Source organism: Pelmatolapia mariae, linkage group LG5 (genome assembly GCF_036321145.2).
Source record: "Pelmatolapia mariae isolate MD_Pm_ZW linkage group LG5, Pm_UMD_F_2, whole genome shotgun sequence".
In the NCBI taxonomy this organism is placed as follows: domain Eukaryota; kingdom Metazoa; phylum Chordata; class Actinopteri; order Cichliformes; family Cichlidae; genus Pelmatolapia; species Pelmatolapia mariae.
In genome coordinates, this window is record NC_086231.1 from 15,701,878 (window position 1) to 15,812,874 (window position 110,997).

The following is a 110,997-nucleotide window of genomic DNA, read 5'->3' on the forward strand; positions in this document are numbered from 1 at the left end:
AGAATATAGGTTACTAAACCTGTTTATATGAATAGTGCTGATCAATGCACAACTGTAGCTTTCTCAAACAGCTTAGTATAATTTTCGATATGTCAGAAAATAACATTAGTTGAACTATTTACATGCTGGAAACAGTAAAATCAAAGCCAACAATTCTTAATCAAAATGTAAAGTGATCTGATTTATTTCATTTTTGATTCATTTAAGGGAAACGTTGCTTTTTATTAAGAAATAAAAATATCTTGGGACATTGAGACACTTTCTTTTAACATGAAAAGTACTGGCTCTGTGTGAATCACAACCAGTTACAACGCCAAAGTTACAACATGCACTGAACAATAGAACATTTATACAGAAACAACAGCATAGAAAGTCAACAGGTAAAAATGTTTTTCTCTTTTTGTTTTTGTTTTACAAAACAGACAGCCTCGGGACCTACAAACAACATTGTATAAGAGCTGGCTAAGGTCATTCAAATATCTTTTTTCAATTCCCTGGAAACAGTGTACTTTACAAAGACTGATGGCTTAGGCAAGGTTGGGGTCAATTCCACTGAGAGCTTAAATTATAGGGAAAAAATAGTTTGTTTGAATTTGTCCGTTTCTCATGCTTTAATACTGCTTTTTATTATAGTGCCACGTGTGATGTGTCTTGTGCACCACCTTGAATCGACCCCAACCCTGTAATACAGTGTTAGATTCAGAGAATGTGGAATTGGACTACTTGCTAAAGCAGTAGTTCTCACCAGGTTTTGGAAACTATCACGTCCTTGAAAAAGTCCTGTGGGGATTGAAGAATAAATTAAAGAAATAAGAAAATAAAAGAACGGAAACTCCTTTAACCTCTTTTTTAAATTTAGCAGCTAGCTCAACAATCAAATTCTCTTTTAGATTTTAACTAAATGCTTAATACTGTACAGCTGGGAGTCATATGGGATGATTAGGAATTGTACTTATAAAAATCTTAGAGAACTTGTGCTCTTAATTTTAATTGGTATCAATAAAGAAGAGGTAAAAGAAGTCACTAGATTGTGTTGTCTTGATAAAGAGTCATGGTTTAGTCCTTTGATTCACATCGGATTGCTCCACAGGGAACCGCAGTGAAATTAAAAGGTCTGCTATACTATTAGAATCAATTAATTTGAATGGCTCCCTTGAAAATGGAGTGGATTTAAGTGTCCAAATAAAATGAAATGAAGCTAAATGTAGAAATGAATGACACTTTTTTTTAATATTATTATTATGGTGGTATTGTGTCACAGTATCACAGTCTAAATATGAAATCAAACATCATACTTGATGTTTCTTTGCTCTCTCCTTTCTAAAAGCTTAACTATAATAATGCTAGTGTCAGGATTTCAGTACTTGTCAGTGTGTGTGCGCACATGGTTGTGCATTTGCGAAATATTTTTCCACAATAAATCTCAGGTCTCTACTCTAGTGCTTGCTGCCTATTCGTGATATATTGATTGTCATCATTGTTGAGAGATATTTCAGTGAAAAATGGTCCCTGACTACAATAATATAGAAAACCTAAATGATAGGACAGAAGCTCACGTGGTGCTTAAGGAGGGGTTGCGTGAGCTCAATGCCCTTCATATTTCATATTTATCTCTTAATTCACCCTAAAATATTTGTCTGGCTGCTTTTTGTTTTTTCTTGACTCAAGTAACAAAATCAAAATGGACAGTAAGGTATAATCAGGTGAAATAAGTTGAACTGTATTTTTTCTTAAAATAAAATCTGTTTGACTAAATGTGTCATGAATTCCTTTGGGAATTTAACCTGTGACTTCAACCTCAGGAAAATGTGAAGAATTACACACATTTAATGGACAGTATACATGTAGGAACGTAACCAAAGGAACAATACCAGAGACCATCTGGATCATTTTCAATACCCACAGTCAACTGCAACAGGATATTTTCTTATAACAAAAATCTATTTAACAGCTGTTTGTGGGTAATTATTGTAATTTTTTAGCATTGTGGGGGATTTTTTTGTTTTTGTTTTTTTGGTACTTCAAATAAAGAAAGACATTAAATTAAAAAAAATATATCTACACGCACAGGAAAAATGTAAAGGTGTAATACAACGTGAGTCAATGAGATGAAGCTATGCTCAGTACAATTATCTTCTTAATTATACTAAACGCGATTCATAAAATGCTCCTCCCGTATCTCTTTTCCCAGCTGTAAATAAAGCTGCACTTCAAAAACATCGACTAAAAATAATCCTATTTTCTCACACAACTCTAATATTTTCTTTGTATTGCAATCTGCATTACTGCTGCATGTTACAGTCAGGACTGTAGATGGAATAGAGAGAAAACAAAAGGCAGGATTCCCCCAGCCCGCACATTCATATTGGAAACAGTTCATTCTTTTCCATTAAGCAGCAACCACACTGCTATAATGCCCCAGCTTTACAGCAGTCTCCCTCTCTCTCTCTCTCACACACACACACAGTTCCCTCTGCTTCTCGCAGTCGTTGGTATTCCTTTCACACCTCAGCTCCTCTCACTATGGGAGAGCAATATGAAATGGTCCAACTCTGTGATTAAAACAGGAAGTGAAATCAGGATTTGTGATTAGACTCTAAACTACAACACTAAAACGATATGTGTCAATCAACTTAGGTTGGATAAATTCTGAAAAAATAGATTTATAATAGTGCAATGCTCTTATTTGCGTGCATCATTTGCCAGTATATTTGTGTCAGGAAAAGACTGAGAAAGATTTCAAAGTTATTCTTTTTTTCTTTTGACAGTATATTTTGTTGGCACTGAGGTTCTTTGCTCATCTTGTTAACATTTGTGAAAGATGTGATGACAGAAGGCGTACTGTACCTATTCAAAAGATTTTTAAAGACGTTACAAAAACTTTGTACTTTTGCACTAGAAATTAGATTTCAAGAGATTGTGGAAGGACTCTTGATACTGTAACTCAGCTTATGTTAATGGGTGGAAATCTTGTATATAAAAGATGGACTTAGCTTTAAAGTAAATCCCTTACATAAGTGCTGAAACATTTAATATTTCTAATGTCCATTGGTTGAAAAAAAAAAAAGTCTTTCAGAAAGTTACTCCGTTGCTCTCTTAGTTTAGGACCATGGTAAATACTTTTCTGGTGAGTTCATATTTGCAATCTTGTCTTCTAAGTCTTATTAATCATGGTGTTTGTTTTATAGGGAGCAGGTGAAAGAGAGCCTGGAGAGGTGGAGGTATGTGCTGGAGAGAAGAGGAATGAAAATCAGTAGAAGCAAGACAAAATACATGTGTGTGAATGCGATGGAGACAGGCGTAACAGTGAAGGTGCAATGAGCAGAAGCAGTGAAGGTGGATGAGTTCAAATACCTGGCGTCAACCATCCACAGCAATGGATGGTGAAGAAGAGAGTGCAGGCAGGGTGGAGGTGAGTAACATGGGTGATTTGTGACAGCAAAATGTGAAAGGGAAGTGTGGAAGCATTGGGAGTGACCAGGATGGACAGGTCAGGCAGGAGGAAAAAGAAGAAGACCACAGAGAAGATTCATAGATGTGGTAAAGAAGGACATGAGAAGAGTTGGCATGGCAGAAAAGCATGCTAGGGACAGGGTGATAATCCTCTGTGGTGGACTCTTGGTTGATTCTCGGGAAGGAGTCGCTCTCATGACTCATCCAGTGACATAACTACCTGGTTAATCAGTGGCATGCAGTCTGTTGACGTCACATTTTCAGCTCAACTCAGCTCACTTGGGAATGTACTAAAAATACTGGTGGACATCCCTCAGCCTCCCAGTAGATCCAGATATGGTATAAACTGGAATATCCTAGGTGGGGTCTGTCTGGAGTTATCACATTCATAAGATTTTCAGAAAACTTCATCTCTAAACTTGACCTTGACATCAAGGTCATGACATTCCAACTCGTCTGAGATTTTTGCTAGGTGCACCTACGGTATGAATGTCAACATCACCTCGTTTTGAGTGGTCGCATTCACAACTTGGGTGACCACACTGCTCGCCCGCCAGTGATGACAATACCATATCAGCCTTTTACGGTTGAGGGGTAAAAGGTACCTGATAACAGGAACCACTGAGTCGAGTCAAACCCAACTAGGTACTAGTGGAAAAGAGGATAAAATGCTCCAGGCACCAGTGGCTGATTTCACATTGGCTAAGTCCATGTTTCATATACAATCTGACGTGTAAAGTAGCTCTTAATATATTTTTAAGATCACGAGGACCACTTCTGTTTTGCCTCTCTCACCATCTACAATCTGTATGAAGAGTGCAGCAATTCTTGTTAAGCGACTGGTCCTCACTATACTATGTAGCAGTGTAATCACACAGGTGTACGGAGAATTGTGTCTGCCAATCCAGGGGATAACAGAACATATATTAAAACTGAATTCATGAACATAAAAAATAAAGTACAAAGTCCTTATATTATAATGTTAGATTTACACAGTACTCATGAATATGCACAGTGAGGAGTGGCTCAGCTAACATGCAACTACTGTCGCTTTATGGGTTCACGTGTCTCCATGTGTGATTCGTAAACGTGTGTGAGCATATGTTACATGTAAGTCGACCTTCGCCACTCCAATTAACAAATCACTGCTTAGCTGTTGCCAACATTTGAGGGCAACAGCTATCACCATGGAAACTAAACGTATCTATGGTATCCTGAAAATTGTCTTCAGTACCTGGATGTATAGTTTGCCGGTGTGTTTGTGTATGCACTCATGCATGAGTTTTATCAGTTCTGGCATTCGCACCCGATTAATGGTAAACTGGATCTGGTTGCGGATGGTGCTGTTATATATATTTTTTTATCATTTAAGACACAAAATAGGGGTTGGATAACTCCCCTGCTTTTGCTGTTTTATACACATATCGTTCATGCATTTGTGAACAATTTGGCTGCTTTTATGTTGGTCAAACGAAGGTTGATGCATGCTGAACAACTGCTCTAAACATCATGTCAGTAGGCTAGGAGGATTTCCTTATATATGTTTTTTTTATTTAGAGATGATGGACAAGCAAATCATCATGTTATTTTATGTTATGAGACTGGGTACACGCATGCTTTCATAATGTGCATTTTATGCAGCAATCAGCATAATTCTTTCTTTTGTTAGCCCATGTCAAAAAGAAACCTCTTGGTCCAAAAAAAAGATTCTGATGTGCTAGGAAATCTATCCGTCATTCGATCATTCACTCTCACCAAGACATGTTAACATGAGTTAGCAAAACACTGTTAACAAAAAAAGTGGTCATTATAATGGATGATGAGCTGGAGCAGTGTCTGTGCCAAAACACTGAACCTCATACGAGATAACTCTTCACATGTGATTATGACACAGCAGACCAGAAATGTACTTATTTCTAATAGGAACTTTCTCTTATCTATAGAAAAATAAATCAGGCTTGACAGTCTCAAGAGTGTGTGTACATGAATTATCATTTGGCCATTCATTACTGTTCACTCTCTCTTGCTCTGTCTCTTATAGACACAGGCACACATATAAGCAGACATGCACACCCCTACGAATGTAAATGACTAAGGCCAGGTTTGGGAATGGAGGGCACAAGTAAGTAGCTTATAGGCTTCTAGGTCCTCTCCTGTATCTTCAAGACTACAAAATCAACCGGGACTTAGTTCTGGAAAGTGGCTGCGGGGATTTTTTAGAGATAACCCCCTGCAACTAAAACCATCATTTAGCTGGGTTTCGCACTTATAACTACAGCTTTATTTCTCTGATGACTCTACATCTCTGAACAGACCCATTGGCTACTTGGGAGTGGTCTTTTGTTGTGTGTGTGGAATATCTCCTTATAGGAATGAGCTGAAGGAGGGGCAGTGACATTCTCCAATTAAGAAATGTTTTTCTCCCAGAGTATTCACTACACATGTTCACCCAAGGCTTATTGCCCAGTGGCATGCTCAGGTAATTTGTGAAATGTTTTAGTGAGACCAGTTGTCTCTCCTTCCTTTGTCTCTGGCTTGGAGTGTTTTAGCCTTTAAGGTGTCTCTACCAAAAACACTCTGTCCCAAACTTGCTGTTAGTTTTTGCTTCACTTGCACCTCAGAGGCCTTTATCCAAAGTATTTTGACGTCCCCTCTCAGCCTTCGGTCTACGTGCCATCTCTGGTCCTATGTGATTTTCATGAGCTAGCCCACGAATCCCTTCTAGGGGGAACAGACAATTCTGACCCAGCATTTTCTGGGCTGCTTCTAAATGGTTAGTACCCCTCTGGTAATTTATATTAATGCTGCGTTTCGGGCTTGCATCAGCCAGGAGACGCTCAGAGGGACTGGTGTCAGACATGTCACGGAGGTGCTCATCATCGTCTGTATCGGCATCAATGTATTTGCTGATGGAGGAGTCATGGAAGGTGAAGACAGTTGGGGCCAGGGGAGTGCCTTCTGGAGACTTTGGTGGGGTCCTGCTGCTGGCAGTAGTGTACGCAGAGGTTTCAGGGCTTAATAGAGAGTGGTCTGACACAACCGAGCTGTCTGAAAGTGGGGAAAGTCCTGATTCCCCGTCGCTGCGGCAGCCTCCTTTGGGAATAAGGCTTTTTGAGGAGTTTCCAGAAAAGAAAAATTTCCTTGTGCTGTCCGTCTTTGTGACAGACACAGGGGTCAGCATGGGCTCACGGTCCCCTGTTGTTTGCTGGCCAGTTTTTGTATTGGTGTGCTGGGACAATGCTGTCGCTGGACTGTATGAGAAGCGGTTGCTTTCCTGAAGACCAAGATCTATTGCAGGACTGTGGGAGAAGCGTGGATTCTCCTGGAAGTCTGTTGCACAACTAATGTAGCTGTCAATGCTGGATAAGCTTTTCATGTCTCCAACTCCATCCCTGGTTCCTAGGGCTTGTTGACCATGGTCATGTATAGCCCCCAGCTCTATCTCATCCCTCTGTTTACCAACTCTGGAGGCCCTTTCTTTAGCATTGAGGTTGGGTTGTGACTGTGTCTTTGCCATCTGGTTGTACATCTCTTCTAGTTCCTGAACATTTAACCTCTGGGGACTGGTGGCTCGGGCCTTGCTGGGAGAGCCTAACTCCTGGGCATTGAAAGAACGGTTTGAGCTCGTCTCTGATGCAGCCCTCTTGGGAGTCCATTTCCAGCGGCTGGGTGAGAGGTGGTTGTCATGAGGCCTCTCGCTCTTCTCCACCACCACATCCATCAGCTCTGCACTACGTGCAAATGCTTCTTTCAAGTTCATTGAGACAATGCTGCCATTTCTCTTTGCCCTTTCTAAGGCTTCTCTTCTTTTAAGGGCCTTTTCTTGCCTCTTCTGTTCCTTATAGAATTCAGAAAAGTTATTTACAATAATAGGAATAGGTAGAGCGATCACAAGTACTCCAGCTATGCAGCATAACCCCCCCACAATCTTTCCCAAGAGAGTTTTGGGGTAGATGTCACCATAGCCCACTGTGGTCATAGTAATTGTAGCCCACCAGAAAGAAGCTGGAATGCTTTTAAACTTTGTATCCTCTTCATCCTTCTCAGCAAAAAATACCAGACTGGAGAAAATCATGATACCCATGGCAAGGAAAAGAATAAGTAGGCCCAACTCATTGTAACTCCTCCTAAGGGTGAAACCCAGAGACTGAAGACCTGTAGAGTGACGAGCCAGTTTCAAGATACGTAGAATACGCATGATCCTAAAAATCTGAACCACACGCCGAACATTTTGAAACTGTAATACACTCTTGTTGGATTCTGTCAGGAAAATGGTGACGTAGTAGGGCAGGATGGCCAACAAGTCAATAACATTTAGAGGACCCTTAAAGAACTTCCATTTATTCGGGGAGGAGAGGAAGCGGAGCAAGTATTCCATGGTAAACCAGGCAATGCAGACAGCCTCCACGTGGGCAAGTTGAGGGTTGTCTGTGGATTGGCCAAACTCATCTGTATCCTGTAGCTCTGGTAGGGTGTTCAGAGACAGGGCAATGGTGGAAAGCACGATGAAAAGGATGGAGATGATGGCGAGTATCTGAAAGACAAAATTAGTCAATATGAGATTTTATGCATCAGAGAATGGCTTACAGTAATTAAAACTTTGGTCACTTGAGAGGTTTTGTTGCAGACATTGAAGACACTCAGCGAGCTCAAGATGTTGGGAACAGCAAACCTGCTAAAAACCTTGAAAACTGCACTCAGGTGTATTTAGAAGAAGTGGTACTATTTTAAAGACAAAACAAATTTGGTATGATTTACCTTTTTCTATTTACAGCTTTGTGTACGATGTTGCATGAGTCATAAAACTGGAATTATTTTTAAAAACCTTCTTTCGCTTTAATGACTTAAACTTGAAGTTGAAAGCTGTGTTAAGTGGAAACTATGAAATTGAAATCATCATCAAGTGTGCACTTTAGCATACTTTTATTACCTGATCACACAATTAAGCTATATGCAAGTGAATATTAAACTATAACAGTTTAAATAAACCTTCTATAAATGCCTGACTGACAGTGTGACTGCCTGAGAGCTAATGGATTAGACAAACTTGGACCACTTATTTATTCATAACTCACTTATCAGGCTGATCCACATGAGTGAGTGTGCTTGAGTGGACAATTATGTTTAGCACCAATCAACAAAAACAAAAGTATCACAGCAACACATATCAGACTCACTGAATAATTTTCTAAAACATAAAACTGGGAACTGGCTAAAACAGTAAATGCTTATTTTTGGTGTAGAAAGTTTTTTTTAAATGATATTTTATGACATTTTCCAAACTGGAGGTTGGACAGAGCCCTCGAGAGCTCAAATAGGCTCTTGAGCACTTACTCCTGCGCTGAAATTGTCATGTTAAGATAATTAAGATGAGCCTACCATTATCACAGAGTGCTGAACCTACTTGCTAGCCACGAAATCAGTGACTAATTGAAAGGCTTCGGTGCTCTCTATTTAAGAGTAGGATAAGGGTAAAACATAATCTGCATGTAGTTTTACACTGTTTTCTCCCATTATGGTCTCTCTAGAATTACTGAGGAGAGACCTCTCACTCGCCGTCACTTGACACCATCATGTAATGAAAATGAACCTGCAATAACCACATAGGAGCAGAATGTCCCCAGAATCTACTGCACTTGATGATGCTGATGATTCACTTTACGCAGTACACAGAACTGGGAAGTCTGTCAAAAAACAGCACCCTGACACACACACACACACACACGCTACCCCACCCACTCTCCACCAATCATGCTAACAAGCACGTACGTGGTGGCAGACTACACCTCTCTGAGCACTGACAGCACCCCCATCAACCAGTATTCATTGTGTAAACAAAAAAAATGGTTGCGTTTGCTTTGAAGTATGTTATTCTTGAGTTTGTTTGATCTGAGTAAATGACTGCGCAATACTGTATGAGAAATACTTGAGAAAATGTTGCAGTGCCATCCAGCTTGCGATATACCATCAAGCCCAGCTCACAAAAAAAAAATAGTCAGAATGATTTTACATCTAACTTTGTAGAAGACAAAAAAACTTAGTGATGTCATACCACATATTAAAGGTTAGTTCACAAAAATCACTTGAATGAAATCTTGAGGTTTGGTTTGATTTAGTATGACACTTTAAAATTTTAGTCCTCAAGCTGTCATGTGGAACAGTAGCTCCCGAAACGGTCTACTAAGGAACACTGTGCCGAAAAATAGTATCAGGGGTTAGATAAACAAAGACAGATGGCCTATGATGTAAGTAAAGCAAAGAGTTTTTCTCTTATTTACCTCATTTCCTACTAAGTTAGACAGATATCTAAATTTATCTGTTGCACAAAGAACTTTAGTTGCAAACTATTCTAAAAAGAAAAACTGTTATTAATAATAATAATAATAATAATAATAATAATACATTTTATTTAAAAGCGCCTTTCAAAACACCCAAGGACACTGTACAGAGCAAAAAAGACAAGCATAAAAACAGGAAATAAACACAATAATAAAAGAAGGTTTGATCATATGAGTTTAGTGAGTTCTGGGCAAATTATACTTTTTAAAGAAGAAAAATGAACAGCTAAGTTCACTATTTGTCGTTCTTTTCTCTGGCTGAAAAATACTTGTCCTCAACACCTGACCATTACAAGGATGTTTTAACTGGAAAATTTAGCAGCACAGAATTTCAATAAATTTTTTAAATGTTAGGAAAAAAATGATAGTAACAGTAGATAGTGTAAATAGCATTGGAAACTTCCTGTTGCCTTAAATCTCCTTTAATGCAGTCAAACAAAAATGGCCGACCACATATTGACCATTGATTTAACAGTGTTTAGTCTGATTAGGGTTGTCACCAGAACTGATACTTATAGTACCATTTGATACACACAGTGGCTAAAAGATTTGTCAAAAAGGATAATCTACTACCAACTGATTCTAAAAATTACTATCAGATAAGAAACTCTTTTGCAACAGTGTCATCTTCACTTCCTTCAGCTCACACACATTTACACACAGACAGGCAGACACACCGCCCCTCCCCTCACTAGCAGCTGAACACATGAAGAGCAGCAGAACAAACTTGATGAACACGGACACATTAGCCTGTATGGAACATTTTGTGAGGTCAGTAAAACTCCTGTTTCAACAAAATTTAAGTATTAATTACCATAAGCATTAACCTGGCCAGTGCACACATCGACATTAGCCATTTAGCTATAATCAGTTATCTACATTAGCTGTTTGTTTAGGTATTGTCACAAGATAGTGGCTAACAGCTATGGCTAATTATAAAATGATAACATTAATATAAGAGATGAGCAGAAAACATTATTAGTCCTGCCCATTTGTGCGATGATAACATGATTATTTGTGTCTGACATTTTTCTCTTAAGGGCAAACAGTGAAGCTGAGGAAACTATACCAAAACGGTAGCAGCATACCTTAGCAACTGATCTGTAACAAAGCTATGGTGCTAAGTGAGAGGCACAGGAAATAAAACAGGACTGTAGATGAATATATTTGCATATATTCCTTTTATTTTTGTCCTTCTCCTCCCTAGTGATCTTGAAAATGTTATTGAATATTGCATATTTTCCTGATATCGAGTTTGTGGCTTTCTGTTCTGACTGGTCTAGGCTCTTCTCCGCTTTTTTCATTCTTTGAAAAACTTTTGTTAAGGGAACTCTAGTCAGTTGGATGGCTATGATTACAAGACTAGGAAACATTTACAGCCAGAAGATTAATACTCGCTTACTCACTTTCTTTTGTGAACCAGACCTCAACTAACTACAGTACAGACAAACAAACACCTAAAGAAAAACCATGAAAAAAGCAACTTGTCTTTTGGCTTTAGTATGCACCGGGGATGTCAACAGCCTTCAGCCTGAGTTAGTAAGGTTTAGAAGAAGGTGGCTAATGCTTTAGTTTTTAATGCAACAAGCTAAATGGGTGCATGTAAACGTTTGTAAAAGAAACTTGGCCTTCCGCAGAAGATAACCTATTCCTGCAGAAGCAGAAAGACCTGGATTATGTGAAAGTGTCTAACAAGGTATTTGCAACTCAGTACATATATAATTGCTGGTGGTAAGCTAGTTTAAGAAGCTGCAAATAGACTGTCCAAAATAAAATTCAAACGAAGATCTAATTACAGAGGCTATTTTTTACAGATATAAATAAATATGCTTTGAAATTTTGGCTCACACGTTGGTTGCCTAAGGCAAAACACTTTGAAAACCACTGACTTAGAATATGTGTAAAATATACTAATTCTTTTTTTATGGTTCTATTTCATACCTGTTATAAAAAAAAATATCCAAGTCAGACACTGACTATCCCTGTGTGCATTTCAGTGATAACAGCTTAAAAAAGTCTCCAGCTTTCCTTTATAATTGGGAATAAAGTAAACAAATCCACCAGGTCTCTCTTGATCTTAATGCTGAGGTAAAAGAAAGGGGCTCCTGTCCCTGTCTGACTTGAGTGATGATGAATCACAGAGTCAACATAATCCAGTGGTGTATATTTTGTGTATTTATCATAAACTAATATACTGTATGCTGCATTTTTTTAGTTTACAGTGACTGATACAAAATTTCACATACTATATACAGTACTGTGCAGAGGTCTTCAGCCAACCCTCATTTCTTTATATTTTGCTTCCAAGGAGCCAGACCATCCATCCATGGTGTGAAGCCTATCCCAGCTGCCACAGGGCAAGAGGTGGGGTAACTCAGACAGACATCCTTTTGCACCTATGGACAGTTTAGAATCACCAAGTAACCCGACCCCACTAACTGGGTGTTTTTGGAATGTGGGTGGAAGCTGGAGTGCCCTGTGAGAACACAAACAATTACCCACACAAACATGGGGAGACCATGAAAACTCCAGTTCCTTTACCCTGGTAACCTGCAAGCTAGTTTGCAGCTGACGCACTTCCTCCAAAATATTACCAGGCCCGATAACTTAAACCAAGCAATTGGTAATAAATAATCTGCTGGCTATAATCATAAATCAAAGACTCGGCAAACAGAAAATATGCAAAAAATGGTTCCAAAACACACTGCCATAAACATTTCAATAAATTGCTAAACCAATTTCCTACTTTCCTGGCAAAATATAAAAAAATAAGGTGTGGCTCAGGACTTTTGCACAGTACCGTATCACATACTGTTTACTCATGACTTACATCTTTCTCTATTACTATAATAAATGATTTGAGCCTTCAAGATGAATGTAATGTTACATCTGATTCCTTTAGTTCCTTACTTCATGAACTTCAGTCCGCATTTGTTATATTAACCCTAAATGACTCCAGCTCCAAACAGCACAACTTGGAGGATGAGTAGGAGGCTGCAGCTAGAACACTGAGCCTGTTTTGGCAATAGCCCACACAAAAGAGGTTAGGATGTTATATGATGAAATCAATCATAGGATAGTTAAAATACTCCAAAAATGAGTGCAGTGTTGGACCAAAATGCCGCATAGGGGGTGAGATATACTATTCAGTCCAGCAGTTTAACATAGCTAACAGTACAAAGTGAAATATTTCACTGTGACTTCCTTCCTTGATCAAAACCTCAGTGATAAACTGAATCTGCGGGTAATACATACATCAACAAATGAACCAAAGCCTCACATGGAGCACTTGATATATTGTTTTTTGTATAAATCATCTAGAAGAAATCACAACTTACAGGCAAAAAAAGGAAGGGTTTTAACAAAGGTTGTTAGAAGGCGACTGACAGCAATGATTGACAGCGAGGACCTTGACATGGTCTAACAATTCGGACTCCCAAGAGTAAAAGTGATGGCTCAAAAGACAACCTTATCTACGACCAATCAGAGCAGGAGGACACTGTTGCCATAGCATCGTGGCAGACATGAATAATGACCCTATCTGTTTATTTTCTTCCCTCTGTGCTCCTCTCCCTCCTGCCCTGGAGGAAATCTGTTTGAATCAAACACTTGAAGAGAAGAGAGGTGCTGGGACTGGAGAGTGAGGGTGGAGCTGACAAAGCCAGCACGAAAGTAAAGGGGTGGAGATGATGCAGTGAAAAAACACGATGCCGTTAAAGAGAAAACTTCGACATGTTATACTTGTAACAGGGTGTGTTACAAGTATAACACAACATATTAAAGTTCGCCCACTGATTACTCGATACAGTAGAATCGTAACGAGTCAGGAAAGATACAGAAACAGGAGGACAAAAAAGGGCAGAAGGTAATAGATTGAGAAGCTATAAAAAGGTCGTTAATGAAGGCACACTGGTGCTGCTGTGTCTTATGGTTATGAGGTTAAGTTCCACTAGGAAACCCTGCACATTTCCCAGTAGCCTCTGTCCCTGATGGCCTTGCCTCTACAAACTGTGCTCGCTCTCTATCCCTGCCTGGCTTGTCTTTATCTCTTACTTCCTTAAATTGTTCAGTGTCATGGGGTGCTAATTTCATAAGATTACTGAACCCCAAATCTGTGATAAAACCTTTCAGTTTACTAGAAAAAAGAGACCGCGAGCATGTGCATGTTAGGAAAATGTTAAATGGAGCTCTAGATGTGATTCTAATGACATCGACAACATAACCAACTATTTTTAGACTCTCAATTGTCCACATGACAAAACGGATGTTAATAGCAGCCACACCCGAGATCCTACCCTGCAATTTTTCTGTGGTGGATACTGTATAATTGATTTCATTATATTAACCCCCATAAAATGACAGCAACTACTGATGAATGCGCCATGGTCTAATAAAGGGGATAAAGGACAAAGGGAGGGAGATATTAATATCTAGAGGAGAGGAGAAGACAACATGTGAGCAAGAGCAGAGTGACAGGAAATCCCACCGTGACACTAAACAAAGCCAGATCACACTGGTCCCTCATGGCACACTTGTGCAGACACAATAGTCTGCATAGAGCAACACCATCTTTTTGGACAAGGTGACACCAGCCCTCATTAGTGTGCTTGAAAAACAAGTCCTGGACATAACTGGTATGAAGGATGCCCTCAAAAGTCATCCAAAAGAGTAAGTTTTTATAAATGGAATTCTCTGCAGAGGGAATACTGTCTCATACACTATCCTTAGCACTTGGGACTCGAAACAGGGCAAACTCCTTGTCAAATTATTTTTGCCCATCTTCTTGTGCTTGTACCTGGGTGTGCTTCACTACCCACTCTCTTTCAGATACAACAGCCTGCTTTTATGCTGGCTGTGTCGCAGCAGCTGTGATTCATTTCTTTGCGCTGCATTGGCTTTACCAGGGTCAGGCTCATTCATCTATCAACCCAGTTCTCATACAGCAAGGAGAGAACCTTGAACTTTACACCATATATATGTATATATATACATATATATGTGTAAAGCTCTGGAAACAAACCATGGCAACATTGAAATTACAGTTATAGTAATTCTCTAAAACTGTAGTTTTATTTCATACCTCTTTTTTTCCTTAGAGAATATGAACAGCTACAAAAAACAGGTTGTTATTCATGATTTTAAATTACTGTATTTCCAATTCACTCATTGCCTGAAACTAAAGTATCAAGAGGTTTCAAACAGGTGGAGTATAGCTTTTTATAGAGCAATTGGAAATGAAACCTACCCAAACCCAACAAGTCTGTTTACAGGATATATAAAAAGGTTAAACTGTGTTCTTTAACTCTTTTTCCCTTGGACACCAAATAGGAGGAACTGTTCTTTGTCTTTTCTGAACTGAGCAGTTCAGGTCTGCTTCCAGAAACAAATTTATTGGGTGTGCGTCAGAAATTAGTGAGGTTTCAAAACTTTCCATCAAAGGCACATGAGAGGTCATTAAATTTCATCTTTATGGGGGAAAAAGTTAAGAATACTTTCCAGCTGTGTTCTTACTACAAAGGTGCTCCTCCTATGCATTTATGCAGAGGAAATGTATTACTGTATTAATAGTATTACTGTTAAACGCAACTGAATTCAGGTTAGTATTCTCACTCTGCACTAAGTCTGGTGGCATCCCAAGTGACAGTTAAGGAACTCCCTGACTCCCAGTGCTCTGGCTGGCACCTTGTCTCATTAGCAGCAACAGGAGCAACAGACTCTTCTGCTTTAACAGTGTGCCTGTGAGTCCCAGCATCCCTGTCTGTTAACTTTGCCAGCACTCACCCAGGGAAATACGTTAGACCTACATTATAATGACAGGCTCTCCTTAAACTTAAACACCTGAACAAGCATGGTCTGAAGCGTAAAGGTGAGCGGGCTCTATTTTTGGCTGAGTAAATTCAGGTCTTGCTTGCTCACTAAGATCCACTCACAGCTGACTTGCTTTCCCATCATCCCATGAGCCACATTGGAGGCCACTGGGAAACCATGCAACACTCTCCCAGCCTCGACTGCCAGCCACTGTCACCATGACAACCCCCTTGAAGCTCGACAGGAGGTGGCTACGTGGACCTGCTTGTGAAAAGCAAGTCTGACAGAGTCTCCTTCTCTGTCTCTCCCTCTCTCTTTCCCTCTGTCCCTGATTTGTACCTTTCTGAGAGCTCACCAAGCTTTAAACCATCTGCTTCTGTCTCTATTCTGTGTCCAGGTTTCTCTGGTATTTGTGTCACATCGCTTTTTGCATTTTAGCAGAGCTTCAGCTGCAGTAGCATAGGCATCAGTTCAGCTGGTTAATATTTTTCTATGGCACCGTGGCTCAATATTTAAACAAAAACTAAAAGCCCCCATCATTATTTAAAAAGGGAACAGACATGAGTGTGCCAGACACCACCTTTACTTGCAGATGTTTGCACCACGTGCCACATGCTAGGTCTTCTACCATTTGACTGGATGAACAGTAATAAAAAACCACGCCATCCTTCTTCGTTTTCTTCAGGATGTTATTATCAGTGGTCAGTAGTATGTGAGTAATAATGTGAGTGCTAAATAATGTGGAATAATTCACACTCCTGTTTCGAATAGAATGGCTCTGCCTCCTCGCTGCCTGTGAAAGAGATGGGGTTTCCATGGAGACGGGAGGAGACTGTGTCTTCCACATTTTCCCCCAGCATGATAGCTTGAAATACGCACACACAATTTGCAGTGGCTCAGCTGTAGTCTCCCCAGCAGACATCACTTCTTAACTTTGAACAGCATAGCCTCATTTATCTTAACCTCCCACATCTTGCCAAAATGAATAACTTATATCTCATGGCCCTTCGTGGGAGATCCTGCCAGTATCGTGACCTTGCTTCCGTGACATTCATTCTACTGTACTCTTAGCCTTCGTGTATGTGGCTTAGTGAGGCAAAGGTGAATAACACATTATTAAATGTTTGGATATCACATGCATGTGATTTGTTTTTCCTTCAGACCACTTAATTTTAAAAAATGTAGTGAAATCACATCTCATGCTCAAACTGTAACCTTTTTGAACTGATTCGAGATTAGATGTAGGAATGTAATTATGTGATTCTCTATATTTAATAGCAGTTGTGCGCCTTTATACTATACCGCTCAAAAAAACCTTTTGTTTTTGAAAGAAAAGCACAGTTGTTTTTATTAGATAAGTTAAGAAATGCTATAAATGAAAATTCATAATTTTCATTCATCATTTATGGTTTTTAATAAAATATTTACATAAGCAACCATAAAAGCAGCCATTTGTCCAGTGGCGCATCTTGTTACCTAATGTTGATACATGATAACATGTTAGCACAGCTAAAAACTGTGCTGTTGATTAAGACACATACATTTGGCTGTTAATGGGTCTGCAGCTTGCCAATGTTTGATTACAATGTCTTAATCCTCTTCAAATAAAGCACTTTCTTCAGAAATTCATCAGCATATTCTCAGACTAAGAAAGGCTCATTTGCAGTACACGAAGGCTTATCAAAGTGGGAAATACCCCCAAAAGCCATACAACAGTATGCATATAAATTATAGATGGAGAAAGATTTCACCAATCCTCATCATTGTTGAGCAACCCCAAACTTTTGAGTGGTTGTATATGATGAGCTTGTATTTATTTCTCCATTTTATAATTTGGCCTTTTAAAAATATGTGCTTTGAGGGAATAGAAAAGTCTAAAACAGGCCATTTTTGGGATCTTCAGCAAACTTTTCCCCAACTCATGCAGTGCTTGCATGCACAAAGTGCACCAGAACCCAATTCAGTAAACCACTAAAGTAGGTAGGAAATCTATGCTTGCCCCATCCATCTCCTGAATGAATCCCACCTCATCGCCTCTCCCTCTCAATTATTCATGCATTTCAGATGAAGAAGAGAATCCAGACTCAGCATCTATATTTAAACTCTGACTGGTCCATGGTGGTTATATAAATAGAAACAGTATACAGTCTGGTTTGATACACCAAAGAAAGCTGTTCTCATCAGAAATAACAGTGTAACGTGAACTACAAAGCATTTAAAACATTCACAAGGAATTAAAAGATTAATCAGTGGGTATCAGTGTAGACTGATGATTTTACAGGACAGTTAAGGGTAGTTAATGCAATGTGTGGTGAAGCTTCACCTGTTCTTTCTGTCTATGAAATGCATAAAAATAACACCTTAAGAACTTCTCTCATCAAAAACAAAAAAACAAAGAGGCAAGGTTATTACATCGTTCAGAGATATTTCGCTGCTATATTGTCTAATAGAATGCAGTTCACACTGTGTGCCATTCTACAATGATTTATTTATTACGAAATCAGAGAACATCATGAAGTACTCCGCACACATCAGCACAGAAGGAAAAGTTAAAAGCGAGTGAAACACTGATTTGAAACGCAAAGATAGATGTAGGCAGCAAAAGACCCACACATAACTCGTTTACAGAAATGCACACACACACACACACACACACACACACACACACACACACACACACACACACACACACACACACACACACACACACACACACACACGTACACACATCGTCAATCAACAATGATGCTTGAATAGAAGGCAGCTGCATGTTTCACAGAAATGACAGTTACCATGGTGATAGTGACAGTGAACTCTTAAACATTTCAGCGCTGGTAGTGAAAGAGTGAAATAAAGAAGCTCAAAAACACAGACACAAAGGCAAGTTATGCATGACCTAGCCTGCAAGATGTGAATGTCATGTAATCTATTCGCAGAGTGAGAGCAATATAAAGCAAGATTGCTCTTAATCCTACACTCAAACACGCTTACTGCAGATATTCAACTTGCTAACAGCATAACGGTCCTTATTTCACAGTTTGAGAGCACCAAAATCAGCGGCCATTCAGTCTGAGTGCTGTTAATCCCATTGAGTGTTACACTCAAATTAACATGCAAATCCTTAAAGTTTCTGGTAATTGGACAGCTATGAGCACTTGATTTTGCTCTTAAAAAAAATCTCTTTTGATTTGCTCCCAACAACTCAGTGTCAGACCGTGACGAAACCACGTGTCATGTCCAGTAAAATAATGTATCATTCCACCAGGATGAGCATAATATCAAATGTTTTGGTTTAGTGACAAAAAAGTACTGGCAGAGCACAAAACTCTAATTTAACACTGCATGGGCTATAATCTACAACAATAGCTTTTTTTTCCTTTTTTTTTGCTGTACACAGTACAAGCTTTACAGGACACTACTGTTAGCTGTTGTCTAAAATGCTTTTATTTTAGTGTTCCTACTGTAAAATTTGCACGCCCTCACCCATTTATCTGGCTTTCAGTTAGCTCAGTGGAGTTGAGGACAGCGTCAGACAGACTAATCTAATTTAACAGTAGCAGTAAAACAATACAGTAATGGTAAAAAATGAAATAAATAGCCTACTGTTTTGTTTTTTTAACCTAATAAAACAGAAGTCAGCTCCATTCATTAACCTCCACACAAGACACTTTGCAATATGCAAATCTTTACAGTATACATACAAACTGTACCCAACCTAGGGTTTCTATTAGCATAATTCAGCTGACAATTATTATATTGTTATTGCATTAAAAAATATGTTTATAAAAGGGACAGCAATAATAACATCTTCCATAATTTCATATTAAATTTTAATAGTTTAATAGCTTTTATGCATCCTTTTACAGTAGATCTATGATAGAACATTTAGAATATGTCTGTGAAGGTTCTCAGTCATCCAGGTCATCGTAGTCAAAGGAGTTAGCAAAGAAAAGCGTCTGGACTTCTTAAAGTTGCTTGAAGACGTTTCACCTCTCATCCGAGAAGCTTCTTCAGTTCTAAGGTCAAATGGCCGAGAGTCCCACCCGCTTTCACACCTTGGCTCATGTGATTAGAGGATCACCAGGGGGTCCTTTGTCCCTCTTTGGGGGGATACTCCCACTGGGTTTAAATCTGGGACTCTCGGCCATTTGACCTTAGAACTGAAGAAGCTTCTCGGATGAGAGGTGAAACGTCTTCAAGCAACTTTAAGAAGTCCAGACGCTTTTCTTTGCTAACTCCTTTGACAACATTTAGAATAGTTTAGATTATATTAAACCAAATTTCCTCAGCAAATCTTAATCAAACTACTTTATTGGAACAGAGAATAAACATTAGTCTGTGGAATCAGTCAACAGGGCAAAATAGTAAACAAAAATAATCCTAAAATATTTTGTAGCCATATCTAATCATTTATTCACATGTGTAACTGGTTACCTGCTAAATTAAAATCAAACCACTCACCCTGTTCTAACAAACTAGCTCAGGTGAAAAAAAATCACACTCTTTAGTACATATTAGGATATAATAAGAAATAATAATCTAGTCCTTAGCCAGACTTGAAATTAGGTAAATACACTTCTCAGATGAAGAAGAACATGACACATTAGACTGTGCCCTTATTTACGTAATAAAAACGAATTAAGCCAAAATGCAGAAGCAGTGTGTTAAAAACTAAGTGTACCCCATCAGCAGCTTGCAGATACACCTTCAGCAGAAGTAACTTGAAGTAATCATTCTGTATGACTTTATCAGTCTCAAAGTTTTGGAGGAATTTTGGCCCACTCTTCTTTACAAGGTTGCTTCAGTTCATTAGGCATTGCAGAGATTCATTTATCCACAGCTCTTTTAAGGTCCCACCACAGCATTTCAATTTAGTTGAGACCTGGACTTTGACTGGACCACTACAACATGACTAATTCTTTTTTTATTTAGCCATTCTATTGTAGATCTACTGCTTGGGATCATCGTCCTGTTGCATGACCCAGTGTCAGAAAACCTTTAGCAGTTGGACAGATAGTCTCACATTTGCATTTAAAATACTTTGGTACACAGAAAACTCTGTGGTTGACTCAATGGTAGAAACGTGACAGGTCCTGTGGCTACAAAACAATCCCAAAGGGTGGCTGTAATTATCTAGTGGCTATAGCTCAAGAGGCAGAGCAGGTTATCTACTAGTCATTTAGTTTTATGGCTCAATCCCTGGGTACTCCAGTCTGCATGCCAAGTATCCTAAGTTGCTCTCCAATGCATACTTTGGATTATGAATGTGTGTGAATATTAGGTAGAAAGCACTTCAGCTTCGAATGTGTGAATCAGGCAAGCTGTATAAAGAGTGGTAAGAGTAGAAAAGCGCTATATAAGAAGCCACAGCTGTTCTTGATCATTGGTATGAGGTGTTTCTGTTGATATTTCTTCGTGATCCACCAAATATGTTGCTGTGCAGCATGGCTAAACATCTCTAAACTATTTTCCTAAGCTGTGCTGCCATATTTTGCTCAGAGAGAGGAGACTTTCTTCCAACAAGCCTTTCAAATAAGCCATACTTGTCCAGTCTTGTACTTTCAGTCGTTTCCTGTGTCTCGTTCTCCCCAGCTGTGTTCACTTCCCCAACTGTCCTTCTGGATGTCCTCCCACTAGTTCTTTGAGTGTCTCTTCCTCTTGCTTTAGTGTTTTTATTTTTTTAGCTCACACTGTATTTTCTGGTAGTTTATAGTTTTCAGTTTTCCCTTTTTTTAACTTTATGTTTTGTCTTTTTTGGATTACCTGCCATCAGCCTAAAGAAACAGCGCGATATTCGCTGAACTCTGCTTGCCTTCGCGCTGGCATTTTGGGTTCTCACTTCTTACGCTCCTCCACACGAGGAGTCTGCTTCTCGTTAGCCGAACTAGCCCAGCCTGTTGGGAGTCCAGCTGCCCAGCACCCGGGTGCTTCTTTGTTGGTGGAACAGTGGTCTGAGGATGAGAGGCCTGCCAGCGGTGCACTCCCTGCTCCTTCCTCCAGGAGGAAGCAGGCATTCCTCGCCACAGTCCACAATGGCCCTCAGCCTGAGCCTGCATCCCTGGCCGCATCAGCTTCACTGCTGGCTTCAGCCCCTATATCTAGCTCTGTGGCTTGGCCTGCCCCCAAAACTGCTACATCTCCTCTGTTTAGCCTCATGGCCAGCCAATTCCCAGAACTGCTTTTTTTGGACTCTCCTTCTCCCTGTTGCTATTTCTTTTGCCCCAATCAAAATTTCATGGAGCCTTGCCTGCCTTTTGTGCCCTGCATTTTGGGTCCTCACTTGTCACATTTCTCCACATGACACTGAATGCTTCAGACCTGAAAATTGCCAAAATGTCTGTTTTTATAGATGTGCTGTTTTTATAGATGTGCTCACACTTGTGGATGAACAATTAAGGACTAACATATACTCTCTTAATTTAAAAGTGTGCAGGGCTTCTGTATTTTGATTTAAGTCTTTGTTAGATAATTAATGACACAGTATAATGTCATGTTTTGTACTTTTACTGAAGTTTTATTTACCATATTTTAAGATGTGCTAAGTACCATATCCTGATATGTTAAACCTTAGCATTGGAAGTGAGTATGCTTTCATTTCAAAACGTGATAAGTTTTTTTGGACACACTAACATTTACATTTTAGGCATTTTCATAGCACTTTTTAAAATTGTACTTTTGAACAAAGGCAACAGCTCTGCCTGTTTACATTCACTGTGACTGGTTAATCCCTGTTTGGGGTAAGCAAACAGTCTAAAAGACATAGCCTGAGAAGTCAAAAAAAGCAGTACTGAAAACTGACTACTTGTGTGTTTTCTGCACAAAACTGTGTGTCTCTTCATTTGGGTTTACATGTTGTAACCTGGAACCAGAACAAAGTTTAAGTGAAAGTGTTATTTTCGGTGAAAAGCCTCTTACACTAGTAGTCAAGTCTCCTCTCCATATTCCCTTGATAAATATGTCTCCTTTACCTCAGTAGAGTGGCCTTCACTCTTTCTTTAAATGTATTCAGTTGCCTTTCAAAATAACCTGCACAGTGAAATGAAATCCACCAATGAAGAAAGCAGCAAAAGCCACCAGAATCGGATCAGCTTGTTCCTGTGAAACCTTTATAGAGATTCTGTTGATCTGAGCACATATATGTTATGTTGAGAATTGGATATGAAGTGCAGGGAGGTTGCATTCAAAGGTAACAGAGAAATAGCCTCACTGAAGGACCGTGAGCAGAATATAACGCCATGCTACTTTGTTCTGTATTGTGTGTAAGAAATGAAGAAGACAGGAAATGAACAAACAGTTCTATATTATCTGTAATAATAAATGTTTGTATAAATTACTGAATGCCATCATACAATGATATGCCGATATGCTGTATACATCAGCTTTTAAGCAAACACATAATACTGTTTACTGCATATTTTATTTAATGGATCAAAGCCTGTGAGTTAGTTCAGGAAAAACATGCCGAGTTGTTCTGATGCATAAGGCACATGACAAACTGTACCTGATGCAAGATGCTGTATATCTAATGCCCCCTTGCAATAACTAAATCTCACTGCCAATGCCCCACAACATCCACTTTGCTGCTCTGCTGTGCTCCTGTAACAGTGATGCAAACACTTGCTACTCTTGCTGCTGCCCAATCTGTCTCCATCTGTAGGGTAAATCTAAATGACTCTAGAGAAGTTTATTACTGACACCTCTTAACCATCCCAACCCGTTTTGTAGGCTTTTTGTAGGCTTGTGAGGACTGCTTAGGGTACATATTATCTGTATTAATGTGAAATAAATCTAATCCATTAGGGCTAGCTGACCAATTAATTAGCTCCTCATTCACTGGACAGTGAGCAGTGTAGAAAGATGACACTGACAGTTTCCACATTAAATACGTACGAGCATATGATATGCAAGTATGAATTTATTATTCACCGGTGATTCTCTTAGGATTTATTTCAGACTCTCAGACATTGCTCAGAGATTAGTAAATGGTAAGAGTAAAAGCAACTAAATGTATTTTATTTGAAGTTCAGGCATAAATCTCAGTGATGGCCTGCCTACGACCCCATGTTGGATGGTAAAAAAATGTACAGATGAATGGCTGGTATGTTCAGGATTTGTTAAGCTCAATTTTTTTTAGTCCTTCAGCTTCGTTTTGACGCTTTTTATTCTTCAAACCTCTAGGAAAAAGAGCCCTAGCAAAAAGATAGGATTTCCCAGCACAACTTCAAATATAACCTGGAAGTTACACACACAATAACTTACACAACAGAGAAAACTATTACTGCCACACTAACTCTCCAGAGTTGCAAAATCTTTTCATCTTGCATATTCTTCTTAAATTTCTCACTGCTTTTCCGAAAAGGGAACATTGTTGCTCAGAGGCTTCAAATTTTCAGTGTTGCTTAAGCAGCATCACGGTACAGCGTGTCGTACACACTAATATCATGATTCAGCAGTTGTGCCAGTCCTTGATGGGCTCGCTCCTTCAGGGCTAGTACTGACTCGGAATAACTTACACAGGAGTTTCAATATTAATCACTACACATACTGTTACATCTACATGTGAGACAAAACTTCAATGCACAGTACACTCTCTTTTTGACACCAACTGCAATAATGAAAGTACCGAATGAAAAATGTCTTTAAATTTACCATAAACTACACTGTTTTTTTTTGTTGTTGTTTTATAGATTAAAGAGTAGGGAACACATATTATAGTGTATATGTCTTCATGTTAAAGAGTGAAGCCAATCGTTGATGCTTTTCCTTCCTAGCTGTGCTAAATATTTTATGATTAATGCAACCATACACGTGTTTTCCCCAGAGCTGCTGTGTCCCAGAATGACTTTTTCTGGAAACTACATCTACAGAGGAACTGTTAGACAAGAGTTAATTGTTGAGTGATTTTCCTCTGATTTTTGACTTTGTTTTAAAGGATAAGCCCCATCCTTTAGAAACTAATCTAATGTAAAGGAAAAATAATAATAATAATAAAATAAAATACTCTCCATTAAAGTGATTATCAGAAGCTTTTCAAGTAATGTTATCCAGGTTTACCTTAATAGTTAAAGAATTGAGTCTCTACTGTCTATGTAAATACATATGTCTTTGTAGACATACCCCATTTTCAAACAGGACAAATGAATAGTACGATCCACGCCAATATTATGCAGAATAATTTAAAAAGGCAAGGTTAAACCACCACATAATGCAGCCATCACTCACTTAAAAGTACATCATATTTACAGTTTAACATGAAAATTGCCAGAAATTATGCACTACTTAAAATTACTTGGAGTATATCCCTGAAGGTTCCTACTCCAGATAAAAGATCAACTTTCTGAGATCTCCTTACCTTGATGTTTGAGCATGAGCATTGTAGCTGAAATTTTTGTATTCAAACTTGCCACTGTTTTTTTCTTCCCACTGTTGCCAAAGTGCTTGCTCAAGTGGGGTTATACAATTGTTGGGGCTCTGTCTTCTTTGTATTATTGTAGGGTCTTTACCTTACAATATAAAGCATCACTGTAAGAGGCAACTGTCGTTGTGAACTGGAGTTATATAAATAAAATAAAATTGACCTGAATAGAAAAAAGGGAGACACAGAGCACAGACATATACAGGTGGGCTAAAGAATAAACTAGAGATAATTCTGAGTTTCACACAGCATTTCAGCATTTAATAGGTGAAAGTTGTTTGCTTAACCCACTGAACACCAGCCACATCAGGAGAGACAGGTGGTGTCTTTTCATAAATAGAGCAATTTTCATCTGTGGTGGGAAGGTTGTGAAGGTCTAACCCTAATTAGACGTATTCAGTTAAGAGAAGTTTTGTTTATATTGTGAAGTGAAAGATTGCTGTCATCTGAGGCCCTACAGACACAATGCTATGACGCACATGGTTCCCATATCTGTAAGAGGCAGATATTAAACGAATACATCGCCATATAGAGACAACCCAGAATTTGAAATGTTCTTTCCCCAGGCTAAGAGAAACACTTGATTTCTTTTTACCGTAAGTGAGAAATCTGCTTCTTTACTATTCTGTTTTCCTGACTCGATTTCTACATGCCACACAAATAATTTTCATAGTTTCAGTCTTCAGTTTTCCAGATCTCCTGATCTCTAATTTTTTCCCCCTTACAGCCATTGCCCCTGAGGCTTCATTCCTCTTTGGAAATGTGATGTCTTAATGTCTTTCCCTAGCTCATGTAACAGCTTAACTCCAAATTGAATGAAAGGCGCTTGCAGCTCTGTAGGATTTCTGACCACCTCCTCACACTCTACTATTCTATGAAAGTCATGATTTTTCTTCACCAGTAAAAATACACTTCTGACAAAACAAAACAAAAATCGACTTTTTCTAAGCATATCCTTGCACAACAACTAAAAATTTAGAATAAGGTCCACAACTGTTACTCTGATGACCATAGTTACATAATTTATATCACAGAAACAGACAGAACATGTCCACTGAAATTAGTAAACTGAGCAAACCAACAAACCACCTTCACTAAAACTTGTTATGCCCCGGTGTAAACCTGAGGAGCTGAAATGACACAACCAGTTCAGATCTATCCACTACAAAATGCATGACATGACTTATAAAATACTCACAAACACAACTCTGCCAGACCCTCTGCACATTAACAGTGAATGAACATGAAATATGCAGCACATTGTTGAAACAGCTACTGCATAAGGCCAAACTCTTTCCAAAACCGCTCTTCATTGTTAACTAATAATACTGATCAATATAGTACAATTTCAAAAATCTTTAGCATGGCTTTATCTTTCTTTTGTTTGTTGTGTGGTCAGCAATTAGATAACCTAATGTATCCGTAACGCACAAAATTAAAACAACCAATGCCATGATAATTATATAATGATTTCTACTGCACTTACCACTGACTATGTAAGGAAATTTGCAAAGAACATTCAGTCTCCAAATAGGACTGACCTTTCCTTCTATTCTTTTCATCAGCCCAAATAAGATGCAAAAAGATAGAATCCCATCATTTATATATATATATATATATATATATATATATATATATATATATATACGCCCACAGGACACTTCTACATGTAGCTAGTTCAGAGCTGGAACTCTTTTTGCCTTCAGAACAGTCTTCATTCTTCATGGCACAGATTCAATGAGATGCTGAAAACATTTCTCAGATATTTCGGACTATATTGACATGATAGCATCGCACAGTTGCTGCAGATCACCTACATCAATGGTGTCAGTTTGCACAATCTCCCACAGGCCCACTACTGGATTGAGATCTGGTGATTGTGGGGGCCATTTGAGAATCATGAACCGACTGCCACATTCACGATCATTAACAATATTCAAGTAGGCTGGGGCATTTAAATAATGCTTAATCGGTACTAAGGTGTGCCAAGAAAACATCCCATACTACATTACACCATCAGCAGCCTGAACCACTGATACATGGCAGCTTTGGTCCCTGCTTTTCTTTGATTTTAACCAAATTCTACCCAGGGGTGTCAAACTCACTTTACATCGCGGGTCGAATACAGCCCCGGACCGGTGAAACCGTCTGTGTAAAGAAGTGACATATTTAACTGTTTTTGTACCTGACAAAGAAAAAGCTGCTGTGACAAAGAAAGAAATGTGGCAACACAACTCTTTGGACGTAAACCAATTAAGTGTAAAATTACAGAAACTGTTCTGGTAGCTCATTGGCCAGGCTGTCCACTTTTTTGTTGTTGTGTGTTGTGTTGTGTTTACATCATTTTGTGGAATCTGTTTACCTGCTCTAGCTGTTTGGTGACTGTTGAAAGGGTTTTGTGAACACTTAGCTGAGATTGTGGCGTGTCTGTGGGTATGATGCACGTCTACATTTAAATAACAGATCTGGGAGTACATCCTGTTAAACCAGATGTTCTCCCTCTCTTGCGTCCGGTACCGTGGGCATTGGGGTTCAAGAGGTTAATTGTTTATTGCTTAATTACTTTGTGTAGTATGAATGGTCATAAGGGAGGTTTTTATGAGTAGGAAAAGCTGTAAAACTTATGAAAATACAGTTAAAAGTCCAAAATGTATGCTTGTGCTTGTTTGTGGTGAGTAGCAGATCAAACAAGTTAAGAATTATAAATGGCTTCAAGCGCACACTTTGGCCTGTGAGACTCATTTAGACACTCAGGCACTGAGCCATGGCTCTGTGGTACATGCAGACATTTCTGCATCTCTACCATTCAAAGACACTTTGCATATAGTTTATTTTACATAATATTCAACACTGAACTGTAAATCTAGCCTTTTTCAATAAAACAGTTTTTATTCAGTGTTTTCATAAAAGCCGTAATTTTATGCATTAGCTACTACTAGGAAGAACACACATGAGGTTTAGGGCCTGAACAAGTTAGAAACCTTTTGTTCTCCATAATGGAAAATGGCTGAAAATATCCAGCTCCTAATTGTATAAATTCTGCATTCAGCTTTTCAGTCTCCAATATCACTGAAGTGCAGCCAGATGCTCCTCGTTTTACGTTTTCGCTAAAGTCCCACCCCTGCCTGCATGGATTCTCAGCAAAAAGGCTGAAGATTGGGCTCCCACATATCGACAGGCCATTATTGATTGACATATGAAATGATCTCGTGGGCCGGATATAATTGTATCGCGGCCGGATGTGGCCTGCAGGCCAAATGTTTGAAACCCCTATTCTAACCCTGCAGCAGACATTGAGGCTTCTCAGACCAGGCAATGTTTTTCCAATCTTGTATTTTGTAACATCAGTGTTCTGTTCTTAGTTTACTTAAGTGGGACCAGGTTTGGTCTTCAGCTGCTGTAACCCATCTACTTCAAGGTTCAACATACTGCACATTCAAAGATGTTCTTCTGCATACTGTGGATCTATAGGTGGGTACTTGAGTTACTGTTGCCTTCCTATCAGTTCAAAACAGCTTTTCCATTGTCCTCTGACACCTGAAATGAACAATCTTCTTCCCCATTCTGATGCTTGGTTTGAATTCAGCATGCTGTCTTCACTATGTTTGCATTAATAAGCAGCTAAACAGGTATAGCTAAAAAAAAAAAAGTAGCCAATGAGTGTAAGTTTCCTTAAAACCAATAAAATTATACCAGGATTCATATAAACTGGTTCATATAATTCATATAATTCATATTCATATAATCTTGTACTGCAGTTTCTTCCACATGGAGCTGTGATTACTTAGTTATGGCATGATGGTCTGTTGACAGCTGTAATCATTAAAGATCATCCATTTACTGGATGAAAAAAAAAAACCCAAAACAAAAACAACGCCAAAAATATGGTTTTGTGAATTTTGTCAAAACAATTCACTTATGATTTAATTGGCCGCTTCAATTCCTGCCCTTCAAGTCTTTCGGTGTACCTTTACATGATCTGTTAGTTATTTTTACTGTCTCTGTTCTTCCATTCTACATATCTGACACATTCAATAATGAAATAGAGCAACACCATTAATTATAATAGTCTAAGGAACATTTTTCTCTAAATGTCAGCATTAACCTCCTGAAGCTTTCTGTCTGTCTCAATATAAATATATATATATGTGTGTGTGACGTGTGTGTAGGTGTAGGTGTGTAAAAATGGGGGAGGGTGGAACTCGAGTAAAAGGAAGTAAAATGTCAGTGAGTTTTTCTTACATTCAAATAAATTTATTCTAAAATTCATAATGAACACTGGAGATACGGTTTTACTGCATTCTAAACAGGAAACCATGCAAATACAGGCATACGTGAGCATGAGTGTGTATTTGCTTGTGTAGGAAATAGTGATGACAAAATCGATGATAGGTGAGTGTGGTTAATCAATTCCTGTAGTTAGTAAGTCCATATTTTAAGCACTGTGGTTGAGGTTTTGAGTTTATTTCAACTTTAACCTTTAGAGCCTGCAGTAGACTTTGAATGGCTGCCTTTGACTTTGACTTGAGGGCAAGTTAGAAGGGACACTCAGAAGATGTTGACGAGGAGACAGTGTGACAGGCAGAGAGCGACTGCCATGAAAGCAATCTCTGGGGCGCTCAAGCTCCTAGCACACATGATCCTGGCCTAAATCTCTGCACCAAACAGACCAAGATAAGATGGACAAATAACCCAAGAAAAGGATGTTACTCCTCAAGTACAGTTAGTAACTTTGGTACTGCATGGTTACTCAACAGCTTTCTGTCAGAGAAGCGTGTGATACTCATTTACGTCTCTCTTTCTACAGCTGCTTCATCAACACATACAGTGCCAATCAAAGGTTTGGAGGTACTCGCCCATTACTTCTCACTAGGACTGTACCACGCGTGCTCTGACGTTAACAGTCCGGTAGCAGCAACTTCAAAGTAGACACCAAAGCACTCTCTCCACAAAGTTGGATAAAAACAAATTTGACAAAGGGCTTTAAAATATTCATCAGTGCCCTGTGCAACTGTTATGAGGCATTTAGAGATTAGGAATATGCCTCACAGTCTGTGTAGGAACGTGTTTTGTTTTTGTTTTTGTCTTTTGCAAAGTAACGACACAGTTTAAAGGATAAACGTATAATTGCTGTTGAGATGGCGATCTTTCTAAGATATTGATGAACATCATAGAAGGAAATATTCACAAAGGTACACCTCCTTTACTCGAGTGCCTTTAATCAAAATGTCCATTTATATGTGTAACATTAACATTGCATTAGCAGTTGATTACATAAATATACTGTGTGAGCAACTACAGTCAAATTTCTACACAAACTCACTGGAGATTAATAAGCAGACTGTCAGGAAACTGAAAAGAAGATCCTGACACTCATACTTATTCAATACATTCTGATTTAAAACTGTCTTTAGTCATTTTAGTTTACCCTTTTTTATATTTCAGCTTTTCTTCTGTTCATTTAATTTTCCTTTTGTTCATTTTGATGCATTATTTTCACAACTTAGGTTGCCTTGTATCAAATGACTTATTTGATACGAGTTATTTATGACATAATTATTACAAATAAACTTGCGTTGCTTCATCTTGCCAAATGTAAAATGAATAGACAGAGAGCCCAGCTTTCAGTTTAAATAATTTAACTTCATCAAGTTTTAAAAGGTTTAGGGATAGACAGAGTTTAATTAGAGGCAAGTAGAATAATTTATATTAGTAGGCATGCTGGAACATATAACCATGAGTCATTTCATTAGCTAGAGGATGAGGATATAGTTGTTATCTAATGAGTAAGGAAAATTATATAAGGAAAATTATCTGCTGACTGGGGAACATTATATAAACTGAAAACAACAGCATACTCACAATGGACATATAGTGGAAACCACAAAAAACACTTCACAGGTTTAAAACATCTACTGTATATTTACGCAAGTTTCTAGATGACATGAGCAGCCACACTGATCAATCCTGTCAAAAGCAGGATTAAATCTTAAAGGTTGATTCAGTCCCAGATGTCAAAAGGACATTGGCAATCTTGGCCTGGACTGTTATAGTCCCATAGGAAGCTCATAAATCTCATCTAATAACTGTTAAAAACTAGAAAGCTACATCTTAAAATGGACAAAAAGGCCAGTCTAAACTTGTTCACCCTCTTTAGATATCCCTGTCTGTCCAGTCGACAGCTAGAAATAGAGAAGGATGGACAATGCTCCAAATTTGTGAGATCTCTACATATGTATACATTCATAGGCAAGTACAGAAATTGTACAGCCTTCGTCGGTCTTCTATGAAATATTTAGTGCAGGCTCTGGATGATCCAGCCCATGATTGATGACAGGAATTCTAGTCTTGTTTTTTTATGGCTTCTTATATATCATCTAACCAGCTGTGACTGTCCAGATGTCAGAAACAGTGACCGATTCTAGTCTGGGTGCTTGTATTGGATTCTGCTGCAGACTGATTTATGAGTAGGAATATCGCCAAGCCACATTTATTTGTCATGTTAACTGTGACATGAGAGTAGCGTAATTGGAATTTGTTGCCTGCCATCTGATGCACAATACCCACTGACGGAGCAGGAACTGGTAATTCCACATTTATTAATGCATGGAGGACAAAGATGACAGCAATACTCACGTTTGGCTTTGGTTTCTTCTGTAAATTGTCTGAAGGCGAGCCCATATTAATAGCAGATTTCAAATAAAAACTTCAAAATAAAATCTATTTAAAATTTTATTATTTAGTAATGGTTTCAGAGGAAGTGGGACACAATTGATGTTTTTTTGGTATTACAAAAAAAAATGCTTACAAATTTTACTCTGAATATAAACTTATATACTATAGGATTCAAACTATAACTTGAAACATTTATATAAGTATTGTAATTTTTAAGCATATTGTCAAAGTCCTAATCTGTAAACAGATATTTGTGATATTATGAATAGCAGAAACCAGCAGGATCTAACATGATGTTACATAAATGCTACTGCAGGTGAAAAAGGCTTTTCTTGGTGTCAATCTGATTGTTAGGCACTGCTTTGCCAGCGGTCAGACACAATCTTATTTTATGGTGACTGGAATCTGATCTGGGATCTGAGTGCGAGACAGACAATGCTGTGGCTTACAAAGAATGTAAACAGAGAGAGGGAAGCTTCAAATTGGGCCTAGAGTCTCCTGGAGAATAATTAATGTGACATTTCCCTGACATTTAGACAGAAGTATATACCAGAGGAGCCTCAAGAAGGAAGGAAGGGAGGAGAGATATGAGCCAATGCAGAGAAAAGAAAGCCAGGAAGGATGGCAGGGCAGAGAAAACACAGGCAGCAACACTGAGATTTTTTTTTAAACATTTATCCCCTGAACATCTAAAAATTGTAGCTGCTTGTTTTGTTTTGTACAAACATTAAAACAGGAACTAAACAGAAGTGCAATTACACTCACACAGAAACACAAATAGGCCTACTCCTGTTCAATACCCACTCCTTCGGTGATGATAAAATCGTACTTTTGTTGCCTGGTAACCATTTGTTTTGTGCTAATCGCTACCATTCACCATCTGTTTATGGGCTGCTGCACATACAGTCCCATTTCTGGTCCAGGATAGGAGAGCACAGCTCAGTCTGTGGTTCAAGTTGGATTGCTCAACAAGCCCACAGTTAAATAAATAAATAAAAGAACTAAGACAATACATGAACCCCTTGAATGGTTTTGGTAGCTTGGTCTGTGGTTTAATGTGGTCCTTTTTTTAACTAATTAGGAATTAATAAACTCTGCTGCTTGCTATGTCAAGTTTGCTCCTTTTTCTGTCTATCCCTATCCTCCACTATCAAGATATAATGTTGCCAAGCCAGGAGGTTATGTGAATTAGCAGCTCAGTTAAATTCCTTTAACATGAATAATAGATATATATAGACATTGAGAGCTAGAGATTCGCTGAAACCACTTTGCATAAGCAATTTTCTGTGTTATTATTCAAAGTGAATCGCTGTACCCATCTTCGTCGAGCACTTCACAACAGTTTGTCGCTGATATTTTGATAAATTGCAGGTATCAGGGCGTGATAACGGAGACAAGAACTTATGGTCGACTCCGAGTGGTCATCTCCTTTTTGTAGGCTACAGCACTTTCTTAGCGCTAACCCAATAAGCATCGATTTTACATCTCTTTGATTCCTGTGAAGAAGACATTTCACTGACAGACTCACAGCACTCATCTCACTCTGTTTGTGGATTAGAGCTGACAGTTCTAACAAATCCTCGCTGCAAAGCATCAGCCGGCACAAATTGCTAATAGTTTCATTTCCATTTCCCATACAATAATAGCTGCAAGACAAACAAGGCACGCTGCTCCCCTTAAAACTGAGATGGGAAGAAACAGCCCCCCTCTTTGATCCTTCCAATCCAACTGAGAAGAGTGTGATCAAAGGTTGCTCATGTTTAACACTGCTGTGGTCTCCCAGGTTGCAGTTGCAGGTGTGGCTCTGTGAAAGGCCTGCTGATGGCATAACATGCATTGACTAACGGTGCGGGTTAGGGTTATGGTTGAAAGAATTCCATGTCATTTCCAGCTTCTTGTTCATGTGCACAGAGCTAAAATTAAATACCTCAAACCTCTAAATCTCAAAATTATTATTTTTTTTTTTTTTTTGGGGGGGGGGGGGGGGGGGATTTCACAAAAAAGCAAGTGCTTTAGTTATTTTAATGTAGTTGCACTTTATATTACAGCTTGGTAACAGTGGGATAATAAGGTGGAAAAAAAATTAAGTAATATTGTGGAAATAACAAGTTATTACCAACTGGTCCATTTGGTCCACTGGTCTGTGTGTTTGAAGGTCTGTTTTTGGTTTTGATGATAATAATGATGGCAGTTATACAGCAATGGTCCTTTGTAACTGCAGCATTACAGGACACAAGGCTAATGAGCTCAATGTCACGTTTTAAAGATGTTTTATAGCAATAAATAAAGGCAGCCATTTATGTTGTTACCAAATTCGTCTTCCTGTTTTGTTCCCAGGTTTCAAATCACAATAACTGCAGACAACAGCACACAAATTGACAGGCTTTTTCTATGATTTCCAGCATTTACTCCATGTTCCAACTTTTGAACAATCAAAATGTAATGACTGATATATTTTGTGTAATCATAAAGTGTAACTGTTTCCTCTCCATGCAATGGCAGTAATCTAAGGTCACCTGGCTGTGCTGATATTTGGTACAGGAGCACTTCCTATTATTTGATTTTTCTTGAATAAACTGAAATTTTAAGCACAACACTGCAGGTATTTCTGTGACGGGGTCAAAGTGAACATAATCATGATCAACTCACACCCAAAATCCCGTGGCATTACCTTTGCTGCAACAGATGAGCTGGGCTTTTCCAGGAGGTCCCAAAGTTTCTTTCTTTTTTCGGCACAGCAGGTGTTGTCAAATTCTTCTCCCTCTCTGTCTTTTAAGTTGTCTGCCTCCCTTTTGAGTTCTTCATTCATTTGCTCCTTTTTCTGGTGATATCTTGCTTGGCAACACGACTCCAGGTAGATCTCATCGATGCCCCAGTAGTCTAGTTCTTGACTAAATGAAAGGGCGCACATTTCCTCCATCATGTGCAGCTTACCCGTGCGGTAAAAGTTCAGAATAGATGTAAACGCCCCTGGATGCCGGTCGAAAAAGTACTCATTCTCCTCAAGATTGTAATCATCGCACACTTCCATCAGTGATTCGTGCGAGTTGCAATCTCTTAACTTTCCCAAACGCGTTCGTGGTAGCCTGTCTAACGTTCGCCACAAGACCTCATGTGGGAGCCCTCCAACGTTTAGCCTGACTCTGCGGAAACATGACTTGCTGCGAATGATGTCCACTGGTTCAGGTGGCAGCGATGATGTTGACCGAGAGCCGGCTTTATTTAACTCGGCCAAGGATTTCTCCATGATAACTTTAGGTAGAGAGAGCATGAGGACCGCCGAGGCTATGGACTACACTTGATTGTCTCTTCATTCATTATCGTATCTAAAGGAATCACAAAACAAAAACAAACCATTAGTGTTACAGAGCTTAATACAAATGTCAGAGGCCCATTGATTTCAGTTGTAACAGTCGTAACACCTTGCTGCTCTGGCAGCAGTTCACAACCTGGGATACATTACCCCAGAAAGGCAAATCTGACTATTGTTAAAATGATGATAAAAGTAAAACAAAATTATTTCACTCACATTAATTCTTCTGTCTTTCTTCTGAAAATGTCATTCAACAATCATAAAATGCTTTCTTAACTGTTCACTGGTTGAACTGCTCATGCAAAAATACTGGAAATCAATAAAATTGAGTTATTTCTAATGATATTTCCCAATCAGTTACTGCTGTTCTTGTTGTCTTCAGCATTATTCTATTTTTTTTTTTATTTCTTCCTAAAACCACAAGAATCTCTTGGTGAACAGATGGGGGTTATTAAGATGACTCATTCACATATAAACAAGGCAAAAAACAGAATCCTAGCTTATTATTGTACTGCAATCATCTAAAACTGATACTGCAAAAAGCCTCAATAAATGTTCCCCCGTCACTTACAAAATACTTTTGACACTTCCAACAACAAGAACAGAAGAAAAACTGCCTCCAGATGCTATAGATCAGATACATTTAGAATAAACAAATGAAATCATCCTAATCTCCCTAATCAGCTGTTGTGACTTAAATGAATAAAACAGTCCAATCTTCTTCTTTTTTTTTAAATGTTTCCTCATCCAATAGTAGAAAAAATGCTCAGAAGGATAAAAGGCTAAAGCCAGCACACACTGTCATGCATTTCTTTTGGGGGGTTAAAAAATATTTTGGGAAACATTACCAAAATGCATCCATGCTGTTCTATCATCAATTAAAGCAAGTGTGGGGGGGAAATGCTGATGATAACAAGTTCCCAAAACTTTACACAACCTATTTGTGCTGACCAATTCTGAAGAGAGCTCTCTTCTGTGGTAACAGATAAAATATTTATCTTTAACTATTTCTGCTGTGATGGCTTAGATGGCTGCACAAGGTGGAAAAAGAGGTCATCGTGCCCATTTTTTCTTACTATTAATATTATTATTATTATTATTATTTTGCCTCCACAGAGGTCGATCTGTGCCCGTATGACGCCCATGCAGTGCTGTGGGTGGGTGAGACGCAGAACACCACACAGTGAATGTTGTACAAAGTGAGCGCTGTCCAGTCCAATGGTGCTGAAACACCAGGAAGCAAATGTTCACTCCCTGAATCACGGCGAGCTCCCTTGGGAGGGCAGGCTATCTGACAAGAAAATATAGCCTACGTTACATCCTCTTGTGACGAAGAGGCCAATATTTTTATGGACCATTTATGACCGTACACGTGGCACAAGCTGCACATTGAAACGTATATATTGAGCTTGTGTGTTGTGTGATGAGGGCACGGAAAAGTCCACAACACATCGGTCCTGCAGATGTGATCACTGTCTCACAAAGTTTGTAATCTTTCACAAGCACAAATAGGCCTGAGGACTAGTTTCTAAATGCGCATGCAAAATTTTTAAAAAAGAAAGGACGAAAAAACTGAACATAAAAGTGTTACTGGACTCAAGATGTAGATATTGTTATATCTGTGTTGTGGATGTTGCTGGAATAAATAAAACAATAATAATAATAATAATAAATATTCATTTGAAGCAGCCTCCACCCTCCTCCTGCTTTATCCAAGTCAAAGCTTCGACAAAACAGATTAAACAAACCACAAAACAAACATCAGCCCCACCTTTGTACACACTGGCAATCTGCGTAGCTAGATTGGGAATGGTACTAGCCATCTAAAAGTGCAATGTAGTGAATGCAAATCTTCCATCTTTTCCCGTGTTTTTCAAAGGCTCCCTGCTCCATAATGGTGCAAGCTTAAACGCACAGTGTTCCCCCCATGCAACTGGAAAGCTATTACAATTGATAGGTTGCACATTACACAAAGTCCAGAAATGGAAAATGAGCTCAAAAATACCTTCGTGAGTTGTCATCCTACACTGAATCAAACCAGCACGTACCGCCTTGTGAACAATCAATCCGCTGCCACAAACAAAAACGAAGCAGTAGCATTAGAAAATAATAAAAAAAATTGAGGCGCCGTTATTGGTTTACTATTGCCAGGGTCTAAACCAATCCATTTCCCCCTCCTCTGCCTCCGACATGGCAGAGATATCTTCAGCACGATCTACTGTCTACCCGCCGGTTTCCTGCTCCGCATCTCGCTTCCCTGATTCACCCTGAAGATCAACAAGTACGCCGACAAGCCCGTTCGGACAGACTACCTGTGTTCCCAGTCAGCTGTGTGAGGAGGCGCCGCATCTCTGTGAAGGTGGATCCATGGCAGCTCGGCGCTCTCTTTCACATCTGTTTAACTCTTTCACCACCGCGTCCTGCAACTCTATCATCAAAAACACACAGCTACTTGTACGTCAGACTATGATGGCTCCAGAAAAAGACGCGTAAATGTGCATGTGCACAAAAGCCTAGCATCCGAAAACACACCCGCAGCTCCCACCTGACTGGAGAGATACACTGTAGCTCTATTTTATTACGTTATTAGGCATTAGTGATGCATCGTTGTATGGTGTGTGACTGATGTGATCACTTCTAGATTGATCAGTGTTTCACTAGTCTGCTTTGCAGTTCACCATAACCTGTGGGGAGCGGGCGGGGGTCAGGCCCCCAATGAAGAGTGTGGTGAAATATTTTATATTACACGGCACTACAGAAATTAAATAATTTCAAAGGTGACATCAATCCTGACCCATTACAAAATCAATATAATCGAGCTGTTGCACTGATCTTTAATGTTGCATCTTCTGTATTTGCATTTCCTTTAGAAAATAACTTCTGAACTCAGATAAGAAATCGGAGTCATTAAAAATGAGACAAAATCAGCTGGTTAGTGTTTCCTTTAGTTTTTTATTAACATACAAAATTACAAAAATGAAAACATTAAATAGGATTTAAGGTGGACTGATCAAATATAAGATAGAATAAATAATATTACAGTATGTCAGTAAGTAGTTTGTACAGTAAGGTGCTATGTTCTCTTCAGTCTGTATCGGACCTGCAGGTCTCCGTCTGGCTGGAGCATCCCAAACCCATAACGACAGGGATTAACGGGGGGCAGTTTAGCCTCAGGGTCACACGGCTCCAGATCAAGATGGGTCAAGGCCAAGAAGACAAATCTAAAGAAAAAAGAGGTAAAAACTGTTTACATCTTTTCAGACATATTAGCACAGCTGAGGCTGTTTTAACATTTGTACAGGACGTCTGACATTGGCTCTTACGAGTGACTTCTCTCTAATATCCTTCACCTCTGTCATACAGGTCAGTACAGAGAATAAGCAATGGCTGTATAACAGCTTCTTACTTTATGATTGAGAACATAAAAGCAGGACTGAAATGATAAAAAGGGGGGATATTATGTGAAGATGGCCAGAACGAGTAATCAGGTTGAAATTGCATGGAACTCTTTGATGATGAAAGTATTATTTATTTTTAAGCTTAAGATAAATGATGGAAATATGTTACAAATGATTTTAACACTCACTGTTTAATAGTTGAAATAGCAAACTCTTTCCCAACGCAGCTGTTTTTCCCTGCACCCCAAGGCATGCTGTGATACTTCAGCTTTTTTCCGTGCTTGTAGAATTCATCCTTCACTGTCATATCATCATTTAGGAAACGGTCGTACTTGAAAGTCTGTCAAGAGCAAAACATGTGGGCTTCGTTAGCTGTGTGTGTTATGATATCATGAAAACAAGCTTGACTTTTTGGCTATAAAATAACATTTCACCTCTAACGAGTTAAGACAAATAATAAGAATGAACATTAATAAATAAACAAGCCCTAGTCCTTGACAAATAATTTGTAGGCATTTACCAGCTTATGCCAGAGGAAGTATTATGCCTGTGTTTTAAATCACAGTGTTTAATCATGCCACCTCGAGGCCAGCTTATTTGCCATAATATAATTAGTATAGAGGAACCCATGTTGGTGCTGTTAATGCATAGATCCTATTCTAGATTAATGCACTTCATATGTACACACTAAATACCTGTGGCTCTTGGTGTATCTGTGGGTCCATTTGAGGGCTGAGGAAAGGGAACAGACACACTCTGTCCCCTCGTCTGAGGTGGTACCTCTTTCCATTGGCCATGTCCAGGATCTTGTCCTGCACCACCTCTCTTCTGATCATTACTGCAGCAGTGAGCCGTAGGGTCTCACTCAAAATGCTATCTGTACAATTGAAAGGACAGCTGAGTGGATGATGTCAGAGGGGTGTCAGTGTGAGTTAAGTCTGCGGTGCCCTCAGGCGTAATTTGGCGACGAACAAACATTGCACAGATACGATTATATGAAAAAGGCAATCAACATTTAATTGGTTCAAAGTTCAAACTGCCATGGCTGCTGTCACTGTTTCAATACACTGCAGTTATTTCTAACAGCTCAAAATGAGCTTTTGTTTCCATCCCACTGGAGCAATTAAACCCCAAGGCAGAAGGGCTCAAGTGAATAACAGAAAAGGCTGCTAGCAGCTGTTACGTACCAAATACAGGTGTGCTGTGTGCTTCCAGTGGGTTGTTCTGGGGCTGCTGAAAGGAAGTATCCCGCCGTGTGGAAAGGCCTCTGATCTCTGACTTAACAGCCTCCATGGCCTCTGGGTGAGTGAGCAGGAAGCCAAGGAGCCAAAAGGCAGCAGGTCCAGCATTACACTGAAACAAACATTGCACGCGCACAAACCTTTACACGAGTTTCAGATGAAAAAAAAACAACAGAATTCATTTTGTATGTATAAAGCTAGTATATACCTAAAATAGAGATACTTTTGATGATGGCTATTATTTGCTTTCCTCTAATTTCTCTGTACTGCTACTGTGTGAATATGACTGATGTGAGGAGAAGCCAATAAGTCACCCCATGCTTTGTAGGCACCTCTGTCAACCACTGTGGGAGACACCTGAGCCTGTCAGACAGTAATTGCTGTGGGTTAGGGGAGCTGTTCTTACTTCTGCTCATCTCAGGTCAACTCTCCATTGACAGGCAGGGCAAATGAGCAAAAGTGACTAGAAGTACATCACAGTGTCTTTCTGCCCTCTTAGATCTTCAGATCGCCTTATATAATGCCTCAGGTTATAATATGAGTCTATCCCAACAGCTGCAGATTCTTAGAGGAAAAATACTTATCATTTTGGGAATTATAATTGATGAGAGAGAAGAAAAAAAACATTTCCATTTGCACACAAAGCAGGTTTTACAGTGCAGTTTTTAAATGGAAATTCGCATTAAAGGTGATAGTAGGTCATTTTTGTTATATAGCTATTCCCATTAATCTATCCATCAATCTTTTAAACCACTTATCCCACTTATAGGGTTGCAAGGGAGTTCAAGTCGACCCCAGCAAACATAGTGGAAAAGGCAGAAAACGAATATACAAAATCAACATGATTTGGACTATAGGAGGAAACTGAAATACAGAGAAAACTCATGCAGACAAACTTCACACAGAAAGGCCCAACCACCCAGGAAATTCCAACTAGGAGCCTTCTAATTGTGAGGTAATAGTGCTCACCAGCATGACCCCCATACCACTCATTTCCCAACTATTCACGGTCCAAAATGCTTTGCTGGCCAGTTATTGGCTTTGACTATATGACTAAATGTGAAAGTGGTGTTGAATATCCTACAGCATTAAAACCACATTTGCTATAATGTTTAGGCCCAACTTGTGCAGCAAAAATAGGTCTGACCCATGCCAGGTTATAAACACCGGACCTTGAGGTGTGTTTTACGGATGTTGGTGGGGAGGTGGGGTCGCCATTAATCAGGTTTGTTTACTGCAGCCCATAAATGCGTGATTACGTTAGGATCTGGCAAATTTCGTTCAGCTTCTTGGGTTCTTTGTCATGTTCCTTGACCTATTCATGCCCAATTTTTCACTACTGGTGCATTCAATGTCCTGGTAGAAGAAGGTATTAGTGACTGGGAGTGTTGATAGGGTGTGCTTGTTCAGCATCAGTGTTTGTTTGCACTGTATGTGGTAAAGACATGATCCAAAGTTTCCCAGCAGAACATTTCGACGTGATGAGAAGCTGGACGTTATTCCCTTCACTTGTCAATGGTCTTAATGTTGCGGCTGATCGGTGTATGTTTCAGTCAATAACATTGATTCCTTGCAAATGGAAAAAGAACGGCAACCTCCAGCTTGTGCAAGACTCATGACGATGTAGGCGACTTCGGTGAAATCCTAGCATTTACAATTTACACTGAAAAAAAAAACATCAATCTGCCTGTAACACATGTATAAGCTTCACTCTGGCACCTCTCGCCAGTCTCACATTTAATCCTTCTATTCTCTGCAGTGGTGCTCCAGTTTCCATTCAAGACAGAGACTGTGTGCTCCAATATCCCAGCAGACATGATAATGCAGAAATATACGTGGGGACTGGCGGGCTTTCCCAAACATGCACAGCAGGTGTGAGAGCCTGCAGTGTGGGGCCGGGATAGGTTCGTCATTGTTAAAATTCCATACATCTGTGTTTAAGGGTGAACAAAGCTTTCTCCAGGGAGAATAACAGGTTAACGATGAGGTAAAACTATTACAGCTAAAATGTAGCATAGAGCAACAGCAGAAACAAAGACCAAATACAGCTCACTATCTCCCCCACCTGGCAGCAGTGAGTAGTGACCTCATTTCTCCACCACTGGGACCTGTCTGAACTAGTGAAAAACCTTAAATCCCACAGTCACACCTGTGTAAATATTGCTAACAATGGAAACATTTTATATTAAAGCCCACTAAAACAAAATTAATAATATTTCAGCAAGGTTTCATGGAAGATACTGGTGTTACTGGATAGTGTAAAAGAGAGTTCTGCACTAGAGGAAGTATCCATGAGAGTATCAATGTGAGTCTTTTTAAAGTGATTTGCATCCAGTTAAACAACATTATCAGACGAATTGGACTCCAGCCAAAAAAAACAGAAAAGAAAAAAGAAACAAAAACAAAAGACTGACAGCACAAATGCCTGGTATGATGCCTGAAACTGTCAGAAAAAGAGGAAGCAACTTCAGCTGACTAACACTGTTCTCATTCTCAGTGTTTGCGCATGTAATTCTTCACATTCAAGGAATACAGAGTGACGTGGAAAACTGATTCAGGGCAACTCCAGTTCAAGTTACATGTTGAAGCAGGTAGCTCTGAGTGACTTGGCCACGGGGAATCTAGCATCTATGATTTCATGTTGGCAAGCTGAACACTGTTGTGTGAAATGGTATTCAAGCAATGGGTGCGGAGGAGTTTTATGCACTGATGCCACTGTAAGGAATTTGTGGATGTTTATGGTTTGTGTGAGAACGGGAAACAATACAGACAATTAAACAGTTCTTACCTGTGTGGTCCACAACTGTAACAGCAGGGCTTTTTTCTGCATATCTGCATCTATCCCCTCCTGTTGTAGGAAGTCACAGTAACTTTGTTGCCAGGTGCTTGACTCTGACCCTCCCCTCAGCCCGTGTGGAGAAAGCAGTTCCCACAGTCGCTCCTGCGAGTGGCTGACTGTTCTGCGTTCTTCTGTAATGAAACCATCAAACACTTGCATTATGGTGCTGCGCAGATGCAAGTTTAGTTTATATGTCCATCGAACATCTGTTTTATTTTTGTTAAGCTGCAGTGCAACTTACCGCGCCTGAGTGAGCCACGAGCCAGTTTGGTGAGAAGATTGTCAAATTTGCGGAACTCTTCGTAAGCAGCAGCCGCATTGTGTGTCCTCTCAAAGAATGTAAGATATCCAGCCCTGATAACAACAACAAGAACGGTAAAAACTCTTTTTGTTTGTCACAGGTAAAAGCATAAGAATACCACCATGTTTATCATGTTCTTTTTTAAAGATTAGATGCAGTATTTTTGCTAGGTTAAAATATTATGCCTTACCTAAAAAGAAGACTATAGCAGAGGTCAAAAAGTCCTTCTTGTTTCCACTCTGAAGGGGCGGACCCATTGTGGCAATGCAGGAGCAGGGTCTGAAGGTGAGTGTTCATGGAGCTGCTGAGCTTGGAAAGGCTGCAACCTCGAAAATGCCTAAAAAATGCAAATTAAAGATAGTATTAAGATTTGCAACACTGATTTCAGTCATATAATTTTGTTACTTATAAAGTCGATAAAGACATATTTATTACTGTTCCATCCATTCCCTCTCCAACGTAGGCTTGATGTTTGTCAGCTGCAGACTGAACACCTTTTGTATGACCTGGCTTCTGATCCGGGTGAAATCAAAGGAATCTCTGTCATTCAGCACACTATCAAATGAGTGTGGGTCCAACAGCACTGTCACACGGAGACCGGCGACACGCACCTGTGAGGACAGATTGTTAATTTGCTCGCCTCACCTATCCCCGAAATGTTCAGTATAATATTTTTTACGATTAAAAAAATAAACTGCATTCAAGCTTCTGGATTCAAAGAGTAAGTATTAAATTAATTAATCAGAACTTACTGTGAATATATCTCCATGTTTTTCTTTCATCCGGGCCAAAAACTTTGCAGCATCTTTCCCAAACTCAATGGCATGTCCCAGCCATGGAATCCAACCTTTGTCCAGAGGAGGCTCATTTCTCCGCCTGTCAGGTACACGGAAATTCATATCGCAAATGCTTTAGCGTTTGCTTCCTTTCACTTTACATGAATCTGACACAACAGGTTTACATTCGCATTAAGCAATGCCAAAAGGAGGATTTCTTTAGTTAAAAAGACAATTGGCAAGTCGTCTTCAGTATAAATCACACTATATTTTGCCGTTAAAAGCAACCCCAAATGCTAAATATTCAATTAGTGATACAGCGTTAAAGTAGTGATCTAATATCAACTACTTTTCGTTCATTTTAATAAATTTTGATTATGATTAAATGCGCCAAACAAAAGAAATAAGTAATCGGTAAAGCTATAACATTTGCAAAATATGCATTTACACAGTAAACAAGCCTTAGTACTAATTTATTATCTGCAAAATCAACATGTTGTAACACTTATCTTACCTTCTGCGAGTGGAGAAACGGAGAACTAGTATTAGCACTCCAGTAATGACTGACAATAGTGTCCACCACATGGTACAGTCTGGCACTCGAGCTGCTCCGTGAACAATGCAGTCCATAGCCCCTGGCGTCTCGCTTATATCTTTAAGCTCGGCTTAACTGTAACTACCACTTTTCAGGAAGGCGTGGAAAAGGTGTGGCCGGTGACAAACAGTTTTGCGCAATGGCCTACCTCACAATAAGCGGTGTCAGACACTGCAAAAACCACGCATCACCGACTTCACACAGACAGAAATGATTTAACCTGACAATTAACCATGTTTACTCTGAGCACCTCGGCTCAAATGTAGTTACACCTTACAGAGACTGCAGCGTGACAGTGTCGCTTTCAAAGAAAAGCAGCTTGTCCGTACATTTCATAGCCGTGACATCACCGAGAAAAAGCAGGTCGTGCTTCCAAAGTGATGAAAGGATGCATACTTTAAAGAGGATGTCATAAAGTTAAGGTCAGCAACGACATAGTTCAGTTTCCCTTTGGTATTGAGAAACGTTTATTTTTAGCGTCCTTTAGATGACTTATGGAGAGTCATAGAAACAAGTGGTTTTTGTTGATGACGTGTTTGTGTACCGAAACTAATTATTGATGACCTGTTTTGGAGTTAGATGGCTCAGGTATGTTTTTTCTTCTTTTTTCTTTTCTCGGTGACATCATGTTATTATCATTTTACTACTTACAAATTAAATAAAATAAAAAAATCAGCAAGAAACGCGTCATTTTTGAACTGATGAACCTAATTAATTATGAAGAAATTATGGCACTGGTAGCTGGTAATTTGTTGCTTGCTTATTAAACTGTATACCAGCAGAGGGTGTCATAGCTTTACCGTTCATCAGTAGCATTGTGCGCGTCCTTCTCATACAGGGGAGGAGAACCAACACAAAGCTTCAGTTCTTGTTGGCAAACATTTAAGTGTAATATCCACGAATGATCACATCTGAATCACAGTGAATGAAGCTATAAAAACAAATATGCATTCGTGTTGCTTGCCTTTCAGACACATGTATGAACTGTATCAAAGAATTGTATGGAGGTTTCCATAATGACCTCAGCAGAATAGCTTATCATACACCAAAATAAAGTTATGTTCAACAAAACGTATTAAGGGGAACAAAACAAAAAAACAAACAAACAAAGAAACAAACAAAATACTCTTGTCCATGTAAAAGGGTTTCAGTCAAGTAAAGGAACTTCTTGTGGAAAATCCTGAAGTGAATCTACAAACCAGGAGTTATTTACAAACAATACCTGTTTGTAAATAACTCTTACAACTTGATTATTTGTTAAACCCACAGTGGGCATGCACTTGCCATTAGAGTCTTAATGCTGTGATGCAATGTAATAACTCAAGTGATAATAAGAAAACACTAATATTTTACAAATCTCTCAAAACCACATTTAAAACAAACAAAATAAAAATAGTGAATTCACTGAACTGAGATCAACTTTTGTTTTTCCCCCAGATTTGAGCAAATCTCGTGTATTGTTCATTCGCTAAAAATATTTTTTCTGTTCAGGAGTGCAGGTAAACAAGTGTAGTTTGACAATCTAATAAAAAAAAAAATAATGTGAAAATTAATTTATAACAACAAACATTATAGCTGAGCGTTAAAATGTCCATTTCAGTTAAAGACCTTGCACATACTGGTGGATTAGCAATTACATAAACATAAAACATGACTTTGGTAATACCAAAGTACCAGAGCTGTAATGACCAATACTATGAACTGTTTTGGGGGGTGATTGGGGAAACTTTAGCCTTAATTAAGCATTAATCATATAATGATTCAAGTAAGGCATCTTTATTAGCTTCCTGAAGGACCCTAATCTTTTCTTGGTGGAGCACTGGATTATTATTTTGCCTATAAAGACCTGGATGTCATTAAAGTTTCCTTAGCAGAGTTACACACAAGTTTTTCACATTATTTTCAAACCCACCCAACTTTTATCAGGTATGCAGTCAGTTGGTGAGTAACATTTCCACTGAAAAAATGAGAAATTGCAATTGTTAAGATTGCATGATAGGGACTGTAGATTTCTCAGGGGCTTTCCACCAAGAGCTCGCTGACAGATTTCCCCCAAAATTTAGTGCAAAGGCAGATGGGGATCTCTTGTCACATACCAAAATGCAATTTTTTCACAGGCTCGATTATCCCTGTCCTACACACCACTTTACATTGCTCTGAGACAAAAACACATTTGGGGAGAATTACAGATCAAAGATGTTGCACACATTTGCTCTTGAGATCATACAGGAAGTCATTTGACAGAAGGTGTCAGCAAACTGTGTGAAATACACTTCTCATAGGGGAAATGCAGAGCAGAGCGACACACTTTCTCTGGGGAAATGTTCTATCAGTGTTAATGCAGCAGTGCACACCATGCTTAGTTAGACTAGAAGGCTTTTCTTATAGCCCAACTTTCCCCAATTACAAACAAAGTATGAATCAGCTTGTTTTGTTGACACTTCAAGACTGCTAATGCAAAACAAAAAGAAAAAAAAAAGCTCAACACATGGAGATTCTGTTTTGATTAAACTCAGATAAATAAAAATTCTGAATCTGATCTGTTCAGATAGAGATGTTGCACTTGAATGTAACCATAAGGAACAATAGGTGTAGAATTTAAGTGGAAAAGACAAGATCTGCTTGGTCTCAGAAACCTCAGTATTATTTCCTTGGGCAACAACAAGTTCTTGTACTGTTCTGCATAATTTCCCAGACTCTGACATCAGTTCTAAAATTTTTGAAAGCTCTTCTATGCTAAATTCTGTCACATGCAAAATGTTTGGGGGTTTACTTGCATTTAAAGCTTATTTCCAATTCCTCCCACAACATCTCAGCTGGAGTCAAATGTGGGCTTTGACTAGGCTACTAGTCTTGCCACATAATCCAGCATTTCTTCTTCTTTTTGAGCGATTCTTTGGTGGATTCACTAGTGTTTCATTGAAGGCTCCACTTCATCTTTTGGACAGATGGCCTCACATTATCTTTAAGCACTCTTTGCTGTGATTCAGACAGACGAATCAAGTGCCGCAACTGCTCAATCTTTGAGGCAGGGGAACAAACCCAGACTGTTACATAGTCACTGCCATGCTTCACAAGTGAACTGAGCTTCTTCTCCTAAAAATCTGCCTTTGGTTGTTGCCCAAACATGTTTGCTGTTACTGTAGCCAAACAACACTATCTTTGATTTGTCTGTCCCGAGCATATTATTCCAACAGACCTGGTCTTTACAGATATGTTTATTGGCAAACTGTAGCTGGTCTCTGATGATATTTTTAGCCAGCAAAGGATTTTTCCAAGCACACCTCCCATGCAGGTCACATTTCTGCAGTCGCTTTCTGATTGTAGCCAAAATCACTTTGACACCAACAATTGCAAGAGTCACCTGCTGATCCTGTGATGAATTTTCTTGTTATTGGAAATTTGTTTCTGCATCAAGCACTCCACTCTTGCGGTTGAATTTGCTGGGGTGGAAACACCACTGTGAACACCACTTGTAGATGTTTTATTTTAATAGTACAGCAAGGTCTATTTAAAATCATTTGGACTTTTTTTTATTACTTTGTCAGAACTATATGTTACCAATTTTTTCTCTGAAGCTCTTTAGATAGTGCCACAGTGATTCTACATACTTCAGTTTCAAAACGAACACCAATCCTTATATGTCAAAGATTTTATGAGACTTGTTTCACCTGTCAATCTTTAAGAAGCCTGTAGTCATTGGCAACAAATGAAGGACCCACGGTTCTAATTCTATGGATTTAAAAGTGTGATAAATACTGAGGTATGAATATACTTTTTCACATGGCAGTCACGTTTTTATTGGCTCAAATGATAGAATTAAATAAAAACGGAAAATCTGTTGACATTTTTTTCATTTTGAGTGACACAGTCTGTAGGCATCGTTTGAAAGAAGATCAAAAATTTGCTCCTCCAAATATTTTATGTCAAAAACACCCACACTTGTACCTACATAACTAGGAAAGGATGTCATGGGTGCACACTAATGACAAAAATATTGCAATGAGCTCACTGTGGCTCCCACAGAACAGAAACCAGTGAGCTGAGTGAACAGTATTCCTAATACTGAGACGTGTCCAAGCAGAAGAATATTGTTGTGTTGCACGAGTAGAAAGTCAGTATTTTGGCAAAATGTTGGAGCTTTTGCAACATTATATTTTTAACTCTGTCATTTCTAAGTTCCCTCAAACTGATGAAATCCTATCAAAGCTGTTTCTATATAGTTTTTCTCATAACAAAGACACACGTTTATTGCAGCTGCTCCAAAATGACGTAGGACTTTGCTTTTCTTTTTTTTCTTTCTTTCTTTTTTATTTTTACTGAGATTCAGAGATTATAGTGCTATGAACCTGGATTTTCTTTTAAAGGCGGTGGTTGCAGGAAGTCAGAATATTTCATAAGAAAATTTTCACACATGTAGCAAACACTGGGTGTGATTTTCAGGCTGCACAACATATTCTATTACATCAGTTATAAAAGTGGTGCACAAGACTAAATATAATTTTGTGTTGGATAATTGTTTTGCAAAGTAGAATAAATACTTTTACTTAAATAAACGAGTAAAATTTATAATTGTACTCGAGCAGCTTAAGCAGTGCACAAGTTGTATAATCATAATACTTCTGAATTGCCAAAAGTAAAGATACCTTATAGAATGCCACCTTTCAGAATCATGTACATTGTATTATATTATATTGTCTTTAGTTTTTTTAGTTGTTGATTATTTTAATTGCTTATATGTAAATGGGTAGCCTAATGTATACTAATTAAATTTTTCACTTCAGTTCAATTTATATTTAAATAGTGTCAATTCACAAGGCATCTTACACTGTAGGGTAAAGACCTTACAATATATGAAAGAAAACTCAAACTATCAGGCAACTCCCTATAAACAAAAAACATGGTGAAAGTGGGAAGGGAAAACTCCTCTTCCACAGGAAGAAACCTCCCAGAGCCCCCATGGCTCTGGGAGCCATCTCCTGTGACTGGTTAGGTGTGAAGGGAAAAAGAAGAGTGCAGAGGAGGACAGGACAAAAGGGACACTATGGAAGAGAAAACAGAGCTTAATAAATACGAAAACTGTTTTAAACATTTGTAATAGTGGTATATAAACATGAGAGTTGGGTAGAGAAGAAATGCACAGTGCATCATGGGAAGCATCCCAGCAGCCTAAGGCTATTGCAGCACAATGAAGGAAGGATTCAGGGTCACCTGATTCCAGCTCTAACCATAAACTTTATCAAAAAGACATGTTTCAGCCTGCAGTCTGTGTGTGAAGTGCAACAATGTCATTAATCTGCTAAATAATAAGAAGCGAAAGGGTTCAAATAGATGCTAATAATAATGCAATAAGTGCATCTAAAATATAGGGAATTACAAGCAGGAAGTAGTATAAGAAATACTTCAATAAAATAAAAGTACTTTAAACCTGTACTTAAGTAAACCAGTCGAGTAAATGTACTCGGTTACAATCCTACTGGTCCTCTGCATACATTGTGTATATAACGTGTATTTTCCTTAATGTTTAGGCTAAGAATATTTGTAATGACAAATCTTTGTGCACCACCGGAGTTATAAGTAAATTGCTTTAAATATAATCACATCTGATTAATCCACACTACTCCCTCTGTTCCTGTGCTCTGCAGTCAGGTTTACGCCGCTGATGTTCTCGAAACAGATCAGCTAAATCCCGATCATCCAAAAACAATATTCCCCTCAGCTCCAGACATCTTCTCTGTTATTGGCAAAGGCTTTTCGGTTCACACACAGGAGGAATCTTAAATCATCCATGAAAAGAAAAGTGGTGAGGGAAGAAGGGAGGGAGCTGGAGGAGGAGGAGCCTCGCGTTGACTTTCACATCCATTCAGCCTTTTTTGCTGCAGCATTGAACTTGCAGAGAGAGCGAGAAGGGGTGAAAAAGGGCAGTCTGGACGTGCAGAAGGCGCTCTGTGCTATTATCACTGGGACTAGTAGGTTTCCTAGCCGAGGCTTTATGAAATGTAAATAAAAAAAGGGGACCGCTTTGCGATTCACTGAGGAGTGTTGCTGAAGAGGAGGGGCTGGGGACCGAGAGAATAATTATGCACTTTTAGATCGACGTCGCCCTGAACGCAGCGCAGCAACATCGCAGAACCTCAAGTGCGTTTAATCTCCGAAGTTGTGTGTGTCAAGCGGGCGATGATTCACGTCTGATTGTTGCTGTACTATATGGAGAGGACTGCACAAGGGCTAACGCTGCATCGTGGCTACTGAGATTCCTGCCTGAGGATTGCACAATCTGTTCTCCCCAAAAATGTCATCTCAGGCGAAAGTCAAGAAGGACAAAGAGATTATTGCCGAATATGAGACCCAAGTGAAAGGTTGGTAACGCGCAGGCCCGAGCGTATTGTTATTGTCTGTGTGAAGACACAATTGCGTAACTTTACCACAAGCTTTATTTGGCTTCAGTATGCAGTCTTGTGGGCTGGAACAGATTTTATAGTTATATGCGAGTCATTTGTTTTCACCAGAAAAAAACGTCTTTTAGTTCATGGCATTCAAGCGTTAACTCCAGTTGTCCATCTGGGGTGAGGTTATTACTTGAAATTACCTTGGGTTAACCGGTATCTGTGTTGCCGGAGATGAGTGTCAGGGTTGTGGCATGCCTAGTCTGTATATATATGTGCCAGCTATTAGACCGTCATAATTTGTTTAAAAGTGAAGCTGTTTTATTTGTTTTGTTTTGTTTTTTTGTTTTAGTTTTTTTTTCTTTTTCTTTTTTTTTATAGTTCTACCAATCAGATAACCTGAGATTTCCCCCCATATGTATTCAGTTAAACATGCAAATATATCTAGTAAAAAGCCAAAATTAAATGATACGGTGTTAGTCTTTAAAAGGAGTATATTTATGAGTGAGTTTTCCCGTCACACTGCAAGGATAAGGAGTGATTGCTCAAGAAGGTCACACAGCCAATAGTTCAGAAAGTCCATAAATAATGTATGCTGTCTGTATGAATTATGAACCATGAAAGGATTTCACTGTCTGCCACTAAATATGTGACTGGCTAAACCACCCAGAGAGAGAAAGAGAGAGAAGAGAGGCAGGAACACTGATGCTGGATTGGAGCAGACAGTGCAGGTTGTAAATGGGTGGGATATCCTCCCAGCCATTTAGAGATAACTTTAGACGGTACTAGGTCTCAACGCTTGGTGCATCAGCTATCAGGGAAGTAGTTTTATGTAAGGCTACCGCAAAGACAGGGCAGCTTCCTTGTACCATAGGTTGATATTTTTCAAACTAGGTAGAACTGGAAAGGTCATTCAACTAGTTCATCAGTCCACTGAGAAAAAAAATAAAAATAAAAAAATGAACTGAGATACTAATGCTTGGCAGATAAATATGTGCAAACCTAGTAAGACATTCCAGTTTGGGTCTGGTTTCATAAATATTAACTATAGGCTATACTTCAGCTAATTAACTTGTCATACTGCATGTACATTGTCCAGTAGCGGGCATTGTTCTGTCACTGCAGCACCAAAATAAGCTTGACTATTTTGGTTATGCGACAAGGCAGTGCGGAGCTAAGCACTTTTGCCTCACAGCAAGAAGGTCCTGGATTTAAATCCAGCGTGGGGCCTTGGCGTGTGGAGTTTCTCCTGTGTCTGTGTGGGTTTTCTCCAGATTCTCTGGCTTCCTCCCACAGTCCAAAGTCAGGCATGCGGTTAGGTTAATTTGTGATACTAAATTGACCATAGGTGTGAATGTGAGCATGAATGGATGTCTGTTTCTCTGTGTTAGCCATGCGACAGATTGACTCTCGACCTGTCCAGCTTGTAGCCTGCCTCTCACCCCATGAAGGTTGGATAGGCCCAACACCCACAACCCAGAATTAGATAAGTTGAAAAAAAATGGTTCAATGGACAGATATTGTAATTATAGGCCTCACTACACTTACTTTGATGAGATTTAGATTAGACAATCAGCACTTCTTTAAAATCTGTACAGTAAGTTAGTGATAGCGGATGGTTTGCTTAAAGGAGCAAATGGCTAAGCTTATACTAGCCCCATTCACCCGGTCACACATATTCACAAAACCACTTTCTTCTATATCTAAACTCCAGTCTCCCTTTTTTGCCAGAATTAAACCTAAACTAAGTTCATCATTTCATCTTTGTTTGAAATGTTAAACTATGATTGTTATAGGCAATTGAATTTTTTATATCTTGATATAAGACTAGTTTGACAGCATTAACTGGTGTTTAACTAAATGAATGTTTTAATTTCACACTGGACCCCAGCAGACATTAAACTCATTAATTTTCATGACATTATCATTATATACTAGGAATATGCTAATATATCAGCTTTATGACATCAGCTGACTTATTGGATGTTTATTAACATTGTGGCTAACAATACTGGCCAATATTATATGTTCAGGCCAGGATTTGTTGTTGTTGTTTATTTTATTTGGTGACAAAATGCTTAAAGACAGTGTGATAAAGACACATTATTTTTCATAATGAATATTTCTTTATGCGTTACAGAAGGGTTTTTGGTTTTTTTTTTAGAAAAAAACGAAAACAAAATGAACAAACACAATCATCCGCACTGGTTATCAGTTAAGAGCTTATCTTAAACGCTGGTATCAGCCCAAAATTTGACCCAGAATGCTTCTTGTTATATACACACATTAGACCTCATTGCTGTTCTACATGGAAATGTCAAGAGCTTATTAGCATGTGTCTGGAATGAAGAGTATGATAAGCATTTTCAGTCAGAGGTGTGGCGGAGTTTCTCCTTGTCACTATCTCTGTTTGTTTGTTTGTCTCCTGCACTCGTATTCACACGCTCTTCCTCCGGTCTACACATCAGCTCTGCAGTTGTTAGAGTGCCATCGTCTCGATTTCAGGAAAAGCTTTTAAGCTGACATCTTAAGCTCATTTGCTAACTGAGCTTGGATCGGTTCGGAGCTGTGGGAGCTTTATTCTGACACTGACACTGGCCTCCAATAATGCTGAATTGCTGATTGCACAGCAGTTCAACACACAAGCCTAATGCACTTTGTGGCATTTTTCAACATGCCACATTTCAGCAGACAGTCAGGTCTCAGTTACAATTTACGTGGGAGTTTATGTTTTCAAATCACATAAAATGTGTTATAAAATTCAAATTATTATTAAATTTTTCTTTATACTGTTTATAGTATTTCCTTATTCAACTGAATATTGTTGTTCTAGAGTGTATAGCTGAGCACCCTGAAGTGTCTCTAGGCTTCTGTCTAATCTGACACTAAAGCACAATTAAATGAGGGGATGCCCCTGTCATGTGTCATTCTGGACTTCTAGTTGTAAAACCCATTATCTTTAATGCAATTGGATCAGTTTGGAGTCGTATGCACTAATCGCTGTAATAGTCTATAACACAAAACCTTTGCAAGATGTGCTGTTGCTATGCTACTACAGAATGAAAAGCAGAGTAGAGTAGTATGAAGTGGAAACGCTTGTGACATTTTTGTTTACTGACAATGCATTTGTAACAACACAGGTGTTAGAATAAGCTCTCTTTCTGACCCCATATTCACTGCAGATATCCATCCAGACATACCCCCTTCTGGGTATTCATCAGCTTGAAAGAATGCACAGAATGATGCTGTCTCAAAATGTCAGCACTGCATCGCGACAGTGAAACGACATCTTTGTTGCCTGTTTGTTGGTATCATGTATTAAATGCTGTGCTGACAGTTGAGTTGTTACCCAGTTTAAAGTGAAAATTGCTTGGAATTCTGATGTTTTTTGGCCTTTGGCTGCACAAACTGTGAGGAGAAGTAATGAAATCTCAAGCAAATAGATTATAGAGTCATGCCATAGCTATTATTACATTAAGAAGACACGTGTCCACAGAACACAACCTTGATTTGTACCAAATTATGTCAACGTGTCACTCTGGGTTAGACTTTGTATGACTAGCCATGCATGGCTAACTAACCCCAGAGATTGCTGCTGGCCATCGCAGTAACTGTACTAAGCTAGCTTGAATGGGATATGAGGGTGCCAGTGACTATGTGATATTTGTTCCTTTATTCTGCAGTGATGCAGGAGCTCAAATAGGGGGAAATTATGGTTCAGCTGTGGTTGTGCATTGGCATCATTTCGTGCCAATGCACAACCACAGCTGCAGAATGTGCACCTACCTGCACAGAGTGTTTGTTGTCAGATGGGGGCAGTGACAAAAAATGTGTTACAACCAGTCTGTGAGCTACTCCTGCACGTGCTGTTGTTGGTCAGCAACAGAGAAGGTCAGAGTTTTAACATACAAAGAGCTGAAGTGAAAACAAGTGTTAAAAACAAAGTGTCCACTGTAGGCACCATCTATAATTTCCATACTATGTTTTTTTCTTTTTTTTTCTCTCTTCATCCATTCATGGTGAATGATGTTGCCCCCAAATGTTGGTCCTTGTTCTGGCCCACATGTTAGCCAAAAAGCATTCTGCTGTACTTATGCTATTACGGTTATGTACATTGTCTCCTACCACACCACACCACAATTGTGCTCCGGTTGCATCAGTTGCGCAAAAAATACAGTATGAAAAATATAGACTGCAGTTGCAGTGGACAGCTTTAATTGTTTGTAACACTCAGTTTCAATTCAGCCCTCAGCAGCCCACAGACTGATTAGGTTACATATTTTTAACACAGCCAGGTAGACAGGGTGTCTGAAGCTGCCACCACCACCACTACCTACCACCACTAACCCATAATTTCTCCATTCAACTGATGCACAGTATCATGCACATTAAGCACTGTGCAGTTGGGATTTGGAGGACCGCTGGGGAGCAAGTCTGCATTGGTTAAAAACCCCATCTCAGAAGGCAAATAAATACACAAATAGACACCATTGCGATACCATAAATTAGAAATAATTTGTAGAGCTACAAAGCAACAAGCAAAGATGCCCCCAAACTCAGGTTGGGTTTGCTGTCTGCGTACTTTGTAATTCCTCTATGATGCAAGCAATTATACAAGTTCTCTTTATTTAATTAAGCTGCAGGGTTACCATCTAAGTCTCTGTAAGCAATTATTTTTTGCTGAAAATGCTTGGTAAAGTTACCACTGCGTCTCTGGATGTTAACCATATGGTTTAGAAGGGAAATAGCTACAAATGTCCTATTAGTGAATTTCCACAAGCCTTTAGGTGTGGAACATTTTATTCACTTTGGCTGCACACTGTTCACATGCAGAGGAAGCATGTCTGGCTCAGTATTTTATGGCTCTTGTGTCACCAGTGAAAAGATAGAAAAGTGTCAGATTTAGAGAGCTTTTGACGCTTTTTTCAATGTATATAATTCACTTGAACTCCTTGCTAGCTCTGTGTAATTATGCATTACACTGCAAAGGCTTGAATGATTCATCGAAAGTACTGCAGTATTGCACAGTCCCTAGTAACAGTTTAAGTTCTAAAAATAACATGCTCACAGGAGAGCAAGTGCAAATATCACAAGTCTGTTTGATGTTTCCTTTAAAAATTTGTGCAGTGAAATCAATTTACATCAACTCATTATATTGTTTGCTCGCTCTTTTAAACTCTCCCCATACGATTAAAATTATTTCAGTCACAGAGGCCCACAAATTGTGCTGTTCAGTGGTCTATTTTAGCACATAACCATTCCTTCTGTTCTGAACCTGATTGCTGTCTCATTCATCATCACAGGCTGTTTGTTGAGTATTTCGAAGCAGAGTAAGTTGCCCTTGTCCTTGGCCATTATGCTAAACAGACTGACTGCTGCGACTGTCAGAACAGGGAACTGGCCTGCTCTCATTGAAATGCCTCCAGAGGCATGTAACCAGGCAACTGGGCAACTGTGGGGACCATGAGGGGTACATCTCCAGATAGCAAGGGACTACATATTTACACAGATTTTCTCACTCTCTCTCACTCATTCACATTTTTCGCACACAGTCATTTGGGGGAGGATTAAAAATAAAAATAAAAACCTTTTATTCTAGATACAGGAGCACCATTTAGATGCTAACAAATGGCCTTTTCTTCTGCTGAGCAATCTTTTCCATTGATACATTTATACAAAGTGTCTTTCAGTGCTCAGGATCTTATGCATGGTTGTAACAGTCTGTCATAGTGGAATCTTCAGCCATCTCAGCTGTATCTTGTTGTCTTGTACAAAGAGAAGCGTTGTTTACCTCGCCCCCTTTGTAGTTCTATGACTGATTAATCCAGAGATGTAAATTTACCAGTGATTCAGTTCAGCGTGGTGTATGGTAAAATAACTACTGCTCTCTCTGAGATTTGTGATAATGCAGGAGAAGGCTGGGCAGGAAGTTAACATGGTTGTTTATCTGCTTTCAGCAAAATTACGCAGCACTAAAAATTTCCTCAGCAAAATTCTGCAATACAGAGTGATAGTTACAAGGAGGCTATGATTAAGATTTAACGAAACATAAAAGTGCTACATAAGAGCTGTTATACTGTTTTCAGCATCCGTTCTAGCCAACTCCTATGGATGCCTGCTGCTTTTTTGTATGCACATTGGCAGTAGCAGGGTATTTAAACACAGCCCTCAGTCCTGACATTATATATGATTCACAGTCAGCAGCCTCTTAACCTTCGGATTTATGACAGCCTTGCCATAAACTGTACGTGGAAGACATTGAATGTGATTTGTTTTCCTTTTTAGTGTTAATGTAAGACTGTAAAGGGGATTTTACTGTTTTATTTGATTTTTTTATTACCTGAAATCCCAGAGGTATTCAGGAATAACCAGTTGGAATACCAGTAGGGACTGTCTGGTCGTGGTGGGGGTAAGTCATTAAAATATGGCCACAGAGAAGAAGTTCAGGAAGATAAATAATTATATTAGCTTTAGAGTAGAAAAACATGTCTGAATATCTCCTGAAAATTGACTGGCATACTCAATATAAAAATCTAAAGCTTGTACTAATATTGCTTCTCTATCAAACATCCAATATTGTCCCAGCTGTATTTATAAAAAAGGACTGAAACACATTTATCCCTAATTCTCATTTTCAATGAACAGAATCAGACTTTCCAGATGTCATGAAAAGAAACCACAGTAATCTTATAATTGTAAGAATGCCTATGATTTGTTTTCTCAAGTCAAACTTCTCTTAAGGCTCGCTCAGCACAATGCATTTTGAGAAGCTGACCTATTTTATATTTTCTCTGCTGTCTGCTGTAATCATCAGACTTGCATCTCATATACACGTGTGCTACCCCAGCATTTGGTCGTCCCCCCACCCCACATGCACACCACCACCTCATTCACCACACGCACAAACTCAGACAGCAGATAAATACAGTTTGACGTCCGGTTTTATCCAATTGTGACGACTTTGCTCTTTTATTAGTGCCTGCGCTAGCTTGATTGTATCCTTACATATTTGTGTTTACATGCTTTGCTCAATCCACTGTGGAAAGATTGTGGGTTTAATATTGACCTGCAGCCCTGTTTGGCAGACAGAAGTAAGGCCCAGCATGCAAGCCTGATCCCCCAGAGAGGCGGTATTTATTCTGAACATAGTCTCCCTTTTTGATATGCAGAGATCCGTAACCAGCTGGTGGAGCAGTTCCGCTGTCTGGAGCAGCAGTCCGAGTCCCGGCTGCAGCTGCTGCAGGACCTGCAGGAGTTCTTCCGCAGAAAGGCCGAGCTCCAGCTTGAGTACTCCAGAGGCCTGGACAAACTGGCTGAGCGCTACTCCTCCAAGATCCGCTCCTCCAGAGAGCACCAGCACTTCAAGTGAGTCCAGCCAAAGACTTTTACACAGTGGAACATTTGTATCCAATGTGTCTGACTGGTAAACAACCCCCATATATTTGATGCTGATCGCTACACAGACAGTTAAAACAGAGACAAAGGAAAAAGAGAGAAGGGATAAACAGAAAATTTTAAAAAAGAAACAGAGGGGGGATGAAAGCAGAAGAAATGACCTGAAATGAAGCCAGGGCCAAGGAAGCTTGGGGCCTCAGGCTGCTGTGTTTTTTCCAACTAGGTCAGACTCTTTACCACCACCCCCTTTCTTTTCTCTGTGGCTGTCATTTCATTTCCATTCTCGAACAGCTTCTTCATGCCAGGGTGCTACTCAGATACTCATATTTTCTCAATGGATGCAGAAAATAAATCACAGCTTCATTTAGAAATCTAAAGAACCAGACAATAGGGGTTATTTTACTTGGGTTTACTTAAATGGCTTAAGCTGTTTGTATGTGGGAGATTACTGGTGATGAAACAAGCATACCCTGCAGTGTGCTGAGAAGCCACTTCCTCTCTGTTAAAACCAGCCTGCAACAGACTCTTGACTTTCAGATCAAGATCTGTAGTTCTGTTGTGTATGCTGCCCATTGCCATTTATTCCTATAGAAGTCCTAGCCAAAAAAAGAATACTTAAGTTTTCTGAAAATCAAAATTATAATTGTTTGTTTGTTTAGCAATTCAGCAATTAATTAAAAACAAAAATAAACAATCAAATTAGATTTTAAGAATAACAGTCAAAAATACAGAAAAAGGCTCCTTTACTTATTTTGACAAATGAAAGACTATCTGTCATAGCAATGATTAGCAATATAGAAAATTACAGCATAGGCATCCATTCATGTGACCTAGCTGTGTAAGTCAGGCATAACTAACTCGTTGGTTTATTCAGGAGAGGTCTTTCCAGCTCTCTTTCAGTCTCTCCAGCCAATTGGACAGGAAGCGTAATCATGGTGGAGAGCTCCACCACTGACACATTGATAAATGGAGCATACCCTCAAAGGGAGACCCCTATTAGGAAAAAAAAAACCCTCTCATGGCTTCTCTCATCCCACTGTCCCAGATTTCCCCCTGTCATAATATATTGTTATCACTATATCCGTCTGTCAAAAGCTGGATTCCTTACTTGAAGACTCCATTGAAATGACTGGATGAAGTCTCAGTCATTATTAATACTGTGTGGTCCTCTCTGTTGGAGTCTTAGAACAAGCTCTGCACTCTCACTTTGATAGTTTATTTCAAACAGCGAAAACTTATTGCCCACTTTTTTCTTATCAGTCGTCCTTTCATATTTTAATTTGCAGCTACTAAAAGGGCTATCAGGAAAACATCTGGGAACATTTTCAAAACCTCCTATACCAAAGTGCTACCTGTGAGAAAATTCAAATCGCTCTATGTTTCAAAACACTGTTTTTGGTGTCGTTTGTAGCAGTTAGTAGGTGCGCTGTGTGTTTCACTGTCACTAAACTGTAATTCATATGAGGGTGGCATTCTCCTCAAGGTGTTGTGAAACGAGTATTGTTGTACTTGTTATAGTTGTACAACAATGGCACATAAACTGTCCTGAAAACTTGACGAGCAGCCAACAGCCAAACATTGGCAGTCAGGTCAGCACCATCCCATGTTCTGGATCAAACAACTGCTCTGCTTGAAAGGAGTGCCTATAGGGAAAGGATAGCTTGTTCATGTTCTTTTCAAAGAGTTACAGGATGAAAAGAAAAGCAAAAAGAAAAAGCTGATGACCAGTACTCAAAATTACCTTTAGAACCACACATCTAGTATTCACTGAATCCTCATCAGAAATATTCTCAGTGGATTTGTGGCTGTCAAGATGCCATTCTTAAGAAAGGAAAACAGGTAGGAGCAGTTGATATATGCCTAATTACATAAGTACTGGACTGAGAATCAGTAGCAACAGATCATATGGAATAGTAGTTCAAATCATAGTAAGTATGCACAGAAGAGATCAGCAGAGAGGTAAACAGTGAGTGACTACATTCATCAAAAACACAAGTAAAGCATGGTGGACTCTGTCATGCATTTCAGCTTGTTAATATTGATGGAATTATTAATGCAGAAATGTACAGTCTGATTTTGGAAAGTGCCAACACCTTCATTTTTCAGGACGAAAATGATCTCAAACACAGTGCCATTGCAGTAAATGCATATCTGGATAGAAAAAAAATGCAGTGAAACACTGTGGATTTATACAGAGCTTGGACCTCAGGCTTAGTATTTTTATATATGATTGCGCATGTTTCAATAATAATAATAATAATAATGTAAAAAAATATGAATCAGTGAGGGGTCGCTGCAGATTGGCACAGCACTGTAAGATCAGAAACCTTGCCTGGTCTAATGAACCAGTGAGTCTTGATTGTGGCTTTGGCACTGGGATAGTAGGGTCAGGTTTTTGGCGTGTCCCTTTAGCACCCTTTATGCCCATGTGGGGTGGCTGTCACTCAGGAGGAAGTGCGGGTCATCTACTAATCGGTCCCTGGCTGCTCCAGTCTACATGCCAAATATCCTTGGGCAAGATACTAACTCCAAGTTGCTTTTCAATGCATAGGAAGAACTTGCATAGAAAAAAGTGCTTGCGTGAATGGGTGAATGAGGCAGGTGGGGAAAGCATCTTGAGTGTTCAGAGTAGAAGAGCGCTATGTAACAACCAGTCCATTTACCATTTTCTGATGGCTGCTTCCACCAGGATATCGCGCTCTTCCATATCATGTCAATATGGACCAAAGATTTCGGAGGAATGTTTCCAGCACCACGTTGAATCTATACCTTGAAGAATCAAGGAAGTTACGAAGACACAAAGACACATTCAAAACAGTACTAGCAAGGTGTACCTTATAAAATGGCCAGTCAGTGTATAATACTGATTATGAATGGGACTGAAACAATGCAGTGTTTATGCCTTGGACAAAAAAAGACAATGAAAATGGAAACATGTTCATGTTCAGTTCGTGTGCATGACAGAGTTCATTTTTTTCCCACTGAAACAACTTAGGAGTTTAAAAAATAGCACAACAAAAAAGGTTTTGGACAGTCTTAGATTACATTTCAGCATTGTTTTGGATGCACTGAGGGAGCTGGAGAGGGCCTACAGTGCCTTTCTTCTCCTTTGTTATAGTGCAGAAATGAGCGCTAGCTGAAGATTAGAGTGAGCTTCGCCAAGGCAGAAAAACAGCTATAATTCACTTCAAAAAGAAAATGAAAGCATAAATACAATTCTCCACGGATGAAACTGATCAAAGTTTTGCAGCAGTTGAGAGAAAACAAGTCAGGACTACTCTTTCAGTGTGATCTTCAAAACCAAGATTAGAGTCAAAAATAACTTCCGTATTTTTGATTCACACTGAAAACGAAGAAGCTGTTGTTGATCAGAAAAAGTGCAGCGGGTCCACCACAAGAAAAGCATCTTTAATTTGGGGTTATTTACTGGAACTAATTGCACAGACAACTGAACCAGACATAGTGTTTTAAGAAAAGTCATATTTTTGAAGCTACACAGTATTAAGAACATATATTACTGCCATGGGATTTCAGCCATGGAAGGATATGTCAGGCTTCTAACTTTACTTGGTGTTCGCAGAAAGCAATAAGCAATGATCTAGAATGTAACACTAAGAGATCGAAGAGATTATGCGACACATCCGATATGACTGTACATTTTCACATGTGTATGTTTAGCACTTTTTGAGTCACTATTTGTGACTCTTATTCAGCATGAGTGGTTTCTGTGCAGTCTACTTAAAAGCTAGAGTCTTAAGAGAGATGGTTTTTAACTTGCTGTTTGACTGATAAATAATAGTACTGGGCAGGAACCCACTTGAATAAATTAAAATGACTGTGTAAACTTATCAGTGCTCAGTCTTGGGTGACGTGTCAGTGGTTTCTTATTTAAAAAACTTGACTTGGGGTATAAAAACTTGTAACTAGCATGACTTTATAACTCTACAAAGGGTAGATTTTAGTGCAGCATATTGCTGATACAAACTGAGGTCATCATCTTATTAGACATGATTGTTTAAAGCACTTATTTTGCTACCTGGGGTTTTAGTGCTGGTTTCTACTAATGACACACTTTGTGGCATGCTGGTATAATCATGATGCATTAGGTTCCCCATTAAATTAAGACAAAATGGGCAACTTTTCACATTAAATTTACTGAGAGTTTTCTAATGCTTTCCATCTTAGTTGATAATGTGTTTTTTTAGAAGTTATGAAAATGGTGATCTTAGCCTAAATGTCCAAAGTCTTCCTTTTGCTCAGGTTGTGTAGCAAAAAAGATCCTGTGGTCTGATTGTCTTTTTCACATCCCCAAAGAAATGCAAACTGTGAAATTAATTCATCCCAAATTCACTGTTCTCCTTTCACAATACATTAAAAGAGATACGAACCTCAATTTGGTCTGATTCTCAGCACAGGTCAGCTATTGGCTGATAGCAAAAAATGTTTTATTTTTACTGTGTGCATCCAGCAGTGTAACAGAGCATTTGTATATGCTGTCATGCTAAAGTGTTCTCTAAAGACAAAATGAGAAGAAAAATACCTCCATTAAATCTTTGGTGTGATGATAATTAAACTCACATGTCCTCTTAAGCAAGGAGGCAGCCAGCATGCTTTCTGAGTTTGTGTGTCAACAAGTGTGTATGCTGCCTTTACTTGCTCATTCCCCCCACATGAGCTGTGACCACTTGATCTCTGATATGTGAAGCCCACAGGCGGCACCAAATAGTAAATAAGCTGGGATTAAAATGGATGTTGGGTGGTGTAAGAAAGTCGTGACCATACATATACGTTCTCTTAGGTGTCCTCTTTAGTTTGCATGTAGATGAACATTTAAAAGTTTTCTTGTTAGCCTTTATCCCATTTGGTATGCATTTCCTCAAGGCCTTTCATTCATTAACAAAGTATTTCTCTCGCTGTTTCAGGAAAGATCAAAATCTCCTCTCCACTGTGAACTGCTGGTATTTGGTCTTGGATCAAACCCGACGCGAGAGCAAAGACCATGCCACACTCAGCGACATCTACAACAACAACGTCATTGTCCGTTTGGCGCACGTGGGTGAAGATGTCATCAGACTTTTCAAAAAGGTCAGAATCAGAATTAAATGAATGAGGTCATGCTCCCCTGACAGTAACTATCACACACATTTCATCTGCTCAAATGTCATGACAGGTAATATGTAAAAATATAATTAATATATAAAAAATCTAATCAGGGGAAGAGCATGGAAATATCAGTTAGGGATGTTGAACTCATTTTAGTGTATGGGTCATGTATTTCCCATTTTGATCTCAAAGGGTTTGATCAGTAAAACCACTGCATTATAGCCCATAAAAAAGGAACAAACAAAAAAAAAATTCTCTTACTTTTAGTGTAACCAAGTAAATGTACTTTAGTGTACTACAGTGATACTAGTGCATTGCACACAATGTTTAGAATAATGAAGGAGGACTAGCTCTACAAATTCTTCACCTTCACCTAAAATCAACAGCTATCAGATGGTTGAAACTTGGGCACAGTTGGGTGTTCCATCAGGACAATGATCCCGAACACATCAGGACAGGTTTTAGAAAGGATAGAGGAGGCTAACATTAACCTTCTGGAATGGTCTTTCCAAAGCCCCAACCTCAACCCTGTTGAGAATTTGTGAAATAATTTGTGGGTTGGTGCCAGGAAACCAACTAATTTAAATGGATTCCACCACCTTCTGCCAAGAAGAGTGATCAAATATTCAGCCAAAATCGTGCCAGAAGCTTCTGGATGGCTAGCAAAAGTGTCTGGTTGAGGTGCAAGTTGCTAAGGAACATTTAACCAAATATTAGTGGGGGGTGTATGTATCCTGGGAGGATTAGAGAATATTCAAAAATAATTTCAATCTCATCCACCCAAAGTCAGTAAAGATTTATGCTGTTCAATCATTCCACCCCTAGAAAAAACAACAGTTCAAATAAATCATTAAAGCCAAAACTTAGCTTGACACACTCATGCTATAGTAACTTTATGTAAACTTCTGACCACAACTGTAACTTTCTTTCATTTATCCAAAATTTTGTCTTTCAAACATATGGCTGAAACTATATATACTATATATATGCTTTAGTATACTATATATGCTTTATACTGTTACATATAAGAGTATACATAACATATGCTTTGCATGAGAGTAGCAGAGTGCAAGTGGAAAAGCACCCCCAACCACCTTAGGGATTTTATATCAGTATCATATCATTTGACAGCAGCAGGAGTTTAGAGTAATTTATGCCTTCTAGGGGGCTCTGCAGTATCTTGATGGGAGCCCTGATGAGAATGGGATGGCCTGTAACCCATGCTAGGAAAAACACTAACTGCCTGCAGAAAATCTTTTTTTTTTTCAAAATGTTAGCTCAAATTCTGGTAAAGTTCTCCTGAACAATAATCCTGTTATACTCCAGTATCCTGGTTCAGCTGCAGTCTTGATGTTAATAAATGACACATGGGGGGAGGGAAATGAATCAACTCTGGCATCTTTTTAAACAAAGACTAAATGTACTGAATGTGCTAAAGTCTAATGCCTGTCACATGTGAAATTGCAAGGTTGCTGTTTTGACAAAGTACTCCCTGAGAGGTGACAAAAAACAAAACAAAAACAGGATTGGTTGAGCTGAGCATTACTCCATATCACCTCAAATGGATTTCTAGGCTCACTCTCCACTGGCATCATTCCCCCTCTTGGGTTATAACCCTTTTGTGGGACATGTCCAATTCATCATAGGCTCTTATCCTTTAAAACCGAACGGAAACTGCGACTCCGCTCAATGGGAAATGCTCTGCAGTTACTGTGCTGTTCTATTTTAGTCTGCATTTGCACTTTGGGCATTGTATTAGATCTTTTCTGGTGCAGCGTAATGATAGCATTTCAATACTGCTGACATCTATCACATACAAAATAAAACTGGCACACAGCTTTCAAGTTTCTTACATGTGGGAAAGCAGTTCTGTTAACTAACCCAGTTCTTGTTCTTAGATGTTTGAATACTTGTCTTCATTTGTCCTTTAAACGTGGTATTATTTTCCTCTACAAAGCTGTCTCCTGTTTTTCTTTTTTTACAGAGTAAAGACATCGGCGTACAGATGCATGAAGAGTTAGTGAAAGTCACCAATGAACTGTACACGGTGAGTTGCTGTTGCTTGTGTTGAAAGCCTATGGGATGTCAATCTTAAAGCCAGGTTTTTTTTAAAATACCTGAACCTGCAACCTGTGGGTTTGACACCACACAGAGCAGATGTGCCTTTTCAGCAGAGCAGCCTGTAACAGGTCATTTCTTCCCTCTCCTGAGGTCATGAAAGGATAAAATTTACATTCATCCTCCTGCTGTGAATTGCTACATGAGTTGAAGGAGACAGTGTTCCTGCTCCTAGCTGTGCTTCAAGCAGACTCAGCAGTCTGCGCTACAGAGGTGCACTGTGCTTACAGCAAAATGAGCTTCTGTAATGTTTTCAGCTAATGTTACATGTAATCTGACACCTCTGCTTGCCTCATATGTTAACAGTTGTCACTCTCGGTGGACTGTTATAACCACATACTGCATATAGAAATGTGTGCATATGCATACTAGTAAACACACAGCAAAGGTTTGTGCAGTGGTGCAGACACAAAACATCTGCGTTTATCTGCACTGCATCTTAATTTGGCAAAAGAAAAGGAACTGAGGCATATCACTGGCTGCATGTGGGACAGTACAGCAGATTCACCAGAATGCATTCCTCTGGCTCTAATTGCTCGGTGATATCCTTATCTTTACTTACTGTTCAATTGCTAATATGATTCATAGCATAAACGAAAAAACTATTTACAAGCGTAAACAGACTAGATGTAATTAAGACTACGATGAAAGTGTATTTTGGCAAGCAGGACAATAGCATGCTGTGAAACAGAATACCCTCATGGATTATTTTTCCCTCGTCACATCCACAATTCATTGTTTTTCATTTCAGTGATTAAACATAGCAGTCACCAAATTGTGTTTTAAAGGTCTTAAAACATTCCATTGCAAATAAGATGAGAAACAACAACATGCTCTTATAGATTTGCACTACTTTTCACTGTAAATGTGATTTATTTCATGACCGAGCATCATTTCTTTTCCAGCATGTATAGAACTCCACTCTTGGCTGCTTGCACGTTCAATCCTTTCTCTTGGCATCCTAGTTGTTGCCAGCTTAATTGTGCAGGTGATTAATCCTTTATCGTGGTCCAGTAAAACTGGCTAAACATAATTGCAGCAAAGTTTGACAACCCTGTGATTTGATTCATTTATGATAAAGGAGCAAAAAGCGAAGATGAGCAGAAAGTAGGTCAATTGTGGATTTTTTTTTCTACAGTTAGTTTTGCAAATTGTTAGTTATTTACAAAATTACTAAATTAAAAAAAAGAGTTGGTGGCAAAAGGAAAAAAAAAGACCTAGTAAGAAAGCTAAGCACGTATGCACATTGCAAAATGATGTGTATGCAGCACATCACAAATGGATTTGAATCTGGATTACTGAAATCGTATAAACCACACGAGAATAGTTCTCACATGTAACATTGTACGTGCATGTTATATTACTGCTATACTGATATTGATTTTTCCTCCCTCTGATTCATGCATTATTAAATGCCTGTCTGCAGCTCCCACACACAGCATAAGGAATAGCAGGAGTCTGCTCAACTTTATAATTGATAAAAGTATAGAGTTTAAGAGAAAATATAATCATTGTGTGGTTATTTTATCATTTATTTTATCATCTTAAATAAGCAAATGTTGTCAGGCAGCAGGTCCCTGGTATTGGTCAGCTGCTGAGTTTTTGCAAAAATTGAGGAGTTTTTTGTTTCATCTGTAGCAGAGGAGGTTGCTCACTGTCACTTTGTAACCTCCTTCCTCCCCTGCTGATCGATCTCACTGTCCTTTGCACGTCCGTTGCAGACGGGGTTGCTAGGAAACCAGAACTTGAGAATCAGGGATGGTGAAGCAGATGTTGTGCGACTGTGCTGTTGATTCAGGTTTACTAGTTAAACATTTACATGTGGCTTTTTTGATAAAACCATGAAACATTTATCCGAAAACAGAGATTGTTTTTGTGAAAGTACCACGACTGTCTTACTTTACTTTGCTGGGATATTTAATTTGTCTTGCTATTCTGTGGTTAGACCATTCAGACAGTGTGGAGACATCAGACAGATGTGCTGGACACACTCCAGCTCAGTTAGAAAATGTCAATGAAAATTATGACAGTCCCATGAGAATGATGAGTATGCTACACTCACTAATGTTTACTTGTGTGATGAACAAAAGTACTCTGGGGTCTTACTGGTATCTTTCTAAGCAGCTTCTGTGTTTATTAAGTCATGATGATCTGGTTATAAAATTAATAAGAAAGGTTCATAAAAAAGAGAATACTGACAATTCTTAGCTTATTTAGTCAAAAGGCTGATGACCTCAAGCTGTGGCGAGGCATCTCTCTTCTGTCTGTCCGTTAACAATTCACAAGAATCCTTCTTCCTCCTAACTACAGAATATTGGTCATATTTTAGTGGAACCTGCACACAGTGATCATCTCACAGGTCTTCATCAAATTTGTGTTGAAGGTCAAGTTCAAAGTCACATTTGTCATTCTCATTGGATTTTAAAATTCAGATTACATGGTGTTTCGGCCTGTTTTTGCTGGCCACTTAGTGTGTTTTCAGTCCTGTAGTTGATTCTTTGTCCTAAAGAACAAACCACAGGGTGTCTCCCTACGCTTTTTCTTTCTCTTATTTCTTTCTCCTTAACTTAGCCTGGTTCAGACTGAAGTTTTTTCTACATACTGTCGGATCTTTGAGTTTTTTTCTTTAAGGTTGCAGAATCTTTAGGTTACAAAGTAAAATAATCTAATGATCAACAAGGATCCTGTACCAGCATTTGAGGATATTGCTTTTCTTCATCATACTTATCAGTTTCCTTGCTAGTTTAACTGTGATGTCCTTTATACTTGCTGTGTATTCTTGCAGGTGATGAAGACGTACCACATGTACCACACTGAGAGTCTCAGTGCTGAGAGCAAACTGAAGGAGGCAGAGAAGCAGGAGGAGAAGCACATTGGCAAGGCTAATGACATTGGCCTGCGTTATGGTTACGATGATCGTCCACAGCGTCGAAGTTCTGTAAAGAAGATGGAGAAACTGAAGGAGAAGGTCTGTTTTTAGCCCATGTATGATGAGGATTTATGTCATGCACAGTACTTCCAATACACTCTATCTACTCGATTGCAAACAAGCTGTAAATGCATTTGTAATTGAAGTGTCCAAGTAAATCCAACTATTTTATACATGCACACTGACAGATTATAGAGAAGATAAAACTGTTTAATGTATAATGCATTCTTAGAGTACATTAGGAAACCATTTTGCTTCCCCCCTTGATGGGACTCTCGCTCTTCCTTTTACACCCCCAGAGACAAGCCAAGTACTCTGAAAACAAGATGAAATGCACAAAGGCCCGGAATGACTATCTTCTCAATCTGGCAGCTACTAATGCCCTGGTGGCCAAATACTACATCCACGATGTCTCAGACATGATAGATGTAAGTCAAAGCCAAAAATGGAAATATGGATGGAAATGGAAATACTCTCTTTTTGTCAGAGTGCATTTTTTTCAGTTTAGGTTTGTTTTTGGATCTCTAATTACTATGCTTTGTTTTTTTTGTCCCCAGTGTTGCGACTTAGGGTACCATGCAAGCTTAGCACGCACCTTGAGAACCTACCTTTCTGCAGAATATAGTCTAGAAACTTCTCGCCACGAAGGGTTGGACTTACTGGAGGGAGCAGTGGATGCCATGGACACCAGAGGAGACAAGCTAAAGTTTATGGACACACATTGCCAGATCTTCTGTCCTCCTGCATGCTTTGACTATCAGCCACACATGGGAGATGAGGTTAGTCAACAGGGAGGGTAATGATTTAAAAAGGCTTTCTTTGAAGGTCTTTATTCTTGCTATGTTTATTTTGCACTGTGTTAAATCACTTTCAGAAATATCCCTTTATTTCTTAATCCCAGGTGTGTCAAGTGAGTGCACAGCAGCCTGTCCAGACAGAACTCCTGATGCGCTACCACCAGCTGCAATCACGTCTGGCCACACTAAAAATAGAAAATGAAGAGGTGAGCGGCTCATTTTAAAGCAAAACAAGCTCACTGATGTGCTTAGGTATATGTTTTAGATGGCCTTATCAATAATCACACTCAGTTCATATTTGGCCTTTGATATGTAAAGTAGCATCTGTATTCTTTTTTCTATTCTCAAAGGTCAATATTTTCTTGTAGTATATCATGATGTTTCATAGTGATAGTGTTACACAGATACCAGAGTCTTTTGAGAAAGAGTGTTTAAGTACAAAGGTGTACATAAATAAAAATGAGAAATGTATGCAAATGATTATCAGTGATAGTGAAGTTAGATCCTGAATCCTGGATAGGGTCTCATAGGGGAAGCTGTTAACATAGTAGTCTGAGTATTAATGCAAAATACTGTGCAAGGAAGTGAAGTTGCTATCATTCAAACCATCGACTAAATGTAGAAGAACAGGGAAAAAAAACACATATCTGCTGCTCTAAATGCAAGAGTCTTTAAAACAACATGCTAAGACACCAGAGTCCTTGAGAAAGAGTCCTTATTGCTGTTAGATTGATGTGTTACATTTAGTTTTATAGTTCATAATTTTTGCAAACACTCACTGACACTTTCCCTTACATCTGAAGCTGTAAGCTAACCAGCTACTAATCAGTCATTAGGTAGTTAGCTTAGTTTAGCTAGCTTTGATCGATGTCATCCACTGAATACTGAAATCACTGAAATCTCTCTCTTATTATTGTTTCTTTTACCTTCATTCAACCAGGAAAACCCCATTTAGATCAAATCTGTTTTCCAAGGGAGACCTCGTCTGATCTTTCTGTAAATTATTCCATGTCCAAGTGAATAGTAAGAAACAGCTTTTTTCCCCAGGCCTGTTAGAACTCTAGGCACATTAAAAAGCAACCATTTACAGAAGTGTAGCTGGTAAATGTTGGTGCTGGGACAGAGAAGGGTAAGGTGAAACTAAAAGTTATAGAGAAAGAAATACCAATACTGTTTTTTGCAAGTGGTCAATGATGCACAATCCATAAAATCTGCATTGCAGGCATGAAAGTAATATATCTGTGTTTTCATTCATCTTTTTTAGCAAACAAAATAATTTATTCACAAAAATATTCCTTTAGGAAAAACAGAACCCATCCCTCTGATGAGTCTATCACTCATCATCATGGCACAGGAGGCACTTTCATACCTTCATTTACTGTGTTGTATTTAATAATGAGGGCCACCAACACCCTCCGCTACAAACATGTAACAACAGCCAACCACTCTCCAGAGCTGTCACTATGCATTCATATTCATTCATTAAATCTGACACTGATATGTGGGGTCGTATCTCATCAAGTCTCCTGCTTCCAATGGGGGCCACCCCCAGCATGGTCACCAAGGCCACTGTGACTCACACAGACATGTTTAAAGGTCACCAGGGTGTGTGTATGTGTCAGTGGCTGTCTGTCATGAATAAGGAAATCCACGCTCCCTTCCTGTCTGCCTCACATGGAAGGCACATAGTTAATCTTTCATGTTGTGATGCATCAAGCTAGCAAGCTAATTACTCTATTGTTCACTCTGTCAGTCTAACTACGGTGCAAATAGCCTGCAGCAGTATAATCTGAGCTGCCGTGTTTACACCACAGTTTGTTCGAGACACTGAGAAGATTAATGAAAATATGCCCAGTGGTACAAATATTATTTTATTATTTTACGTGTACCAATGACCAGTTTACTATCTTTTTTTAATATCATTGTATTTAAACAAATATATTCATGTTGTGATTAATGCTGAAATGACAACTAAAGTTTACATCTATATGTGTTTCAGGTGAGGAAGACTCTTGACGCCACCTTGCAGACCCTCCATGATATGCTTACTGTGGAGGACTTTGATGTTTCAGAGGCTTTCCAGCACAGCCAATCCACAGAGTCTGTGAAATCAGCCTCATCTGACTCTTACATGAGCAAGGCAAACATCGCCAAAAGACGAGCCAATCAACAAGAGACTGAGGGCTTCTACTTTACTGTGAGTAGTCGGACAAATGAACAAAGAAATTGCAGCGTGGTGTAAATGTGCACAGTACAACACAAAGAATGTCTAGAAATAGCACTAATTGTCTTTTTGTCTTTCTTATCAATAGAAATACAAGGAGTACTTGAATGGCAGCAATCTCATTGTCAAACTGCAGGCTAAGCATGACCTTCTGAAGCAGACGCTAGGAGAAGGTGAGACTTATTAAAACGTTGTCGCACTGTGTTTTAGTGGTGTAGAAAATTCTATATTGAAGTAATTGCTAAGCTGCCAAGTGAGAAAGTATCTCTGCAGTATATTAGTACCTTGATATATAGAAGCACATATAGAAAATCTATTATAGCTGTTTTTAACCAAAGAAAGTAGAGCTACTTTCAGCAGCTCCCTTATTCACAAGGGGTCACCATGGCAGGTAACTCTGCATGTTTGATTTGGCACATCTTTTACACCAGATGCCCATCCTGATGCAAACCCAAAGGAATTTGTGTCTCCTCCTGGGATTGAACCAGAGCTCTTTCACTTGTTAGGCAAATATGTAACAACACTATCCAGCCAATTTATCTGAAAGAAGTCATTTTTAAAAATACATAATATCTTCAGTTTGTATGTAGCCTACCCCATGCTTTTAGAAAATATGATACAAAATTATATCATTCAGAGCTATATTAAGAGAACAAAAACCCTGCAGTCCATGGTAACAAGCACTGTTAGAAAAATTTAAGACCCGAGGGCTGTTAAAATAACGAAGCCAAAGGGTCAGTAAGGGTCTGTATCTTTTAATGTCACAATGTTGCTACTTTGGAATCACAAACATGTGTTAAATAATTTTGTTTTGTTGGGAATATTAAAAGTTTTCAGACTCCCATATATCACAGTTGTGTCTGCTGTACACAGATTCTTTTAGAAATCAGATAATTAAATGTTGATCAAAACAAAACACCAAATTATATTACTTATTATATTAATTTATTATTATAAATGATATTATGTATTAAAGTTGTAGTTCTCATGGCATCCTGAAAACTGCACGACCTAAAAGCAGGTCATCTCAAGCCATGGATTACTAGTATAGCATTGAAAGGATATTTCTTCCCATACTTTCCTTACATATTCCTGATATTAAATATGTGTTAAACTCATCCAGAAGAGAGAAGAAAATATTTGATGCCATGATGTCATGGCGAGCATCAGACTCTTGCTAGCGTATTCTTTAAGGTTGGAATTATGTGTTTGACATAAAGAAGGATTGTGCTGGAAGCTGCTTTACACATGACATGATCCTTGAACAAACATTTCTGACTGACTGATCAAAGCGAGGCCTTAATTTGTTTGCTATACTGAAACGTGCGTGTGAGTGTGCTAATGTGGTGCACATATCATGAAATCATAACACTGTACAAATCAGCTCCCACTCTTGTTGCCCCTGGATACATTTTCACTTTCACAGAGCTAGTCTGCAGGCTAGTCCCCTTCTGGGGCTCTTCTGCTGTTTCTAGGGCGACCGTTGAATGACCGCTGCCTGGCGGTGAGTCAGATTCAACCATGGCGTTCACCCCATTCAGCCTGACTGAATAGATGCCCGTTTTCTCATAACACCCCTTTCCTTCTCCATCTGCCAGCCATGTATAGTCAGCCAGCACTCAACCGTGCTGCTAACTTCTGTGATTGTAAAACTAGTGTGTTCTAATTTAGCCTCTCTCTGTGTGTGCTTATTCCTTTTAGGGGAGAGGGCTGAATATGGAACAACGAGGTAAGGTTTTCAGTGACAAGAGAGTGAATAAAGTCGGCAATGATGTGTAAAATCCTTCCTGTGTCCTTGGATGTGGCACAAATAAACTCACAGTGTAGGAATATCGTTACCTCACCATGTTGAATGGTTTGGATCCAAATTGGAGATGCTTTAATCTATAAAAATATCTTAAGACTAGGGAGTGAAATGCCAGTGAGATGGATAATGATTTGATTAATAAAACAAATATTGACAAGAAGGGCGTGTGACAAATACAAATGCTTGATTTTTATTTTGATCAATTAAATTTTAGATTTAATTGTATCTGTATTGAGTATTTTGTGATGTATTACCTTTCAGTCATTATTACTTTGAGAAAGTTACAGGAGCTCCATCCTTGTATTATTTTTACTTTTAGGTTAATACACAAATTTGCTTTCTTGCCAAGTGTTAAATGAGAAAGTTGATCCCAGAAAGCTGATTCTGTTCATCCTGATGGTGTGTTGGTCCCACTCAGATGATTGTATGCTCAGATTGAGGCTACAGCAAAGGGTTTGCTCATTTAAGTTAGCAGTTAGTAGCAAGTAGCTAGTGTAAGCACAATGTATCATTTGTATATTTTGGATTTTAGATAGATGAAATAAGCAACACAAAATATTATACATTTAAAGCCACTAGCTAAGCAATTTCAAGGTACTTATTTATTTATTTTTGGTTTTAAAACATTGTGCTAAGCTAGATAATATGATTATGGCTTTATAGAGACAGCGTAATACATTATACACTCACTCATTGATTGCCCACTAAATGAAACATATTCCACTGTACTTTGTAGTGCAGTACTTTGTACTGTCTATAGAAAGTATTAAAAATGTATGTTGCAGGTTTTTCACTTAATTTACCCAAAAAGCCAAAAACTGACATATTTCACATTCTCTATTAATTAATTTTTTTGTTAAGTTGCCCATCTTTATATTTTCTTCTTTATCGCTGTCATATCAGGTTTGTAGTTTTTTGACAGGTGACAGAACTGTAAAGGATACACCTTTATGTTATTCAAAATTAATGGAGAGCCATGAATTATTTTCCCTTCCTGTCTGAGCGAGAGTTTGACTAATTGCACTCTGTCTCTTCATATTTATCATAAAGAAATGAAAAGAGTATCGGCTGTCTCATCTAGCTCTCAGCAAGAAAGCAAATGACTGTAGCCTATCTCAGAAACGGTCAATATATGACTGCCATATTCTTTATGATTTGGAGCAGCCTATCGTTTTGGTAAAGATCTGAAAAGAAAAACATCTTAAGCAAAATCAGTTTTACTGTTTCATATTGCATTATTTTTCATGTTTGCATTGTACCAACCCTACAAACCCCACCATCTCCCCAGGCCCCCAACTCTTCCCCCTAAACCCCAGAGAATGCGGAAGTGTAGACCTCGCTCCATTTTTAACCGTAGGCTGTTTAACGGCAATATGGAGGCCTTCATTCAGGTATAAGCCCATCTGTGCCCTCTGTCTCTCACGAGCTCAGCTTTCTCGCTAGCAGTCCTTGGGGGTTCTCTTGCCTGTGACCACTCTTTTATCCAAACATTGCCTCACTCATGCACTGACTTTCCTCTTGCTCAATGCTTGTCTTCACATTTGACAAAAACACTGGATAAGGTGAAAGCTGGTCCAGCAGCTTGATGTAAAGATGGTGTATTTTCAAAAGCACCAGTATAAGGTTTGTTCTTGTGAGCCCCCAGCCTCTGTACACTGAATTAATTTGGCTGTATGTCAGTTGGCCACACAGCAGCTATGCAAATAAACAGATGGCCACTTCCACTCTAATGCTAATCAAACTCAGCAGACAAGCAGGGCATGCACCGACAAAAGTACAGAGATAAAACGATTAACCAATGAATCAACTGACAAAAAAACAAAAGGAAAAAAAAGATTTCTTTTGTTTTATTGATTTTTTGTATAGTGTTGTATGTTTTCAATATTATCATTATTTATATCTTAGTAGTTCTTCAATGGGCTTTTTCTCACAGAAAAAATAAAGAATCAGTTAGTTGAGGAGATGTCGTAATTAGCAGATCGATTGATAAATCGATTCTAATTTTCCTCCAAGTCAAGAAGCTGGTTTTGGCTGGAAAAATATGTGTCTTCCCCCCACCCACCATGCTCTGAAGTAGGCCCTTCCCTCCCACTCCCCCCAAACCATGCCCTCATGTCTCACACGCCACATGGCACTGATGCTTTGACTGATGCTTTTCTCAGGCCTTGCCTCGTCCTTCTCTCTCTCTCTCTCTCTCTCTCTTTCTCTCTCTCTCTCTCTCTCTCTGTCTGTCTGTCTTTGTAAGATCTGTCTCTCTCACTAACCTGTTGTGGTTGTTGTTGCTTCTCTTCCTTTGTCTACGTGCCTTACTGCTCTCTGCCCAGGGGAAGACGGAATGTCCGTGCGAGGAGTCAGGTACTCTGTCTTATAGCTGGGTGGGATCATTACACTGTGTTTAGTATGCTAACCAACATTTCTGTGCCTCTGTCCCATTGGGATTCCTGTGAAAATACTGTTATCATGGTGCACTAATTTATTTTTGTTTTGCATATTGTGACTCAGAAAGTTAACGTTAAGTGATAAATGATATCATCTCAGCCTTCTCATCATAATGGCTTGCTAGTGTGACAGTTTCTTATGGTTATTAATTTCTGATTTAGTGGTTTCTCTAGTAATAATTTGATTGTGTCTATAGGATTCAGGCCAGCCTATACCAGCGGTGGTTGAGAGCTGTATTCGATACATCAATCTGTATGGTATGTTCCAATTCTATTCATAAGTTATCTTTCCACAAAGGCTGATGTTTTATTTGTGTAGTGCAAATTCACAACAAAATTCAACAAATTCAAATTTAACAAAAAATTCGCATCGGGTCACATTAAGGATTCTTATATTGCAAAGTAGGGACCCTGCAATTTTAGAAAGAAACGGCGACAATAAGAGCGCTTAGAGAGCGAACGCTCCCTAAAGGTCAAAGGGGTAAAACGTTTTTTTTTTTCATTACAGTATGATGACATCAGCATGTTATGGTGTTAATGTGACTATGTAGGGCCTAATATTGCAAAAAAATTTAAAAAAAAAAGCGTGTTGTACATCTCTTTTCATCTATCAACTTTGACCTTGGGTGCTAACATTTGAGATCAAAGTCAAATGGTTACCTAACCTAGGTGCTTATGTCTCTCCAGACTCTCAATATAAAGTTTTCACCTAAATTAATCAATTCGAGCTTTTATTGGTGTCTATCATCACACAAAATTTGTCCACTACAGTGGACAGATATTCAAAGGCTGTTTTCTTGTATTTGTGTCAGGGTTGATGGTATACTTGCACATGATCACAACACACAGTGTATATTATTTATTCGTTTGTCAAATTCATAAGCCAAAAACGTATGTTGTCCACCTAAGTGGACATGAAAAAAAAACTTTGAAAAGTGCATGTGTAAAAAAATTAAGTTCAAAAATCTTTTTTTCATGTCTAAAGATGAATAAAAATTAAAAAATCCTGATTGAGATTGTCATAATTCATGCATGAAAGGGTTAAAAACTGCAATAGAGCGCTAACAAACAGACCAACAGACAGACAGTTACAACAAGTTGTTCGCTACAACAAGTTCGCTACAACAAGTTGGGGGGTGAGGGGAAAAAGACAAGAGCAGACAGAGTTTCCCTTTTCATTTTCTTGCTTACATGTAGTTTTCAGTCTGTATAACCAAAACGCAGCAAAACATATAATTTTATACAATCTGATTGTTAGGGTTTTCTCTCTGTTATTGTAGGGTCTTTACCTAATATAAAGTGCCTTGAGGTGACTGTTGTTGGGATTCGGTCCTATATAAATAAAATAAAACCGAATGATATGTATATACAACTTTAATATTGTTAATAGTAGCCATTCGAATATTTTTGGTATTTTAGAAGTTAATAGCAGTGAAATAGCATTCAATGTGAGATAATAACTGCTCCAACTGGATTGTTTGGAAAATCTTAAACTGGGGCATTTCATATGTACAAGCCTGGATGAGAGAGTGAGGTGAAATATTCATTTCTATGATTCATTCATTTCTCAAAATGGGTTGCATTCTAATATTCATGATGCTCAGCTTACATTAATCCTTATATATAAGAAAGAAGATGGGGTGTAAGTGATAAACAGGACTTCTACTGTCTAAGAGATGCTAATGAATCTCTTACTAACTAACAGTGACGTCTGTCTTGTGAAGATTGTTATAATAAGAGAAACAATGTAATTTTGATTTCCACCAGTTATGACTGAAAAAGCAGAAGCTTTGGGCCACACCCCTCAATTTTTGAATTAAGGTGTTTATAGTCTAATTGCCACATCCATCCATCCATTTTCTTCCGCTTATCCGGGGCCAGGTCACAGGGGCAGCAGCCCAAGCAGAGAAGCCCAGACCTCCCTCTCCCCAGCCACCTCCTCCAGCTTATCCCGGGAAACACCAAGGCGTTCCCAGGCCAGCCAAGAGATATAATCTCTCCAGCGTGTCCCAGGGCCTCCTCCTGGTGGGACATACCCGGAAAACCTCGCCCAGGAGGCACCCAGGGGGCATCCTTGTCAGATGCCCGAACCACCTCAACTGGCTCCTTTCAATGCGGAGGAGCAGTGGCTCTACTCTGAGCCCCTCCCGAATGGCCGAACTTCTCACCCTATCTCTAAGGGAGAGGCCGGCCACCCTTCGGAGGAAACCTGTTTCCACCGCTTATATTCGCGATCTCGTTCGTTCGGTCACTACCCACAGCTCGTGACCATAGGTGAGGGTAGGGGCGTAGATCGACCGGTAAATTGAGAGCTTCGCTTTTACACTCAGCTCTCTCTTCACCACAACAGACCGGTACAGCGTCCGCATCACTGCAGCTGCTGCACCAATCCGTCTGTCGATCTCCCGCTCCCTTCTCCCATCACTTGTGAACAAGACCCCAAGATACTTCTCTTCCACTTGGGGCAGGGTCTCGTCCCCAACCCGGAGTGGGCACTCCACCCTTTTCCAGCTGAGGACCATGGCCTCAGATTTGGAGGTGCTGATTCTCATTCCCACCGCTTTCACACTCGGCTGCGAACCGTTCCAAGGCGAGCTGGAGGCCATCACCTGATGAAGCCAGCAGGACCACATCATCTGCGAAAAGCAGAGATGAGATCTTGAGACCACCAAAGTGAAAGCCTTCCACCACTTGGCTACGCCTAGAAATTCTGTCCATAAAAATTAGCCCCATGGACTAAGGCCCGGCCACCAGACGCTCGCCCTCGGACACCCTCCCTGGGCCTGGCTCCAGGGCGGGGCCCCGGTAACCCTATCCTGGGCAGGGTGAACTGTTCCCTCGATGGTCTTTTCATAGGGGTCTTCTATACCTTGATTTTATACCACAGTGGTATAAAATCAAGCTTTAGCAGCCATGCTGTCTGCCTGTCACAAATGTGTGAAAAAATGAGTTGTTTTAAGGAACTCACCACTGTTATTGCAATATTGTAATAATTGCAATCACTGCAACAAGTCAGTTCATGCAATTTCTTCCCCCCTATTCCATCATCAACTTTAAGTGGTGTTATTGCAAAGTGGAGTCATTGAGGAACCACAGCAACACAGCCACAACATGGCCGACCACATAGAGTTACTAAGTAAGGTTGGCAAGTGCTGGGTTTCTATGGCCAAGCAGTTCCTATATGTAGTAGGAGGCCCAGTACTTTTGACCATATAGTGTATGTGAAAATGGTAAGATGTGGCATCTTAATCCGTAACACTTTCATCCTTTGTGAGTTGCTACTGCAAAATAATTCTTGAGTCTTTTGTCTGTTTTGCCTTCACACCAGATTGCCATAGACTTACCCAATTAGTATGGGTAACTTCTGTGGATTTCCTTTGTTTTTTTTAATATGTTTGAAGTCTCCTATCTTTAAGCTTGTTTTTATACTTAGATACAAAAAAGAAGAAACCCCTTTACTGAGACATTCAACAGAAATAAATCTGGTTTATTTTTAAGGGGGTGTGCCATTTATATTAATACCTTTTTTCCATTTTAGACTAACAGCTTTATATGTCCGCAGGTCTTCAGCAGCAAGGTATATTTCGAGTTCCAGGATCCCAGGTCGAAGTCAATGATATTAAAAATGCATTTGAAAGAGGTTAGTCCCAGGTCACTTAGCCATCTACTCTTGATTGATTTTAAATTTCGTTTTGCCCACCTCAGAAACCGCAGTTACTCTCACAGGACTCTAAAGTGCAAATAAAGAGCCTGTGTGCCATATGTAACCCTGTAATGGACATGTAAACCATTTAATGCATAATACATGAGATCAGCATCCTAAATGAGCAAACATAACTGCACTCTTAATGCATACATTAACTTCCGAATTTAAAATGCATATTAAGAATCACTGCTATCTTACATGAAAGTGAGTGCAATGGATGAGTACTGAGTAGACTGAAAGTATGCTACATCTACAGGAGAAGATCCACTGATGGATGATCAGACAGATCATGATATTAACTCTGTGGCGGGAGTTCTTAAGCTTTACTTCCGGGGGTTGGAAAACCCGCTGTTCCCTAAAGAGCGTTTCGTCGACCTCATATCCACTACCAGTGAGTAACATTCCAGGAAAACATGTGGAATATGTTTTATTTAGTGTAGCACTCTGTGATTGTTGTTGTTTATTACTTTTAGAGCTTGACTCTGGTGCAGAAAGAGCTCATCACCTTCAGCAGATAATCGTGACTCTTCCGCGGCCTGTGATCATCGTCATGAGATACCTGTTTGCATTTCTAAACCAGTAAGTCTCGTCACTACAAATTTTCCGGTGTGCAAAATTAAAATAATGATACTTACTGGTTCTGTTTTCCACAGTCTTTCCCAGTACAGTGATGAGAACATGATGGACCCCTACAATCTCGCTATTTGCTTTGGCCCCACGCTGATGCCCATACCAGATGACCAAGATCCTGTGGCCTGCCAAGCACATGTTAATGAGATCATTAAGACAATCATCATCCACCATGAGGTCATCTTTCCAACCCAGCGAGAACTGGATGGACCTGTGTATGAGAAGTGCATGGCTGGAGGGGACGAATACTGGTAGGTTCAAAGCTAGGTGTCCAAAATGTGCTGTGTTTTCTGAGCCATTAACAACTTGGCCTTGGAAAAATAGCGCCATGTAACATTTTCCACTTCCTACCCTGGCTCTAAGCCATTTTGTACAAGGCTGTAGATTTTACACTCAATACTGAATTATCTTCTTAGTATGCAGAAAGTTCAGAGGATTAAGAAGCCAGACAGAAACCTAATAAAGAATATTGGCTTTTTTCTCGTAAACACAAGACTTCTTTTCTATAGCGACGCTAGCAACAAGTGTTGTTTATTTAAAGACTGTATGCACCAGCAATATGATTATTGAATAACATTAATAATGCCTTTCTTAAACGATCCAACTGCTAGAATTAAAGAATGAAGAGTAGCTGTTCAGTTCCTTGTTAAAAGGATTTATTTATCCTGATCAGTCATTTTATTGGATAATATCAATCTCACATTTAATTTAGTAGGTAGTTTGGATTTTGCTTTAATTTGGTGTATAAAGTGTATGTTTTAGAGGTTTCAAAAAAATACATGAAAAAATATGCATTTAGAAAAACAAAAAATGCCAGAATCTTTTTTTAGCTTTTCATTTGCATGAACAACATTTGCAATAAAAACTGGCACTTTATTAGGCACAGTTTGCTAATACTGGGTTGGAGTCCCTTTTGCCTTCCGAGCTGTTTTATTATTCATGGCATAGCTTCATTAAGGTCCTGGAAGATTTTGGTCCAAGCTGACATGATAGCATCACGCAGTTGCTGCAGATCTGTTTGCTGATTAAAAGATGCTGATTTGGTACTGAGAAGCCCAGAGTATCGCAAGACCCATCCCCTATGCTATTACACCACCTGTTGATACAAGGCACAATGGACCAATCCTTTCATGTTCCTGGTGCCAAATTATGATACTACTAATTGAATATAAAGGAAGAAAGACCAGGAAATATTTTTCCAGTCTTTTGTTGTCCAACTTTGGTAAATCCACATAACTTGTAGACTTACTGACAGGAATGGCACTAGGTGTGCAATCACTGATATTGTTTTGCATACCTTGATTGTAACAAGTACTTATTTAGGATGCTGTTGCCTTCCTACCAGCTGGAAGCAGTCTGACCATTTTTCCATCACCTTTTACTGAATATTTTCTTTTTTGCGGATCATTCTCTGTAAACCCTAGCTGTGGTGGGAAAATCCCAGTAGATCAGCAGTTTCCAAAATGATAAGACCAGCTGATAAATCACCTAAATCATCTTTCTTTCATGTTCTGATGGTCGATTTGAATGTCAGCAGGTTGTGTTGACTGTCTGCATGCCTTGGTCTATTGAGGTTGCTGCCACATGATAAATATAATATTGGTCTGGTAATTAAGTATTCCTTTGTTATAAAAGGTAATGATTAAAGAATAAGAGTGCGTAAATAGCTCTTATTTTTTTCATTTCCTTTCCTGCATCTCCTCTCTCCAGTGAAAGCCCCCACAGTGAACCAGGAGCTCTGGATGAGATTGACAATGGTACCGGGCCTAACACAAGTGATGAAGGTGAGTCAGCAAACACATCAATCCACTGTGAAGACAGCAGCTAGATGTTGAGAAGCTGACAGAGAAAATAATGAGATTTCCTCTGTTCTTTTTTCATATGGCAGAATTGGAGCAAATCGAAGCCATAGCCAGATTTGACTACGTGGGCCGAAGTCCAAGAGAGCTGTCCTTTAAGAAGGGAGCCTCTCTGCTGCTCTACCTGCGAGCTTCTCAGGACTGGTGGGAAGGGCGACATAATGGTGTGGATGGGCTGATCCCACATCAATACATTGTGGTACAAGACATGTAAGTTAGATTTATTTAGGCTGTGAAGCCCATAAAAAGTAAAAAAAAACAACAACAAAAAAACCAAAACATATGTACGTATATATATATATATATATATATATATATATATATATATATATATATATATATATATATATATATATATATATTGTTATGCAGACGTTTAGTTTAAAACAGCATCAGATCAAGAAACCAGTGAGCACTACTTTGAGCTTGGCCAATATATTGCTCTGCTTTCCTGAATAGATATTTTCATTGTTACTATGCTTGTCAGTTGTGTTGCATTTTCAGAAAGCTTGGCCTTAATGAAATCTTCCTAATGAAAGGATCACTGTGAATAAAATGCTACACTTTCATTTTATTGCATTCTTATTGGAGCAACAGACACTCAGAGAGGGCAGACCTCCACTAAGGACATTAATCACTCTTACAGCCTTAAGTGATGTGGATTTATTCCAAAATGTGTTGAGATCTTTATTTGGCTACAATCCATCTTTTCATGATTCAGCTTCAAGTGGTAGTCATTCTATAATTCTGCTAACAGACAAATGGTAACAAAAACATAACCTTTGTGGTCGAAGCAATTACCCTCTAATCCACAATTTGCTAAAGAGAGAGATTTTCTTCAAATGGACATTCACTCAGGTCACGTATTAAAAGGAGGCCTTTAATTTCTTAATAGCTTCTTTTCTGATAACTAGTAGGCAGGTAACAAAATTAAAGCTAAATTAAGAAGAGTAGTGATTTATGCAGTACCAAAAGGACAGAGTAATTAGTGGTTAATGTTTCCCTTTAAAAGAATGGGCTTGGTAGGTACAATGCTGTGGTGTTTTTGTACAGGGATGCGATTATTAAGGATTCTCATTTGATTTTCAACAACTATAATGAAAGAAGTTGCAGACAGTGAAACTGCCTGAAACTGCAGTTCCCTATTGACTTCTAGACACTGACTCCAAGGAAATTACAACACTGTTACGTCGGCTTTGGCTTCAGAATCAAGCACTTACAGTTCTGGCTTTAACAGATTGTATACTTTGTACAAAAACTCAATGAACAGTTGCTTTAAATGAAATGGGAATGTAGTTATCAATGATTCATTCATCAAGAAAAAAATCTTTAAAAAAATGTGACACTGAAATGAATTAACAGTTCAAACACTGCAGAACTCCTTATTTAGTTTATCTAGCAGACTACTGTTAATTATTTTCTATGTTAAACATGAATAAAAAAGCGTCATGGATATGCATCTGTATCAGGGACGACGCGTTCTCAGAGAGCATCCATCGGACTGACAGTGAGACCAGCAGTGGGCCGCACCACGATGACAGAACCTCATCAAGGAATGAGCGTCAGTCTCCTTGTGAACACACACCTGAGAACCGCTTTGGACCAGCATTAGGAAGGTAGTAACAGTTAGATATTTGGGATGGACTTGAGAGAGGAAGGACATTGTACATTTAACCAGAGCAAAGAAACTGAAACAATTCACGAATTAAATATCAATTTTATCGCCTCTTTTTAGGGTGCGAGTGCGATCAGATGGCGCTGCAGCTCCACGCCATAGGAACGGCGCTGACAGCCTGAGCCCCACCAGAGCTGCTGATCTACCCCCCAGGGTTATGCCTCGCCCCCAGAGTCCACACAAAATAGCTGTCAGCAGGGGTCCAACTGACAGTCCCGAGAAACGCCGTCTCACCACATTTGGCAGTGCTGGCTGCATCAACCACCCTGATAGAAAGGCGTTTGTCGACAGCCACTCTCAAAGATCATCACCAAGCACCACCCGGCATGCAAGTTTAGGAGACCACAAGGCTCTTGAGACCGAGGCACTCGCTGAGGTGATTAAAATCCTTAAAAGCACATGCAGTTTTTATTAATATAGACTTTTCTTATTTTATTGTATAACAAACATGTACATATACAACTGTCCTATATGTATGGCTTCTCTAAAAAGGGAGCTTCCTTTTATAGCTTCATCTGAAAAATCATAACTGTATCGAGGCAAAATTAAGGATGAAAAAAATCTAAATTCGCTCTACCATTCCTAAATATTACGTGCATCATTAGCTCTTTGATGGGTACCAAAACATTACACAGTTGGCAAATAAAATTTTGGATTTAGTTTTTCCATCATCACATAAAAAGGCTCGAGCTCTGAGGAATAAGACAAATTTCTTTTGCCTCAACAATAGATTTATCTACTCGGTGCTTGGTTGCTTGACATCAGTGTCTTTTGTTTTTTCCTCTACTTATGCTTCTCAGGATATAGAGAAAACAATGAATACAGCCCTGCATGAGTTGCGTGAGTTGGAGAGGCAGAATGTAGCCAAGCACGCGCCCGACGTTGTGCTCGACACATTGGAGCTTAAGCACCCTGGTGGAGCGCAGGAGGTGTCTGCCAGCCCTCTCCATACCATGGTGATCAGGGATCCAGATGCAGCCCAACGACGCAGCAGTAGTAGCTCCTCATCTGAGACTATGACCACTTTTAAACCCGCTCTGTCAGCCCGTAGACCAAGTGCTCCTTTAAGGCCCCCGCCTGTCAGACCTGTTCGACCGGCTCCTGTGATTGGACAGGGCCAGGGACCTCACCGCTCCAGCAGCTCCAGTTCGTCTGGTTTGGGCAGCCCAAGCATTACTCCCACTGACAGGGTCTTCCCCAAAGCACCGTCCCCATCACCATCCACCTCCTCTTCTTCCTCGGACAAACAAGGTAACATGTAGCTCCAGTCAGACAAGTGGTTGAAGAATGCTGTGGATACAGAGTGATTCAGATTATCATCATGTCCCTTCCCCTTTTTTTGGACGGCAAAACAAGCATTGACACCCGATGAATATTTACCACTAATCTTGTGTAGTGTAGGATAGGCGCTTGTTTCTGCCCACAACATCCACTCTGTTTCCACGTGTGTTGGGAACAAGTCAATGTACTGTACTGCAGTGATATGTTACGCAAAAATAGGATTTAAATCTATGAGAATTATTTTATAGTAATGCTGTCATGCTGAATAGCCATGCTGGGTAAAGGGATGCACTGGAAAATGCTTCTGTTTACTGAAACACAACAGTGAAGTATCTCAATGAAATCTTATTAGGTTACAAAGATGCTATGAGCGTGTTCTTTGTGAGTGGTTTCCTGCTCCATTATAAAGGGAATACTTAAGGGAATATTTCACCACTAATCATGTAGACATCTAGTCTGTGGTGGTGGTTCATAATATTCCTTTTATATACCATTTATATTGAAAGAAGTTGTCTCAGCAAGCCTGTCCCACAGCGTCACAGCATAAGCAGACAGACAGACAACATGGCTGGATGGGGAAAACACAGTGGAACTGCCTCAAACTGCAGTTGTTCTAATGACCACTAGATGCTGGCTCCAAGGAAATTGCAGCTGTGTAATGTTATCATGGGCTTCAGCCCCAAGCCGTTAAAAGATTCTATACAAAACCTCTATGCACGGTGGCTTTAAATGAGATGGAGAAATCCTCCAAATGTTACCTTGAAATGTAAGGAGCTGGGTAAAGCTAAGAAAAAAGTGTTGGTGAAACTCCTGGCAGCAGACTGATTGGCAACTAAAGCACAAATGGGCCTAGTTGGCACCAGTTTGTCAGCTTGTGCTGCTGCTTCAGTCTGGCAAGTTTACGGCCACTGCGATGGTAGTCTCATTATCCAATAGCATGTGTCAAGCAAAGTTGTGTCCGGCGGCAGCAGTGCAGCTCCTCTTCTCTCTCCATTTGTTACATTTCCTCAGCAGTGGACCAGGACTGTTATATACCCACTGTGATTCTAATATTTGATAGTGTCCACTCCGTGTCAGGACTGGGAATCTGTTTCTAAAGTTACTTCTTAATTCTTATATATCAAAAGAAAAGTAGTGATTTCCTTAGCCAAAACTACTTTCTCTTTTTTCTTCATCTGTTAATGTCAGAATGGGCCAGAGAGTAGCAAAATAACCTGAAGTACAGTGATACAAATAATACCGAAAGTTGTTGTGACCATTATAGATATGCTGTGCCTATAATTAAAACAATGAAATAAAGACAAACATAAAAAAAAGAGCTTATATTATTGTCAACTCTCTCTATTAAAAGATTAGCTGTGTTACCTCAACAGACTCTCGTACACAAATGACTAATGCACTTATACAAAAAACACTACAGGGAACTGTGCTGCATTTGTAAGTTTTGTGTCTTCATTTTGATGAACTTGTACTAGAAACATGATATAGCACATCATCATTGAAGCTTGTCAAGCCTCGTCTAGATTACACATGGTCACTGCAGGCTGTGTGTACGTTTAGCCAAACTTGTTTACTGTTGGTGATATTTGTGGTCCGTCTTATGAGGATGATCAGTATATCTTTAATGTGTAATAGGTACATCGGAATGAATATATACATATTGTTAAAGGATGCTTGTAAAAGTAACATTGTATGATAGAAACAGGATATATTATCATCTCTAGTGTGTAGATTTTTGTAATTCTTACCCTTGCACAGAAATTGGTAAAACAATAAATCAATGAAACCTCCCAGAAATGTCTTTAATGTCTCTGTGGTGATTTTGAGTTAAAAACAAAACAATGTAGATGACTGATATTGAACAGTAGCTGTGCTGCAAATGCACCTCAAAAAATGTCAGTAATGCAGTGACTTTACTTCTTTGTAAGAAATGAAAATCAACATATTGTATAATCACTTTGACTTCAATGCATGTACAGTGGAAATGCTGTAACTATAGTTGTGTTGCAGAGCCATCTACTGGCTGGCATGGATTATAGTGCCATCCTGAAAGGCTATATAATCACTGCAAGAAAACATTTGAAACTGCAAACATACATGAAAGATATAATGCAACATGAGCTGACAGCCAATTAGTGTCAAATTTATTTTCTTTCTTTTTATTTTATTTTCAGTCATTTGATGGTATGATGTCACAGGGTCAGACCACTGCCATGATATCTCAGTATGTTTTTTATTTTTTTTATTTTTTAAAATTTAAAAAAATCGACAATCTTTTCACTGGATTAATGTCTCATAACTATAACATATTAGTAATGGTTCACGGTTAACGTTTAAGAAGCCATTCAATGACCACATTTGTCCTGTGGATGGAGACATTGTGCTTCTTGGGTCCTTGTAAGGAGACTGAAAAGGTTCAAAGAGTCTTTTTATTGATATGCACGTGTACTCTGAGGTCAGCCCAGTACATGGAAGTCATCTTCACTGCGGGAAACACACAACTTTTTTTCATCCAAAGAGTCGCAAGACAAATTTGTAAATAATGCAAACGGGTGAGAACCATAAAAAAGTGAAAAAACAAAAAAGAAGTAAGCATACTACGCTTTCCACCTTTTCAAAAGCAAAAACTCTCTTTTTTCCCCATATCCTGATTAAGATGAGTCTGTTTTGCTTCTTCCATAACCAGCACTCAATGTCAAGTTTAATTCACTTAGGTGTGTTTATTGAGATTAAAGTGGGAATATAATCAGATTGTGGCCTTAACTGAGGCCTGAATGCCTGCCAAGAGCGAATGAACAACCTGTAGACTAACACCCAGCTTTCCGGCTATGGGTTCTGAGTTCAAAAGGCCTTTTCATTGATGTTGTTATATGATTAGTAAGGCCACCAGAGTCGAACCAAGCACAAAGTAAAGTATTTCCTGGCAATACAGTATTCAGGTCCCCCACTTACAAGTGTAACAGTACGTATGAAACTTGAGTGAAGAAGGGAGACGTACATTTATTGGAGCATCACATGATATTTTACACTCCATATTTTGACCATTTAGACTTGATGATGCTCTGCCTAAAACATGAAACTTCAATTTCCAATGTTAGAACACATTTTTAGTTCGAAGGTGTTTTTAATTTTCAATATTAAACAAACGTCTCTGTTTTTGCTCTCAGTTACAGTAACCTTTTGTTAGAGCTCCATAAAAAGCTTGTGTTAAGTAATGTTTTTTATAGGTATATTCTGCCTGCATAAGATTATCCTCTAAAAGATGCTCAGCCTTTCATTCCTTGCACTTACAAAGAAAGGAAGCATAATGTTACACAGTGCATTTCTGAGGTAAGTGATTTATTTTAAAATTTGATTTCGCTTCATTAGACTGCTCTAGTTTACTAAGTTTTTCAAGTATGGTCAATTAAAACTACACAGGAGTTTAATAATGAACAATTGGAAGCAAAAGTAAACAATAAGCAGTTGTCTGTAGCAGATTTTCAGCTTACTACACCACTAATTACCTCACAGCCACTTAAAGCTGTCTTGAGACCCCTTGCATGACACTTCCGCTGTCCTTAATGAGATAAATTAAGTCTTTTGTACAAAACAAGCATGATTCCTGGAAATATTTATCCATGTAACTTGTGAACACTGGTATTTTGAGTAGTTTTTGATAACTGAGAATTATTTCCTTCATTATAACATATAACATCATTATTGTTTTTGTGAGGTAATGTTTCTTTGACCCCAGAAGGAATCTCAGTTGCTGTTTACTTAAGTTAATCTGACACTTGCATTCATTATGGCGATCCAACTTGGAGTTAAAAAATATTTCTATCCAAAGTCAATAAGCAGCTATAAGGCACCAGACTTGTAAGGTGCACATATCTTGCTTAAAGTCTTTGTTTTCAAGAAATAAAACAATAACTGATTGACTATATAAAGCAAGAGTGTTAGAAGTCGATTGTTTTTATAGTAGCTCCTACGGTAGAAGTTCTCAAACTGTCCACATTGGTAGAGTGTGGGCTATAAGAGAAAAATATGGACTGTGTGTAAGTAATTGGTTAAACATGACATAAATAGTGAAAATAAAGTGTTTGCTGATCATATTGTGCAAATCTTAATTGCATCATGGATCCCTTTTTATTGGTAATAAAATAAAATTAATAAAAACTTTACAATGTGGAGATATTTTCTTATTCAGTGAGTATGCCGAGGTAACAACACTGAAAACAACTATATTAAATTTACAGTCTAATGCATATAGCAAACCTTCAGCATGAAGCAGATTGTAACCTAGTTAAATATTTCCTACACTTTGCATCCCTGGAAACATCTGAGATAAAAGTAAAAGAATCTTTTCTGTGCAGAAAGGAAGTACATGTTGCAAAGTTGTGAATTTTTTAATGTATCAGGACACTAAAGAAAATCTTTTATCTTTCCCTTATTGAGTCAGTGCTTTCATCTTCTATGGCTTTCTTAACCTTAAAAAACTGGAACACACTGGACAAAACTGTAAAGGTATGCTTTAAGATGTCTTGGACCACACTATCAGCTTTAGCATCTATATGACGCGATGGTCCTTTAAAGGACACAAATCATTTTGGACCAGCATCCTTTACATATTATGTTCCAGTTCCTCTCTTTAAACACATTTTGAATCCTTTCCCTCATGGTTCATGGTGATAGTGTAGCACATTTGCTTTTGTACATCACATTGTATAATATGTATATTTTGTTGGACCACTCTGCAAAGCAAACTGCCCCTGGGGCACAGTAAAGCTTTATTCTTCTCTACGCACCTCTAAATGTAAGAAGGAAACTTTGAAAATGCAAACACACGCACACAAACACACACACACACACACACGCGCACACACACACACACGCCTGAAAATGTGTGATAGTGATGTTACTTTTCTGTTCTCTTCCATGGGAGAGCAGTGCAGAGCAGTGCAGAGCAGTGCAAATACCAGTGTCATGTGATAAAATCCACATCTCTGTTTGATCAGTGCATTTTTAACAAGCTCTAAGTGACAGGGAAATGTTTTTTATTCATACACGTGGGTGGAAACTGAATGAAATAATGAAGGTGGCTTCGAAACTAAATCACCAGAAAAGGCTTTGTTTTCCGTGTGTCACACATTTGACTAGAGTAAAGAGAACAGAGAACAGCAGCACATACTAAATAAAACCGACAGCTCTTTAACTTTTTTCTTTTAATTGCATGAATTGTTACATTAACTGTACCAGTCTCTCATGACAGGTCCACACTTTCCAACTTCCACACCAATAAAATTTCCTTAGTCTATAGTTTAAATTAAAATAAATTAACGGCTGACTACAGACCAACCAGGCAACCATATAATTTACTTAATAATTTAACCAATTATCAGTCAGCTGCTGTATTCACTCTGTTTCATCTGCCTCAAAATTAGCAATAGAAGTAGAAATGCTCGCAAAGGAATGTCTTGTATTCAAAATAAACTTTACTAACAGAAGCTGCACAGCTGTCAGAGACAAAAGTGCTAATAATACTCCTATAATAGTAATCAGGGAACTAGTATAATTTGAGGATGATGCATTTGAAGGGTTGTGTAATTATCAACATTCATTGAAAGAAAAAAAAAATTTCTTCGTACAAAGTGGCAAAAATGTTTGTGTTATTGTGTGTAATTTTAATGGGAGGCGTGTAGTAATTGCACAGTGAAATACAGTAAAACAAATACAGAAAAAAGTGCAACGATGCAAATACTTTTTCCTCTTGAGACCCCTGTAATCCAAAAGAGCACGACAGCATTTTCCAACTTGAAGGGAGAGTTGATAAATGCTGGATGCCCACTATATATACACATATATTTCCGTATCTTTGTACTCTGCGTGTCCACTTTCTGCAGTATATGGATGTATACTGTGTTTCCTCTTTGATTTTTGATCTTTTCAAAAAACTAAAACTCTTTATATGCCATCCACTTTTATTTTTATGGATTGGAATAAGTCAAGAAGACTCTGGAGAGTGGGAAGTGATCTAAAGCTGTTATAGCAGTGAGAAGACAGTTAATTACAATGACGCACAGGTCCCTAACAGATTTTTTCCATGTTCTTTGGGTGATTTTTTTTTAAAATTCTGAACTTAAACTTAGACAAAACTAAAAAAAACAAAACAACTTTATACACAGATTTTTTTTCCAGAGTAAGTCATCATATTGTTGATGTTGTTACCCTGAGTAGAATAACGTTTGGCACAAAGACAATACTATAAAGAAAAAACAACCTTCTAAAGCTCAATAATTACACTGTTAAGGAAATGACATTTTCATGTTTTACAGAGTTATATACTAGACTTTGCTGTGCAGTATGTCTCTATAGTGCGGGTTGCCTAGAAACCTCATTGTGATGAGATCACTGTTATATGGCTAAAACAAAAAAAATGTCCAAGCATGTACAATAATTGTATATGAATAAAAGATATATTATAATGTAATCTTTTAATTAGTGCATTGAGGCCTTAACCTACAATACATGCTGGGCTATAGTCAGAGTCTTCAGTAGAGGACTTTAGAATTAGAAGCTTTGCATCCTTAATTATGGCTTCAGTTATGTTTTGTTAAGAAAATTATTAGAGTGAGGTTACGGCAGTGGATCACCACAATTCAAGTTTTTTAAAGGTCAGCACAAGCTTTACAAAATGATAAACAGTAGTATTGCACTGTTGTTGCACACCAATATAATACTGTCATTACTGACAGAAAAAATGAAGGAATCGACATTTTCTGCACTGCCCATTTAATTTTATATGAACCAGTATTTTCTCTCACTTTAAAAGACATTTGCATTTATCAATTAGCCATAATTTTCAGCATACACATTTTCCAGAGGGATATGGGGATAAAGCAGCAGACCAGAAGCTACCTCAGCGTTCCAGTTCGTTTATCTGCTTTACAAGTTATTCCCTAATGCTATAATTTACTGTAGAAGTAGGGAATAGGTATAGATCTTTGGGATTGCTACAAAAGGTAAAGTTTTTTGAGGTTAGATGTGTGCGTAAGCGGTGCTTTGACTTCAAATTAGCTAGCGCAAAATAGAACATTTTGTGAAAGCAAAATCTACTTCTCAGACTAATTGGAGAAGAACTGTCTTTTGAGCACTGAGCATTAAGACTTGTGTACACAGCTCTGGGCGAAAAGCACTTCACTGTGAATAGAAGAGGCTAACAGAATGTCATGGCTCTCGAATTATGTTCATTTTAATTTAACGGGAAAAAATCAAGAAAGTAAGATGGGTTTATATATATGTGCATGCCCATTCTTTAACACTGTTACTAAATATGTACAATATCTACAGAGCACAGGAATGCAACAATCTGTGACTGCTGACTAGCCAGGTAAAACTGTGCCAATACAACTGGAAATCAAATGTGAACAGCATGAGTCTTACTACACTGCCTTTGTCTCCTCTTCCCCCTCTGGTGTGAGAGATATCTGTTTTCAATCAGTGGGACATGATGGAGTGAGTCACCCTCTGGCATCTGCTCCCTGGCTCTGCTATATTTTACTTCAATAAGTTAAAGATGCTGAGGTAACTGTCAGGAGATATGAGAGCCTGATAAAAAAAAATCCAATGGGAACTCTGGCCCATGAGGAAGATGAAGAAACACTCAGATAATACCTGCTGACTGGAAGCAGACGTCAATGTGCCAAAACACTTGTGCCAGGTCACAGTGATTAATTTCTCATTCAGTGAGAATCAAGATCTATCACTGGAACTAATATGCTTACGGAAAAATACAGGTTTTCTGTTTCCTGGAGCTGGGAGGAATGGACCTGGATATAAAGAGAAAACTCTCCTCTCAAACTCAAATTAAACCTTTTTTCAATCTTTTCTTTCAGCTTAACATGCCTTGGGCTTAAGAAATGATGATTTCATGATGTAGAGGACACAGCAGGTTATTCTGGCCAATAGTTCATATTTTCCATGAGTCCAAACATTTACTAGTTCTTAATTTTTAAATCTGCACAAATCACTCTCCGTGACAAACCTAGAGATGAGGATCACCTCTGTTGTTTCTCTAAACTTTAAGTAGTATTTATGGGTCCATCAGAGGATTTTTAAATTTTTTTTTTTTACCAATTTTAATTAAGGACTTTATTTACAGAGTCCCTCTGTGAATCGCCAACTTTCTCTGGTGCTTATCCCAGGGGCTCTGTTGTTGGCAGGACCTCCCAAGACAAGTTGTTCCTGGGTGAGGACCCTGATGAAGACTGAATCAGACGACTCCTATGAAAAAGAGAAAAAATGATCAGCCCCACCCTGGAGGCAGCCAGAGTAGGTAGCGCTCTGATGGAAGGAGGGTACCTGAGCTTTGTGTGGGGTTGAGAAATACAAGCTAGATATAGTTAGGTTCACCTCAACACACAACTTAGACTCTGGAACCAGTGTTGTAGAGAGAGGCTGGACTCTGTTCTAGTCTGGAGTTGACCTCAGTGAGAGGCAGCAGGAAGGGGTGCGTATTCGTGGGATACCACAGCACAGGGTTTTGGGTTGTTTTTTTTTTACCAGTGGACAAACGAGTGCTTCCCTACGCCTTTGGGTCAGAGAATGGGTCCTGATTCTCATTTGCATCTATGCACCAAATGCCAGTTCAGAGTACCTAGCCTTCTTGGAGTCTGTAGGTGGTGTGCTTGAGAGTGCTGGAGAGGGGAGAGGAAAATGGCAGCTTGACAGATGGATTGGGGCTGCATCTGCAGTGACACGGATGTCACGGATGACACCAGATGTTATGGTGAAGAGAAAGCTGAATGTTAAAGCAAAGCTATTGATTTGCTGGTTGCTTTAGGTCTCTACGCTCACCAATGGTCACGAACTATGGGTAGTAAAGGAAAGAATGAGATTGTGGATGCAAACACTGGAAGTTAGTTATGGCTGGCTTTTGACTTAGAGATTGAGAAGTTCAGTCAAGTGGGAGGGTTTCAGGATACAGACACTACTCCTCCAGATTAAAAGGAACTAGATGAGGTGGTTTGGACATCTGATGCTACCAGGTATATCCTACCAGGAAGAGGTCATGGGATAAGACCCAAACGATGCTGGAAAAATTACATCTCTTGGCTGACTTGGGAACACCCTATTGTTCTCCCAGATGAGCTGAAAGAGGTACTGAGCTGTGGCCCAGACAAGTGGAAGAAACTGCATGGATGGATGGATGGAAAAGTAATAAATAAGCCCCAAATTACCATGACACTCATGCCTATGATGTGTGTATGTAAACTTTTGAACGCAACTGAAAATGTGAATAACAGTTTTTTGATTTTCTTTCAGGAGTAAGATAAGACATTTTAACACTCATTGTTATTGCAAAACAGTTACACTCCCCATTCATTTTTACTTCCTTTGAAGCCAAGTGTCTTTTAAGGTGTTACTTCCTTCCTGAACTATTGTAGCCAAGAATAGAAGTCAGTCTTCAGTTAAACATGCATGCAAATAGTTTCACTGTTAGCATGTTTTGAAATAGTTTCAAACTATGATTACCTCACAGTTTGGGAACTCACTTACCTCCATCTGTTGAACATTTAACTTGAATTCCTGTCCTTCAAGTATACAGTTTAATGAGTTTAAAATGTCAATGACCAGAAGTAGCAGTCTGCGATTTGATCTGGATAGTTCTCCAATTCTCACGAGTAGCTTGAAGCCTTGTTACTACATACACTGATGAGAGCCTCCCCAGTGTCAATTTCATGGATATCATCTGTCTCTGTTTAATATGAGATGCAGATGTAGAATATCTTTCCCATATTTGAAGTGCAATGTGTTACATGTGAAAAAAGTTGCAGGACATTGTTTGTTTCCTGTGGAAAACAAGTAGGCAGCCACAGTGGACCGGGGCATCAGACTGCAAGAGTCTCATGGGTAAAGAAGTGCATAGGGATGAAATACTCAGAGTGTTTAGACATCTGCATGCACCACCCCAGTGTGCTCTGGATTCCTGACCTCGCCTAAGGGTATTGAAATAGCATAATATAATAAAAGAAGCGCTTGTGACATTGAACTTCTCAGAGTCACAGGCAGTTGTTTTTTCTTTAAATTAATCTTATTTTATAAAATAATGTATAATGTGGGAAATTGAAATTTACAGTTCTAACAAGTACATTCACACGAGGGAAAACAATAAACAACAGCATGAACAACATTGTTGCGACCATGTTTAATGTACTTACAATCTTGCTGCCTTTGAAAGGGTCGCTTTGGAGATAGGGACCAGGTCTGCAACCACTCACAGTCAGTTTCTGTCTTTGTTGGTTTTTGTGATTAAATGGCAATAAGATTATAATATTAAAAATAATACGAGTCAGTCTGCCATTAGTTTAAAACTGAATGGTGTCAAGTTGGCAAAACAATGACATAGTTCCTGTAAATGTAACTGCAAAGGCACTCAGGCACTCAGCAACCTTGCTGTGATATAGGAATATAACTAGAAGACATCCAATTGTCAACTAGTTGTATTGAGTCCCACATTGCAAAGAGACACATGGCAGATTACTTGCACTCACTGCAACTTAATTGCAAAGGGTTGGCAATCTGTCTGAATTGACAAATTAGATTGCAATTAGTTTCAAACCTTCGCCAATCTGTCTGACAGTTTTTGTAGTCAGTCCAAGCTAGAAAGTCTGTATGGAAACAGGCTCCTGGAGACAGTGGGATTTCCAAACAATCAACCACTTTTGATCATCTTGTGAGTATAATAGGTTACCTGGAGGTTAAGGGTATTGCACGATGAACATTTGGGCAACCAGATGGTTGCCACAACTACCTGTAATCACTGGCTGAATGCAAAAAAGCAAACCAGCAAACCAGTCAGTCACAGGACAACCACCGATTTTTTCTTGTCTTCTTTTTTATCATCAGGTTTTTATATATATATATATATATCCTAAGTACCACAGTTTTAGAATATACACTCCAAGAACCTTAACATTATTTCTTTAAGAATGAACTGACATGTTAAGCAATAATTATTCAAAAACTTTACAGTCCGTATGTAAGTTTGGATAAAGAACAGTAGCCAAGCTTCTGAAAAGTTGACAGTACACTGTTATAATTCTATTTTTTTTTTATTAACCATAAAAAAAGAAAAGAATTTGCTGTAATGCTGATCCAAATTCTTTTTTGTCTGCTGCATTAAATCAAGTGTAGCAGATGAGAGCCTTTTGCTTTTATATAGCTTTTTTTAAATGAGCATAAAGTAATGTCTTCAGAGGAGTAAAAAGCCATTTACATTTTTTTCAAGCTTCTGTGATCATGGTGAGAAATACTGAATACGGTGGACTCTGTTAAGCTGGTCAAATGGAAATGTGGTTCAAGAGGATACCCATGCATTTCACAGAAATAATGAGATCTGAGGCATCGAAGCTGAATAACTTATAATGGTAATCCTTGTAAATCATTTGCCCGTAATCAATTTGTAAATATTTAAAATCTGTGAATGAAAAAATGTTACAGAATTCTATATTTCTCTGTTTCTCCAAACACATCCAATTATGTAAACAGTGGCTTCAGCAGAATACAGGATGATGTAATTTGAATAAACCTAACTAAAGTTCCATTTATGTTGTTCAGTGCTGATCTGGAAGAGCAATTTTAAAACATTATAGTTAAAGGTTTGTGTAGCATATATATAGCATTGTTTAACTTTTAAAAATGAACCGCTTGATGCTGAGCCAAATGCTGCAGAAGAGAACTGTTAATTAATAAGCTTAAAAATGAAATGTTCTCTTATTTAGGATGAAAAAAAAAAGTAAATATGTATTGAGACAAGACTTGCCATATTTAGATGTTTCCTTGCAGTGTGGCAGTGATTAGCTGAAGGGCTTTGGAGAGCTGTTTAGTATCCATATTTGTGTGCTTAGAACAAAAGACAAAGAACTGGAAAAACTGATTATATTTGTTTGGTTTATGAAATGACCACCAGTGTGCTGGGGAGAGTCTCAGTGAAATACATCATATCAGCACTAAAATATCTTGCAAGTTGCTTTTTGGTGGAAGGTTGCAAATTAACTGAGGGAAGTTACATAAATCAAAGAAGGTTTTTTGCTTTGATCTAATTCACAAAGTTCAGGCAAGGTGTCTGATCAAAACACTACATGAAAACGGTGAGGAATCATTTCTATTTGCATGTTCTATGTACACAAATGATGTAGTGTAAACAACTGGCCAAAAGTTCAGTTAAATGTCTAACATATTGCAAATGCATGATGAAATCTGTTTAAACTAGTTTTTACAAATGTGTGCAATTTAACTAATTTGACATGTCACATTCATGTGTATGCATTTGTGACAGAGTCACAAAAATATACTGTAAAAACATCAAAACACCAAAAAAATGCATTGTAAAAACACAAGATGACTTGAGAAAAAAACATGTATTATTCTTATGCTATTTCATAATTCATAATGACACTTTTTACATGTGTATTTATTAATGTCATTGTGTAGTCTCAACAAAGCAGTTGGTGAGCGAATATAAGGGTTCGTACACATATTATTTAATGTACTGACATGTCAGACTGACATGGCAGTATTTACATACCCTGCCTACCAGCAGCTCCATCTCACATCTCACCCATGTTTCAATCTAATATCTAAGATTTGTGTCTGCCACACAACTGTCTGCCGTCTATAATCCAGTTTTGAGATCCATTCTCAGACGCCTTAACGCCCACTCACATCCTGGGCCATCTGACCTCAGGAAATCACATGATAGGGTTGGGCTAGGTTTCACAATGAGCTCACCTGAAACCTTTGCTGAATGTGACCCACACCCGTTTTCACACCTTGGCTCATGTGATTAGGTAGAGGATCAATATGGGGTCCATGACCCTCTTGGGGACACTCCCATAGGGCTTAGAATCTGGGACTCTCCACCAATTGCTCTTACAAGTCAAGAAGCTTCTCGGATGAGAGGTGAAACGTCTTCAAGAAAACTTAAAGATGTCTAGATGCTTTTCTTTCCAAGCTCCTTAGACTACAATGACCTGGATGACTGAGAACCTTCACAGACACTGAGTCATGTAGGTGCAGCAGACAAATCTGCAGCAACTGCGTGATGCTATCATGTCAGTAGGGAGCAAAATCTCTAAAATTTGGGAGGAAGATTTGCAGCACCTTATTGGATCAATGCCATGAGGAAACCAAAAACTAAAAGATAACCTGGTACTACCAAAGTGTGCCTAAGAAAATGCTACAAGTTCATTATAAATATTGATTGATCCATGAATACCACCAACACCAAGAGTATTACATGTATCAAATTCCATATCCCATATATGCAAATTTATTCTTTTTTAATGTAATATTTATTTAATATTTGTTAAATATATTTTTCTTTTTTATATAAATTTGTCAGAAGACACATTAAAAATTATTTGGCAATTATTTCATGGTTCAGACTTTAAAGGGTCAATTCTATCATAAACTAAGAGTTGTGACTGAATTACAAGAGAAAAACAGCCTGTATCCCAGTGCCAAGGAGATATTACTGATAAATCTCTTGAGACATGGTGATTATTATGTGGTTCTCAGAGGTTTGACAGGCATGAACAAATAACACACGAGACTTTCATTACTTCAACAAATAGTTTTGGAGTTAACTGTCTGAGTTGCCTTGGTGGGAATGTCTCAGTGGCCTTGATTATCTCCTGCATCAAATCATATCTGACTTTGACATAATGCAGCTAAAAAGAAAAACACAAATAAAGATCAACTGTCAACAGCCTTTCATCAAAAACAGAGCTGATAAGCGGGTGTGTTGTTCATCTTAATTTATTCTGTACGTTGACATGTATGTGCAAGAATCAAGCTTCATATAATAAATGCAATATAATATAATAGCCAACTAAACTTTAGAAAAGGTATACCTTCAGTTTCATGCAAATGGATTCACCTTAATAAGAACTGCGTTTAAACAGTTTGTGTCAAAAATTGCATCTATATGTTTTGCAAGTGTTAAAGTACTGAACACAGCATGATTGTGGGACTCTGGATTAAAATGAACCCAGACAAGTGAGAAAACAGTTAGAAGAGTTTGATAAATCAGTCTGTCCCAGTGAAACATAAATTGTAATTTCCTCTGTGGTGGTTGATTTTGTTGCTGTCTTGTTTATTTATTCAAACAAAACCACAGTCTGTGACTAACTCTCATTTCCTGCAGTCTTGTGTGATGCAATGATAAATTACAGGCATAAAATTAAAGCAAGAGTTGATGAGAATAACTTGAAATTAAATTATGATGATTTTCAGTCAGAACAGTGTTTGCATTGCTCATACTAGCCAAGCTAACAAGACGGAAACCATGATTCATATTTTAAGCCAGCAGACAGCGATAGAACAGCATATCCATTGTGAGCGATATAAACTGAAGTGAACTGTTCATCCACCTGGCAATATTATGTCTGTTATATTTCTGTCTCCCTTTTTTCAATAGCCAACATGAGACAATAAATTCAACTCAATTCAGAATATGACAATTACACTCAAGTGTATTTGGGCACAGACAAAAAAATTTGAACAAGCAGTGGTGAAACAAAATTATTGACTAGTGGTCCCTGACACAGATAAGAATGATATGATGCAGGCCTTTAATGAGGAGCATAGTGCGCAGCAAATGTAATAAGCTCAACCAATTAATCTCAAAATAGGAACTGTTAATTGAGTTTTCACATACGTGAAAGCAAACAAGCACAGACACAAACAGAGGAGGAAACAGATGGTTGTTTATGAATATCTTTATCTTTTAAAATACACACATGGGTTTATTTTTATTCACATATCTGGTTTGTTGCAGTCTGCCACTGTGAGATCATCCATCCATCAATTTTCTAAATTCAGGGTCACCGGGGGGACGGAGCTCATCCCTGTTGCCACAGGATGAGAGGCATGGTCCACCCTGGACAGGTTGCCAAGCTGTTGCAGGGCCCACTGTCAGGCTTTTTTTTGGAAAAAGACAAAAAGAATTAATTTAAACAAACAGTAACATTTGACAGAGAACAATAAAGTCAAAGTTGTAACATAGTTTTACATGAATGAACAATTACTCGTATCATACTTATGTATGCAACAAAGTAACTAATGCATGCTCAGCCTCAATTATTAGTTTTACTAGCAACAAAGCACATAACAATGACAAAGCGATGAACATGAAGAACACTTTAGAGGATAATGTGGAGGGCAACAGCAGAAACTGTAATAAATTATCTGATATCACTGCTGGGTGGAAGATTCAGCACAGACAAGAAATGGAAGGCAAACTCCTTTAGAAAGGAGCTCAACTTCTGTAGCTGGTAAATAGACTGGTGGTGTCTGAAGATACAAATTGAACCTGATCACAAGCAAAAACCAGTGGGTAGTCTATCTAAAAGATCTAATTTGAGAAACAAATCTAATTTACCTGCAATCACTAGAAAACCTAAGCAATGTAAAGCCAAGTGTGCAGGTAAAACTCATTAAGTTTTTTTTTTACTTTGTTTTTAAATATTTCTCAAATAAACAACAAAAGATTGTTGCTACTGTAGGAGCATCAATAAAGTTCTCGGACTAAATCAAACCTTTCCTATTGGATTTTGTTTAATGAGATTTGAGAGCAGAAAATCACTAACCAGTACATGACATCACAGAGCAACAAAGATCATTAGAATAATCATTTGAATACAGCATTTCTGCACATTGTAAAGTCTTTCTTATTAATGAATTCCTACTTTTCTGTGAAAACCAAGTTTACCATTAAGGATGGTTAAATATGTGATTTAAAAAAAATCATATGTATTCACATATCTTTACAGTTTCCTGGGCAAATTTTATTTCTACCTCTAACAGAAAAAAATGATGGGGCAGTTAAAAAAACAAAGGAAAAAGAATTATAATGACTAGTCATTGCTAGGTAAATAGTGCTTTATATCATATACATTCTTACTGATGTACTGGTGCTAAGTCAACTGCTTTATAACTACATATTGAGAGTTTTATAATAATTTTACATATATACATGCAAAAAATCCGTTTAAAGTGATGGATCAGCAATAAATAAACAAATAAACTGCATGCTTTTAGAACAGGCACACACATATCATGTCATTTTGTCATACATGGGAAATGTTTAAGTGCTGAATATGAGAGAGGGAAATTTTTAGGGGGAAATCAGTTCTTAAGATCTTGAAAACATGTTCTAACAATAGGCACTTTTCCTCTGCTATGCTACATGTGCTGTCATCACATTATGTGACAGATTGTGGTGATTAATTTTACAGTGTTTCACTGTTTCCATTTCAGTTATGGTCTTATTCGGAGTAAACCCTCTCATAATATCCTATCGCGAGGCAAAAATAGACAGATGTTCAGCACTGAGAAGCACTGAAAGAAAAAGAATAGAGGTTCTGTTGTCAGTACAGCTGGTTTTATCAGCTAATTCTCAGGTGGATTTACTTACAAAGATAGGCAGATACATGAAAAGTAAAGTATATTAGTTCTTCTTCAGTTGTTGGCGGCTTCTCCCGTTACCAGAATAGGTGTTTAGTAGGGTGCACATGTGCAGCACTGTCTCTTTTCGGGTTCACAAGTTGCTCAGTTTATAAATCTCTTTCATCAAACTAACTGAAGGTTTTGCTGATGTCCATATGTGCATCTATACAATGGTGTTACACCACAGCACAGTTGACAATATACATATTTTGTGTTTTCCACCGTTCCTGTATTGCTTTTTTATTTCTCTGATCATAATGACATCCATACTCACTAATGAGGGTGTAGAAAAATGAGGGCTTTTGAGGCTGTATCTCACATTTTTTCCCAATTTTCACCTCGTAATGACAAAATAAGAATCTGGAGGGAAGAAAGCTTGCTCATTATGAGTTCACAGCTGGTGAACACTCTAAAGTTGTTGCTTTGAAATATCTACCAGCTCCAGCCTGAGGTGCCTTCAGTATTTCTATACCTCCAGAAGATGGAAGGATGTATAACAAAACAGCCAAAACATGTTCTGTGTTAAAATATTGTTTAGCAAAATTAAATCTAGTGTAACTTCTTGTGTTTTTAAACACTGCAAATTACCAGTAAATACCACCAATAGAGCAATGTTTTATCAGGTATTTTAACTATTTGAGAAAACAATCAAAAATCACAGAAAAACTTTGATCATGTTAAAAATGAGAAGAAAAATTTAAACCAGCCCTGTCAGTTCACCAGATAGGACGTATTTGTGTTATGAGTCAGACCATTGATGGGTCCCTTGTGCTTCTCTTCATGCTTTTATGCCTGACCTCTGCTATTTTTTTTTTTTTTTTGGTCTTATAATAGGAAGACAAGCACTCTGAGGAACACCAGAACACTCGCTATACAGGAAATAAAGACATGTTGGCAAATCCTTTATACCCCCCAAAAATGTGATTTATTTCATTTATTCTTATTTTATTGCCTGGCAATGATAAATTTATCTGGTGATACAGTAACACTGTATTATGCTCTAGAAAACAACAGCATATTGAATATGACTAGAATGATGAACTGCTCTCCTTTTGTGATGTGTGCTTGCCTTTCTTTCCTCAAAATGAATTCCTCGTCCTTGCTTATATCAGGCAGAAATCTTTCCTTGATTTCTTCTATTCAACATATCCCTTCCTTCCTTTTCAAGGTTAAAAAATGTAGCTTGGTAAATTTACTTTTGCTGCTAGTAAGTGCCATTACTGTCCCTGAACTGCAATCTGGAGTGGTTATAATATGTGTGGGCTCAATGGGAAAATTTGCACTTTTGCTTGAAGAAATTCAGTTGTTTGTTAAAGTTTTCTTGCATTGTTGAACAACTCAGGAAGAAACAGTATATCAGAAGGTCAGTGTCCCTATTGATTGCGCAACCACAAAATTATCCCCCTTGGTACTGGTTCACCCTAACCCACACCCACTGCCACAAAAAGAAATGTACTTTAACTGGAAACCAACAGTATAAACATATTTCTTTTATAGTTCTTATCCTTGAGATTTTTCAAAATAAAAACCCATCCAAGCCTCTAGCAAGAAATCCCATGATGAGGTCAGGGAAAGATAATAAATTGTATCAGTCATCCAGAACCTTCACATCATTTTCACATCAACCTAATTCAGTTTCATTTCAGGATCTTTCACATTACATGTCTACTCTTGCGGTTCCTGCTGTGCTCTAAGCCCATTCCTCACACTGGTTGTGTAAAAACCTTTCTACATTTTATGGAAAAGAATACAAAACTGTGTGTCTCTGCACCTTAAGCACATCTTGACCTGGCTCAGGACCATCTGGTATCACTTAAAAAGCGCAAAGAAGACTTTTTTTTTTTTAACTTTGCAAAAGATACCAGTTCTCATTCTGTTGCTGCTTTTTTGTATATATAGATTAACTATACCTCATGGATCTGTCTCCATTCATATTATCTTGTCACTCAATTCTTACAGCAGCTATAATGACTATCCCTTTAATTTAATTCAGTGTATTGTTATCTGAATCTACAGCTTGCCTCGGGTTCATTGAGCTAGGTAGATAACTTCAGCATATCTTAACTTTAAAACCCCCTGTTTACCATCTACTCAAAACCAAAACCTGCAATAAGTAAAAATCTGATGAACATAGTTGAGTGAAGTACACCCATCAGAGTTTTCCCTCAGTAGATGGTAGTTATTAAAAACATCACCAGTCATCATTGCTACCACTTTTTCCAGTACACCAAAATAATACATTTGTTGACTGGAAAAAAATCCAATGGGAACAAAATCTGATGTTTGTAGTCTGTAGTAAAATTAGTTTTATTTTCAAGATGTCATCACAATGTAAGGTCTCTGTGAGAAAGCTGACTATTACACAACACAACACTGCTACTACATGACACATGTGCTTTATGTAAATAATTTAAAGTTCATACATGTTTTAATCAGTAAATGCAGCATAATTGTTGGGAATAATTTGATGTAAGGTTAAGTTTGGGTGCACTAAAGTGTGTCATGTATTCTGAATGTCTGCAGACTCACCCTTCTCATGCACTAAGCAAACAATTTGGTAAACATTGTCAATAATACAGTATAAACTGATCTGTTTTACTGTTAATAAAAAAACATTGGTGGTAAAATACAACAAAATAAAATATCACAAGTGATGTGATGACTTGTGTTCATGTTATTAATTTGTGTAGTGGAAAATAATTGTTTTATAAATTACAGTATATATAGAATTATAAATGGCACTGTTCATTAGAGATACTTTGTAATAAATATTGAATTAATGGAGCCCAAATTATTTCCACAAGTTGTTAAATACTGCCATTTACTCAAAGCCTCTGAGATATGTAGGTTTCCTTTGGCATCAATCCTGATATGCATGATAATTTAATTACTTTTGAAAGAGTGAAACAGCAAATAGAGTAACACACTGTTAGAGGTTTTCTTTTTCTATTTAAAAAAAAAAGATACATACTTTCAGTCTTGTGTCACAGATGCTCATCCAAATTTCCCTTTCAAAAACATCCCAAGGTGCTCCACTGCACTGAGATTAAGTGACTATGGTCACCATTACCATACAGTGTTTCTCAATCTTCTGTTGTCTAATTTTGGTGAGTCTCTTCTGTTGCTGTAGCCCATCTGCTTAAAGGTCAGATGTATTGTGTTTTCAGAGACGCTCTCCTACACAGCTTTTTTGTAACAAGTTTTTGAGTTATTGTTGCCTTCCTATCAGCTTGAAGAAATCTGGCCATTCCCCTGTGATATCAACAAGGCATTTTCATCCAGAGAATTGCTGCTTACTGCATATTTTCTCATTTAAGACCTTTTCCAGTAAACCTTTAAATGGTTTTGCGGGAAAATCCCAGTACATCTTGACCATGTTTACATGCAGAAGTGTTCCTGGTGATGTGAAAGGCTGATTAGATATTGGGATTACTGCAATAACCAGTGGAACAGGCATACCTAATAAAATGTTTGCTGAATGTATGTAGCATGGACTATACAGTAGCTGGTGTTGTCATATTGTATATATTTTCTTTCTTTTCTGATCCATATAGTTTAATAAGTATTGTTTTGCTTTTCTGCATTTCAGCACCATACCATTTCAATAAAATCCTTCTCATTTCTTGTTGGTTTCTGGAAATAAAATTACTCTACATTAAATCATGCATCACAGAGTTGAAGTGATTGACTAACTTTTCATGTTTGTGAAAGTGAAAAGTGAAAAAGGTTTAATTGTTGTAGTGACCTTTGCACAGGTGACTCTGTGTTATGAGAAATCCTTTCAGTCTCTGGGCCCATGTCCTCATTTAAGGTTTGACGGCATTTTAGTAGATGAATGGCTTAAACATGAACTGAGCTGCAGTTTGGGGAAGGCCTCCAAGGGGACTGGTGGCGGCTCCCGGGCCTGGCAGATCCCCATGTACTACATGGAAGTGAAAAAGTGAAAGAAGTGAAAGAATTTAAAAGGGGAGGGAGGGTGGGGCACGAAAACAAGAATGAACATCTTGTAGAACTGGGGGATCATATATAGATAAGAACCAGAAGGAGTGTGTTTGGAGGCATGGTCCATCTCCTGAAATTCAGATACTTTATCGTCAATTAACTGTTTTGAGAACTACATTGAGAAGGCTGAGAATGACTTTTTCTGCTGTGAGAACTGCACCAAACTGAATGAGAAAAACTGTAATCAAACCAAGAATTTTTCCTGAACATAACCAAGGACTTGTGGTGCCTGAATCTATAGCCAAAAGCAACTATAACACAAAAAAATGAGTGAAACAGGACTGAAAGAGTAGTCTAATACTGTAGAAAGAAAAGCAAAGTGTGAATTCAGTACACAGTGTCAAGAATAAAACCAGTCAAGAAGAAGATGGCTAAAGATCTGTGGCACATATCTGTGAATAGCTTTTGTCATCATATGCATAATAACAGTTTCTTCAAATTGTTGTTTCAATCAAGGCTTTGAAGTAAATACTGAAGTAAACATGAGCCCGTCACGTAAAGCAGTTTTCCTGTCAGTCTCCCTCGAACTCTGTGTTGACCAGGTGCAACCTTTAAAGGAATTTACTTGGGTAGGGGGGGCACAGCATCCAACTGGGCTGGAATAAACAAACAGACGTGATCTGGGCTGCATCCTCCACTAAAGCAAGCCAGCACAGGAAACTGTTAATTACAATATTCTGTAAACCATCCAGACATTTGAAATCCCCCCTTCCTTTACCTGTTTAAGAAATCATTGTACTTATAAATTATATCAAAGAAGTAAGAGCTTGTAGAAAAGGTACACTTAATCAAAAGGAACAGCATCAAAAGGTTGCAGCTTGCATGCAAACCCTCCACTTGAATGCATGTCACTGACTTTCCATTGATTGAGCTCAGCTGCACAAGCTGCGAGTTCTGCGCGATCCTCAAAGAATAATGCCAGGGGCTGTATTCAGTATACTCTTGTTATATGGATTCTCTGGGCTGTTGGCTTTTATCCCTGCTGCTTTAAATTGTGTCCACATGCTGGAGTAGTTTTCGAAACAGTTGGCTCTAAAACAAAGTGATTATTATTTTCCTTCACACAGCTACCTTTTGTTAAACTCTGTTACTAGCTCTGCTAGAGAACAACAATTATATCAGTTTAATTATTGAAGTCATACTGCGAATGTTCATGTCCTTCCTTTGCCTCGCACAGTCAGACAGATTCCTTGGAAACAATTACAGTAGCAGATAACCGCAGCACTTTTCATTAGGGTCAGAATTAAACAAGGAATAGTCATTTGGTGAAGTGAATCCACACTGGTAAATCAATAACAAGGATTTTGTAACCATACTGAAAAAAAATGCATTTGATACATGTTTTAACAGATCGTAGCAGGCAAAGCACAACTGCAATGAATGTGATTACTTGTGGCTAAATTCCAGTGCAATGTGGCGTGATGGTTAGCACTTTTGCTTCACAGCAGTTCAAAACCACCAGCAAGCTGGGTCCTGTCAGTGTGGAGTCTGACCTCCCTCGGCCTGCATGGGTTTTGTCTGGGGGCTCTGGCTACCCACAATCCAAAGATATTTGAGGCATTGAGTTGGAAAGACCCAAGGAAGCTGCAGCTCAAGTGTCATGGGGCAGAAGCACTAGGTGAGGTGTACACTCAGAACAGTGAACCCCAGGAAAACCACTCGATCAGATGAAGTGACAGGGAGGGTCCTCAGAGAGTGTGCAGACCAGTTGCCCTTGGTCTTCACTAAGATCTTCATCACCATCATCACTGTCTCAGTCATCGGTGTCTCATTGTAATCAGAAGGTTGCCGGTTCGAGCCCCGGCTTGGATAGTCTCGGTCGTTGTGTCCTTGGGCAAGACACTTCACCCGTTGCCTACTGGTGGTGGTCAGAGGGCCCGGTGGCACCAGTGTCCGGCAGCCTCGCCTCTGTCAGTGCGCCCCAGGGTGGCTGTGGCTACAATGTAGCTTGCCATCACCAGTGTGTGAATGGGTGGATGACTGGATGTGTAAAGCGCTTTGGGGTCCTTAGGGACCAGTAAAGCGCTATATAAATACAGGCCATTTACCATTCATGCCACTATGACTGAAGCCGGCCGCAATCGTCCCTCTACCCACAAAGACCAACAACTGAGAGCCTCAACAACTACTGACCCTTTGCTCTGACTCCTATTATAATGAATGCTTTGGAATGTTTTGGTTATATGCAACAGTGTGTTCTGCTTCCCACCCAAGTTTGACCCACTTCAGTTCGCACATAGAGCTAACAGAGCGACAGCACACATCATTGTTACAGTGCTCCACACTAACATCTCCTGCCTTGAGCAACACAATTCAATAAGCAAAGGGATTTTTGCATCTGAAGAAAATTGATTAATCGATTAATAAATTCTATTGGTTGTTTGTTAGTTACTGTACATGCTCTCTCTGTACTTTGTGATTATGGATTAGTTAATATAATTACTCATTTCTAAATAACAAAACAAAAAAGCAAATATGTGTCAAGTATCTGTAATCAGTTGGCTATTCGTGTTACCATATGTGTGTATAGGGATGTTGAGAACTGTTCCAAATTGTCTAATCCAATTGAATCATGTGCCTCCAAGTTTACTATTTTCTTTTATCAGTGCTGGCCTGTGTATCAGGCAGTTTTGCATTGTTAAACAGTGATGTCATATATGTGTTAGTGCCCAGCTTTTGCTCATGTTCAGAAAAACACAAAACAGTTTTGCTTAAAATCTGTGTAGACCTGCTTTTTCATATAGAAAATTTAAAAGGAATTATTAAGTCGTTTAATAAACAATCCAGTCAGTCATGTATGCATATTTCACAATCCACAGCAACTGATCTTTCTGTGTCACTTTAAAATTACTCACTTTTTGACAAAGCGTCACCTTAGCAGGTAACTCTGCATATAGTATTTTTTGTAAATTTAAAAAAAAATCTTACAGAAGTGAAAAAATAAACAAACAAAAAAAAACCCCATGCGCACATTCCTGGCATTTAAGTGAAAAACACATCAGACAGTGTTTGTTTTGGTTGGCAGTGTTCACACAAACCTTGTGTTAGTCACACTAAGTTCTGCATGAGATTTCTGACCCTTCCACCACCCCGCACATGCTTCAGGTTAGGAGCAAGAGAGTGACTGCTGGTTTATACCTGCTCGAGTGCATGAAAACCACAGGACAGCTGTACCAGCACACTGGTTTATTATCCTTTGCTGCAGTGACCCTCATGTGCTCAGACACCACCACAGCAAGATGTCTCAGTATTTACATTAGCTCAACCAACTCTCAGTAACGTATACTGATGACTGATGATGCATAAAGATGTCAGATCAATGTTTGTGTAATCAAGAGTGCACTGGATTTTTTTCTCTCTTTTTATACAGTACTGTGCAAAAGTCTGGAGTCACCCTTATTTATTTAAATATTATTTGCTAGGAAAATGGGAAATGAAGTTATTTATTGAAACAGGTGCACACACAAATGGAAATACAATAAATGATGCAATGAAAAAACAGTTTGTGCAATTCTAGCAAGCTTGAAAGTCAATATTTTGTGTGGCCACCTTACTCTTCACCACAACTTGAATGCTATCAGGTAAACTTTAGGGTAACTTCTGTGAGGTGTCTCAGGAGTATTGAGGTATGGGCTCTACAGAGGCCAGTCCACGACAGATAATATTCTATTGTGTGTTTTTCTATCCAGATATGCTTTTACTATGTTGGCAGGGTGTTTGGGATCATTGCCATGCCATGCTTCTCTTAGTCCTGGGATTTTTTTAATACCAACATGACTATCTATTGTAGATATTTTTCTAGACCTGTCACTTCATCCTTTGTGCTCCAATGTTTTTTAAAAACACACTGTATACTGTATGCCTTTCTGACTTTGTTATGGTTTGAATTGTTCGATAGATTCAACTATTCCGGGTCTTGGACTCCAGGTCTTGAGTTTTGTGGTTTCACGACTCCTTTAGGTTTTAAGTATCATTTTGTGTTGTTTTGCATTTTTGTTATATCAGCATTTTCTGGTTGGGTTCTTTCTGTTTAGATTCTGGGGCATTCATTTCACATCTAGTCCTCTTCTAGTTTATGATTAATGTTTGGGTCATCTGTTTTATGTTAAAACCTCATTGTGCCGAAGACAATCTGCAAAATGTGCACTTATGCAGGGCAGCCTGTGAAAATATCCATCATTACACAGGCTGAAATTTTAAAGAAAAGGGAATATTTAGGGCCTGATTTGCTAACATTTGCACTGCTTTGTTTATTATGTCGATTGTTTTCAATGATCGTCAGATGTTCTGTTGCTATGAATTATGGGATGGCATTTTCTCCTCTCCTTTTATCCGGTCCAGTTTACCCAGATATTAAAGGAAGCAATAGAGGAAGTATTGAAGCGCCTTTGCTCAGTATTTGGAGAACTGACACAGCTCCTATTATGACCATCACGCAGATACTTTAAGGTCACCTCTCTAAATTAGGAACATCCTAAGCAAAATGGACTATTGGAATGCACCATCCATCTCTGTGTTAAGCTAATTCCATGTTATGTTGGCAATATCCTGTCTCTTGTACTTTGCTTTGTGTTCAGTTTGACCTCCTTTTGAGTCATCATGTTAGTTTCAGACAGCTAATGTTCCCACCTGCCCACCCCCCCCACCCCCCCTCATCATTTTGTAAGTATTTATTGTCTGAGTTTCCCCTCTGTCCTTTGTTATGTCCTCCCTCTTGGTAGTGTGTTTCCTTGTTCCATATTTTCCGGAAATTCCTAGTTTTTGGATTGTTTGCCAGCTACAGTTTGTCAGCTACAGTCTGTAGTTTTGTGTATTTTTGAGTTAAGCATTAAAGCTGCCTTTTGAGTTCATATTTTGTCTTCGGATTCCAGCATTTGGGTCCAAATCCTGCCTGCCACACTGCCAAACCTTGACAGTGGCACACTGCTAGCGACAGCCTGTTAGTAACCCTTTTTCTGTAAGTGATCTGCTATGTGCAGACACAACACTGGCTCATCCTTTGAGTTTGGTGCCTTTTTGTGCTTGAATGACTCATAACATAATGTTATTTGAGTTAAACTAAAAATGGCCAGGTACAATGACTAGACAGAAAATGAGTAAAAAAGCAGTCAATCTTCAAAAAAAACACTTTGAGAGATCTTCACCCAGAGAACAATTACTGTTTAAAGAACCACTTTAAATAGTACAAGAAAATCTGGCTCACTGAAAGCAAAATATTAAGAAAGAGGAGTGATACGAGACTTTTGCACAGTACTGTCAGAATGACCAGAGTGGGATATGAAGCCCTTAAAACATATGCAGTGTCCCAAATCATGTACTACAAAGTATTTTGTTTTCATAAGTGCAAGGTACAAGTACCTATATCCCTAATCGTCAAAAATTCAAGTTTAAAATGGCAATGTAACTACGCTAGGGTTCAGGGTTACCTGATCCAGTCCAAATCTATGCTTTATCAAAAAGAAAAAGTTTAAGTTTATCGTAAAACTAGAGAGGCTGTCTTAGAAGATGTAGCCTGATTATTCAAGACCTTATCTTTGATGATGGACACATCAGAGAAAACTCTGAGTTCAGAAAATTGCCCAAGGATGTTTTGACATAAAGATTGGAGGAATTGGGAATCAATTTCCCAACCTTCAGATTGATATAAGATCTCTTTTACCACCTAAGTTCCAACAACCCCCACTTGCACAACTTGAACAAGTGCACAACTTTCCATGAAACAAGATTACCCAGTTGATATTTATACACTACCTAGGTACATAGTGGGCATATTGTAAACAGCGAGATGGAAGTGTACCAACAGTAGTATCTAAATTAATACAGTGACACTTGATTGAGTTTTAAGGGTTGTCTTTTGAATTGAGGTCAAATGGCTTGTCGATATTAGAAAAATGGATAATGCAAGAAAAAAGAATGATAATGATTGTAAAAACAAGGAAAAAAATTATAAATCAACAACATCTGATATGCCAAAAATTAGCAATTAAGTTCAACAACATTTTTT

General features: G+C 38.7%; 3 protein-coding genes across 5 annotated transcripts; 1 reads left to right on the top strand and 2 right to left on the bottom strand.

Moving 5' to 3' along the window:
- Positions 1 to 206: 206 nt before the first annotated feature.
- kcnb1 (potassium voltage-gated channel, Shab-related subfamily, member 1) lies at positions 207 to 37,458 on the bottom strand. Of its 2 annotated transcripts, none has more exons than XM_063473847.1 (3): positions 37,315 to 37,458; positions 34,361 to 35,015; positions 207 to 7,987 (listed from the first exon to the last, which is right to left on the bottom strand). In XM_063473847.1, the coding sequence occupies exons 2-3, from the start codon at positions 34,958 to 34,960 to the stop codon at positions 6,071 to 6,073; spliced, it is 2,517 nt and encodes an 838-aa protein (XP_063329917.1). In that variant the 5' UTR covers positions 34,961 to 35,015; positions 37,315 to 37,458; the 3' UTR covers positions 207 to 6,070. The 2 variants fall into 2 exon arrangements, with proteins under 2 accessions (XP_063329917.1, XP_063329916.1); XM_063473846.1 differs by having other exon boundaries at positions 37,008 to 37,458.
- A 617-nt stretch (positions 37,459 to 38,075) lies between these two features.
- On the bottom strand, positions 38,076 to 44,142 carry ptgis (prostaglandin I2 (prostacyclin) synthase). Its single transcript, XM_063472953.1, has 10 exons — positions 44,072 to 44,142; positions 43,534 to 43,657; positions 43,217 to 43,392; positions 42,972 to 43,118; positions 42,722 to 42,834; positions 42,430 to 42,611; positions 39,588 to 39,753; positions 39,096 to 39,277; positions 38,589 to 38,740; positions 38,076 to 38,223 (listed from the first exon to the last, which is right to left on the bottom strand). The coding sequence occupies exons 1-10, from the start codon at positions 44,140 to 44,142 to the stop codon at positions 38,076 to 38,078; spliced, it is 1,461 nt and encodes a 486-aa protein (XP_063329023.1).
- A 5,882-nt stretch (positions 44,143 to 50,024) lies between these two features.
- On the top strand, positions 50,025 to 86,287 carry LOC134627602 (SLIT-ROBO Rho GTPase-activating protein 3-like). Of its 2 annotated transcripts, none has more exons than XM_063473849.1 (22): positions 50,025 to 50,511; positions 57,708 to 57,903; positions 62,856 to 63,018; positions 65,021 to 65,083; positions 67,940 to 68,122; positions 68,383 to 68,511; positions 68,641 to 68,862; positions 68,985 to 69,086; positions 70,880 to 71,077; positions 71,193 to 71,277; positions 72,806 to 72,833; positions 74,200 to 74,302; positions 75,547 to 75,607; positions 78,912 to 78,989; positions 79,312 to 79,446; positions 79,529 to 79,634; positions 79,709 to 79,936; positions 81,396 to 81,469; positions 81,574 to 81,754; positions 83,014 to 83,160; positions 83,280 to 83,595; positions 84,020 to 86,287. In XM_063473849.1, exons 1-22 carry the CDS (start codon positions 50,445 to 50,447, stop codon positions 84,479 to 84,481), a joined length of 3,327 nt encoding a protein of 1,108 aa, XP_063329919.1. In that variant the 5' UTR covers positions 50,025 to 50,444; the 3' UTR covers positions 84,482 to 86,287. The 2 variants fall into 2 exon arrangements, with proteins under 2 accessions (XP_063329919.1, XP_063329918.1); XM_063473848.1 differs by lacking the exon at positions 74,200 to 74,302 and adding an exon at positions 75,236 to 75,266.
- Positions 86,288 to 110,997: the final 24,710 nt, after the last annotated feature.

Excerpts from the sequence above, each read along its gene's own strand:
- kcnb1 (XM_063473847.1), bottom strand. The coding sequence starts at position 34,960 with ATGCTCTCTCTACCTAAAGTTATCATGGAGAAATCCTTGGCCGAGTTA. Across the intron at positions 7,988-34,360 it reads GCTCATCTGTTGCAGCAAAG|ATACTCGCCATCATCTCCAT; the intron begins GTAATGCCACGG and ends TTTGTCTTTCAG.
- ptgis (XM_063472953.1), bottom strand. The coding sequence starts at position 44,142 with ATGTGGTGGACACTATTGTCAGTCATTACTGGAGTGCTAATACTAGTT. Across the intron at positions 42,612-42,721 it reads TCGTGGCTCACTCAGGCGCG|AAGAACGCAGAACAGTCAGC; the intron begins GTAAGTTGCACT and ends GTTTCATTACAG. Across the intron at positions 39,754-42,429 it reads TACAGTTGTGGACCACACAG|TGTAATGCTGGACCTGCTGC; the intron begins GTAAGAACTGTT and ends TGTTTGTTTCAG.
- LOC134627602 (XM_063473849.1), top strand. The coding sequence starts at position 50,445 with ATGTCATCTCAGGCGAAAGTCAAGAAGGACAAAGAGATTATTGCCGAA. Across the intron at positions 65,084-67,939 it reads TCACCAATGAACTGTACACG|GTGATGAAGACGTACCACAT; the intron begins GTGAGTTGCTGT and ends GTATTCTTGCAG. Across the intron at positions 81,470-81,573 it reads GCCTAACACAAGTGATGAAG|AATTGGAGCAAATCGAAGCC; the intron begins GTGAGTCAGCAA and ends TTCATATGGCAG.